Here is a 144,179-nt window from a genome sequence, read left to right as displayed (position 1 = left end):
TCTTTCCTCCCCCTATCCTGGGATCCCTGAGATCTCTGCATTGTGCTCAGTTATGGTTTTCTGTGATGGTCTCCATTTGCTGTGAAGAAAAACTTCTTTGATGATCAGTGATTGCTACACTTACCAATGAGTAAAAGGATATACTGTAGAATGCCGTGAAGAATTATGATGGTCTAGCAAAGTGGCATTAACCACTCCCATGGTCCTTTTATACTTCCTTGGGTTCTGTGGTTACTCCGTGGTGTGTATTTAAGAATGTGGAGCTAGGACCCACAGATAAGGGAGAGAATGGGTGGCGTTTGTATTTCTGGGTCTATGTTAAAAACCCCACTCAACATAATCTTTTCTAATCCTTCAATTTACCTGTAAATGTCATGATTTTGTTTTTCTTTATGGATGAATAATACTACTCCACACTGTTATATATCACATATCCATTGTCTATTCATCTATTGAAGGACATTTAGAGAAAGTAGGACCGGAAGGAACATACCTTGACATAGTAAAGGCCATATGTGACAGGTCCACAGACAATATTTCCTCAATGGGGGGGAGGGGGAACTTGAAGCAATCCCATTAAAACAGGAACAAGACAAGATTGTCTACTCTCCTCATTCCTTTTTAATATAGTGAAAGCACTAACTGGACCAATGAGGCAAGAAAAGGAAAAAAGGAAACAAATAGGAAAGGAGAAATCAAATTATCCCTATTTGCACATGATATATTATACATAGGATACTCCAAAAAGTCCTTAACAATTTTAGCAAAGTGGAAAGGTAGAAAGATGAAGTTGATAAATTTGTAGCCTTTCTATACACCAACAACAAACACACAGAGAAAGAAATTATTGGCACAGTATCAGTTAAAATAGCATCATTGTCTACAGCATATCTTAAAATAAGTCCAACTAAGGAAGTGAAATACTTCATCAGTGAAAATTTCAAATTTCAAAAAAAAAGAGAGAGAGATTGAGAAAGATACTAGAAAGTGAAAAGATATCTCAAGGTCATGAATTGGAAGAATTAATATAATGAAAGTAACCATTCTACCAAGGCAATTTACATATTCAATGCAATCCCAATAAAATTACCTATAATATTGATACTATAATCTTTACAGAAATAAAAAAAAAATCTTAAAATAAAGGACCAGACAAGATGCAAGGCAGCCAAAGCCACTCTGAGCAAAAACAAAAACAAAAACAAAAACAAAAAAAAAACACTAGAAGGATCACTGTCCCAAAAACAGTATGGCACTGGCAAAAAAGCAGTCATATAGACAAATGCACTAAAATAGACAACCCCAAACATGAGTGCCCTTAATTATTGCCATTTGATGTCTAACAAAAAAGAAAAAAGAAAAACATACCTTGGATAAAATATGGCATCTTCAAGTAATGGTGCTAGCAAATCTGGATGTCCACATGCAGACAAATGAAATTTAGAGCAGTATCTGATCACCCATATTTTGTGCAGGTGGTAACCCTGGATCAAAGACCTCAACATGAAACCCAAAACACTAAAACTTCTTGTATAAAGACATAACCGTTACCTTATAAGATATAGGTAAAGGAAAGGACTTTCTGAACATGACTATTTGCCAAGGAACCAAAGTCAACAATTGACAACTAGAACCTCATAAAATAAATTTAAAAAAAAAATTCTGAAAAGCTAAGGAAACAACCAACTTAAGAAGAAACTCACAGAATGGGAGAGAATCTTTCTAATTATACACCTGAAGAAGATTAATATCCAGAATATACAAATTACTCATAAAAATAGAGCTGGGTATGGTGGTTCACACCTGCCTTTAATCCCAGCACGAGTGGGTCTCTGTGAGTTCTAGTTATCCTAATCTACAAACAAGTCCAGGATAGCCAGAGATACATAGAGAGATCCTGTGTCAAAAAAAAAAAAATAGATTAATAAAATGAATGACCAACTTAAAAATAGGCCTTTCCATACTGCCCAGGGATAGATCCATGCAAGAAATCAAGTGTTATTCTTGATTCCCACCATAACTTAAAGGGAAACAAATACAATGTACAGAGCCCTTGATGTCCTGCAGATGATGGAGGAGAATGTCTTCAAATTCCTTGCCACCGGAACTCACTTGGTTGACACCAACCTTGACTTTCAGATGAAACAGTCTGTCTACAAAAGAAAAGTGATGGTATCCATGTCATAAACCTGAAGGGAACCTGAGAGAGGCTGTTGCTTGCAGTTCAGGCTATGGCTGCCACTGAGAACCTTGTTGATGTCAACATTATCTCCTCCAAAATGTTGGCCAACGAGCTGCACTGAAGTTGGCTGCTGCCTGGCCACTTCCCGCCTCAGACCTTCACTAATCATATCCAAGCAGCTTTCGGGGAAACATGGCTTCTAGTGTTGACTGATTCCAAGGCTGACCACCAGCCCCTCACAGCCTCTCACAGCCCCTCATAGAGACGTCATGGAAGAAATTTTAAAAGTGGTTAAGAAATACCTCAAAAAGTTTCATCTTCCCTGACCATCAAGGAAATGTAAATCAAAACAACCTTGAGGTTTCATCTCACCCCAGTCAGACTGGCTAAAATCAGCAAAATAACTGGTAATAAATACTGGTCAGTAAAGTAGTGGAGAAAGAGGAACCCTTATTCACTAGCAGTTAGTATACAAATTGGTGCAACCACTCAGAAGAGCAGTTTAGAGAATTCCTTAAAAATCTAAAACTACATCTACCATATGACCCAGCTATACCTTTCCTTGGTATATGATCAAAAGACATCCTACTCCATAGATACTGGCTCAGCAACACTCCCAGCTGCCCTGTTCACAGAAAGTACAAACAACCTGAATGTCCTTGAACAGATGAATGGGTCATTTTGCTTCTTTATATTGTCTTGTTATTACTAATAATGATGAGCACACTGGTGACACTTAACATATATCTTTCCAAGGTTTTCATGTAAGTCTTGGTGATGGACCCCAACATACCCTATGATGCTTTCAATCATAACAGACAGTGCTATATACTCAAAAAAGATTTAATTATTTTTTACAGAAATTTAGACATGGCTTTAGATTATTAGAATTCTGGGGGTGTGCTTCTTTTGTGCTCTTCGTGATGTCAAGCTGGCTGTAGCAGATCTGGGTAACTCATCTGGGCACTGAAATCTCCAAGTCTGAAAGTGATAAAAACAGTCTTATTTGCTGATAGATCATTTCTTGACAATATACACATGATATCTAATCTGACCATGTTAGCCCATATCCGAAGCCTTTTTAGCCAGCATCTCAATGGGCTGCCATTCCATAATTTCTTCAAGCCTTTGTGAACTTTCCTCATCTGGATCTACCTCTTCTGGTATTACTGTAAGTTCCGGATTGAATTTCTCTGAAGGTTCCCTTTTTGATTCAAAGATTCTTCCAAACTCTGTTCTATGGCCTTTAATTTAGCATCCAATTTCTCATTTTCTTCTTTCTCCAAGTTGGTCTTACTCTGATCTTTCCCAAAGTGGATATACAAAACTGCAATTAGCACTGAAGAAATTATTTGTAAGGTAAGAAAAACAAAAACTAAGAAACTGCTCTGTAGTTTTACTTTCTATGTAAGTCCAGCTCCACTTGGTTCACCAAAATGTTAATGTTATTATTATAAAACTTATATTCACTTTCTATTTCTTCCTTGACATAGTTATCACACAAATAATTGAAACTTTATTATATTATCTTAACACTAAGTTTCACAGCACAGGAACTGAGCAGTTATTACTCTGCTCTTAACTCTCTAAGCTAGTCTGGCTTCCTCCCAGCCTACATCCTAGAGATACTTGCACTTTGTAGCTTTTCTGCTTCAGCTCCTCTCTCTGATGTTTCCTAGACCTCTCTGGTGGCTGAATCCCCTACTTCCTCCTCCCCTGGCTGGCAGAAAGTCCAGTCCTATTCTCTCCCCTGCTTGATGATTGTCTGCTTTATTGACATATCAGGGAACAGGTGGGGAGCAGAATTTATACACCATTGAGACAGGAGATTCTCAGAATAACACTTGTAACTAGATATGGGGGAGGGGTAACAGAAATAAGCATTTGAATTACATAGTAACTTTATGTCTACCAGTGACCCTAAATTCCCACCAGGGAACTTCTATAGCTAATAAACAGTTTCAGCAAAGTGGCTGGATACAAGATTAACTCAATAAATAAATAGCCTTTCTATATAAAGTGACAGTTGACCTGAGAAAGAAAGGAGAGAAACAACACCTTTCCCAATAGCCTCAGATAATATAAAGTATCTTGGTTGAGAACCGCTGATGTACACACTGGAGTATTATTCAGCTCTCTAACAAAAAAAAAAAAAAAAAAAAAAAAAATGACATCATGAAATTTGCAGGTAAATGGATGCAAATAGAAAAATCATGCTGAGTGAGGTAACCTAGACCCAGGAAGACAAATATGTATGTATCTACTTATAAGTGGATATTAGATATTAAAGTAAATGATAATCAAGCTACAATACACAGACCAAGAGAATTTGGGTAAAAAAGGAAGGCCATAGCCAGAAGCATGGATCTCCCTGGGATTCTGCTGGTGGACTGGGGTTGGTTGTGGACAAAAGCAGGAAGGATCTGGTGTGAGAGTAGGGTCAGAGGGTGAGAGTTCGGAGAGAGGCAATTGGAATTGGGTAGTTTTTAGGAGTAGTGTGGAAATCTAGTGCAGTGGAAATTTCCTGGACTCTCTGAGGGTAATCACAGTGAAGACTCCCGCACAAAAGGAAGCCCAAGCCCTGCATTGCCTGGATAGCCAGGAATCAGAGACTGGATAACGCAGAGACCTAGGGTAGAACCAAACACAACAGGTTAGAAAGATACGAACTATGGATGGAGGGTACAGGGTGGGAGAGGGGAATGAAGGGGGAGCAAGGGTGAGAAGTAGGCATGGAAAGAACTGTGGGGGGAGGACTGGGAGAGAGACTGAAAATTGGCGGGGCACATCTCTGGGAGTCTACGGGGGTGACCCTAGCTGAGACATCTAGCTGCAGGGTATATGGAGCCTGAAGTGGCCATCTCCTGTAGCCAGCTAGGACTTCCAGCAGCGGGAGGTGGTCACCAACGAATCCACAGAACCTTTGACCCAGAATTTGTCTTGCCTATAAGAAGTGTAGGGATAAAGATGGAGATGAGATTGAGAGAATGGCAAGCCAAGGGCTGGCCCAACTTGAGACCCACCCCATGGGAGCGAGCCAACCCTTGTCACCATTGATGATACTACTCCTCCTCCATGCATACAAACTAGAGCCTGGCACAATTGTCTTCTGAGAGGCTTCTTCCAGCAGCAGATGGGAGCAGGTGCAGAGGGTGAGTGGGATGTATTCTACGAGCCGATAACCCATTTTTAATTTATAAAATAAAAGACTCTAAGTTTCTAGTAACTTATTACAAAGCAATCAAAATATAATCCTTCAAACTTAAATCTTTAAATTGGTGTGTGCAGCAGCTTGAAATGGAAAGCTTGAACGGGGTATGGTTCCATACAGGCAACAGAACTAAGACGGAAAAAGTTAATTTAACCTTTAGGTCAGTCACTAATAGAGTTCCATATAGTTTCTGGCCATTGATTCAACAAAACTGAAAACACCAACGTCTTTCTATTTTGAATTTTAACTCTTCAGATGCTTACAGCCGGTAGAGTACTTAAAAATGCAGAGACTAAAATGCCTCTAATGAATCAGTATGGCAGTAAACTCATGTCTGTGGGTTCAAATCCATTTTAGACTGGATGGAAAACTGAGTAACTTCTCGGAGTTCACACAATACTTTTATGAAAGAGAACATTGTAAAAGATGTATTTTTTCAGTTGACTTTACTGACAGTCACTCTGTTTTGGTAGAATTTATATTCCACTTGACGGAAGGTCAACTCAACTGGCAGGCTTGCCAAATGAATGAATTACAATCTCATCTCTGATTGAAAGGTTATAACTTCTGCCTGTTTTTGCCACTGGCACAGTTGGCTTTAGATCATGTAATTGTGCATAAGACAGAGCAGGTGGCAGACATTCTGATATAAATACTTTTACCCTCTGAAGGGCTGGAGTCGATTAAGCTCAACCGGGTAGCTAAATCTGACAGATTGCCCAGATACCAGCTCATGGCCTGATCATGGGTGTTATTAACAGCCAGATCCCAGTGTTCTTAGAGCGGTTCTAAGAAATGACTGCTGCTGAGACTGTTCTATTTAAGACAAGCTAGCTATTTAAAATGACACACGCTAAAAAATAAAAATAAAAAAATAAAAATGCTAGAAGAGACACTCTAATAAAACAGAGCATCTCCCTGACTTTCCCATTTGAATTTTCTCTGCATACCCCTGCCAGTTTTCTGCCTGGCTGGTCACAGCTTTGCAAGTGAAGTGGGTCTTTATTTTTACGTCTGCGTAGTCTCCTCTATTTGTGCTTTGCAGCATTTTTCACTGTGTGATTACGTCATTAATCATAAGTAAACATTTGCTTATCCGTCTTTTCAAGGACTTAGCTAAGTTTGTAGCCCTAAAACCTCCCATAATTTCTGCAGCACTGAACACATATAATACTACATAAAACCTTGTCTATAGACTGGTTTTTAAAGGGCTGATTTTTTTAAAGGGCTGATTTTGTATTATTTGGTGTCTGTTCTTTTCCCTATCTTGCCTCTATTGAAAGGAAAAAAGAAAAAAAAAGTAACAAATGGAAAGCAGCCCAATAGTCGATTTGTGTCTTGGATTCTGTTTTGTGTTGTTCAAATACCTCAGACTGGATAACGTATCTGTAGCAGAGATTCGTTTCGCTCAGTAGTCTTGTACGTGAGAAGGTACAAGGACGCAGTACTGAGATCAGCTAAGGATCTTCATGCTGCATCATTGACGGCAGAAGAGAGAAGGGAAAGACACTGAGCTAGCAAGAGTATGTTCCTTTTATGCAGTCGATTCTTATAAGATGTCTACTCCCCCCACCCCAAACACACATGGACACTAATCCATTTCTAGGGCCTCTGCACACATGACCCAGTCAACCTGATTCAGCTCCACTTTCCAGCACTGCTACACAGGGCATGGTGTTTCCACACATAAGTTTCCACACATTAAGGAGACACATTCAAAGCAATACTAGTGAGTGGTTAGGAACAGAACCTAAGCTCTGTTCAATAACAATTTCTGGGGAATTAATGTTTAAGATTGGTATGTTGGTGTTTTGTAGTGCTGAGAATTGAGCCTAGACACTTGTGCATACAAGACGAGTGTTCTACCACTGAGTGCATCTTCACGCACAAGGCACTGAAATTTTACCTTATTTTGTTTTGTTTTGTTTTGTTTGAGGCTATATCACACTATAGAGCTCTGTCCGACTTAGAACTCACTCTATAGACCAGTCTGCCCTTGAACTAATAGACATCTGTCTGTTTCTTGCTTTGTGGTTTTTTTAGGCGCCTGACTGAGAATCACAGCTCTAGGCTCGTAGCTGTCATATTTGTTGTACCTAGGATAGCATAAGGTAACTTTAACAAAAATCCTATCTCCTAGTCTCGTTGCGTGTGGCCGGCTACATAGATATTTCAACTCTTTTCGGCCTTTACACTTTTGTCACGTAAATACGTGGAACCCCCGCACTAAGAATGAGAAATACCTTTCTGATCTCTGATGCGTGTTGAGCCATGCCGCCTGCTTTGACCAATAAGATGTCACCAGGTGTGACAGATGCAGAGACTTGCAGAGCATTTGCAGGATTGGGCCTGCATGCTAGAACCTTTGCCTTTGCTGTGAGAACAGGACTGACAAAACCCTCTGGTCTCTGGAGAAGAATGAGAGATGTGTGAAGAAAAGCCAACTTGATCCAGCCGAATAGCTGAGTATCCAATGAGTAAACCCAGCCAAGCTCATTACTGCAGCCAGAGACTCTCCAGTCAGAGCAGGCGACCCCGGCCAACCTGAAGGCACGTGACCAAAACACTCATTGAAATTCAATAGCCAGTATACCAAGAGTACCTGGTAAAGGCTTCAAAGAAAATCAGAGTGACTACATCGGTCGGGACTCTTGTTTAGAACTAGTAAAAAGCTATTCCCAAGCCTTTAAATTTTCTAAGTGTTCTGAATTACAAAATGGGTCGTGTAAAAGTCAACAAAGCTCCAGGGACAATACAATATAAGTACTTAGGTAGCAAATACTATTGTGGATAGGGCTCTCTGCACCACCCCGTACACTGGCTTCTTCCTCTGGAGGACTCTGTAGCTCCCAGCAAACACTCTCTCAGCAGCACCATGTTAGTGGAAAGAAAAGGCTACTTTCAAAAGGGTCTCAATGACATGATTTCACAGCTTCTAACTGGGCCAGTCATCAGTTTCAAAGTGCCCCTTACTCTAATTGATCAGGGTGTACTGTACCAATCTCATGAGTAGGAGTGACATTATTCAAAACCATCTCCAAACTGAGCAGGGAGGTGGGTTTGGGATAGCACCTGGATGCTATCAGTACAAAAGGAAAAGGGTGCTAAGCAGCTACATATGAGTGTGCAAAGGGGTCAGAGTTGGAAGAAGTGCATTAATCAGTTCTTTGTGAAAGCCTATCACATAAAAAAAACCATGATGTATTAATAATATCCTTTAGTTTTAGGAAGACTCAGAAAAGGCATAACATAGCCAATTTTTAAATATCATATCATGAGCATCTTACCTACAAGGTGTGTGATGATTCTTGATGACTCCTGGTCATTCCCTTTCAATCCCTGGGATTTTATGTTCTTACAGTTAACTCATCGTTCCATAGGCTTTAGAGAATTTGTGGGTTTGAGGCAATGGCTGTTTGTTTGGTTTGGGTAGTTTTCTGTTTGATTGGTTGCTTGGATTTTGTGTTTGTTCATGGCTCTGATCAGCCCTCTCTCAGATGGTAATTCCTCTCTAACATAAAGTTTTATTCATTGGGAAACTTAATATTTCCCATTGCTTGACTCAGAAGAATAAGTGAGAATCAACCATTGATGCCACTCAGGATGGAATTCCTATCTCCAGACCCTGGGGAAGAAATCCTGGCCCCTACATACAGACCTGATGAACTAACATATGAAGAACTTGTCTTCTCATTTTAATAAAAGAATGAAAGAAACAAGGAACTGTGAACATAAGCTACATATCAGAATAAAATCATGGAATGAATGATATCTCTGAGACAGGCTTATGCTTTCCAGAAACACGACTCACTTCCAATTGATTTCAATTCAAACTAAGAGTCCAACAATTTTTAAGATACTTGTTTTTCACCTAGTTGAAGCTCTTGAGTCATACTTTTATATAGTAACTCCCTCAGGACTCAGCAAGCCATGGAACTTTCAACAAACTTATAATGCATTGGAAAACAAAAATAAGGAAGATAAATATAAAATTATTGTTCCTCAAAGGGCTGGCAATATTTCTTCAGAAACAATGGAGTGCAGTTAGTCACCAGCCTGTTTATTGTCATTGATTATCAGGTGGGACTATAAGAAGATGAGACACACAAGGCTACACACATCATCACACGGCTTCACGTTTGTGGTCAACAGGGAATCATGGGTCAACCCTACATTGAAGGAAGAGGGTTCCATAGTAACACAGGTGTTTCACAAAATGTAGATGAGAGGTTCTTGTCAAAATATCAAAACAAATTTTACAGAACCTGAAAGAACAATTCTCATATGGAAAAACAAAAAACTCAGTATAGCTAAAAAAATCTTGTAAAAATAAAAGATCTTCTGGAGCTATCTCCAACCCATATCTCAAGCTGTACTATAGAGCAACAGTAATAAAAATGGCATGGTACTGGCCTAGAAACAAAATGGTGGATCAACGGAATCAAATAGAAGACCCAGAAATAAACTTACACACCTACGGAAACTTAATTTTTGACAAAGAAGCCAAAACCAAAATGTGGAAAAAAGACAACGTCTTCAACAAATGGTGCTGGCCTAACTGAATGTCTACATGTAGAAAAGTGCAAATAGACCCATATTTATCACAAAGTTAAAGTCTAAGTGGATCAAATACCTCACCATAAAAACAGACACACATCTGTTAGAAGAAAAAGTGCAGAAGAGCCTTGAACTCATTGGTGCAGGAGACAACTTCCTAAACAGAACACCAACAGCACAGACCTGTTGGGACCTCATGAAACTGAAAAGCTTCTGTAAAGCAAAGGACACTGTCATCAGAACAAAACTACAGCCTACAGACTGGGATAAAGACCTTCACCAACCTTACATCTGACATAGGGCTAATATCCAGACTATATAAAGAACTCAGGAAGTTAAACCCCACAAACCAAGTAATCCAATTTAAAAAGGGGGTAAAGAGCTAAACAGAGATTTCTCAATAGAGCAATATCAAATGGCAGAAAAACACTTAAAGAAATGCTTGGAAAACTGTCTTCCAGCCCTTTACTCTCAGGTAATGTCTATCTTTGTGTCTTAGGTGTGCTTCTTGAATGCAACAAATTGTTGGGTCTTGTTTAAGCATCCATTCTGTTAATCTGTGTCTTTCTATTGGAGAGTTGAGTCCATTGATGTTGAGAGAGATTAATGACCAGTGACTGTTAGATTCTTTTATTTTCATGATGGTTGTGGTAGTGTGTTTTTGTGCTTGGCTACTTTTAGTTTTGCTGTAGTGAAGTTATTTACTTCAAGTGTTTTCCTGAATGTAGTTAGCTTTGTTGGGTTGTGTTTTTTCCTTCTAGTATCTTCTGTAAGGCTGGATTTGTGGGTAGGTATTTTTAAAATTTGTTTTTGTCATTGAATATCTTGTAGTCAAACTTTGGGCAGAGTGCATGGAATCATATGAAAGAAGAGGGAGATAGAAAGCCCTGGAGGGTATCAATCTCAGAAAAGACTCACACGCCTAGATTTTTTGGTTCTGTTGCTCTCCATGTGGAGCTCCAGACCCTTCCAGGTCTTTCTATCTCCCTCTTCTTTCATATGATTCCCTGCACTCTGCCCAAAGTTTGGCTATGAGTCTCAGCATCTGCTCTGATACCCTGTAGGGTAGAGCCTTTCAGAAGCCCTCTGTGGTAGGCTCCTGTCTTGTTTCCTGTTTTCTCCCTCTTATGATGTCCATCTCATTTGCCTTTCTAAATGAGGATTGATCATCTTACCCACAGTCCTCCTTCTTGTTTAGCTTGTTTAGGTGTACAGATTTTAGTATGTTTATCCTATATTATATGTCTAATATCCTCTTATAAGTGAGTATATACCATGTGTGTCTTTCTGCTTCTGGGTTACCTCACTCAAGATGATCTTTTCTAGATCCCACCATTTGCCTGAAAATTTCAGGGGTTGTCAATAACGTGAACTCAGTGGCTAACACTGTGATCACCTCTCTCTGAGGTGGATGGGGGCAGGCTTACCAGGCCACAGAGGAAGACTATGAAAGACCATCCTGATAAAACCTGATTGGCTAGGGACAGATGGAAGGGGAGGAGGTCCTCCCATATCAGTAGACAGGGGAAAGGGCATGGGAGGAGATGAGGGAGAGAAGGAGGGTGGGATTGGAAAGGGACATGGGTAGGGGCTACAGCTTGGATACAAAGTGGATAAATTATAATAAATAAAAAATTATATTAAAAATGAGTAAATTTAAAAAAAAAAGATGTAAAAACTAAAGACCTGGAGGAGAGAGGAGCTCCACAAGGAAAACAACAGAACCAAAAAATCTGGACCCAGGGATCTTTTCCAAGACTGATACTCTAATCAAGGACCATGCATGGAGATAACCTAGAACCCCTGCACAGAAGTAGCCATGGCAGCTTATTCTCCATGTGAGTTCCCTAGTAAAGGGAACAGGGGTTGTCTCTGATATGAACTCAGTGGCCTGCTCTTTGGTCACTTCTCCCTGAGGTGGAAGGGCAGTCTTACCAGGCCACAGAGGAAGACACTGTAGCCAGTCCTGATGAGACTTGATAGGCTAGGGTCAGATAGAAGGGGAGGAGGACCTCCACTATCAGTGGACTGGAGGAGGGGCATGGGAGGAGAAGAGGGAGGGAGGGGATTGTGAGGGAATGAGGGTGGAGCTTCAGCTGGGATACAAAGTGAAAAATTGTAATAAATAAAAAATTTTAAGTAAAGTAAAAAAAAGATAGAAAGAGAGAGAAAAAGAAAGAAAGAAAAGAATGACTAGCATCCTTAGTCATTCAGGAAATGCAAATCAAAATGACCCTGAGATTTCACCTCACACCCAGAATGGCTAAGGTCAAAAACTCAAGGAATGATGCATGCTGGAAAAGTTTGGAGAAAGGGGATTCCCCTTCTCCATTGCTGGTGGGAATGTAACCTTGCACAACCACTTTGGAAATCAATCTGGTGCTTTCTCACATAATTAGGAATAGTGCTACCTCAAGATCTAGCTATACCACTCCTAGGCATATACCAAAAAAACGCCTCACCATTCAATACGGACATTTGCTCAGCTATGTTCACAGCAACTTTATTTGTAATAGCCAAAATCTAAAAACAGCCTAGAGGTCCCTTAATGGAGGAATGGATACAGAAAGTGTGGTACATTTGCACAATGGAATACTACTCAGCAATTAAAAACAAGGAAATCATGAAATTTGCAAGCAAATGGTGGGAACTAGAAAAGATCATCCTGAGTGAGGCAACCCAGAATCAGAAAGACATATATAATATATACTCACTTATATGTGGATATTAGAAATATAATATAGGATAAACATACTAAAATCTATAGTCCTGAAGAAGCTAAACAACAAGGAGGACCCTAGGGAAGATGCTTAATCCTCATTCAGAAGGGCAAACAGGGTAGACATTGGAAGTAGGAGAAGACAAGGAACAGGACAGGAGCCTACTACAGGGGGCCTCTGAAAGACTCTACCCACCAGGGTATTGAAGCATATGTTGAGACTTGTAGCCAAACTTTGGGCAGAATGCCAGAAATCTTATGGAAGAAGAGGAAGATAGAAAGCCCTGCCACAAGGAGAAAAACAGAGCCAAAAAACCTTGGCCCAGGGGGGCCTGCTGATACCGATATTCCAACCAAGGACCATGCATGGAGAGGACCTAGAGTCCCTGTTCAGAGGAATCCCATAGGCTGCTCAGTTTCCAAGTGGGTTCCCTAGTAAGGGGAGCAGGAGCTGTCTCTGACATTAATTCAGTGGCCAGATCTTTGATCACCTCCCCCTGGGAGGTACAGCCTTGCCAGGCCACAGAGGAAGATGATGCAGCCAGCCTTGATGAGACTTTATAGAATAGGGTCAGATGGAAGGGGAGGAGGTCCTCCCCTATCTGGGGACTAGGGGAGGGGCATAGGAGGAGACAAGGGAGAGAAGCTGCAGCAGGAATACAAAGTGAATTAATTGAAATAGATAGATAGATAGATAGATAGATAGATAGATAGATAGATAGACACAATAAAATTATTTAAATGTAAAAAAAGAAAGATTTTTCCCAACTAACAATGTGATCTATATGTGTAATTGAATAAACACTTAAAAAAACAAAACACCCAGCAATGTCTAACAACATGGATGGAATTTTAAAACACCACACTAAGTGGCATAAACCATTCACGAAAAGGAAGAAAAATTAAAATACACAAAAACGTATGAGTAGAAACTACAGTGGTCATTATGGGTCTGCAGAGGTAGAAATGAGTTGCTTTTCAAGGAGAGAAATATGTAGTTACGGACTGAGTGTGTACTCATGGAAAGCCTTTGACTAACATTCTCAACGTTCTGGGTCCAGTTTCCATGCAAGCCGAGTAAATAAATAAAAATGAGTAAATAAATGTGATAAGCTAGGTTTCAGTTTTATAAAACAGAGCCAACTAACCATGGCCCAGAGGGAAAAATTCCTCTCCACTCCAGAAAGTCAGCCTCTTCAGAATCCTCAGGCCTTCAAATGACTGGGTGAGCAAAACCTCTCCCCCACCCCCACCCCATAAGCAGCAGCCTCTTCCTTAAAGGGAATGATAGTCAACATTGTCTCTGGCTCCACACCACACATATGCACACACACACACACTCACCCCCCCCCACAGACACATACACATTTATTCATACCACTCACACACACACACAGTCACACACACACACACACACACACACATGTATACACACAAAGAAACTACTAGCACTTCAAACACATAGACAGGTAAGAAAATGTATAGTGCTTGTACGTGAGGGGTTGAAAAGAGTGAAGTGTAACAATCTACACTGTAATTATAGACTAAGCATTGAATGAGAAAAGACAGCCGGGACCGTGTGAACGCTAACCACCTACTTCACCATTATCTACATCCTCAGCCTTACTACAGGTTCACCTGAATGACCCCATCTTAAGTAATTCCACCTGCAATAGCTCTATTTCCAAATAAAGTCACTGTCTAGGATATTAGCAATTTAGACTTTGTGAAAGTTTGGGCGGGCACAATTCACTCCATACCAGCCAACCTAGATCAGTCACGAGTCAGCACAGCCTTAAATACAAACAGTAACTCAGCTAAGTTTTCAGGGGTGAAGCGGGCTGACCCCAGGACGTACGAGCAATCAATGCTCATTTTATGTCAGTGACAGTTTGTAGTGTTACTAAGCTATTTTGACAATAAATGGCTGCTGGCTATCAGCATAACCTTAGACTTCAAAGATTTTAGTGAAGCTAAAACACCTCAGACATTAAAGTCATACTCTCCTGTTCCTGTCTATCCTGTACTTAACAGACCTTCTGAGGCTACTTAGCAATTTCCATTTTCTCAGCAAAATGCTATGATGGCCTCCATGGTCTACTTCTTACTTTGTCCTTAGAAAGAGAAGGAACCTAAGTCATTTCCTAATTAGAAAAGGAATATATATATTTCAATTGCTATTGTAAGACCTGGGGTCTCATAGCTCAGGAGTTTAAGATCACGCCCTTTCCAGAAATTCCCCCAGACCACGACTCGTTGCAAAAACAAGAGGTTTATTAACCATTGCACAATGGGGTCACCCCTGCCGGTCAGCAAAGAGTGGCACCAGGAGACAAAGGCCTTTAGGTTTTTAAAAGAAAAATTGCGGGAAATTTGAAGTTGCAGTTTTGGCAATTTAGGATTGGATGAGGAAGCTATAAAGTAAGATAATTGGTTAGTTTTAGGTGCTCAAGCTTGGCCAGTCCTGCCAAGTGTGGATGCAGCTGCAATTGAAGGTGGGGTGGTTAGCTCATCCTTGAAACTTAGGGCTGTGGGCTCTTGGCTGGAGGTCAAAAGCTACTCAGAAGAAGTCTGGGTTCGTTGCTAAGAAACACTATCTTGAAGACAGGGTCTGGTCGTTCCTTTTGCTGAGTGAAGGTCATTGCTTGCTTGCTTTTTTTTCTATCTGTCCTCACAGATGGGGTCACATTTCTCCATTCTCTGGAAAGGTACTAAGAGGCTTTAGCTTAACCTAAACCTAAAACTCAAAACTATAGGCTTTAGAAGACATATAGGTTACAAAGTTAGTTTAAGCCTTTCACTATTGAGCTAAATTACCATGAGTCTATGAACCCATCAGTTTTCAAAACTTTTAATAGGCTGGAAAGATGGCTCAGCCATTAAAGGTGAGGCTCACAACTAAAAATATGAGTTTCCAGCACCCTCCCCCCAAATAAAGCCAGGCAGTAATCCCAATGCTCAGGGAGGCAGAGGCAGCTGGATCTCTGTGAGTTCGAGGCCAGGCTGGTCTACAAAGTGAGTCCATGACAGCCAGGGTTGCACAGAGAAACACTGTCCCACAAAACAAATAAAAAGCAAAACTTATTAACAATCCAGGTTGCATACCAAACATTATTTCTCTTTATGAAGAAGCTCTTCTTAATGCATTTCATCACAAGAAGAAATACATTTATTTTTGCTCTATTTTTTTTTCTTGATATGTGCTTTAGGAACAGGAGGAAAGGAATGCTATGATGATTCTTCAGCTTCGCCAGCATGCCTACGATTTAGCCATGACTTTGATAACCATAGCTTAATAAAAAATGTAATTCTGTAGGACCCATGTCATACTTGCTGTGTCACAGTGAAACAATAACTGACTGAAACAACCTAAGGGAAAAGAGGCTTGTTTTGGCTCACGGCTTAGCGGGCACAGTCTGGACTGGCAAGGAAGGCCAGGTGACTCGATGCGCTTATAATGACACTTGCTCATACCTTGGAGGGCGGTGAAGCAGAGAGCTTGAGCCAGACATGAAGACGGCTTACAACGCTCAAGGGCCCACCCCCACTCACCCACCTCTGCCAGCCATGCTGGCACCCCAACGGTTTTCCTTTCTCCTCTGGGAAACAGCTACTCAAAGACACCGCCTATTCACGTCATAGCGCTCCCCGACTCGGACGCTTTTAGGAGCTGGGTCCCTAGAACCCACATCGGTTACGCGGTCCCAGTGAAGTCCAAGCGACATACAAGCTTAAGAACCAGTGAGCTCTCCCTTCCCTACGTCCCATCCTGTCCTGTATCAATAAAAAGTAATCAAAATACCACCAATCCTGCAACACCCTCAAGGTAAAACCCATTTCACGAGTTCAGTCCTCAGCTGTGTTTCTCAAAAGGTCTGTCAACAACATTTCCAAGTCTCCTGGGGATCCCTGTCAAAATTACAAAGTCCTAGGCCCATAAACTACTATGCAATATTCTTTTTAAAAAAATAAAAGAAAATTTACTAGTAACATTGGGATGACACTAAAGGGGTCTTTTTTTTTAATCTTGCCCTAAATATTATAGTGAAAATAATCGAATATACGATGCCTTAGTTCATAAAACTAGTGTGCTGGAGGCATGTTCCACAGCTGCTATAGAAAGGCCAAAGGCTATTTCTGAAAAAAAAAAAAACAGTGCTGCATGAATAGAGCAGCTTACATCTGTGCTGGGGACATGATTCACTGCCAGCCCACAAAACGTCACACCACTCTCGCCAGGGGGTGGTGTCTGTCCACACCTGTGCATCCTTTAACCACAGTATTCGTCATATTGATGTTGTACTTTGGCTGCGTAGTCATTCACGCGTGCATATCTTTGTACGCCTTTGCTCTGTAGGCGGGTGTGAACTCTCTTTTAATGTATCCTAGATTTGGGACCAGTGAGATGACGTGGCAGGTAATGGTGCTTGATGCCAAGTCTGACGACCGGAGCTCAATCCTCGAGATCCACATAGTGGAAGGAGAAACCCGGCTCTCATAGACTGTCTCCTTACTTCGACACATACGCCGTACACACCGTTAAAGAAACAAATGCAATAAAACTTTCTTTTTGCAAAAATAAAGCACTCTGCATTCTTTTTTTTTTATTTGAACACTTCTTCGAAATGTACTTGAAGAGTAAGTTTTGAAGCCTTGTACTTGAAGATCTTTTCAGTATGTCCTTGTATTTGAATGACTATCTGTGTGAAGGATCATTGTGTGTTTGAATTTGTCTCCTTTCAGTGTCTTCTAAATATATTTGTATAGGTCTTTTGTTTTCTACTATTGCTTCTGAGACAATTGTTGTGATCTCATTCTTGCTTCCTTCTTTAGATAAGTGTTTTTACTCTGTAAGTTTTTAAAAATTGTTAATTTATACTTTCATATATATATATATATATATATATATATATATATATATATAGTTTTGAATGCATTCACTAACATCACTTTTTCTGCCTTCCACTCCTGCTGGGCACCTTCTTTCCAAGAACTTCCCTTCCTAATTTAATGTATTCTTTTTCCTCTTTTAAATTATTTTTTTAAAATTCAGAGAAGCCCTTTGGGATGGGAAAATAAGACAAAAGGTAAGAAGCATGTCCTTTGGGTGTCATATTGAGACAATGGTCACTCAGTCCCTGAGGAGACCTAACAGTGTTTGACTTTCATAAGTCTTGTCTTTTGGCATTCAGACAGTGTAATGTATAAACCTGAGGAGTCTTTTTAACCCCAAAGTTGATGGTGTTATTGACCTACATTTACAAATTTCATATAAACATCTTATCTTTTTTATAATAATTCTTATTTCTTTATATTTATTACAGGTTATTTACTTTGTATCCCAGCTGTAGCCCCCTCCCTCATTCCCTCCCAATCCCACCATCCCTCCCTCATCTCCTCCCTGCCCCTTTCCAAGTAAACTGATAAGGGAGGACCTCCTCCCCTTCCATCTGACCCTCTCCAACCAAGGACCATGTATAGATATAACCTAGAACCCCTGCTCGGATATAACCCTTGGTAACTCAGTATCCAAGTGGGTTCCCTAGTAAGGGGAACAGGGACTATTTCTGACATGAACTCAATGACTGGCTCTTCAACACCCACCCCACAAGGGAGGAGCAGCCTTGCTAGGCCACAGAAGAGGACATTGCAGCCAGTCCTGAAGAGACCTGATAAACATCTTATTCTAACATCATTTTGTTAAAAGTTCTTTCCCTGATCAACTACACACAAACTTGTCCCTTAAATACTCTTTCAACCAGTGCTACATTCCTATCACTCCCGTTCAATAATTAGTTGAAACAAACAAACGCAGACACAGGGAATGGTGCCCACCTAATGCATTGCAGTGACTACGAGAGCAGAGTATAAGGAGGTGTCCTTGAAATAGGAGTGGCGGTATCCTTAAATACCGAGAAACAGGAGACATCATACCATGAACCACAATAATTAGTGGGATGAAAGAGATACCTCAAGGTGACCAGGGAGATAGTTTTTTTCAGTAGTATAAAAAATGCTTCTGATCCTAGTCTGTTAGGTCTCATCAGGAGTGGCTGCATTGTCTTCCTCTGTGGCCTGGTAAGGCTGCTACCCCTCAGAGGGAGGTGATCAAAGAGCAGGCCAATCAGTTCATGTCAGAAGCAGTCCCTGTTCCCATTACTATGGAACCCACTGAACTGCCATGGGCTACATCTGTGCAGGGGTTCTAGGTTATCTTCATGCATGGTCCTTGGTTGGAGTATCAGTCTCAGGAAAGACCCCTGTGCTCAAAATTTTTGGTTCTGTTGTTCTCCTTGTGGACCTCCTGTCCTCTCCAGATCTAACTATTATTTCCCACAGACCAGCATTTTTCTAATACCAAAACCAGACAAAGAGAGTACCCATTCCCTTCCAAACTACTGCCTGATCTGACAAGAACTTAGACACAAAAATTTGCAGCAAAATCTTAGTAATATAGAGTCTAGAACATAGAAAGGTATACAAAATGTACAAAACCTAGGAGGACCAACACCCCCCAAATATATATGGTTGATCCAAGGGCCTGAGGAGATGACTCAGCAGATAAAGTTGTTTGTTACCAAACCTGAGGATCTGAGTTTTATCCCTGGGTTCCAAATAATGGAAGAAAAAACCCATTCCTGCAAGTTGTCCTGTGAAATTTCACATATGTGTTATGGCATGTGTCCTTCCCCAAATAAATAAATAAGTGTAATTAAAAAAAAAAAAAAAACAAAAAGAAATGCTTCCTCCAAGGACTCCTGGCAGCTGAGTAATGGTGAGCATCAAGGGACCAATCAGTTGGCTGAAGTTCCAATGACATTGCCAGTCATGCTGGGCCAATGTGGATTCATCACCACTATGTGCACCTTCCTTGTTTACACCTGCTTCTAGAATGGAAATGAGTGGATAACTTTTAAAATGATGCTGAGAGTAGATTTATCTTAAGGTCCGAGGCAATTGGTGTACAGAACTTGACATTGAGATGGATTTCAGAGTGGTTTTTCACAGTACTTTAATGAGCTTCAGAAGAGTCAGAAGCATTCATCGTGAGAAGAAGACACTCTGTAAAATACACTAACCTTAAAGATGCTCAAATGAGATTGGTGCAATGACATGAGATCATGCAATTGTGATTGATAAAATTAGATAGACAGGCAGACAGACAGACAGAGAGCTCTTGCTGCTCCTTCGGAGGAGCTCCATGTAAGGCAATACAAGAAGAAAGCTCAACTCAAAGTTCATTCCCAGCCTGCCTCTTCCCGCATGACCCTGAGCATCTCGTTTAATCTCAGCGAGGCCTGTTTGCTCAGATGCACACTGCTAGTTATACGTGTCTTGTCTTGAGATAATTTACATGAACACGTTCTGAAATGAAGGATCTAAATCAGTTTATAAGTAAGATACCGAGGATGATAACAGTAACCGAAGCAATCTGAAGGGCAATCTGCAGCTGATTAGAAGGAATTTTTAATCTAAAATTTTCAATAATAAAGGAGATGTAATTTATGTGTCGTAGAACATCGTATGAGTTGTAAATTATAACATCATTATAAAGAATAAGTACTGTACTGAATAAGAGAAAATAATGACAGGGGACCTAGTTAGTTCTCCACTATCCTTCATGCCTCTTTCTACACCCTGAGTCTTACGAGTTTGCTGTTCTTGATAAATAGGATTTTTTCTCATTAATTAACCCTAATCTGAATGAATGGCTTCTAATAATAGAAATAATGTGCCAAGAAGAATGTACAGGGCTTGGGAGATTGATTAGACCACATACTGCTATTCTACAGGGCTTAAGTATTGCTCCCAGGACCCACATCAAGCAGCTCAAAATATCTATAACTCCAGCCTTGGGGAACTCATGAGCTGTACACACACACACACACACACACACACACACACACACACACGCACATGCACACACACACATGCACACACAAATAATAATAATAAGTGAATCTTATTTGAAATGCTCTTGTTCTCTAAGTCATGGTAAAAATAGTTAAAAGTATAATTGAAGAGGAAAAGTTTGTCCAATATATATGAGAACATTGATTACCCTAAATATTGAGTCAATTAAAAAAAAAAACTTAATTACAAGAAAAACTATACAAACACATAGTGATTGAACAATACAGTTTTTAGTGGCCAATAGGCCACTCAAGACATTGGGGTGGGATTTTTTTTAATTCTTATAATCAGATGAAAAGGAAGGTAGAATGTACCAAAATCTTTGACATAGAACAGTCCTTTAAAAAAGCTACAGCTGGCTGGGATTGGGAGGGAAGTAGGGAAGGGGCTATGGCTGGGATACAAAGTAAATAACCTGTGATTAATATAAAAAAATAAATAATTTTTAAAAAAATGCTACAGCTATGAAAACCAGATATAACTCCAATAACTTGATGCCTCAAGGTCTTAAAAAACAAGAACATCCAAACTCAAAACTAAAAACTAAAAAGGCAGAGGCAGGTGGATCTCTGTGAGTTTGAGGCCAACCTGGTCTACTAAGCAAGTTCAGGACAGCCAAGGCTGCACAGAGAAACCCTGTCTCCAAAACAAAACAAAAAAAAAGAGTTTCCAGGACCAAATAGTTAAAATGGATTCACTGCTGAATTCTACCAGACCATCAAGAACTAACAGAAGCACAAACACTCCTCAAAATTATGCATAGAACAGAAAGGAAAGAAACTACCAAACTCTTTCAATCAAGTTCGCATCACTCTGACACCAAACCAGATAAAGACACAACAGCAGCAACAACAGCAACAACAACAAAATCAGCTATCAATTCCTCAAATGAATACACATTTTAAAAATCTCAATAAAAGGTTTGCAAGCTTAATTTAACAACACAGTTAAAAGATCATTTGCCATCGTGATTCAGTTGTTCTTCCTGGGATTCAAAAATGGCTCAACATATGAAAATCCATGAAAGTAACAGCTCACAAATAGACTCAGAGACAGAAATTACATGATCATCTATCCCAATTGATGTAGAAGAGGCCTTTGGTAAAGCTGAGCATCCTTAGATGGTAAAATCCATGTAGAAGCTAGGAATTAGGAATGTACTTGAAGATAATGAACACTGAGGCTGGAGAGCTAGCGCAGTGGTTAAGACAGTGCACACTATTATTCCAAAGGGCCCAGTTTCAGTTTTCAGCACCCACATAGGGCAGCTTACACTGTAACTCAAGCTCTAGAGGATCTAATATCCTTTTCAGAATTTTACAGGCACCTACACGTATGTATGTACATACCCACAAAGACATACACATATATAAGTAAATTTCAAAAGACAAAATATTCTTAACATAATAAGGAATGTTATATACTACAAACAAACCTACAGCTAACATGTTACTAAATGGGAAGAAAACACAAAAGCACTTTTGCTTTCATCTCTTAAATGAAACAAGAGATTCCACTGCCTTCAGTATTGTTCTTGAATTCCTAGACAAGGCAATAAAAATAAAGAGGATACAATTAAAAGGGAAGAAATTAAACTACTCCCAGATAGGTAGGTAGATAGAGAGATAGATAGATAGAGAGAGAGAGAGAGAGAGAGAGAGAGAGAGAGAGAGAGAGATGACATGATCCTATACCTAAGGAATTCTAAATATTCTGCCAGAAAACTCTTACCTCTGACAAACGCTCTTAGCAGATAGGACAATGCAAAATCAAAATTGCTTCAATGAGACATGGTGACTCACGCCTGTGTTCTTAACACAGCAAAGCTGAGGCAGGAGGGTCACCATCAGTTTGAGGCCAACTTGAGATGCATAGTAAGTTCCGCACTTGCCTAGGCTACAAAGTAAGATCCTATGCCCAAAAAACAGTATACATGTTTTCTAAACATCAATAAAATGAGCTTGATAATTAAAAACCTGGGAAAATAATTTAAGTCACAATAAACTAAAAAAAAAATGTCTAGTAATAAGCTTAGAGGTAAAGACCTGTACAATGAAAACTTTAACTTTAAAACAGTAAAGAAAGATATTGAACAAGACACTAAAGCATAGACTTTTCCTGCTTTTGGATCTCACAATTAAGCTTGTGGGAAATCTGTAGTACTAAAAGCAAGCCATACAGCCAACATGAACCACATCAAAATGCCACTGGCGTTCATCACTCAAGTGGAAGAAACAACAGTGACCTTCACATAAAAGCCAAAATGACCTTGAATTGCCAAAGCAAGTCTAAGAAGAAGGAACAGTGCTAGAGGTATCATCATACCTGATAAGTTATACAACAAAGCCATACTAACTAAATAAGCATGACAAACGGTAGAAAAACAGACACACAGACCAATGGAAGAGAATTTTGGGTCCATAAATAACTACAGCCATGTGATTGTTTACAAAGATGCCAAAACTATTCATTGGAGAAAAGATAACCTTTTCAACAAATGGCTCTGGAGAAATTGACCATCTACATGTAAAACAAGATCCCTATAAAAAATATCAGTTCCAAATAGATCAAAGACTTAACACAAGATGAAAACATTAAAACTACTAGAGGAAATATATGCAAACACTTAGACATCAGTATGTAAACACATTCTGAATAAAAGCTGTAATAACTCAGAAAATAGCAGCAAGCATTAACAACTGGCTTCATGGGTAATTAAAAGGCTTTTCCACAGCAAAGAAAGTGATTAGCAAAGTAAAGAACCAGCTTATAGGATGGAGAAAAAACTCATTAGCGATGTATCGGACAGAGTGCAGTCATTAAGGGGACAGATGGGGGGCCCCATGAGATGGTTCAGTGATGAAAGGTCCACATCACCAAGCCTGATTATCTTGCTTTGAACCTTTGAACCCACAAGATGAAAAGAAAGAACCTCTCACCTCCACATACGTGCTGTGCTTCACATACATATAAATAAATGAAGCAGAAAATTTAATAGTTTAAAATCTTTATATCTAGTTTTGATCACATATAAGCTGAAAATAATTACAGATGAATAATAGCAAAATAAATAGGCAGGAATATTCTATAACATCACATTTTGAAGTGGTCTGACCAAAAAAAAAAAAAATGTTTGATCAACACTAAGTAAACTAAATAACAGGGCATATAAATTATCCTAGCTGCAAAGTATATAATTAATGTCAGCATGTGACTGCAATTTATCTGCTGCTGATGGCAGCTGTAACATGGAGGCTCTTTATTAGTAAATAATGTCAAGAGTAGCAATAGTACAGAGGAGGATTTTGATTTAAAGTAGTCCAGAAAGATCAAAACATAGGATAACTTCTAATAATTTAATTCCAAGAATATATAGCTTTTGATACTTTAATTGCTGGTAGAAATCTTTAAAGAGTTTATTTAGAAATTTGAGGTGGGGTTGGGAAGCAAGGAGGTCAGAGGACAGCAGTAAGGAATTATCGCCTTCCACACCAGCTTGGTTCTTCCTTCAACCTTGGTCCTAGAAACTGAGATTGGCCAGCAGGTAAGCACAGCAAACTTTTTCATCTTCTTATCATCCCTGGTTTAAAAAAAGGAGAAAGAAAAGAAAAGAAAGAGAAGGGATAGGAAGGGAAGGGAAGAAAAAGGAAAGGAAAGGATAAAGGAAAGAAGGAAAGGAAAAACTTAAAGAAAAAAAAAAAAAAAGCAAGAGTACCTGGATTCTCTAAACCCTCTCTTGCTTTGCAATAAGACAAAATGCAAATTGCCACACTCCCTAATCAACAGACTTGGACAATTCACTCCTGGCTTAGAATATGCAAGATTCATGCTCTTGGGCTATTAAATTAAGTTCCTCTGGAATCAAACCCTGATGGGAAATACTTGAAATGAGGATCACCAACAGCGATCCCAAGGGCACCTCTGACATGTGGACAAATGTGAATGAAAGGGTAAGGAAGCCACCAAAGGAAGTGTCACTGAGTAGGTTGCTGCTTTGAGCAACTAAGACAAGGATTCTGCAAAGAATCCGAGGACACTGAAAAAAAAAATTGCCTTGGAGTTTGTTCTATCAGAGAGACAAAGGTGAAGAATAGATATCCACCAGTGCCTGACCGTCTTGTGGCTCCCTGGAGGAGTTTACAGAGGAAATCTGCGAGCAAGCCATGGCAAGTGCTTCCACATGAAAACCACACGGCAGGTGTCCGCAGAACTGATGGTTCCAGGAAAGATGCGGGCAGGGAGTTTACCTCAGTTTACTCGTCTATAAAATCATGGTGCCATTGCACTGTGTACACAGCAGGAGATATCTGCAGAACTTTCTCATGTGTAACACTAAAAAATATCACGGTAAATAAATCCTGGATTTCTTCCACGTTTCTCTTGTATCCGTTGTTACATTCCCATAAGCTCCGTTTAGCTAGAACAGTACCACCTTCAGGATAGCACAAGCTAAATTGAAAAGATCCGTGTGAGATTCATTTTTTTTTCCCTCTTTGTAACTTTTATTCTTTGAGAATTTTATGTAATATACAGGATGTGTAATTCTTACTGATGAGATTTTTTTAACTTTTATTAGTTACACTTTATTCACTTTGTATCCCCCATAAACCCCTCTCCCTCCCCTCCTAATCCCACCTTTCCTCCCCCTTCTTCATGCATGCCCCACCCCAAGTTCACTGATAGGGGAGGTCCTCCTCTCCTTCCTTCTGATCTTAGTCTATCAAATCTCATCAGGAGGGGCTGCATTGTCATCTTCTGTGGCCTGGTAAGGCTGCTCCCTCCTCAGGGGGAGGTGATCAAAGAGCAGGCCAATCAGATTATGTCAGAGGCAGTCCCTGTTCCCATTACTATGGAACCCACTTGGACTCTGAACTGCCATAGGCTACATCTGTGCAGGAGTTCTAGGTTATCTCTATGCATGGTACTTGGTTGGAGTATGAGTCTCTAGAAAGAACAACCCAGATGCCCCTCAACTGAAGAACGGATACAGAAATCATGGTACATCTACACAATGGAATATTACTCAGCAATGAAAAACAAGGAAATCATGAAATTTGCAGGTAAATGGTGGGACCTAAAAAAGGATCATTCTGAGTGAGCTGTCCCAGAAGCAGAAAGACACACACGGTATATACTCACTCATATAGATATATAATATAGGATAAACCTACTAAAATCTGTATATCTAAAGAAACTAATCAAGAGGGAGGACTCTGACTAAAATGCTCAATCCCCACCCTGAAAGGCAAATAGGATGGACATCAGAAGAAGAAGAAAACAGGAAACAACCTAGGAACCTGCCACAGAGGGCCTCTGAAAGGTTCTACCCTGCAAACTATCAAAGCAGATGCTAAGACTTATGGCCAACTGTTGGGCAGAGTGCATGGAATCTTATGAAAGAAGTGGGAAATAGTAAGATCTGGAGAAGACAGGAACTCCACAAGGAGAGCAACAGAACCTGATGAAATTTTTTTTAACTTTTAAATTGGTTGTCACATCTTTACATATGATACCTGAAACATCTAACTAATGTGCAGTCATGTCAGGCATATAAATGTTTGTGATTTACTACTTATTGTTTTTCAGTAAAAGGAAAAAAAGCAAACTAAAAAGGATTTGCACCTAAGGAACAGCTCTCTTGAGTTATATTTTCGTTACTTCTGTAACTGACACATTTGTCTTTATTTTGAAGAATATTATTTGTTATCAGAAAACCCCAATCTCTGTCACAGACCTTTGCAGTCTCCCCACATTTTCTGACAGTTTCTACTATGGAATCTATTTTGTGGTGCTCCAATAATGCCAGTAGCTGGTGAAGATCCTAATTCAGAAGCTTAAGGTAAGTCCACTAAAAATCATCAATTAATTATGGCAACAGTGGTTTCTTCTCCCTTGAAATAGACTATTTTTCTTTAACAACTAGAAAATTTGATTGTACATTGTTTTTCCTTTCTGCCTTCAAGCGTAAGCCATTGAAGAGGTCAGCAGGGCTGACTGTCCAACTGCACTAGGGGATCAAAAGAGTCCCACAGTGGCAAACTGTCTCCTTGTAATTGCAGTGTAAGTAACCCAGACAAAGGGGCTGACCCAGTGAAGGCTCCCATCAAGATCTTTTGGGAAGGGTGACTTCACTGTCCCATTTTCCAGGTGTATCCTTATCATTAACTTACCTATCTTTTGAAGCATTCTCTCATCCTCTAATATTATGAAAAATATAAAAGTAACTACAGATATTGGTTGTTTTTTATATTACCTACAAATATCCATTTTTCCACTTTTTTCATGAATTCTGTCATATGACCTTTTTTAAAATAAAATATTTTCTTTGATGCATTCAGGCTTTGGGGTCAGTTAGAAAGCTCCCTTTATGCTCAAGTAATAAAATAACTTCTTATAATATGTCTAGTACTTTTGTAACTTAATTTTTTCATTACTATGTAATTTATTCTGAATTTATTTAGTGACACATGAGACAAAAATTATAGGCTTTTGTTATTTTCTAAACTCACAGTTTTCAAATTAGTTTATTTTCTTCATGGGAATAAGACAAGCCTCAAGGTTTCCCAACTTGTCTTATTCATAAGACCAATATGGTTAATCATTAATATTTATACAGTCATCTTCTAGCATTTTTAGTCACTCATTTTCAATAAGTACTAAGAGAAAAATGTATTAAATCATTCATATCCATTGCTTTAACAGTATTGCAATTCTACCATTCTGAAATATTCTTTGGTAAACATACTATAAATTACATAATATGAAATGCATTTTCATGAACACTCAATAGAACTGTCACTACAACAAAGAAAGAAATATTGTATAATGTTTCAAGTTATACGTAAGCAAAAATAAGCACAAACATGTAAAAATGAACTGGAAACTGTGTAAAATAATGTTATTTACGACATGAGAAAACTTTGTAGCAGTGTAAAAGAAGTCATAAAATATTGAAAAATTGACTGTAAGTGCAGTAAAATAGAACCCTAGGATTCTGTCAACCATCACTGATCCCTCAGTAGCAACCAGAACTTGAGCTCCCGAATCTAACTCAATGTGATTTGCTGTACACGTTCCTAATGGTTGTGTAAAGACACCAGTGTTGGAGTATAAAGTATCACTTGTTCTGTACTAAGGAGAAGGTGGAACCAGTGGCATTTGCTATTTTGAGGCAATCCAAAGAATCATTAGGTCATAGGTAAAATTAATATAGTAAAAATGGCAATCTTAGAAGCTAAACAACAGGAGGACCCTAGGGAAGATGCTTAATCCTCGTTCAGAAGGGCAAACAAGATAGAAAACAGAAGTAGGAGAAGATAAGGAACAGGACAGAAGCCTTCCACAGAGGACCTCTGAAAGACTCTACCCACCAGGGTATCAAAGGAGATACTGAGACTCCCAACCAAACTTTGGACAGAGAAACCATATGGAAGAAGAGGGAGATAAAAAGACCTAGAGGGAACAGGAACTCCATCAGGAGAAAAACAGAGCCAAAAAACCTGGACCCAGGGGGCTCTGCAGAGATTGATACTCTAACCAAGGACCATGCATGGAGAGGACCTAGAGTCCCTGTGCAGAGGAAGCCCATAGGCTGCTCAGTTTCCAAGTGGGTTCCCTAGTAAAGGGTACAGGGGCTGTCTCTAACATGAATTCAGTGACTAGCTCTCTGATCACCTCCCCTGGGGGGTGCAGCCTTCCCAGGCCACAGTGGAAGATGATGCAGCCAGCCTTGATGAAACCTGATAGGCTAGGGTCAGTTAGAAGGGGAGGAGATCCTTCCCTATCAATGGATTAGGGAAAAGGCATTGGGGTGACAAGGGAGGGAGCTGCAGCGAGGATACAAAGTGAATAGATTGAAAGAAAGAGAGAGAGAGAGAGAGAGAGAGAGAGAGAGAGGAAGGAAGGAAGGAAGGAAGGAAGGAAGGAAGGAAGGAAGGAAGGAAGGAAGGAAGGAAAGACCATCTTACCCAAAGCAATCTACAGATTCAATGCAATGCCCATAAAAAAAAAAAAAAAACCAACATAATTCTTTCAGACTTCGAAGGAACAATTCTCAATTTCATATGGAAAAACAAACAAAAAAAAAACAAGAATAGCTAAAACAAACTTGTACAATTAAAAGAAAATACTTCTGGAGGTATCTCCATCCCTAATTTCAAGTTGTACCACAGAGCAACAGTAATAAAAACTGCATGGTACTATCATAGAAGTAGACTGATGGATCACGAAATCAAATTGAAGACCCAAAAATAAATTCACACATTTACGGACACTTGATCTTTTACAAACAAGCTGAAACCATACAATGGAAAAAATGACAGTATCTTCAGCAAGTGGTACTGTAGAAAAATGAAAATAGATCCATATTTATCACCCTGCACAAAACTAAAGTCCAAAGTGAATCAGGGGCCTTAACATAAAATGAAAGGCAATAAGTCTATTTAGAAGAGAAAGTGGGGAAGAGCCTTGAACTCATTGGCATGGAGACAGTTTCACGAATAGAACAACTCAGGCTCTAAGATCAACAATCAATAAATGGGACCTCTTCAAACTGAAAAGCTTCTGTAAGGCAAAGAACACTGTCATCAGAGCAAGATGACAGCCTACAGACTGGGAAAAGATCTTCACCAACCCTACATCTGACAAAGGGATAATATCTAAAATATATAAAGAACTCAAGAAATTATACACCAACAAACCAAATAATCCAATTTAAAACAGGGTACATATCTAAACAAAGAATTCTCAATAGAGGAATATCAAATTGTGTAGAAAAACTTAAAGAAATGTTAAAGGTCCTTAGTCATCAGGGAAATACAAATCAAAACGACTCTGAGATTCCATCTTATACCTGTAAGAATGGCTAAGATAAAAAAAAAAAATCAAGTAGCAGCACATGCTGGTGAGAATGTAGAGAAAGGGAGAACAGTCCTCCATTGCTGGTGGGAGTGCAAACTTGTACAACCATTTTGGAATTCAATCTAGAAGTGTCTTAGAAAATTGGGAATAGCTCTACCTCAAAACCCAAGTATACCACTCCTAGGCATATACCCAAAAGATCTTCCACCATACTACGAAGACATTTGCTAAACTATGTTCATAGAAGCTTCATGTGTAATAGCCAGAAGCTGGAAACAACCCAGATGTCCCAGAACTGAAGAATGGATAAAGAAACTGTGGTACATTTAAACAATGGAATATTACTCAGCTCTTAAAAACAAGGAAATCATGAAATTTGCAGGCAAATTGATGGAACAAGAAAATATCATCCTGAGTGAGGTAACCCAGACGCAGATAAAGACACGTATGGAATGTACTCACTTATAAACAAATATTAGCCATATAACATAGGATAAACACACTACAATTCAGAGGCCCAAAGAAGCTAAGTAACAAGGAGGACTCAAGAAAGGATACATGAATCTCACTGAGAGGAGAAATAGAACAGAGAGAGAAAGTGCTCCAAGAGAGTGAAAGGGATAGGAGAGGGAATGGTGACAGAAATGAGGAGGGGACATGACGTGGGCAGTGGGGGCAGGAGGACAGAAGGCTTTCAAGGGAAGAGATAACATAGCCTGAGGCATCTCTGAGACAGACTGGAGATCTATGATCAGGGTGGGCTCCTGAGAGAATATGGGGAGGATTCTAGCAGAGACCCTACTAGCAGGGAACATAGAGATTGGAGAGGCCACCCTCAAACCAGACAGGACTCCAAGTAGAAGAAGGGGAACACCAACACACTCACAAAAAACTTTGACCCAAAATTTATCCTGCCTACAAGATGTGCAGGAATAAAAACAGAGCAGAGATTGAAGGGATGTCCAGCCAATGCCTGGCCACACCATGGGAGAGAGCCAACCCCCACACTGTTAATGACACTGCTATGCTCTCAGATGCGAGCCTAACATAGCTGTCCTCTGGTGGCCCCACTCAGCAACGGATTTAAACAGATGATGAGACTCACAGCCAAACGGTGGGTGAAGAGCAGAGGGCCTTGTGGAAGAGTGGGAGGAAATATAGAGTTACCTAGAGGGAACAGGAGCTATACAAGAAGACCAACAGAGCCAACTAATCTGGGCCTAGAGGAGATTTCTGAGACTGAAACACCAACCAAGAACCATGTATGGACTGGACCTAGGCCTCCTACACATACGTATATGATGGACAGCTTGGTCTTCATGTGGGTGTCCTAGTAAGGGGAGCGGGGGCTGTTTCTGATAAGCACTCTTTTACATACTTTTTGGTCTCTTCCCAGTGGCTGGACTGCCTTGCCAGGCCACTGTGGTAGAGAAATGCACTCAGTCCTGATAACTCTTGATGTGCTGAGATGGGTAGGTGGGGGTTTCCCCTTTTTTGAAGGGGAAAAGAAGGGGATAAGGGGAGGAGAGGGTCAAGAGGAAATATGACTAGGATGTAAAGTGAACGGATGCATGAATAGATAGATAGATAGATAGATAGATAGATAGATAGATAGATAGATAGATAGATAGATAGATATGCTGAAATAGCTCTTCCCCAGGAAAGAACACACCAGTTGGTTATCCAGTACCAAATGGTCAGCCCTAAACACATACATACAAGTAACATTATACAGATTGAACAGGTTTTATTTATGCATTTGTGTGTGTGTGTGTGTAAATGATGTAACTATATCAAAATTTCAAAAGGTTAATAAAATGTCATTAAAAGCAATGCTGAGAACAACACTATATTAACCACTTGTATTTTCTTCAACACAGAATGTTGATGGGTTTGACTAGAAATTACTTTCATGAAGTAGAGTAAATTTTGCTTACTGCTGAGGAGACAGCTGCTGAGTCTCAGATGGCAGAGAATACTTAGAAACACATCCAACATCTGACAACTACAGCCTTTAACCATTTTGAAGATTGCATCTAACAAATCAAGGTTCTAATGTCAATTCTGTTGTAGACCAACAAGCATCTAAATGTTTCTACCTAGGGACTTAGTAAAGGGAAGAAGATAAAATGAGCCATGGGTAGCTAGGGTTCTCTAGAGTAATAGAACTTACAGAATTAATCTCTCTTCATATACCAGTCAAGTTGGCAACCAACAATAGCCACCGCAGCACCTGTTTTCAAAAGGGAGTTGCCAGAGGAATTTTATCTCAGGCCTCAGAGAGCTACAAGACCTGACAGAGGAGCTGAGCAGAAGTTTATTCCATAACATACTTGATTTTTCCAAGTGTAGAGTGACGTCAACAAATTATAGAGCCAACATCCAAAATATGGATGTGACAGAATCAACATCCATAGCTAAGTGTCTTGAGAATGAAAATGTGACGCAGCTCTTTTTATCTCTCAGCTCCTCGGATCTGAGAGACTGATCTTTATACTGTGCACACACTTTCATGCTGCTTTCTCAAAATCTTAGTTTGCTTCTCCCAGACAGCATTACGAGAAGGTCTGCTTTCCTTCCTTGGATCCCTTCAGCTGTATACACTGTTTGCTCAGCTTCTACCTAGAGAGGAGTAAAATCAGGCAATTAACTCCACTTCTAAATGAGAAAGCAGTTGTGCAGAGGGAAGTTTGAACACTTATAGTCTCATTGTATGTGTGTGTGTGTGTGTGTGTGTGAGAGAGAGAGAGAGAGAGAGAGAGAAGTCATAATGTCTCATAATTGAATCCACCTAGGACAGGCCTCCTCACCTGGAGCCATAGAGCCCCACAGGAGAGAAATGATTTATGAGATGAGGAGGAGGCACTCATTTTTTTATAAATTATTCAACAGAATATTATTCTTTGGGATCCAATTTCTGTCTGAAAGAAGCAAAATTCAAATTAATGATAATTTACTTGATGTACACAATATCAGCTAAACATCAGGTACTTACCCACGACAATGACCTTAAATCCTACACTACTAAGGAATCTTCACTGAAGATTTTGTTCTCAGTCTCTTACTACCAAATGATTCTGCTGGTCCCCATTTGTATTTTTACATCCTTTTCCACCCTGCCTGTCTCCTGTGCCTCTCTTCTAACTGCTTGGCTTAGGTTTGTTTTATTTTGCTTGTCTCTTCTTGAGACACAGTCTTGATATGTAAGAATAGCTGAGTTAAACTCACACTCCTCTACCTTGGCACCATGGGTGTTGGGAGTACTGTTGTGTGCCCCCTGGCCTGGCTCCCCTTTTCTTTACACATGCATTTGGTATATTTGGCAGCTTTCAGAGAAGTTTCCAGCTTTCATTTCGTTTCAAATGCCCCTCATCCATCCTTCCTTCAAGAAGAATCGTAGATGACATGATCTTTTCCTACCAAACTCTTAGGTCAGCCCCTCCGACTATGACTGGTTGAGATTTAAATCAAGCCATTTTATTCTACTTCTTGAATCCTAAACCTGCTGTTAAATTTGTTTGAGGTTTTAAATTTCTAAATTTAAGCTTTTAAATGAATAGTCAACTTTTGGGAGTGATAGCTGAAGGAAAAAAGGGAAATCAGTTTTTCCAATGCTGGAAAGATTTGGCCTTACTTAACTCTAAAGTTAAAAATACAATAAGCAGGGAGATATAGATAGATATATAGATATAGATATAGATATAGATATAGATATAGATATAGATATAGATATAGATATAGATATAGATATATTGATCAATCCTCACTCAGAAAGGCAAAGGGATGGACATTGGAAGAAGGGGAAAATAGGAAATAGGACAGGAGCCTACCATGAAGGACCTCTGAAAGAATCTACCTAGCATTGTATCAAAGCATATAATGAGACTCATAAACAAACTTTGGGCAGAGTGCAGGAAATCTTAGGAAAAAAGGGGGAGATAGAAAGACCTGGAAAAGACAGGAGCTCCACAAAGAGAGCAACAGAACCAAAATATCTGGGCACAGGGGTCTTTTCTGAGACTAATACTCCAACCAAGGACCATTCATGGATAAAACCTAGAACTCCTGCTCAGATGTAGCCCATGGCAGTTCAGTATCCCAGTGGGTATCCTAGTAAGGGGAACAGGGACTGTCTCTGACATGAACTCAGTGGCTGGCTCTTTGACCTCCTCTTCCTGATGGGGGAGCCACCTTGCCAGGCCACAGAGGAGGACAATGCATCCAGTTCTGATGAGACTGGGTAAGCTAGAGTCAGATGGAAGGGGAGGAAAACCTCCCCTATCCATAGCCTTGGAGAGGGGCACAGGAGCAGATGAGAAAGGGAGGGTGGGATTGGGAGGGGAGGAGGCTACAGCTGGGATACAAAGTGAATAAATTGTAATTAAATAAAAATAATTTTTTAAAAAAATATAATGAATGGGGGCTACAGGAGCTAACAGCTTAAGTGCTGATGGAAACAGAGTGATAGGGGAAATTAGGGGAAGAGGTTAACTAAATACATATTTAAAAGCTTTGTGAGACTCTCAATAGTTTGCAAACTGATTAAAGTATAATTTATAAAAAGAAAAAGAAAGCAGTTTGAGCAGAAATATCCCATAAATGAGAACAATCCTGCTCCCAGTAAACATAGGCTAGTAAAGTAAAATCTCAGTGCCAGGCAAATGTTACTTCTGGATGAGCTATTAGTCAGAGAAGCCCTCAGACACTCAAAATAAGGCAGGCTATTGCCATTGCTCTTGATTGTCCATTACAGTGAGATGAGAAGACTCAATCACTGAATACACCACATACTTCAGTTACAGGACAGAGAGAGATCAGTCTTGAATTGACCCGGAAGCTCCTTTCTTTCTGACCAGTTTTCACAGTACTGGAAAGTATTATGCAAGTTATTGTGTTAGGCCCAGCAAGAGCCTAAATATAAGAAGGTATGAAGAGAACTCAGGAAACTAATCATCCATCGGTGCAAAATCGCAAGAGGTTGTTTACTTTGACCATTGCGAAATGGGGTCACCCCTGCTGGTCAGCAAGCAGTGGCACCGGGAGACAAAAAAAAAAAAAAAAAAAAACCTTAGATTTTTAAAAGACAAGACACAGGAAATTCCAGGGGTTGCCTTCTTGGCAATTCATGATTAGATGAGGTATTTAACTTTTAAAATAATTGGTTGGTTCTGGGCACCCATAGGTCCGGTCAGCCTTGTCGTAACTATCTGATCTTCAAGTCAGTTTGGAATTTCCTGCCATATGAGATATAGCCACAATTAAAGGTGGGAGAATGATTAACTCATCCCATGTCTGTTCTGAGTGGGGGTTACAGGCTTTGGATGAAAGGTCAAGAGAAGGATTGGGGCCATTTGGCCCAGTTTCCAAACAAAGCTCATCTCACAGGCTCCAGCTGGTGATTTTTCTCTGCATTTAGTAGAGATCTCTGCTTGTTCTCTTCCTTATCTCTGCCCTCACAGATGGCTAATGTCAGGAACTTTTATATTCCTCTGTTTTTCTGGAGAAGCACTAAGAGGCTTTAATTAACATGGGCCTAAAACTTGAAAATATAAGTTATAAGGCAATTGAAGAAACATAGGTTACAAAGTTAGTCTGATTCTTTCAGTTGGGGAAGAAAACATCATGGAAAAAGAATTTACTGTCATGGGTGGTGGAGGTGATGGAGAAACATTGTATTAATAAAATAATTCTTGTAGTTAAACAGAACAAAGAGGACAGCTTTGATAACTCCTTGACTTAATGAACTCAGCAAGCCTGTCTTGTGACACCATCCCCTTACTTAAAATTCACAAAATAAGTATTTTACAAAGACAGTTTATATTCTTCCTATTTTTGATGAGAAAGGGGAGATGAAGTAAACAGTATATTTGCACATGTAAGTTGAAATTGCAACCCGTGCTTGAAAACAATAAAAAGTCAGTTCTCAAATGAGAAACTTCCACTAAGTTTGGGAAATAAAGAACCGTAGAAATAAACTGGCTCAGGTAAGGCTTTCCATTACTCATGCAACATTCCCCCAAAAGAAAAAAACCAACTGATTCAACCCAGGGTCATTTTCTTGGGAGAGCTTTATTTTACCTACTAGCTCAGTTACTGAGCACCGCCTCCCACCTGCCTGTGAAAACTGGTCAGAAAGAAAGGAGCTTCCGGGTCAATTCAAGACTGATCTCTCTCTGTCCTATAACTGAAGTATATGGTGTATTCAGTGATTGAGTCTTCTCATCTCACTGTAATGGACAATCAAGAGCAATGGCAATAGCCTGCCTTATTTTGAGTGTCTGAGGGCTTCTCTGACTAATAGCTCATCCAGAAGTAACATTTGCCTGGCACTGAGATTTTACTTTACTAGCCTATGTTTACTGGGAGCAGGATTGTTCTCATTTATGGGATATTTCTGCTCAAACTGCTTTCTTTTTCTTTTTCTTTTTTCTTTGCTCTAATCATTTTAGGAATGATAAATTTGAACAAAACATTCTACAGGGGTATTTAGAGCTTGGGACAGGAGAGAATCCAAACCAGCGTGTGATCAATCAAAGTAAGACAACTTAACAATGGAATGAGTAATCTCGATGCTGGGTGAGGTAACCCAGACCCAGGAAAACAAACCTCATGTCTCTTAACAATAAGTGTGCCTGAAACAACCATAGCTTTCGGTTTGTTTGTTGCGTTCTGTATCGGTTTTATTTATTATTCAAATGCGTCCTGACTGCAGTTCCCCCTCCCTCCATTCCTCCCAGTACCCTCCCCCTTCCTCTCCTCCAGATCCACTCTTCCCGTTTCCCTTCAGAAAAAGAGCAGCCTCAAAGGGCTAGCAACAACGTAGGTACAACAAGCTGCGATAAGACCAGGCACGACTCAGGGCTGGGCAAGGCAGCCCAGGAGGAGGGCTAGCCCTGGTCTCCCCAGAGAAGTGTCCTCTGGTAGCTGATGGAACCGGATGCGAAGACCCACAGCTGAACATTAGGCAGAGAGATAATAGTTCGAACTGGAGGTCTGCACTGGGTCCCTTCCCTCGGAGCTCATGGAACCCCCTCAGAAGACGGTGAGGAAGAATTGTAGGCGTCAAAGGAGTCAAGGACACCAGAAGAACACGGCCCACAGAACCAACTAAGCAGGGCTCACACGGGCTCACAGAGACTGGACTGACAGTCAAGGAACCCGCATTGGTCTGTGCTAGATCCTCTGCAAGCAAGTTATGGCTGTTAGCTTGGTATTTTCGTGGGACTCCTAACAGCAGGAGTGGGAAGTGGGGTTACCTCTGACTTTTTTGCCAGCTCTTGGTACCTTCGATCTTATATCTCCTAAAAGGCATAATTACAAAAGAGTCTGAACGGAAGTTCCCTACAAGGGAGAATGACGCTCCTTCCAGAAGCCATAGGCGATTCAACAAAAATCCCAGTGGCAGGAGTGGGATACTTTCTCCCAAAGTGAAGTGCCAGTGACTGAGAGACTATCCTCCCCTTCAGCCATGCAGGCTGGGGAGCTCCTAGGCCTTAGGGGAGAATTCGACATTATTATTTTGCTAGTTAAGCATCTTATCAAACTGCTTTCTAAGTACTTCTCTTTATGCCCCTAGTTTAGTGCTGCCCCCAGGCCTTATCAAAGAAGCTGCTTTTTGCAGTGGGCAGAGGTTAATACAGAGATGGAAAGCATGTCAAAATGCAAAGAGTAAGTGACTGTGGATTGAGGTATCCATGTCACCCTCTGCCTGCCCAAAGCCTTAGGGAATATCGTGAAAGAAGAGGCAGAAAGATTGCAATGGTGAAACACGAAAGCACACGTGACATGCACGTTCTCCTTCAGCGGTGATTTTACTGAAAAGAATATTTTTTAAATGATACTAGCTGACAGAGTGAGCAAATTCAGGGCCAGAGTCACTGCTGCAAAACAGTGTCTTCTGGATCTGACATAGCAACTGTGCTTATGGATGAGGGAAGGGTTCATGAGGTCCCACTCCTCCCTGAGGTACAAGTTAATGGAGGATGGAGGAAGGGGTACCACTTTATTCAGTGGTGTAACTACTAGGAAGTTTTATTCTCCATCCCCCCCTACCCCCATGCCTAGGCAGCAGCCCTACCTACCCTCAACGGAACTCTCACACGTTACATGAAAGTAGGAAAGAGGGTTGAGAACATACTACTTTATTTTTGTTTACCAATTATATCCATCAGTATTTACCACATTAGAAATTAATTCTGTCGCCGGGTGTAGTGGCACATGCCTGTAATTCCAGCATTCAGGGAGGCAGAGGCAGGTGGATCTCTGTGAGTTCGAGGCCAGCCTGGTCTACAAAGCGAGTCCAGACAGCCAAGGCTACACAGACAAGCCCTGTCTTGGAAAAGAGAGAGAAAGAAAGAGAAATTAATTCTGTGGCACTTATAAATAAGTATAAATTACTGAAAATAGCAATAGTATACTTGTTATAAATAATACATAGGACATTAGACTTTTGTGAAAAAGTGATTGTATTTTTAAGAGCATAAATGTATAGTGGGACATTGTTTTCTACCTTTGAAAAAAGCCATATCATGTCTTCACAAAGACAGCTGGGTTTTTCAAACTGCTTGTATGGTCAGTTTATTATGATGTAATGTTTTTAGTCAAAGTATCTGAAAGAATCCTAGCCTCCCCCAGAAATATAATCCTGAGATGCCCAGTATCCTGGGAATTCTATGGGGACATCTGTTCTTCCATAGAGCAGCTGTGATCAAGGACCTGCTGCTTACACTATGGTGCTTCCTGATCATCTACTTAAAGTCCTTGATAACAGGACAGACTCTGTTGGCTTCAGCAAACGTAGGTGCCCTGCATTTGCTCACTCCAAATGGTCAGTTGCTATCAACATTTTATATTCCTTTGAGTGAAATGCCCACTAAAGGAGAACTTGAATGTCACATGCTCTTTTATATTTTACCAACTCTCATGGAGACAGAAAGTGATGTTGTCACTTATACGTAAAGATAGATTGAATAAATGTGCATAGAAGCAAAAGAATCTATGGGAGGAAGGGAATATAACCTATAAGTTCAGTTATTGGACAATTTTTCTTGTTAAAGAATGTGCACTTAGGAGCATGGTAAAAGATTGTAGTGGGTTTATGCTAAAATATGGCCAGTCCTGCCTTCAGAGTGTCCTCTCAATAAAGTGACTTAGGCTGACAGCAATGTGATGAACAGTGCCAGGTTAAGAGGTCTTCAACTAGCTCAGAGTGAAAAAAATCAAAACATTGACACGCATAGACAAATGAGCACTAAAAGCCTCTGCCCTCGCAGTCTATTTTGAAGGCACTTTTCATTTGCCTTCTTGCTTAGAAATCACATCTTTCTTTAACTTTCCCAAGAAAAAGGATCTACTTCATTTAGAAAATCAAGAATACATGCGGGCTTCCTTTGGTTTTTATAACAAAATATTACTTATGAAAGCAACATCAAAATACAGACTTATATAAATACAGATATATATATATACATGCATACAGATATATATATATCTGTGACACATAATTCTTTGGTCATCAGTGGGCCATATATCCAACAGGGTTTCCCTAAGACTATCATTGAGCTGAAGAATTCCCATTGTCTAGTTATTTTGTAGCCAAAGTACAACTTACTCATGATTCTGTGGTGATACTATAAATCACAGCAAGCTATACACAGTTATATAAGGTATAAAATCAATAATTGTTAGTGGCCTATAGATGTGTATAACGTATTTCCTACTGTGTTTAATGTATCATTCAGTTTATCAAAAGAATGCCTTTGTTATTTAACAAGATCTCATAGTTACCATCTATGAAACTCTAAGCTCTTGTTAACAAGCCAGGTAAGTGGCAATTGAGACGTTATTCAAACTGATCAGCAATCAAAAGAAAAAAAAAGAAAGAAAGAAAAGAAAAAAGAAACCTATGTTCATCCCTTTGCTTCAAAATGGTATTTTGATGGCCCTATATGTTATGATTTGGTATCAGAGGATTAACAGTGAATTTTCAAAGGAAAATCATTTTTTCTACTTATAGGTAACAAAAGAATAGAGTCACTATTCTACAGAGCCTTTGTTAGCTGTGTGTATAATGACGTCACATTTGCAGCTCGAAAAAAGCAATTTCATCAAATGTCCGAGTTAAATTGTGTAGTTTATAACTTTACTGTCTGAGGAAACCAAGTACTCTGACACAGTGTTCGACTGTTACCCATCAGTAAACTAAAACACAGGCAAATCCTCCAGTGGTGCTGTGTGGCGACTAACTCCAACTCCTGGTTGGAGCACCCAGGAGTGCACAGAGCTACAGTACCTGGAAGCCCAGAGAAAGTTGCTGGAGAGCCTTTATTCTGCAGTGTCTTCCCACTGCAGGAAATGTTAGTGAAAATAAAGACAGAGTAAGATAGTGACCCTCCTGAGAGAGCACGACACCAAAAGAGAATGAGAATATACATTACTAAGGTTTTATATTTTCCCTATTTTTTCCACATGGAAAGAGTAAATACAGTCCAACACATTCTAGACATGAAGGCATATAGAACACTGGAATATGGATTCACTTACCTTAGAAAGGAATGTCTTGAAAGCTTATTGAAGCTTGCTTTAAAGCTAGGAACATAGCAAGGCCTCTGGCTCCAGCCCTGTCCAGATTTCACATTTTGTGATATATGTAAGAGAGAGAGAGAGAGAGAGAGAGAGAGAGAGAGAGAGAGAGAGAGAGAAGTAAATTAATGCAGGGAACAGAATTGCACAGCTGTTACTGTTTCCCCACATCAAGGTCAAAGCTGCTCCAGTAAAAAGAACAGGGGCATTTGGGAGTATTGGAAAATGTGTGTTCTGGCAAACAGTAGTTAACAAGAAGAGACCCAAATTAACGTTACAAATGAACGATGTTGAAATAGGTGGTTTGATAGATACAGGAGCTGACATCAGTAACCTTTCCCAGAAGTCTTGGAATCCAGAATGGCCACTTCAGAAGGCTTATATACAGGAAATATAGAAAATGGTCAATTATCTCAAATAATACAAACTGTCCAAAGGATTAAATGTAAGAGACCAGAAGAGCAAACAGGGAAGTTGAGACCCTATGTGGCTGACGTACCCATAAATTTGTGGGGAAAGGATCTTTTACAACAACTACAACAAAATTAATTTTCCTGCAATCCCAGAAACAGCCAAGGATGAAATTAGGGGCAAAATGGTAGATGTTCCTAGGGAAGGTGCTGCTATGCGTACTCAAGAGCAATCACAAGCTGTGCCCACTGCCCAGGCACAGGACAGCACAGGGATTAGGCTTTCAAATTTATAAAGGGGGCCACTACTGAAATACCAACAGCCCTCCCCCAACATAGATATCAAACAGACCTGTAGGGCAAGAGCAGTGGCCAATAACGAACGAAAATTTGCAGGCACTTGAACAACTGGTACAAGAGCAACTGGAGGCTCAACATATAGAAGAGTCTGCCAGTCCATGGAATTCCTCTGTGTTCGCTGTAAAAAAGAAATCAAGAAAATTGAGGATGGTAAAAGATTTAAGAGCAGTGAATTGAGTAATTCAATCAATGGGTCCCTTACCACCTGGAATTCCTTTACCTTCTTTGTTACCTAGATCATGGCCTAGAGTAGTAACTGATTTATAAGACTGCTTTTTAACAGTCCACTTGCATGAGCAGGATAGGGAAAGGTTTGTGTTCTCAGTGCCTTCTTTTAACAATAGTGGTTCAATAAAATACCACTGGAGAGTGCTTCACGGAGAATGTTAAATAGTCAGTATTTTATGTCAGTATTTTGTGCAACAATCGCTATAAATAATTCATAGGCAGTTTCCTCAATCTATTATTTATATTACATGGATGATATTCTGTTGGCTGATTCTGATATAGATACTTTAGAGAAAATGTTTAAGGAAACACAAAGAATTCTTCCCTCCCGGGGGTTACAGAATGCTCCAGAAAAAAATAAAATAGAGATTCTATCAGCTATTTTGGTTATAAAACAAGTCAACAAAAAAATTTAACCACAAAAGGTACAGATCCATAGAGGCCAGTTACAAGTCTTAGTGATTTTCAAAAATTAATGGGAGATATTAACTGGCTGGGGACTGCAATTGGATTAAGTACTTTTGAGTTAAGTCATTTGTTTCAAACATTACCAAGAGATTCAGATTTAAGCAGTCCAAGATGTCTAACAGCTGAATCAGGAAACAGTTAACTCAGGTAGAACAAAGACTGCAAGATGCATATGTGGATCGAATTGACCCTAAACTTGATTATATTTTGCTTATTTTGCCTTCAACTCACTCTCCTACTGGGCTCATTTTGCAAATGGGAGATAGTATTATGGAATGGATTTTCTTAGCATATAAACAAAGTAAAAAAATTAAAGATGTACATAGAGAAGTTTTCTGAATTAATTATAAAAGGTAGAATAAGACTGTCAATTGTCAGGAACAGACTCAGCCGAAATTATAGTGCCTCCTACTAATGCTGAGATTATTGTGGGTCATTGTGGGTAATCAATGAAGATTGGCAAAAATTACCTGTACAAATTAAGGCTGATAATGCCCCTGCATATGTAGCCAGCAAGATGAAGCAATTCTTTGCATATTACAATATAAAGCACATTGCTGGTATACCACACGATCCCACAGGACAAGAGCTAATCATCCTTTAAAAGATGTGCTTATTAAACGAGAAAGAGTAAAGACCCCAGGGACAGACTAAATAACTCATGGCTGTGGGTGAGCCGGCCCTGACGGCATGAGAGCAGGAGAGCTGACGCCGCCTCCTGCCAAGGTCAACATTGGGTGGCCTAGCCAGAACAATGCTGAAAGGCTCGTCTCGGTGGTGCAGATAATGGAGAGCCGGCGGGTTGACTAGCTCTGCTGCCACCAAGGCCCAGATCCACGACTTTCTAGTTGGCCCACCCCAAAATCCATAGCATCTGCAAACAGTTGGGACATGTAAAAGCCAGCCCTGCTGATTTAAAGCTGCAGGGCAAGAACAGAGCAACTGAGAGGAGTCCGCTGGGTGAGGCTTCAAAACTGACGGTATCACCAAAGCCGGAGACCCCAAACCAGAGTAATGCCTCACTGCAATGAACATCCGCAAGTGAAGATGTGTGGACAGAGACTATGGGACACAAGGTGACGCACACTGTGGCAGACTACAGCTTCCACAGCGAGATCGTTTTCTGTGCTTTTTGTTGTTGTTGGTGGTGGTGGTGGTGGTGGTGGTGGTGGTGTGTGTGTGTGTCTGTGTGTGTCTGTGTCTGTGTGTGTGTGTTTTATGGGGAGAGGTTGCAAGTGCAAAGGGCAGATAGGATGGGATGAGGAGATGAGCAGGACTGGGATGCATGATGTGACACTCAAAAAAATAAATAAAAAGTTTAAATAAATAAATAAAATGTTTAGGAAAAAAACAATGGATATCTACAGCTCTCCCCATATCTTCACTTCTTCCGAATATCTAGGTGAGATACTCTGTCTCTGGCTCAGAGACAATAACTCTGTATTACATCAATTCATGATGCTACTGTATGTGAACACGTATACATATTTTGGTATTTTGTTTGATTGCCTTTTCTATACTGTGTCTTTCAAAAAGATATCAATTTAAACTTATGCACATTTATCTGATGAGAACATATCAGTTTCAATACAATGTTATTGTTTTATGCCCCCTGCTTCAAATATTTACATCTGTGAAGAATTTTTTATTTCCTTTATTTTTCAGATTATATTATAATTACACTATTTCCTCCTTTCCTTTCTTCCATCCAAACCCTCCTATCTACTCTTACTTTCTCTCTTTCAAACCCATTGCCTCTTTTTTTTAATTAATTGTTGTTATACATACAGAGAGAAAGAGAGAGATGCATTTCTAAATACCTAAGTATACCTGCTCAATCTGTATAATGTTACATGTATATTTTCAGGGCTGACTATTTTTTTTAATTTTTTTAATTTTATTTTCTTACAATTTATTCACTTTGTATCTCAATTGTAGCCCCCTCCCTCATCTCCTCCCAGTTCCACCTCCTTCCTTCCTCCCTCTCTCTCCCCCTCCCCTAGTCCACTGAAAAGGGGGAGTCTTCATCCCCTGCTATCTGACCCTAGCCTATCAAGCCTGATCAGAACGGCTTGTATCTTCTTTCTCTGTAGCCTGGTAAGGTCACCCCACCAGGGGGAAGTGATCAAAGAGCAGGCCACTGAGTTCACATCAGAGAGTGCCCCTGCTCCCCTTACTAGGGAACCCACTTGAGCTGCCTATAGGCCACATCTGAGTAGAGGGCTTAGGTCCTGTAATCAGTAGCCTTCCCATATCCAAAAGACAAACTGGCTGAGAAAGAAATTAAGGGAACTACACCCTTCATAACAGCCACAAAAAAAAAAAAAAAACATGAAGTATCTTGGTGTAACTCTAACCAAGCAAGTGAAAGATTTATATCAAAAAAATTTCAAGTCTTTGAAGAAAGAATTAGAAGAAGATATCAGAAGATGGAAAGATCTCCCATGCTCGTGGCTTGGCAAGATTAACATAGTAAAAATGGCCATCTTACCAGAAGCAATCTACAGATTCAATGCAATTCCCATCAAATTACCTACACAATCCTTTACAGACCATGAAAGACTAATTCTCAACTTCACATGGAAAAAACGATAAATCCAGAATAGCTAAAACAATCCTATACAATAAAAGGGCTGACTATTTGTTATTGGACAACCAATTGGTGTGTTCTTCCCTAGAAAAGGCTATTTCTCCTGCTTTTCACCTTTTGGTTTCCTGTAGTTCTTTTTGTAGGATTGAGGTCTTTGTGGCTTTTCCTAGTCCATGTTAGCATGTCTATTGTTGTTCATGTTCAGCTCATGTTTAGACAGTCATGTTGATGAGGCTTTATGGGTGTAGCTTTTGGCATTCCAAAGAGACACAGTCTTGCAGCAAACATTCTGGTTTTCTGGCCCTTCTCATCTTTCTGCCCCTTCTTCTACAATGTTTTCTAAGCTATAGGTACAAAAGTTGTAATGTAGATGTGTCCATTGCGGCTATTGAAACTTTAAAAACTAATCACAGTCAGAATGGAAGTATTTTGACCAGAGGATATGACAGCTCTTTAATTAGACTATATTTCTACACTAACTCAACTTCTTGGTTTGACTGTCAGTTAATGTACTATATTATGATCCTTTTATCTCATTAGCATTGAGAAAAAGCACAGCTAGATAATTTCTATGCACAATAACTTAGTCTTTGGTCATCCTTGCAGACACAGCTGCAACATCTCTATCCATAACTCCTACTCACTTTATTCATAAACACAAAAGCACATACACACACCCCCTAACACCTACATATACAGTACCTCATACACTGTACACAAGCAGGGTAAAATTGGAAAGAAGGAAAAGAGTACACTTTTTTCTTTAGTACCTGAGTTTAGTTTTCACTAACTTAGAGTCCATTATGACAATGGTTACAAGCTCTTTGATGTCACTCCTACACAGTTATATGAACTTTAAGTGAGAGAAGCACTTTGTCATGTGGACACTTCCCGACCTCCTATCCTGACTTTTGCTAACACTCTCCATGCTGAGAAGCTGCTGGACAGAATAAGGGCTCTCAAAAAGCTTAGACTAGCCGTGTAGACATCATAACTTACTATACTTTTTTTTTTTGTTTAATTTTGAGATTGTAATTTAACTACTGCATTTCTCCCTTTCCCTTCTCCTTCCAAGCCCTCCCATAGTTCATTTTCCACTCTCTTTTGGATTCATGGTCTTTTTATTGTTATTGCATGCATATATGCATTTATATAGACATACCTATTTCTAAATATAACCTGTTGACTCCAGATAATCTTATTGTATGAATAGTTTTAGGGCTAACCATTTGGCACTGGAAAGCCAATCTGTGTGCTCTTCCCTGGAGAGGGGGGAGAACCACCTTTCCTGCCCCCTCTTTCCTCAGTGACCTCTAGTTCTTTGTGTAAGATTGGGGCTTTGCAAAGACTCATGACCAAAGCTTTGGCAGAGTACAGGGAATCATAAGAAAGAAGGGCAGTTAGTTTGATGGGGAAAGGATAGGAGCTCCACAAGGACCAAATATATCTGGGCACAGGGTCTTTTCTGAGACTGACATTCAACCAAGGACCATGTATGGATATAACCTAGAACCTCTGCTCAGATGTAGCCTGTGGTAGCTCAGTAACTAATTGGTTTCCCAAAGTGAGGGGAACAAGGACTATTTCTAACAGGAACTCAATGACTGGCTCTTTGGCCTCCCCACCCCCCAAGGAAGGAGCAGTCCTGTTAGGCCACAGAGGAGGGCTTCACAGCCAGTCCTGAAGATACCTGATAAAACAGGATCAGATGAATGGGGAGGAGGTCCCCCCTATCAGTGGACTTGGAAAGGGGCACGGTGGAGATGAGGGAAGGAGGGAGGGACTGGGAAGGAATGAGGGAGCGGGACACGGCTGGGATACAGAGTTAATAAAATGTAACTGATAAGAATAAAATAAAATTAAAAAAAAAAGATTGGGGCTTTGTAGAGTTTTCCTTGTTCACTTTGACATGTTCACTGGTGACATCCTTGTTCAACTCACATTTCAGCAGTCATCATGTTGGTGAGGTTTTACTGGTATATCTTCTGATGTTACTAGAAGACACAATCTCACAGCAAATTCCCTGATCTTCTGGCTTTTACAGTCTTTGCAGGCCCTTTTCCACAATGTTCCCTCAGCTTTAGGTGCTGGACTGTTTTGTAAACGTATCCTTTGAGACTGGGCTTCACAGCTCTGCACTTTGATTGGATACGTGACTATAAAATAACTTAGGTACAAAACCTTAGACCATCATACATAACATAGATATTTTCTTCAAGATTGCCAAATACATTTACACTAGACATTATATATGTAAACCTTAGCTATTGGTTTTTTATAATTGTTTCATAATTATTCTCACTGTATTAAAAATGGCCTTTTTATTTAGACAGAAAGGAGACTTGTTAGAGGTTGGTCTAATGCTAATTACTGGCCCTCAAGATTTTGTTATTGCTCACTGGATATACCCATCCTTGTTTGTACAAACCTGTCTAAAAAATATCTGATTGGTTCATTAAACAGCCTATACCTGGGCAGGGCATAATGGTGTAGGTGTGGCTAAGGTTCCTGGGCTTCTGAGGAAGAATCACAAGAATCCGATGGATGGGAAGAGAAGAAGAAAGAGGGCGCCATGATGGGTTAGCCTGGAGAAGAAACCACATGGAGCCGGGAGGAAGGACTCCAAGGGCGTGGAAAGGCCCAGATGAAGAGTAAAGGCAAGTATTTAAAAGATTATAGGTGGAAGATAGTATGACTAAGGAGGATGACATGATGGTTTTGGTGCTTCCTGTAACCTCCTACCTATGGTCGCACCTGAAACTGAATTTACCCTTCAGATTTTAGCACAGGATAAGCCTACTCCAAAGTTAACTGCATAGGACATACCTGCTCTGAAATTAACTGTGTATTTGCCATGCTGTATGTTTCTATTCTTAAATTCTAAATGCACGGGTACAAATTCAACTCACCACTTTATGTAAGCTTAGGCTGCCTTCTGACTGACATGTCACTGTGACAGTGGCTTTTCAGAAACAGCAGAAACATGTCTCATCTTGTCTGCTATCCCTGCATGGAAGTTTTGGGAGAGAATATTGCAGAACAGGTGGTTAGATATTTCCTTGATTTGTGATGACATGCCTCGCAAAATTCAATTCCTCTCTTCAACTAGCTTTCATTTTGGGTGTTAAAAGTAATTTTGGTTACATAGTCAGTTTTGCTACTTTCCCTTCAAGAGAACATTTTTTTTTAAGATTGCCATAATTACACATGGGTCAGTAGCCCTTTCTTTAAACTTACTAAACACCAAATAATGATAGGGATAAAATTCCCAAATTTTCTAAGATCCTTACATCTTGGGAGTTTCAAGTAAATTCATATTTCTCTACAAAATTATTATCTCTGAGTGCTGGCTATTAACCCCAGCAGAAGTTTCTACTTCTTTTAGTGGTGCCAAGATTGAAACCAAGTGTCTTGACATGTTAGGCAGCCGCTCCGCCTTCGAGCTACACCCCAAGTCCCAGGAACCTGTATCCAGAGTCTTCAGTCTTTAGGAAAGTTGTTCTCAACTGTCAGAACCCTAACGTGGCTGCTGTGACTGTTTTTGCTCATTATTTCTTAAGAATGAGCACTAACTAAAGGGTCTTCACAGGAAGCACCTGGAATGGATGCGACGCAAGCAAGCTCCATCCAAGATGGCGGCGACCAGCGCGCACGGTATATGAGAGGCAGAGGATCCGAAACTCTGGTTTACCAGTAGAACATGAATTTTTTGGTCAATAAGAATCTGATGAACACCCTATCACAACCAGAATACTGAAGTTCATGCTGCTTATCACCAGCAAACACAAATGAGTAGAAATGAGAATTGGGTCTTTGATTATGCTTTGTTTAAGAGAGCTGGCGGTGTATGAAGAAAGCCAGTTCAAACCCTCGGGGGAAAGAGAGGGATGCCTTAGATCTCATCTCTGGCCAGCAGGTTATATGAGGAGGTTGAGACAATGGCAGCCAATCATCCTAGTGCCAAGACCCTCCAGTCAGGTAGTCAGCCATGTTTCTGGAATTGTGATATCTATGACTTTGTTATCACACTTTGAACTCTTGCCTCATCCTCAGGATGTCTAGGCTCGGGCACTCCTTGAAATCCCTAATCTAGTTAGTGGCTGGCAAAAATCAAACTTTATACTCCTCCAGGGCCACCTGGGCTGGACAGTTAATTCAGAACCAGCAACCCATTAACTGTGTTTTCCATGCTAAGCTATTAATAACACACGCTTGCAGGCTCCATAGTACAATATGAAACATAAAGTGCTCCCAGCACATAGATATAAAAGTGCCTCTGTCTGTCCTGCTTCCTCTACCACTAAAAACATGAGCAAATGTAATAAAAACTCACAGCCTCCAAGACTCAATCTGTTTTTCTTCTTTCCTATGTAAATCATTTAATCAAACGATCCGCATAAGCTCTCAAAATCAAATGTGGTTATAAAGGCGGTTAGGTCTAAGCAGAGCTGGATTTAAACGCTAATAGCATTAACTAAAGAGTTAGTGAAGGGTGCGAATGCTTATCTACTGCGCTTGGCTTCTGCCTTTTCTGGATACTCCCATTGAGTAGCTTTTATAATAGTAGATGGGTAGAAACCAATATAAACTTTATCTTTAAATGTCACAGGGATGAGTAATCAAAACATAAAATTGTTCCAAGTCATTTTGCAACAATACAAACGGGCAAATTTTTCAGGCTCTCATGAGATAGCCTATGAATAGGATCTATATGTTTATATCTAATTATATATATTGGGTGGAATTCAAGAGAATTTAAATTCAAAACTTATTTTTTATCCTTACAGTCATAAGATAATGTGACATAAAATGTTTTTATATAAAACTATAGTTCCATTATTATTGATTTTTAAAAGTCTTAAAATAATTGCCATTTCTACCATCAGAATGGCTTAACTGTCACTTATTCTTACTCACTATTGATTTGGTTTACTCTTAAGCTCTGTTAAAGTAAGTTTTAAAAGACTGCAAGAGTAAATGAGCAATAAAGGGCATTGAGGTAAAAATACAACTGATTCTGCCCCTTTGTTCTACAGCAAAGTATAAAGTGTCTATAACTGCTTCTGAGTCTTTGAAATGGAGATAATGATGCCATAGTATGTAACAATGAGCACAAATGGTCCCTACTTGATCCCTGAGCATAGAATTTTTTCAGCCTTTTGATGGCAGGAGAGCATTTTTGTGTAGCCATTCTAGGGTTTTGTTGTTGTTGCTATGTTTTGTCATTTTCAGTATAATATTTTAAGGAAATACATGATATGCTCAGTACCCTCTTGTAAAGTAGGTTTGCTGTCAGATTGATGATGTCTGGATGATTTTATGTCAACTTGACACAGCTAGAGTCATTTGGGAAGAGGGAACCTCCACTGAGAAAAAAATCAATACAAGATTGGCCCACAGTGCATTTTCTTGACTGTTGATTGATGTGAGAGGGCCAAACTCATAGTCGGTGGAGCCACTGCCAGGCCAGCGGTTCTGGATGCTACAAGAAAGCAGGCTGAGCAAGCCCCATGAAGCAAACCAGTAAGTAACCCTCCTCCGTGGCCTCTGTATCAATTCCTGCCTCTGGATTCTTGTCTTGAGTTTCTGCCTTGACTTCCATGACATGAACCCTCTTCTCCAAATTTTCTTTTGATCATGGTGCTTTATGACAGCAATAGAAAACCTAACGAAGAACAATGGTTCCACGCAAATAATTGGCTAAGGTAAAGTGTACATTTGATATATATTAAGCTATGCTAGGATAGAGGTTAAGTGTTTCAAATGCATTTCTGAATCATGATGATTTATCAGAATACAATCACATCATAAACTGAGGAGCATCTATACATGATGTTTTTTATGTTCTGAGAAGTAGGCAGGTCCACATTACTTATTTATTTATGTTAATTCTGAACAAGTGTAGAGAAGCCATCTTTTCGATCTAGAACCTCTGTGAATGCACACAAAAGACTGAAGATAGTTCTCAGAGGAACTGAAAGCAGAAAGTTGGCAGAGCGGGTCTAATGAGAAAAAAATGAATATATATCTCATCAAATCAGATGTTTACAATTATTTTTTAACTTTCAGTTAGCATGCATAATAATGGGTTTTATTATGACATCTCATACTTATATCATTGAACTCTTAAACCCCTCCCACTGCCTTCCCTTCCTAACTCGTGCCTCCCCTCCACACAAGTTGCCTTCTGCTTTCTCATCACATACATATGTATTTATAGTTGTGTATGTATATGTATATTTAAATCTAGATTCTGTGTGTAGAAGAAAATGTGATTTTTTCAGTCTTTTCTCCACTATTGTCTCCTATTCTCCCTACCTCTCACTTTAAAGCCTCTCCTCCCATATATTCCATCTTCTACTTTCATATCTTATATGTGGAAATGAATGGATAGATAGATAGATTGATTGATTGATTGATTGATTGATTGATTCTGTGGATGATAGAAAACACAAAATTTGTCTTTCTGATCTGAATTACTTGTCATGTTGTCTGCTTCCACTCATTTTCCTGAAATGAAAATGAAATTTTATTCATCTTTATGTCTAAATAAGATTTCACTGCGTGTGTATTTTATACCAGATTTCTTTATCCACTCGTCTGCTGATGGGCAGCTGGGATGGTTCCACGTCCTGACTATTTTAAATACTGCAGCAATAATAAGCACATGTGTGCAGGTGTCTCTGTGGTCTGCTGACTTACATCATACTAGACATATATCCGGAGGTGGTATGCCTGAGTCAAATGGATGCTCTTTTTTTCAAACTTTTGAGGAACTGCCATAGCAATCTCTACAGTTTGCATCCCCACCAGCCACCCTAACCAACATCCGTGGCGATTTGTTTTCTTGGTAACAGCCCCTCTGACAGGAGTGAGATGAACCCTAAAAGCAGACTAAAGAATTCTTCTGGTGGCTAAGGATGTTGAACATTTTTTTTTAAGTATTTGTTGCGATTTTCATTTCTTCTGCAAACCTCTTATCAGACATACAGCGTGTAAAGATTTTTCTCACATCCTCTATTCTGTCTCTTGACTGTGCCGCTTCCGTCAGGGTACGGAAGATTTTTAATTTCATGCAGTTCTGCTTGTCAATTCTGGGCATAATTTCTTGTGTTGTTGGAGTCTTTTCAGAAAGTTCTGGCCTCTGTTTCTTTCCTGAAACACCTCCCTTATTTTTGTCTTACCAGCATCCGGTTTTAGACCTTCCAGTGAGGTGTTTCATCCATTTTGTGGTAGGTTGTATTACAGGGCAAGAAATAGAAATAAAACTTCATTCTTCTACATGTTGGATGCTCAGTTGCCCCAGCATTATTGCCTGAAGAAAATGTTTTTGCCTCAGTATATCTTCAAAAATAAGTTGGCGATCCCTGTGTAGTTTTGTCATGACCCCATGTAGTCTACACATGTATTTTATACCATACTGGTATGGTTACTATGACTCATTATTTGAGATGAATATTATGGCATCTCCAGCATTGTTTTTTTTTTTTTCAGTTTAGGATTATGCTGACTATTCAGGGTCTTTTGCCTATGCATGTCTCCATATGAATTTCAGGATTATTTTTCTAGTTCTGTGGAGAATGTCATTGGAATTGCACAGAATATGTAGATCATTTTCAATAATGCAGCCATTTTCACAATATAAATTCTGCCAATCCCTGAATATTGGGGATCTTTTCATCTCCATTCAATTCTTTCTTTAATGCTTTCAAACATTTATTGTGATCCCTCGGTTAGATTTTTTTCTTATGTTTTTAAGGTTTTAGTTGGTTTGTTTGCTGGCTTAAGGATATTGTGAATTGATTTTTTTTTCCTGACTTCTTTCTCACCAAGTTTGGTTTTACTGTATAGAAAGCTACTGATTTTTCTGTGTTGATTTTTTTTTTATTCTGCCACTTTGATGACAATTTATAAAAACTTGAGTTTGTGGTGGAGTTTTTCTGGTCTTTTAAATACAGAGCAGGTCACCCAGAAACAGTATAATATGCTGTCCAACAACATCATCATTGAATTTCCAAGACAAAACAATTGCTGAAACATGTACATTTTATAGTAAAATGGCAAATAAGAGAAATTTCTTCCTTATAAACATAATGCATGAAATACTATCTAAAAATACTGTGAAAAAAACTGCACAAAATTAATTTCCAAGAAATAATCATGAATGATTTCAATTCCTATTAGAAATACAGTTTTCTTCATTTGCTCAACCATGTTTGTAGCAGCTTTATTTGTAATAGCCAGAAGCTGGAAACAACCCAGATGCCCCTCAACTGAAGAATGGATGCAGAAATTGTGGTACATCTACACAATGGAATATTACTCAGCAATGAAAAATAAGGAAATCATGAAATTTGCAGGTAAATGGTGGGATCTGGAAAGGATCATCCTGAGTGAGTTGTCTCAGAAGCAAAAAGACACACATGGTATATACTCACTCATATAGACATACAACATAGGACAAACCCACTAAAACCTGTGCATCTAAAGAAACTAAGCAAGAGAGAGGACCCTAACTAAAACGTCCAAACCCCATCCAGAAAGGCAAAGCAGATGGACATCAGAAGAAGAAGAAAACAGGAAACAACCTAGGAACCTACCACAGAGGGCCTCTGGAAGCCTCTGCCCTTCAGACTATCAAAGCAGATGCTGAGCCTGATGGGCAACTGTTGGGCAGAGTGAACGGAATTTTAGGTAAGAACTGGGAAATAGTAAGAGCTGGAGAGGACAGGGTCTCCACAAGGAGAGCAACAGAACAAGAAAATTTGAACATAGGGAACTTCCCAGAGACTCATACTCCAACCAAGGACTATTCATGGAGATAACCTAGAACCCCTGCACAGATGTAGCCCAGGGCAGTTCAGAGTCCAATTGGGTTACATAGTAATGTGAAGAGGGACTGCCTCTGACATAATCTGATTGGCCTGCTCTTTGATCACCTCCCTCTGGGGGGGGGGGGGAGCAGCCTTACCAGGCCACAGTAGAGGACAATGCAGCCACTTTTGATGTGAACTGACAGACTAAGATCAGAAAGGAGAGGAGAACCTCCCCTATTAGTGGACTTGGGGAGTGGCATGCAAGCAGAGGGAGGAGGGAGGGTGGGATTGGGATGGGAGGAGGGAGGGGCTTATGGGGGGATGCAGAATGAATAAAGTGTAATTGATGAAAAATTTAAGAAAAAAGGGAAAAAAGTAATTTAAGAACCTTAAATGACTTTCAAAATTGGAGGAAAACATGGAGTTAGTCAATTGGCATGGAGCACGTCTCGCCCCTGGGGGCAATGGTCTCCTGAACCTACTCAGACCTCGGACACCAGCACTGCTAGTTCTAGAACTGACGCAGGATGTTCCAACGAGGGGTTAAGGCTTCTCATAATATTTCCTATAAGCCCACACCTGTTTGTCTATATCCCCCATTTTTATTCATTATTAGCCAGATAGAGCCAAGTAATTGTGGTAATGATACTTGCTTTTTTGCCCAATGCTGGAATGCTAGTAAAGTTAGGTATGCCCTGGTTACTCGCATGCCTCACTGGGTGCCTATGCCCATTGATGCCCCTCACGCTATGACTCTCTTCAGACAGAAAAGGGATCTTGGAACTACAGCCACCATTGTTACTACCATCTCATTGACGGCTGTTGGAGCTACCACCAGGGCATTAGCCATGAGTCTTACTGGGCAGACTGCTCAAACCCTGAATAATCATTTAGCCAATGTAGCTCATGCCTTAGTTGTACATAAAGGAATTAATGCTCAACTAAAAGGAAGCTTGATGGTGTTCAATCAGAGGATTGACCTCTTGCAGGAGCAAATTGATACCCTATGGCAAATCGCTCAACCTGGCTGTCAATGAAAGTATGCTGGACTTTGTGTCACTAGCATACAACATGAGAATTTTTCCTGCACTGCAAATCTGTCTAAACAATTGTCGAGCTATATTTTAGGTAATTGGACTGGAGAATTCGATACTGCGATGGAGCAGCTGAGAGTGGCCATTGTCACAGTAAATTCTACCAGAGTGGACGCAGGACTAGCCAGAGGATTATCAACATGGATTGCTGCAGCCATGAATCATCTGAAGGAATGGGCGGGCATGGGAGTGTTAGCAGGCCTACTGATGTTGGTCTCCTTGGTTTGCCTGTGGTATATATGCAAGATTAGAGTCTCACAACAGTGTGATGCAGCCATGATCATTCAGGCCTTTACAGCCATTGAAGCAGGACATTCTCCCCAAGCATGGTTGGATACCATAAAAAGCTAAAATGATACGCTCAGGATGCGAGGCTAAGCACTGCACTCAGGGTCAGCCGCTTTGGACCCAGAGAAGAGCATGTCTGATTGCATGCGGGTTGATGCCCCAGGTCCCGCCTCTGAGAAATAGGTATCGGACGGTCTGATGCTCTTTGGGTGGATGACACCTAAATGAACATCTGTACAAAGTCCCAATTTATTTCTAATATCAGAGATCAGACCTCTACTCTTGCCTGATGCGTCTAAAACAAAAAGGGGGAACTGTAGAGAGCTGCGGAATGCTATGCCTTAAAGATGGAGCTGATTTCCGCCTCCCACCTTCCCGATGGTGAGTGCTCTCTGTCACGAACAACTCCACATTTGGCTAAGGCCGAGGATCTGGCTTGCTTCCATGTATGTGGACCTATCTGCATTGCCCCCGTGGCACGCCTGGGTTGGCTACCCAGAGGCTATTTAAGCTGTGGGCTGGCTTTCCCCGGGGTCCGAGGATTGTTCAATGTTCCTGAATAAACTGCATTGAAAAAAAAAAAAAAAAAAAAGAATTAAAATGAAAAAAAAAAAAAGAAATACAGTTTTCTAACAGTTTTCTATGGTCTTTATTATAAAAGACTACAAAACCAGCATATTTTTTGCTTGTTTGGGTTTTGTTTTTAATTTTTATTTTTCTTTTATATTAAGTCCAGTTTATTCATTGTGTATCCCAACTGTAGCAGCCTCTGTCATTCCCTCCCAATCCCACCCTTTCTTCTTCATCCCCTCCCATACCTCTCTTCAAGTCCACTGATAGGGGAGGTCCTCCTCCCCTTCCATCTGACCCTAGCCGATCAGGACTCATCAGGACTGGCAGCATTGTCTTCCTCTGTGGCCTGGTAAAGCTGTTCCTTCCTCAGGAGGAGGTGATCAAAGAGCCAGCCACTGAATTCATGTCAGAGACAGTCCCTGTTCCCATTACTAAGTAACCCACTTGGACACTGAGCTGCCATGAGCTACCTCTGTGCAGGGGTTCTAGGTTATCTCCACGCATAGTCCTGGGTTGGAGTATCAGTCTCAGAAAAGACCCCTGGGACCAGATTTTTTTTCTCTTCTTGTGGAGCTCTTACCCCTTCCAGGTTTTTCTATCTTCCCCTTCTTTCTTAAGATTCCCTGCACTCTGCCCAAAGTTTGGCTATGAAACTCAGCCTCTGCTTTGATACCTTGCTGGGTAGAGTCTTTCAGAGGCTCCTGTCCTGTTTCCTGTTTTCTCCCTCTTCTGATGTCCATCCCATTTGCCTTTCTAAATGAGGATTGATTCTCTTACCCACAGTCCTCCTTCTTGTTTAGCTTCTTTAGGTGTACAGATCTTAGTATGATTATCCTATATTATATGTTTAATATCCACTTATAAGTGAGTATATACCATGTGTGTCTTTCTGCTTCTGGGATACCTCACTCAGGATGATCTTTTCTAGATCCCACCATTTGCCTGCAAATTTCATGATTTCCTTGTTTTTAATTGCTGAGTAGTATTCTGTGGTGTAAATGTACCACAATTTCTTTATCCACTCCTCAGTTGAGGCACATCTGGGTAGCAGCTTTATTCATAATAGAAAGAACCTGGAAAGCCAGCATCTTAAAACAGCACATTATGTTCTATACTTCTGTAGGTGGAATTCAGCAGAGGTCTGGCTGAAGTCAGTGAAGCTGCCTTCCCTCTTGGAAGCTCCGCAGGAGAAGCTGGCATGGCTGTTTCCAGCCTCTGTAAGCTCAGAGCATCTCCTGGCTCAGAGCTCCTTCCTCACATCCAAAGCCCGGAACAACAGGTCAGGTCCCCAAATCACATCACCCTGCCTCCCTCCTTGGTCTCTGCTTTTGTTCCATTTTTTTTTAAGAACCACTGTCATTAAGTAGATTCAGCCCAGGTGATCTAAGATAATTTCCCCTGTTTTAAAGTCAGCTGATCAGCAAATATCAATTCCAGTTGTGACCTTTGTTTTCCTTCCCCATGAAGCCTGATACAATCATCAGTGTCATTTATGGGCTCACGTTATCCAGGATTCAGTCTTAAGTATTTGATGTCAATCTTTGAGTGCAAGCAATATACAGAAACTCATGTGTATTATTACTCTTTTTCCTGAGATTCAAAACCAAAGTTGTTGGGTATTTGGATATGTTTACAAGATTGCATGCTGTAAAATGAATATACTTTGTGTTTTATTCCCAGGTGCAATAAATAGTTATGTGGTCTAAACCATCCATGTTTACCTTGGGCAATAAGGATCTCTGAGGTCAAGCTTTTATTTGAGTGCAAGAAATATATAGTATCAATGTTCATTTCAGTCAGCCACAAGTGCCTTTCCACAGCCCTGTGACCTACCATTTGAACCTCTTGCATCTGGAACTTCTTGTATTTCCAAATTGACAAGCATCTGGTGTGTGCACATGCCGCGCTTTACAGTGATGATTTAGAAAGTGAAGCCTTGCATCATGTGATGGGGATCTGAAGTATAAAAATGGGCTTTCCTGTGCTCATACTTGTTATATAAAGGAATGGCCGTCCAGCCTCAGGATTTGGAGCAGGCAAGAAGTCATTATTTAGCATGTTCTCTAAATATTTCTATGTCAAAATTCCCTTATTGTATTACAGTAGCCACTAAGGTCATTGATAAGAAGGCAAATTTTTAAAAACTCTATCTTAAATATTGATAATAATGGCATAAACCAAGCATTTTTATAGAATATTTGTATCACAGAGTACTTTTAATGTGTGCTTTTCTTTATCAATCTTAACTTCTCTTTTAAGTAGACTGATAGTAGTCCTTATATTTTTCAGTGAACCAACTGAATTATAAAAGTTTCTTCATTTTCAACGTGGATCTGCTGAATTATTAAAGAAGCTGAGATGTGAAAGTCTGCATAAAATTAGCCACAAAACTGAACTTAATCTCTGACTTAACTTCAGCCCATGAAGGTTCTCTCCTTACAGGCAGGCAGCTCTGGGAGGCAACAATGAAGAACTGAATAGGGTAGGCTAAATAAGCCAAGTGGCATCTTCAAAAGCTGGATGCAAAGGAAATGACTCAATTTTATGAGCCAGAAAAGGAAAAAAGGGCAAGAAGTACATAAGTATCAGAGTACCTAAGTCATTGCACTGTTGAAGCCATTCAGTAGAGCCGGAAACAGCAGCTTCAACTGCATTGTTTTAGCTCAAAATACACTGTTCTGATGCCTTTTATATAGATTTGCCTTTTACATGAGTGGAAACATCATGACAGTCAGACACTACAATACATTTCAATACAAGGTCTTGAAGCAATTCTTTACCCAGAAGGGAGTCATTAAATTATTTCATTGGTTAATGGTGTGTGTGCCTACACATATTTGTGTGTGTGTGTGTTTGTGTGTGTGTCATAACACTTATGAGTGCCTGAGTCTTGAAGTCAGTAGACGGCAAATGAAACCACACTCACTCAATGACTTTGGGTAGGCTGAATCACCTTGTGAGTCATTGTAAAAACAGTGACAATGATTAAAAACAAAACAAAACAAAAACCTACTCCAGAATTTGCAGTGAGTCAGTACTTGTAAAACCCCAGCAGAATGCCTACTCAGTGGTATGCACTTAAGAAATGTTCTCATCATTCAAACTTCAGATCTGGCAAAGTGTGGAAGCTATGTGCACAGAGCTGCAGACTTGTGAAGAGAACATTTGGTTGCTTCTCAAGAACACTGTGTAGTGATGAAAGGAAACTTTAGTAGTGACCATGTATCTTTAAAACAAATTTTTAATTTAACCCACAAACCATCTGTAACATAGCAAACAAGAGGACAGAGAAAGAGACAAAGATACATAGCAACAATGTAGATGAGGCCACACAGGATCAAGGATCAGCTCTCAAACACAAGGTCACTGACAAAAAAAAAAAAAAAAAAAAAAAACTCTAACTTGTCATGGTATACAAAGAAGAGCAAAAAGCACATTTTGGCTCATCACACAAGGGAGACTCAAAGGAAGAATAGAGCGGTTTTCTTTGCTCCTAGAATCAATCATAACTGTCAGGAATACATCACTTAATTAATAGCCAGTAGATTGATTTCCTAGTGCAGTTGGACTTAGAGTCTTTCAATGTACATTCTTCGATTGCTCCAGAGCATAGACAAAATGGATGTGATAGCGGAAGCTCATTAAGATGAGAAAGAGAAAGATTAGTGGTTTCTTAAAAAGAAAAACAAAGCAAACTAAACGAGCTTTATCATATTCGGCGTGATATTTATGAGAGAAAGGTAGAACCAAGTGCTTGCAACCTTTTCTATCCAAAAGAAGCAAAATAATAACCACAGAGAAAGTATTAATTTGAGGGGATAGTGCCAACACAAGTTAATAGACTATCCCAATGATACCCTTTTGTGCGTTAATATTTATAGGAGCCAACTGGTAGAAACTGAAAACGTTTAAGCAGTGCTTTATCCCAGAATCCCAATCTTCCATCCTAGGTCCTTACAACCAGATCCGCCAAATGGGGATTTAGATACACCCGGTTTCTCCCTTGCATCCTTCGGTGTCCACGGTCAACGCCACTGGTCTGGAAGACTCCCCCGCTGGAACGTCATCTCCCTGCCTCCCGTGACCTTCTGAGTGTGGCTGGCAGTCCTGCTCAGAACTACTCCAGACGTAGCCAGGCAGCGTCACATGGCTGTCCATCTGCCTGCAGGCGTTCTTGGTGGGCTTGCCAGAGATGAGCACCAGGCGCGTGGTTGCCCCGGTCTGGGACTGGCTGCTGGTGCTGTGAGTGACGGTGGTGAGCACCGAGCCGCCGTACCTGTGACCACCACAAGGTGGCGTCCGTTTCCAGTCGACGGACAGATTCCAGCGGGTCCAGGTCTTCTTCACCTCAGCCTGCACCTTCAGCGCAAGAAACAAGCATCGTTGTCAGAAACCACGAAGGAGGCCTACAACCGTGTTATGGAGAGCTTTGCTTAGATCTCATTGATAATAATAATAATAAAATAATAGCCACTGGCTGAGGTCCCTCTGTGTGCCAGGGACCCTACAGATCTGTGCCTTCTGTACACCTCAAAAAGAACTTTCCAATCAATGTTACTTTTAGTACGTAAATGAGAACTGAAGTGCCACTGATACAAATAACTGCCTTATCTTATCGAAAGGAAGAAAAGAATTCCGGGTTTGAGGAGAAATAGATGAGCACTGGCAGTGGGCAGCGCAGAACTCTACATGTGAGCTGGACTGAAGAGGCCGAGCCTTCAGCCAGCGGCCTGCAACACCCTAGGATAACCTCAGCCCTCCTGCACATGCGTACCACGGGGATAACCTCAGCCCTTCTAAAAGCATCTGTCTGAGAAAGCTTTAGGCTGCGAGGAGATCCCGCTGTTCGTTCTAGCCATCATACCTGATAAAATCCACCACCTCCTTTCTTCAAAAATTTACCAGAGGACCCACAAATTGTCCTGACACTCAGAACTCCTCTCTCTCTCTCTCTCTCTCTCTCTCTCTCTCTCTCTCTCTCTCTTGCCCAATAGTCGTTCCCACTAGTTGTGTTGTAGCCATCAAGAGTCTGGGGCTTCTGCTTCTCTCTCTGTGCTGAAGGATGGAGCCTTAACTGAGCTGACACAGCTAGCTAACAGCAACCCTGCGCCCCGACCAGCCCTTGTCTAAAGCTCTTGTCTGTGCTCCTCCACTTCAAACGCTGAGCGCCCAAACACCAAGCTCTCAAAACTCTCTCTGCCCAGATGAGAACAGAGCTCGGCTCTCTCCTCCCCTCTCAAGGAGCTACTGAATAAACTCCATTCTCAGCACTTTAAAGTCTGATGTCTGACAGCACCCGAGGCAAGGGAATGGCAAGGGAGGTACTTGGCTTGCAAGGAAACTGCCGGCTGTCAACCTGCAAGAGCAAACAGGAGGGAGGAAAATAAAGAAAGATGGGAGATAAGAAAGCAGGTATCGAAGCTGCAATCCAGCTAGACTGGGGTTTGGGTTCTATGCCTACTACCAAAGGGTCCTTTCTACTGAGTTTTTCCCGAGAACACCAGGGGAAGCAAAAGCTTCTAGGTTGGTGTCAACTCTCATCTGTTCATCTTGGAGATAGATAGATAGATAGATAGATAGATAGATAGATAGATAAATGAAGCACTGGCATACTTAGCCTTGCTGCAAATTAAGGCAAAAACAATGCAACAGTAAAACCAGGGTGTGGAAATATTACTGATAATTAATAATGTTTCATATGCTTATTAGCACATATGTAAATGGAATTAATTAGTCTGTTATTATTAATTGATGCTGGTGGTCAATTCAGTGGCAGTTATTCTTTAACCAGCTATTACATACATAAAAGACACAGAGCCCTGTTAAATTTTTCATATGCCTTAAAGCATGGGAAGCTGGATAGATCTTGACCCTCTCGGCTCTCTTGTCTACCTCCCAGCCCAAACCCCCATAAATACTCGCACATGTTTCAGCTGGGCTGTCCCTGCTCCATCAGGCCAGTCCTCAGAGCAAGCTGCTCTCCGCCATGTGCTCCTGGTTTCTGCTAACCCACGGTGACCTGCTCCTTTGTTCCTCCTTCCTCTCTCTCCCTGTGGTCCTCTGCCACCCCCAAGCCCATGAACCTTTAATCCTACTACCTTTCTGCTACCTGGTTCAGACTGTGGGCAATTTTTTTTAGCCAATCAGAGATAACTTGGGAGCCAAAGTTCACAAGACAGTAAAGATCTCAGGGGTAGAGGAGCAAGCAATTAGCACTTGAATACATAGTAGCTGTAAGTCAACCACAACATAGGCGAGTTGACAGGTTGCCACTCAAGATGCTTATGCAGAGACCAATATCCCACGGAATCCAATATACTCTTGGAAGCACCCAGTGATCTACTGCAGGAAGCAGTATCCTGGTCCTCCTGGGACTTGAAGCAAGTTGGACACTTGAGAAAAAGGAGGCAGTAACCCACACAACAGCAGGGCACACTGAAAGTCCCAGTGCCTTAGGCATCATCCATATGATGATGTAATATGGAGTTCCCCTCTCACTGAGGACTTCCAAATGGATATAGATGGTCCCATCCCCAGATTCTAGTGTAAGGCTTATCTGTTTTAATGGAATTTAACTTATTTTCACTTAGAGTCATCCTAAGGAAAGTTATTGACTACTTATAAAACTTGGTGTGCACCAAAAGTTTTAGTATTAGCCAGAATTGATTTAGAATTAGCTAGAATAAGAGCCACATCACCCATTAGGAAGGGGTTCAGGGTTGTGAGTTCTTCTCTTGCTCTTAGAGATGTGAGCTCATTTGCTTCAGCCTTCCATCATGGGATAATGTAACAAGAAGATCCCGGTCAGATGTGGCCTCCATAACCTTGGACAGTCCCACTTTTAGAACTTTACTTTTTATGAATTTCTAAGTTTCCTGTGTTCTGTCATAAAGGAACAGAATGTATTAAAACAAAATTTAATTTGGAGCTTCTCTTCAGAGGCCCCTGGCATCTTCAGACTTACCTCTCCATTGCAGTAGCAGTAGACAATAGACACGAAAAAACCCTGTAGAGAAAAGGAGGACATGAGCCCGGTGGCAATTCATGAAGACAGGAAGGTGTCTGGTGCCAAAATTCACCAACTGAAAACCTGGCTTTCGATGATTTCTCCAGGAAATTATACAAATTATTTCCTCCTAATATTTCCAAATATTTGTGTTTAAATTACATTTGTTTGTGAGCTTCCCTTGGTTTCAGCCAAGCCAAATAAATAACTGAGCAAAATAATCGGAGGCATACAAAAAACCGATTCTCATTGTTCGGTTTCATTTATATTGCTGTTTGAAGATCACATAAAACTCCTCCCCTGCTTAGTAAAACACATTTATGTGCCTTAAACGCTAGAAGCCACCCACATAGAATATTATATGGTGAGAGCACAAAGAATCTTTTCTTAAGCTCCGAAATCTCTACTGAGCTTAAACACTGCGCTAAAAGTGACTCAGCATGACACGGATGAGAATGTAAACAAAACAGTTCTGGAGGAGAGACCAGGATAAAAGAAGCCAAAGACCACATGAGAAATGCAAGGCAATGGGGGATGGGAACAGCAGGGTGGATGTATCAGGTCAGAAACTCAGCCAAGACTTCTCTGTGGTGACATTTAAGCTGGTCAGAGTGACAAGAGCAAGATGTCAACTGGGTGAAGATGGGGGTGGGGAGGCATCGGGGGGGGGGGGGAAGAGAGCAGAGCGTGACACCCCTGCCCCCATCCCAGGCACTAGGGTGAAGCAAGCTCCCGCGAGCTCACTGGGAGATTCGGTGAGTGTTGACAGGCTCCAGCCTATGCGGGGCTGTGTGTGGAAGAAAACGATACTCTGTTGACACGGAAGTGCAGCAGGAAACCTTTGGATACTTTCGGCAAGTAAGTAATACCGTGGAATGTAAAAGTGTCAGCTGCTCAGGCTGCTGTGAACTGAAGTCCCCCGTGTTACGGATTCTGTAGCCTCCACAGTTAGAATTTTGTAGCAGCGGAGAATTGGGATGTTGCTGATTAAGAGCCCAGATCTCCCAGGCTATCTTCACCTCCCTGGAGAGTCATTCATTGGCCACCTTGTGGCAGACCTACATCACTCTAACCATCAGGTAAACCCTCTAGGGTGTATTGATTTAGCATCCCACACACCTAGAGCTAAGCACACCATCATGTTTCATCTGAAATCCACAGCAGACAGTTTTTGTCTTCATCATTGATTTATGACTTCCTTGCCTCCTGTGATTATGAACTATTCATGTGATCCCTTCCGCGTGGGTAACTTGAATCTGTGCTCTTGGGCCATGGTTACTTGTCTTTGTCTCAAACTCTGTTACTCCCTTTGGAATAAATATGTCACTGGATTCAAGGTGGGGAGAAGGAGGCAGAGTGAAGACCGGTCCATTTGAGAGGCTGCAGTCATCTTCTTTACAAAAAGATAAAGTGGGTGGCTGCAGCTCTTCCTCTGTGTACCTTCCCTTCCCTGTCTCCGTCTCCCCTACCTTTGACTTCTTTTAATGTCATTCATTTTCCACACACACCAAGATGACAGGCTCTGCTTTGCAGCAATGGTGTGCTCTCCAACAGTGTGTTTTCTTATCTCGCTACCCAGGCTTGTCCCTGTGCCAAACAGCTTCATGCTGGTTCTCTCTGTAGTCAGAGAATTAACCTGGAAACACAGTAAGAGCCAGAAAGCAGTGTCCTCCTCCCCTGACCCTCAGAAGACGGGTACACCAAGCCAAAGAGAAGGGCAGAGAAAGGGGTGAAGGGAATGAGCAAAACATAATCACAAGCGCCAAGCCGGAGGAGCGGCTGGTCACCTGGAAAGAGTTGAAGAAGAGCTCACAGTGCATGCGGATCTCCCACCAGAGCCCCGAGAAGGAGTGCGGCTGGCAGATGAACACGATGTAATGCACGCCGAACACCAGCACCAGCACCAGCGTTGACTTAGCCAGTTTCCTGGAAGAAAGCACAAGGTTTTCCATTAACCAACCTCAGCTGCCTTCCGGAGACGCAGCTCACAGGAGAAATGAGCGTTAGCGGTGATCGGAGGTGCTGACTCTTCCTCCCCCTCTTTTGTGGGTGTTTTCTATGGCTGGTTGGTGTGCGTGTGCACGTGTGCATGTGCGTGTGCATGTGCGTGTGTGTGTGTGTGTGTGTGTGTTGATGAACACCATGCAGGAGGAACTGTGGTGGGCAAGTGAACTTCCGGAAGACAGTCCACCATTTTGCACAGCTGGGCTAGATGCACCTCAGAGAGGCCCAGCCCCAGGGTCCATCCTGGATGGCTTCTTGCTGCTCCTATGCCTCCTCGTGTTTGTCATTGCCATATTCCTCCTGTATCTAGCATGGTGAGAATGGGCATGGGGAGACCTTCGCTGCCCATAGTCTGCTGTGATTGCTTCACAGGACACAGCGATTTTCCTGCAGACCAATATGAAGATGAACTTTCACAGTATAATACAGTTTAGATTAGTTAATGATTTTACAGTATTCCTGTTTTGACTTAAATAGTTTTAGGAAGTTAGGATAGTTGATAAAAAGTTTAAGGAGATGGTTTACGTTGTTTTGTCAGGAAGATAGAGCAAAACTAGAACTAAAAGTAAAATGTTCCTGTCCTTGTAGAGTGGTGAGGACTGGATAGGGCAGAAAAAGGAGCACAGGGAGCTTTCCTGCATTACAGACACATAGTTGTATTTGTGGAAAAGAAAATGGGCTTGAAATTAGTTAATGATCAAAGAAGACATTCGTTCTTGGGTAAGTCTGAGTTCCTTGATCTTGTGCTCCAAGGATGTAGTCACAGGTTTTTGTGTGCATCGTGAAAAGTCAGGGTTATGAACAGAGAGTAAATGATCTTATTATGAGTATAAGAATAGAACTAGATGATTAAACTTGTACAACCACTTTGGAAATCAATCAGGCACTTTCTCAGACAATTACGAATAGTGTTTCTTCAAGATCCAGCTCTACCACTCCTAGGCATATATCCAAAATATGTTCAAGTACACAACAAGGACATTTGCTCAACCATGTTCATAGCAGCTTTACTCATAATAGCCAGAACCTGGAAACAGCCCAGATGTCCATCAACAGAGGAATGGATACAGAAATTGTGGTAAATCTACACAATGGAATACTACTCAGCAATTAAAAACAAGGAAATCATGAAATTTGCAGGCAAATGGTAGGAACTAGAAAAGATCATCCTGAGTGAGGTATCCCAGAAACAGAAAGACACATGCAGCATATACTCACTTATGAGTGGATACTAGACATATAATATAGAATAAACCTACAAAAACCTGTACACCTAAAGAAGGTGAGCTAGAAGGAGGACCCTGGGTAAGATGATCAATCCTCACTCAGAAAGGCAAAAGGGACATTGGAAGAAGGAGAAAACAGGAAATAGGACAGGAGCCTACCACAGAGGGCCTCTGAAAGACTCTACCCAGCACTGTATAAAAGCAGATAATGAGACTCAGAAACAAACTTTGGGTAGAGTACAGAGAATCTTAGGGGAAAAGGGGGAGATAGTAAGACCTGGAGAGGACAGGAGTTCCACAAGAATAGCAACAGAACCAAAATATCTGGACACAGGGGTCTTTTCTGAGACTGATACTCCAACCAAAGATCATTCATGGAGATAACCTAGAACCCCTGCTCAGGTGTAGCCCATGGCAGCTCAATATCCCAGTGGGTATCCTAGTAAGGGGAACAGGGACTGTCTCTGACATGAACTCAGTGGCTAGATCTTTGACTTCCTCTTCCTGATGGGGGAGCATACTGAGTACAGTCACTCACGTACCCATTTCCTTTGGAAACACCTTCACAGACACATCAAAATAATGCTTTACCATTTTTCTATACCATCCTTAGTCAAGCTGATACCTAGAACTAAACATCCCACCATCACTTTGGAAAACCCAGGATTGCTTCAAATATACAAGATTATTCGGGTAAGGGCAAGGCAGGGAAAATACGGCTCATGCCTTTAATTGCAGCATTGAGGAAGAATTGAAGCAACAGCAGAGACAGAGGCAAGGGCAGAGAGGCAGAGGCAGAGACAGAGGTTGCAGGTGAGATCTCTGGGAGTTTGAGGTCAGCCTTCTCTACATAGTGAGTTCCAGGCCAATGTGTCAGGTACCACCAATCACCTGAGGCTCACTACTTAGTATTGAGAAAGAAGACAAGTACAGGCAGGCCCTGTAAGTTCAGAGCATCAGTCAAGTTCAACAGACCCACTGCTTATCAGTGATGCTGTCTTGAATGAAATGTCCCAATGTGGAATTCTAAGACTGAAGGAACTGTGAGCATGTAGACATGTGATGAGGACTCAGACCAACAGACAAAAAACCCACAGGCTGTAAGGGAAACTATGAGTGAGGAACAGGTCACTGCACCAAAGGAACAGACAGAACCAGAAGACAGAGGAAAGGTCCACGTGCTCTTTCTCTTCTGCAGCTGGAGCACTGCTCTCCTTGCCTTCAGCCTTCCAAGCGCTGCAGCCTTTGGATGTGGGGATTGCACCCACAGGCTCCTGAGCTGTTGGATATCCTTCTGGGGCTGAGGGTTACACCCTTTGTTTCCTTGGTTGTAAGACTTCAGACTTAAACAGAGTCCTGAAACTATGGCTTGTCGAAGGCTCACCACAGGCTTTCTCGGACCCCAGACTCACATGAACGAGTTCACCAAGTGCTGTCTCATATACCCGCTTCTCTGTACCTACCTAGCTACTCATAACCCTGTCTATACAGCTGTGCACATCTGGACAGTTCCTTTGATTCTGTCTAAAATGGCCCCTGCTGATCCCACCTCTTGTTACTTATGCCCTCATCAGTCCTTTCCCCGAGCAAGGTTAGGCTGCGCAGTTTCTTCTAGCAGATCAGGATAACAATGGTACAATGCTGCTTCCGTGACTGCTTCCTAAGGTTCCAACTGCCTTCTTCCTAGCCTTCTATAGTGAGGCAAGCTACCATGAGCTGTGAGCTATTCCACTGAAAGGCTCGTGTGACAAGAAACAGTAGTATCTGTACATCAGCTGACAAGCAACCAAGTGTACACCCATATATATATTCTCCTCAGTCAAACCTTCCCATGATGCCACTGCCCCAATTGGTATTTCAGTTGCAGCCTTGTGACAGCCGGAAGCAGAGGAGCAGTACTCAGGTCCCTGACTGACAGATAATGAAATGGAAAGTGTGTTTTTTTAAAGCCACTAAGTTTGCAGCAATTCATCTGCCACCAGGACATCAACTGCACCATTTTCCAGTTTGGGCTTATTTACGTTAGTTTGCACTTTTGATCCAGGAAATTGCCACATGTGACCTATTTCTTACTCGTTTCTTAAATTTCCCCCTTTGTGAATAACATATACCCAAGAATCTTGAACAACTTAGGCCTTCTATCCTTACCAGTCCCTCCTCTAGCTACATTTTTTTTTTCCTATTTTTTCTTCTTGGAAACAAGCTGTGAGGGTGAGCCAAGATCTCACTAGCTAAGGCTAGAGAGAACTAGATCCGGAATCTAAGCTTGATGTTTGCTACCTGTGGAAGACTGATTCATATATCTGTTCTTAGAAATAAGTGAGGCGAGGTCCACAAGCCTGTAGAGGCTCTGGTATTCCAAGGCTTTCTTGGGAATCATCATTCCAACACACTTTCCATCATAGCATGTTTCCTGGATTGCCCACAGGTTCTCATGGAGGTGTCTAGCTCAATGTCTGGAGTTGTCTGCCTCCCTCCTTGTCTCTGGTGCCTTGGCAGTGTCAGGACCATCTTCTCTTGGCACTGTTCAGCTACCTGTCCCTCACTCAAAGTTTCCCCTGTAGTCTATGGGCTTTTCTTCCACTGGTCTGAGTCCTCACTTGCCTTGTCTACAGTGTCTTCAATCTTAGAGCTCCACATTAGTCTATTCCATTCGAGACATCATTGTGACAAGCAGCGGGTCTCTTGGACCTGACTAACACTGTCAGCTCCCAGAACCCGCCTGTACTTGTCCTGAATCTGCATGCTGAGCGGTGAGCCCGAATTCCTGTAACTCTAAGACTAGGAACGATGCTGTGAACACCTAAGGCATTTTAACACGGTTCAGTAGATCCAGGAATTGCATTAACTGAGCTTGCACAGCCTTAAAGCTCTTGTCTAACATCCCTCTGAAAAGAAAATTAAGTTCTGTTTTTTAAGATGCAGAGTGAGTCCCTCTGGAGAGTGCTTTCAAAATCCAGCTAACTTTGATTGCTCCTACTTTTGTAGATAGGAACCAAAAACTAGGTTCAAAGATAAAATTAAATCAGAGCAATAGATTATAAAATGGTCACAAATGCAAAAGTTCTGTCACCATTCAATTTCAATACAGACTAGAGGAAAAAAATGCATTAGGCAACGAAATCCATTTGATATCCTGTTAGCTCTGTCTTTCAAATTTTCTTTCTTTCTTTTTTTTTTTTGATATAACCTGTTTTGAGCTGTTTTATAGCTCTGTGGGGATGAGGGATTGTCTGTAAAAAGAGCAATTGGATGCATCTTCATCTTTGCTGTATAACAAAGTACCACAAAGTTACTGACTTAAGTGATACCCATTGCCCCACTGACATGCAGAGGAAGAAGTAGAAATCAACACAGTTGGGTCTTATTTCGAGGCTCTCAAGATTGAACCCAAGGTTTTGGCAAGGGCTGGGTTCACATCTGGACCTAAGGCTCTCTTATAAGTGCATTCACTTTTCTAAAGGCCTCCACTGAACTTGGAGGTTTGTCTTCTGTTCTGAGCCAAGAGTCATTCGGATCCTACAAGCTGCCTGTGCATTCAGAGCAGAGCACCTCTCAGGCTTGCAGGACAGGGTTGGTATAAAATACATAAGAGTGACTAGACCACTTTCCTTGATATATAACATAACCTAATCAAGGAGAGATCAACAAAGTCATCATAAGTCTCTCCCACATCCATGGGACAAGTATTGCACGGGGCACATATAGGATACCAAAAACTAAGAATCCCAGTGACCATCATAGGACTCTACCACAGAAATGCAAGTCATTCCAGACCAATGAAATTCGAATTATATCCAGCACACTGTAGATGCCACTGACTGTAACTCTATAGGCACTGGCAAGCCTTTCAGTTTATATCCATTTATAAAGTCATTCCAGCAGGAATTACCTAACTATATGCTCTCTTTTGAACCAGGTGAAATGTTTCAGCATCTCCTTCATTAGTTATGGAATTAATAAAATGTTTGAACTATGTTCATTTTTTATGTGTAACCTGTGATTACATCCTTTTTTTAGAATTTATCCTCCAGAGCATATGACTAGCAAATCTACATGTAGGACATTATCTCTCTATTTATAGGATATTGGACACCAGCAACTCCAGGCACTGATGTTTATTACTGTCCATATGGTCAATCACAGACATACACACACAGCACAGCCTTGTAGCGTGGCTTTCTATAAGAGCACAGCTGTCTAATAAGATGATTAGGGCATGTAGCAACTGATACAGATTTTCTGGCTTGCTGGACGTATGGTAATGGCTCCAGGTATAAAAGAAATGCAAAGGACTCAAATGGTTTGAAGTCAGGTGTCCTATTTGGATACCCAATAGATACCCAGTCCTCACAATGTCTGGCCCTCATCACTCTCTGAGTAAATTAGTACAGAAAACATCTCTAGTTTTCTTTGGAGAATCATGTTTAGCTAAATCACAAGAGGGCAGCTAAGGGGCCCTGTGTATCCTGAGCCTTTCCAGATCCCTCCTGGACTTGAATGAAGCTCTCTCTCATGTCCGTGTGCATTTCTGCATGCACTTTCCTCACTTCAAGAAAAAGATTCTGCAAAAGCTCAGTATCTTTCTCTCTCTTCCTTACTTCCATGCTCCCTTCTTGTAAGAGTGAAATGAGCCTGTTAAAAATCATGCACCATTCTGGCACTTTCTCAGACAATTAGGAACAGTGCTTGCTCGAGATCCAGCTATACCACTCCTAGGCATATATCCAAAAGATGCTCAAGTACACAAAAAGGACATTTGCTCAACCATGTTTTTAGCAGCTTTATTCGTAATAGAATAACCAGAAACTGGAAACAACCCAGATGTCCATCAAAGGAGGAATGGATACAGAAATTGTGGTACTTTCATACAATGGAATACCACTCAGCAATTAAAAACAAGGAAATCAAGAAATTTGAAGGCAAATAGTGGCATCTAGAAAAGATCATCCTGAGTGAGGTATCCCAGAAGCAGAAAGACACACATGGTATATACTCACTTATAGTCCTATAAGATAGGATAAATATACTAAAATATGTGCACCTAAAGAAGATAAACAAGAAAAAGGACCTGGGGTAAAATGATCAATCCTCACTTAGAAAGACAAATGGGATGGACATGGAAAGTAGGAGAAAACAAGAAACAGGACAAGAGCCTACTGCAGAGGGCCTCTGAAAGACTCTACCTAGCAGTGTTTCAAAGCAGATGCTGAGACTCATAACCAAAGCTTCGGTAGAGTGCAGGGAATCATGTGATAAAAGGGGGAGTTAATATGACCGGGGAAGGACAGGAGCTCTACAAGGACAAAATATATCAGGGCACAGGGATCCTCTATGAGACTGTTTCTCCAACGAAGGACCATGTATGGATATAACCTAGAACCCCTGCTCGGATGTAGCCCATGGCAACTCAGTATCCAAGTGGGTACCCTAGTAAGGAGAACAGGAACTATTTCTGACATGAACTCAATGGCTGGCTCCTTTACCTCCCCCTGCCCCCCAAGGGAGGAACAGCCTTGCTAGGCCACAGAGGAGGACATTGCAGCCAGTCCTGAAGATACCTGATAAGCTAGGATCAGATGGAAGAGGAGGAGGACCTCCCCTATCAGTGGACTTGGAAAGGGACAGGGAGGAGATGAGGGAGGGAAGGTGGGATTGGGAGGGAATGACGGAGGGGGCTACAGCTGGGATACAAAGTAAATAACCTGTGATTAATATTAAAATAATAAAAATTAATATAAAAAAGAAATCTTGCACCAGGCTACCCCAGAGCCCTACAGTTGCCTCACTTGTTGTAAGAGAAGCATATTATTTATTTCCAGCTGTGGATAGAGACTCAAAGAAATAAAATATTCATCCAAAATTATACCATAGGTGATTATACACCTTTAAATCTGTCTGCTTTGCTGCTTTGCTATATTGGTTTTATCCTACACATTAAATGTTATGTTTGTTTGACATTGAACAACTGGAATAAGTCCAGTAAAGGGAAATATAGTGAACTCTTTCATACTTTGTATTTTACGAGTTCTGACAGCTCCTAGAATAAGGTATAAAAGAGCAATTACTGAGTATTGATTTATTAGTGGTTTCCTTAAAGCCCTTGCATGTACTGCCTATTTGCCAAGCATGACTTCAGTTGCTGCCTGGAACAGAATGACCTGAAAGAATAGCTGAAACAATGGGTCATTTCCCTTAACAACCCCGCTAACTGCCACCACATACACTACTGTAAAATCTTGCTTGCCTGCCCTGCCTTGTGGTTTTAGAGTATAAAATAAAAACACAAACTGGGCTAAGGATCGAAGCCTTTCCGGAGCTGTCCTGACTTTGGTCCACTGGTAACGTTTTGTCTCTTCTCCTCTCACTGGCATCAGAGATCTTATTCCAGAAAGATTCTGTCGACATTTATGGAGGCCTCTGTGAGATCTCCTTCACCGAGACCACAGTTAGCCCAGAGAGGCTGCCTCTTCCAGCTCTCAGCTCACTGAAAGTCTCTGGAACTAGAAAGCACGCACCCCCTGTGGGGTTCCGGAGGTTTTGAAAGACTTGGCTAACACTACACAGAAAATTGCTCAAAGTTGCAAGTGTCAAGTTGTGCATAAACCCCAGGACCCACACCAAGGCTGATGTGAGCCAATCCTAACCAGCCTCTGAAACTGACAATCTCAAAACAACCTCAGAATGAAGATGACAGCTCAGCTCCCATGCTACTTTCCTGATCCTGTGGATGCTCATCTGTTGATCACCCCTTGGACCTCATCATACTTGTGATGGAACTGCCCTCCATCTGGTAAATAGGCTGCGTGTTCTTTTGGAGATGACCCTTGCCCATGGACAAGTAGCCAGAAGACAAAAGAGTTATTATGGATTGCGGGGAACCTATTGTTCTTAATACTGGTAATATGTGGGCTTTGCCATGAAAGGGTCCTGGAAGGGACCTCCCAGAGAGTGAGGAAGAGTTAAAGTCATAATGGGCTTTTAGGGATGGGGAAACAAGGTTAAATATTATAGGAAATGACCCCATAAAGCCTGTCATCTGAAAAAAGACATGTCTAAAATGTTCACTTTAATAAATGCCAGCCATGTGCTCCTTTACCTATGTTGGAATCGCTGGATACGTTTACATGCAAGCCGGGTTACTTACACTGGAGTAGGAACAAGTAACCAAAGCCAGGCTAACAACAGGAAAAGGACATATATAACTGGGCCATCTGATCAAGTCGTAGGAGAAGCCCAATGTGTGAGAAATGGAAAAGGCTGTACTAGACTAAATAAAAGAACAGTAGCTCCTAGCACTACCTATTGTACAGGCTGCAATGGTGATCACACCTGTTACCCAGAAGACAGTTGCAGGCTAGTGTTCTTGACCTCTAACTTAGATGTGCTACCAGAAAGCAAGATCCAGCAACATTTATATCCTCTAGTAAGATATCTCCTGTACTTTTACCAGTCCTGCTGGGAACGATTCTGACAGTCTCCATGACTGCCAATGACTCTGCAATAAGGCATCGAATAAATTCATCCTAGTCAGGTCTCTACTCAAAGCAAGAAACGTGTAATTCTTGTTTCAAAAAGCAAAGTCACTCTTCAGAATGAAGTAGATTACTTGGCAACAATGGTCCTCCAAAATCCTAGAGGATTAGGCTTGATTAACACTGAAAGGGGAGACGGTTGGGAATAGCATGAGAACATGCCAAGGGCATGCCTAAAATGATTAAGGCCAGAAGTACAACCAAGAGCCAACGGAGTACAGTGCAGATGGTACACCAGAAGTACTCCAAGACAGACTCGTAAGGTAGCTACACCTGGTGTAAAGTGAATATAAACTGGTGTTGTGGAAGATGAAAAGGAGGGAATTAAACAGAATAAGGTATAAAAGACCAAGTACTGGTTTATAGTGATTTATTTGCTTGTTTACATGCAGCATTATTTCTACTGCCTATTTGACAGGCAGGACTTCCTTTGCTACATGAAACAGAACAAAGCTGGGGAAATTGCTGAAATAATAGGTAATTGCTCTTAACACCTGGTGACTGTCCCATACCCTACTGTAAATTTTTACTTCTCTACCTGCCCCACCGTGTGTTCTCACAGTTTAAATGAAAATACAGACTAGGCCCAGGATCGAGGCCTTTCAGGAGTTACCCTGGCTTCTGTCCACTGCCCATGGTCTAAGAGTGCTTATTCCAGAAAGATTCCCAAAACAAAAGGATTGATGTTGTAATTTAAAAGGTAAGCGCTCATTGTCGTTTGCTACATCTCACAGATTTGTTGTCTTCACATTGTCTCGGTTTGAAAATAGGTGACACTAAACTATCTTTCCATGTGCCACTGCGGGAAACTGGATGAAGGGCATGCAAGTTTTTGTTCTTTTTATAGCAGCTTGCTTATAAATCAGAAGGAAGCTACCTCCTCAACAGCTGATTTGTTAATTTTTCATTCTTTTAAAGCACTATATCTTCTAAGAGATTGAGTGTAAATTTCAGATGTCTGTGTGTATGTGTATTTATGTTTGTGCATGTGTATGTGTGTGTGTGTGTAGGAGAAAGGGGGGACTGAGGGAGGGAGGGATGGAGACAGAGAGAAAGAAAGAAGGCGAGAATGTGGGTACATGGAGGTCAAATGACAAGCTTGTTCCATTGCATTCATCTGGACAAAGTATATTATCCCTGAAAGATATTTTCAGCCTTTTAAAGGAATGTGCATGGACATGTGCTTAATGACCACTGGTTAGACATTTCATATTGCTTTAAATTTTCATTACTTTTCTTTACAAAAAATATGTGGATGTGTGAGATAACGCTAATAAAAGGAAGACCTCTAAAAGTTTGAAAGTACAAAAATGGTTGGAAAAATGGTTTGAATGAAAATGACCCCCATAGGCTCATAGGGAGTGGCATTATTGGAGTTGTGGCACTGTTGGAGTAGGTGTGGCATTGTTGGAGGAAGTGTGTCACTGGAGGGTGGGCTTTGAGGTTTCAGAAGCTTTCGCCAAGCCCAGTGGCTCACTGTGTCTTCCTGCTGCCTGTGGATCCAGATGTAGAACCCTCAGCTACCTCTCCAGCTCCATGTCTGCCTTTGTGCCTCCATGGCTTCCCACCATGACAATAATGGACTAAACCTCTGAACTGTAAGCCAGCCCCAACTAAATATTTTCTTATATGAGTTGCCATGGTCATGTTGTCTCTTCACAGCAATAGAAACTCTAAGACGGAAGATGGTACCAGGGGCTGTGGAATCGCTGTGGTAGGCCTGACCGTGCTTTTGTTCAGAGAAATTTGGATTTGTGGACTTTGGGTTAGAAAACCAGCTGAATGCTTTAAGTGGGGCTTAATGGGTCATTCTAGTAGAGACATGGGAAACAGTGGTGACTGAGGGTGATTTGAACTGTGGGGACTTGGCTCAACGGGTGTCAGAAGAGAAGAATGTTAACATGTAGCCTAGAGACTGTTCTTGTAATATTTTAGCTAAAAAAAAAATATAAAATGTACAGTTGGAGGAGAAGGGGGGATTAGTAAGTATAAACAGGTTAAAGAAGAGCCTGATGCCAAGTGGAATAAAAGGCGTGGTGACCTCCAAGCAAGACCCCACCCAGCTAAGGTTGCAACTCGTAAAGGGAATTAAAGCAAGACTCAGTGCTGAGCATGGTGCCACACACCTTTAATTCCAGCACTGGGAGGCTGAGGCAGGCAGATTCAAGACCAGCCTGGTCTACAGATCAAGCTCTGGGGCAGCCAAGCTTAGACAGGGAAGGAAACCATAGAAAGCAGAGCTGGTGAAAATATTTACATGGGGGGCCACGTGTTCCATACCCAGCAAGCAGCAGAACTTGATAACTTTGGCTATGTGGTTCTGAGCTTAGAGTCAAGGATAAAAGAAAGGGGTTATGGAATCTTCCTCCTAGACTAAGGAAAGCCTCTGAGGCCAGGCATGTATCAGAAGCAAGGAGACCTAGACAGGCCATTGCATGAAGCTGTAAATGTGAAAGCTGGGTTGCTTTGGAGACTTCAAGATATTGAAGATGCCAGACTCATGGGATACCTCCCTAACAGGGAGTGGAACCAGCCCAAGAGAAAGAAGTGTATTGTAGTCAGCAAAGCTGAAAGGAGCTGGAAATTTGAGGAGCAGTTTGACGTCAGACATAGAGAGGCAGAGTTTGTGGTTTGTCTAGCTGGGTTTTGGTCCAGTATTTCTATGCTCCTTTTCTACCCTTTTGGAATGGTTATGTATGTTCTGTGCCATTTTATGTTGGAAGTATGTGATCTGCTTTCTTATTTTGATTTTACATAAACTTTGATTTTTTTTCTGTGTCTCTGAGAATTTTATTTCAAAATTCATGAATAACATGGATATATTCTCCCCAATTTTTTTCTTAGAAAGCCATTTAAAGTTCTACTAACTTCTTATCTCTTTAAATACTTAATTCAATTTACATTGTGGTCATACACCCCTCCCTCTTATCCTCCCAGCCTCACCCTCACTCCTGCATTCCTTCTCCCCTATTGCTCAGAATAGGGAGACCTCTTACCCAGACACCCCAGCTCACCTATTCACATGAGAACTGAGTTCCTCTTCCTCCCATGTGGCCTGGTAGCGAAGTTCCATCAGGGAGAAGTCATCAAAAAGCAGGCAACATAGTCCAGGTCAGAGATATCCCCCACTCCCCTAACTAGTGGGTTCACATGAAGCCTAAGATGACCATTGGGCTTATCAATATATCACTTTCTCAGAAAACTGCAAATAGGCATACCTCAAGACCCAGCTATACCACTCCTGGGCATACACCCAAAAGATGCTCCACCATACAACAAGGACATCTGCTCAACTATGTTCACAACAGCTTTATTCATAATAGCCAGAATCTGGAAACAACTGGATGTCCCTCAACTGAGGAATGGATAGAGAAATTGTGGTACATTTACCCAATGGAATACTACCCAGCCATCAAAAACAAGAAAATCATGAACTTTGCAGGCAAATGGGTGGAACTAGAAAAGATCATCCTTAATGAGGTAACACAGACCCAGAAAGACACACATGGTATATAACTTACTTATAAGCAGGTTTTAGTCATATAGTACAATACAAACATACTACAATGCACAGACCCTAAGATTTAAACAGGGTTGAGACTGTTAAGGACTATGGGGACTTTGAAGTTGGACTACAGGCATTTTGGATTATGCTATGGCTACAGGGTAATGGGGGGCCAGGAAGTAAAATGTGGTGATTTGAATGAAATGGCGCCAATAGACTCATAGGGAATGGCAATATTGAAAGTGTGGCCTTGTTAAAGAGGTGTTGCATTATTGAAGAAAGTATGTCACTTCGGGGGCAGGGGGTGCCAGCTTCGAGATTTCAGAAGCTCAAGCCAGGCCCAGTAGCTCATTATCTCTTCCTGCTGCCTTTGGATCCAAATGTAGAACTCTCAGATATCTCTCCAGCACCATGTCTGCTTGCATGTCATCATGCTTCTCACCGTGATGATACAGACTAAATCTCTGGACTGTAAACCTGTCCTATTACATGTTTTTGTTCATAAATGTCTTTGCAGTGGTCATGGTGTCTTTTCACAGCAATAGAAACCTCTACATAAGACACATACATTTAAGTAATCCATTCTCAAGTTAGGGCTAGCACTGAGACAAGAATGCGGAATTCATCTTCCCAAGTCTGCTTCGGAAGTAAGGCTTGATAATCTGGGGTCTCAGAAAGAGAATAATGAACTGAGCTTCCAAATTGTCGCTGAATAGTTCCCAATTTTTTCTCAAATAAGAAACACATTCTCCATCGTGTATTTATATGTGGCTTACCTCTGAACACTCTTAAGAATGCCAAATATGTTTCAGCTTTGGGAAAACAGCCAGTTATCTGAAAAAGCACTTTCCCTGGGTCCTATGAGTCAAGACCTGCTCTAATTAACAACTTCAAACTTTAAAATACTTCTGGACACCAGATTATTTTAAAGTTATTTTGAATTCTGAATAGTAGCTTATTTAAATTCTTAGTAAATTAGTCCCTTCAATTATTCTAAGACACAGACCCCTGGGAGTTTTTAGATATTATTCATCTTCCTCCTCCCTCACCCAAGTTTCTCAAAACTCTTGGGCAACTTTTTCGAAAGAGTTCAACTTCATGTCATTCCCAACAATATAAGCAAGCATCCTGCATTTAGAACTAGAAATTTGCAAACACAATCATGCCTTTTTCACTTTCTGGAGAAGAATGATGGTTGTTTATATCCCCCCACATACACTGTGCCATCATTCTTGGCCTATGTCTTCAATGGTGGACTATACCATGAGACAAGCTATGTCAGTAAAGCGTAGACTTTTGGTCCATAGATTCTTAGGCACAATGTGTATCACAATGCTGCCAATGTAACTCACTGAGCATAGTTGGAGTGGGAAGCTGTACGTTCGCTCACACTGCATCCTATAGAGCCGCAGCCAACCCTGTGGGCTTTGCTGCTGGACAGGATGACCGCACGTCAGAGGGAAGGAGTCAGAAAAGAACTTGGAGAATGTTTGCGGAGTAAAATCAAAGAACCTGATTTGTCCCTTCCTGTGTTTGACACAGCACTTCACAGCAAACTGAGGCAGAAGTTGTTACCCACTTAAGGAATATAAAGCCTAGTCCACATCTACCTGATTACTGGACATGTGAGTTCAGTTGTATAGAGGCCATTGCTACCCAAAATTAACAAAACGATCACTGAAAGGAATGAGCACTCCCTTAAAGTGGATGGATAAATTATATGATAAACTCATATAATTGACATTTATGAATGCTCAATTTGTCCTTTTCCTCATGAAAGACGGAGTAATGAATCTCCACCAATCAGTGAACTTGAAAACTTCTTAAAATTTGTATTCACCAAAGGACTGAAGGCCGTAAAAACAAATACACTTGCTTGATTAGTTTCTGTAAGGACATCTTTTTCTTCAGAGGTAGACAACCATCTAAGATACTCACCAAGAGTAAATTTATATAGTTTATAGAAAATTAACAACCTGCTAAGGACAGACAAAAATATACGGAGAATTCAGGCACGGTAAGAAGGTTTGGGAATATGCGTATCTTGACTATAGATACTTTCTTCCAACAGGTCATACAAGTGAACAAAACGAGCACACACATTCACAGAGTAAATCCCTAACCTGCTGCGGACTGACTGGTGCTTACTCTTCAAACACAAGTGAAATATTCCCTCTGGTGGACGCGTCTCCAGATTACCTGTACTGCTTTCTCATGTCATGGCCAACTGCATTGGTCTCCCAAATTTTGGTAGCAAGAACTCTAACCGTATTCAGGAACAGGATAAAATTCAGCTGAAAGACAAAAGAAGGTAATATCACAAATAAATTAAACTACTCTTCAAGACGTTGACAGAAATTTGAATAATCTGAACTTCTTAGTATTCAAACTAAAAATTGCCCACTCCATAAATTTGAATGCAGAATCTGAGATGAGATAGTAAAGGCTACTGATTCTTGATTTGGCTTCATAAAAAAGAAAAATATATACATTTTAATAGCATGAGAAACCAGACATATCAAAGACTAATCTAACAGGAGCCAATTTCTTTTTTTTTTATTTAACTTTTATTAATTACACTTTATTCCTTTTGTATCCCCCCATAAGCCTCTCCCTCCTCCCCTCCTGGTCCCACCCTCCCCCCCCTTTCTGCATGCATGCCTCTCCCCAAGTCCACTGATAGAGGAGGTCCCAGGAGCCAATTTCTAAGGTTCGGATGAAGCCCCATGGCAGGTTGGCAGGACAAAAACAAGTTATTATATAAATGGGACTAATGTCTGGCATCTGCCTCTGTGTTCATGAGAATATTTCTCTTCTACAATGTGTCATATCTACTGGGAGATGCACATTAAGGATACTTTTCAGGCAAGATGCTGCATAAGAAAAATAGCCCTCCACAAGGACCAAATATATCTGGGCCCAGGGGTCTTTTCTGAGAATGATACTCCAACCAAGGACCATGCATGGATATAACCTACAACCCCTGCTCAGATGTAGCCCATGGCAGGTCAGTGTCCAAGTGGGTATCCTAATAAGGGGAACAGGGACTATGTCTCTGACATGAACTCAGTGACTAGCTCTTTGACACCCCCCCCCCTCCGAAGGAGGAGCAGCCTTGTCAAGCCACAGAGGAGGACATTGCAGCCAGTCCTGATGAGACCTGATAAGCTAGGGTCAATTGGAAGGGGAGGGGGACCTCCCCTATCAGTGTACTTAGATGGGGGCAGGGAAGAGATGAGGGAGGGAAGGTGGGATTGGGAGGGAATGACAGAGGGGGCTACAGCTGGGATACAAAGCGAATAAAATGTAATTAATGTAAAAAAATTTTAATTAAAAAAAGAAAAAAATAAGAAAACAGCCCTGCTGTAGAATGTCACATTGAATTGGAGAAGTCATAGGTGTGGAACCACTGGAGAGGACCAAGTTCTGTCTTCAAACAAGCAAGATGGCAGAGGGTGCTGGGATGAGTCCTGAGTGTAAGAGAAAGGTTCTTCTAGACTAATCGTGCGTGGCTGCCATTTCTTGGATACTCCCTGAGTTTCACATAAATATGAGATATTTTTATTGTGTTCGATTATTAAGGACCCCAAATTTTCCAATTCAGAGAGATTTAACCTGGAGTACCTAGCTATTAGCTGGAATTTGAACTCATCTGCATGGTTCCACGCTGTGTTTAATGATCTCACACACACTCTCTCTCTTCAGATGGATTTAAAAACTACAATACATGAGAAAGGTGAGGCTTTCCATGGAAGCTGCTTTCTGAACAGGCATATGTATAACACATCCCAGAATTTCCTCTCTACCTAAGACGACGGTTCCTGGCAATGCAATGTGTCTGGGGTGAAGAACTGGGGAAAGGCTGAGTCATGGCAACTCTAGAAGAGATTGAGTGTTAGGAATTTTGCCAAGAAGTACTGTGGGCTCATGACCAGCTGTGTGATGTTATTTATCACTCCCCATTCCTTATAATAGAAGTGCAACCTTAAGCTCTACCATATTAAAATATCCAGAACCAAGGTCTCTGTCCCCATGTCATACTTCAAAGATACGTTGTGAACCTTCCTCCAAAATTGATGGGAAGTGTTACATACAAGTTAACCCAATAGTTTAATAAGAGAGATGATATATTCAAGAATGGCCAGATTGGTTATTAAAGATTAAGAAGTAAGAAAAACTAAGACTGAGCAGAACTTGTAAGCTTCAAAGAAAGTACGAACATGCATATGAACATAGTGACTCACGTAAGAATAGTTGCATGAAATTCCAGACAATTGCTCTAAATAATTTAGAAAAATCTAGAATGTAGGGTAACTACAAAGTGTTGTTGGCTATTTAATATCTAAATCATTTTACAAAGAAAGGCTCTTTAATTTTCATAATAATTCTAGAAGATATATCGTCGTCAGCATCATCACTCCAGAGATGCAGAACAGATGACATTCCATGTGGTCACACAGCCAGTGAGTGGCAGAGTGCCAAGGGAGATGACCCAGTGGATCTACTGTATACTCTTGGCCACTCTGTTGCTGCCCATAAAATAGAATTGACTCAATAAAAGGCCTAATTGGATCAAAGATGTTAATTTTAAATCTGAGATTCTACATTTAGATAAAAAAAAAAAAAAAAACATTTTAAATGTTCCTCAAAACAGCAGGGTCGGCAAAAACTTTCTGACTAGAACTTTAACAGCATAGGAACCAGCCCCTAGCATCAGATGGTGGCCCTACGGCAAAGGAAACACTCAGGATAGCAGGCAGGCCACAGATGGGAGACAACCTTTACCAACTCCGCCTCAGACACAAAGAACTGCCGAAATTGAGTACCAAGTAAACAAAACAGCCAACCAACAAACATACTAGAATAACTGTGTGGAGAGGATGTGGGGGAAAAGGAACCCTCATTCCCTGCTGATGGGAAGCATGGTGAAAATTAATACAGCCAGTAGAAAAGGGGGTTTGGAGGTTCCTCAAAATATTAAAAATGAAACTAACATATCCCCCAGCTATTCCACTCCCGAGCATGCACCCAGAGTATCCCATACCTGACCCCAGAGACATTTGCATTCCCATGTTTATTGCTGCTGTATTCATTATTGAAAAGAAATTGAACCAGCCCAGATGCCGTTTATCAACAGGTAAACGTTTGTTGAAAGTCTGGTTCATATGTAATCAAACATTATTCAACTCTGAAGAAAAATTAAATAACAAAATTTCAGAAAAAAGAACATCGATGGATTGAGAATTGATAATGTTAAATGAGGTGAGCCAATCTGAATATTAAAAAAAGCATGTTTACCCTCAAATCATATCCACTCAATAATGTATACATGTATATATGTAAACAAATACATGTGTAGGGATCATATAACATTTTAAAAGGAGAACAAGAGAGGGCAATGAAACAAAGCCAAAATGCATATGAGTGAGTTCACATATATAATATACTTTGTGTATATCCTCTCAAAGTGTAACACATTTTAAATGTGGATTAGGTCATTATTGGGCACTGTCCACATGTATTCCATGCGGGACCAATACCTTCCTAGGAGACATAAATTTTAAATTACATTTTATGAGACTGTTTCTCCAACCAAGGACCATGTATGGATGTAACCTAGAACCTCTGCTCAGATGTAGCCCATGGCAGCTCAATATCCAAGTGGGTTCCCTAGGAAGGGGAACAGGGACTATTTCTGACATGAACTCAATGGCTAGCTCTTTGACCTCCTCCAACCCTGAGGGAGGAGAAGGCTTGCTAGGCCATAGAGGAGGACTTAGCAGCCAGTCCTGAAGATACCTGATAAGCTAAGGTCAGATGGAAGGGGAGGAGAACCTCCCCTATCAGTAGACTTGGAAAGGGGTAGGGAGGAGATGAGGGAGGAAGGGTGGGATTAGGAGGGAATGAGGGAAGGGGCTATGGCTGGGATACAAAGTAAATAACCTGTGATTAATATTTTAAAAATAAAAATTATATATATATAAATATATACAAACAAAAAAGAAAAAACAAACAAAAAACACAAATTTTAGATTCAAAATAATAATGTGAAGATTGTTGGAATTATGTTCAAAATAATCCCATTCTTAAAACTTTTGAGGGTTCCTTGAATCTATTGTCTCTGGATTTTCAAATAACATGTCTGGAATTTGAAAACGCTGAGAAGCCTGTTTGGTTCCTCCCTCCCCACTGCATGTTATAATTCTAAAAATGTATCATTGTTGCTGAATAAATGTACTTTGCTTTAAGTATACAGAAAGCATCAAATGGAGATGTAGACAGAAATTCCTTGAGAACAGGACAGTCTGCTAAATGATTGTAAAGGACCTAACGCATAACCAAGTTTTCAAATCAGTATTCCAAACAGCAAGGAGTAAGCCAGCAGCAGGAGAACGGATTCAGCAATGGAGGCCATGCTGGAAGAGCCCTTCCAGAGGGTGGCTCCAGTTGTGTGGGGCTTAGGTGCTTACACGGAGAACATGGAACTTAGAACTAGCAAGCAAATTATTCTTTCTGAAGAAAAAAAAGACTGTAAACAAAGATACAGAGAAAAATCCCCTATATGAAAGAGAGATATGAATGTGCAGTTAGAACAGCTGTATTGTATGCCAGTAGAGGGGCATGAAAAACAAACAGCCAGCGGCATCTGTCGCTTCACTATGGTTACCCTGCAGTAATGAACGATGTTCTTACTGGTGCTGCTCTAAGGGAGAATCATGTAGAGTCCCTTCATGCCTCATGCAGTGTTCTTGGAGGAAATGTTTGCTTGAAGCTTCATTTCATGTAAGCATAGTTTGTTGGAGTTTTTTTCTTTGTTTGTTTTTGGGTTTGTTTGTTTGTTTTGCTTTTTGGGTTTTTTTTTATTTTGTTTTCTGTTTTTAAATAGAGAGGGTACAGAATCGAATGAGTACTAGTAAGCATTAAAGTCAAAAACGCAGCGATGTGGGTATGGCTCAGTGGGTAGTGCTTGCTGTGGAAAGCGAGGGGTCTTGAGCTCAACTCCCCATTTGTCCACATACAAGCTAGACAGGATTATATGTGCCTGTAACCCCAGCATTGGGAGAAAGCGACAGGCAGATCCTGAGAGTGTGCCAGCTGCCCAGCCTAGCCAAGATAGCTTCATGTTCAGTGAGAGTAGTAATAATAATAGTAATAATTGAATAATAATAATAAGGAAATTAATAGAGGATGGTATCCAGCATCCTCTAACCTCTGCAACACAGCTGATTACAAACACATACACTATACGCAACACACACAATACATTAAATTAAACCAGGAACTTAGAGAATGACCTGCGGCAGGCAGGAGCCTGGTCCTGCCCCTCACTAGCTGTATCACTCAGGAGAGCATCACAGTAGAGCTGATCCTGCTGAGGTGGGAATGATGAGCTGGCCCCACTGGCATGAAAGCAGGAGCACCGGCTCTGCCCCTTGCCAGGTGCAGGGCTGAGTGAGTGAGCCAGGGCAGCGCAGGAGAGCTGGCGGGATGTCCAGCTCAGCTTCCACCCAGACCCAAATCCAGGGCTTTGAGTTGGCCCAACATCTGTCACATCTGTGAACCACCTGAGCATGTGAAGGGGGCCAGTCCTGCAGATCCAAAGCTGCAGGATCTCCATGACACAGGACAACAACAGGATATCTGAGAGGAGCCCCGTGAGGATCCAGTATTGATGGTGTGACAGAAGCCAGGGGCCTAGAAACAGGCCAATCACTCACTGCAATGATTGTTTGCAAGTAAAGAAGTGTGGACAAAAGGGTATACTGAAGGACACAGCTTCCACAATAAGATTTTTTTTCCTTTGGGGGGTCAGGTCGCAAGGATGGAAGATGGGTACGAAGGGGCAGGAAGATAAAGGAAATTGGGATGTATAATGTAAAATTCACAAAGAACCAATAAAAAGTTTAAAATAGTAATAATGCCAATATAGAAACTGGATTTCTTCTTCTTGAAAATGTAAACAAATTTAAATGATTATTCTTATTTGTTTGTTTGGTTAGTTTTTCGAAACAGGGCTTCTCTGTGTAACCCTGGCTGTCCTAGAACTCACTCTGTAGAACAAACTGGCCTCAAACACACAGAGATCCACCTGCCTCTGCCTCCCAAGTGCTGAGATTAAAGGTGCGCACCACCACAGCCCTAAATAATTATCCTTAATGAACTAGAGATGAATTTTTAAAATGTTCCAAGTTTCAGCCATGAAATCTCTGTCTCCTTTAGCCCTCCTTTCTCAGGACTTTCTCAAAAGCTCTTCCTGAACCTCTGACACCCCAGCTTCTGGCCCGTTTGAATGTTGGCCAAATCAACGGGAAGAAACACCGCATCACAGTGCCTAAAACATTCCTGGTGTTTATTCGAGACGTACTGAGTTAGAACACCTGAGCCAGTGAGCTGTGCCTGCTCTCTACATTACCTGTGTTGAAGTAAATCAGCGCAGCCCACTTTAATAAAGATTTCTTGCTTCTTATTTTCTTCTATTTTATTCAGTAGTTTTATTAATTTTTGAGACCCTCATACAGTGCATTAGAATCACATTTACCTCTCCTCTTTCCCCTAACTCCAGATCCATCCCCCACTCCTCCCAACTTTGTGACTTTGTGCCCCCACCCCTTTCATTTCCTAATAGCATTCTGATTCCACTTTTTCTTGCCCAGATGCTCTTCCTGGTGCTATCATCCACCTGCCTTGGTCTCCCAAGAACTGGGCCGCTTTTCAAATAGCAGGTGCAGCTAAGCGAACCTCCGAGTGGCAATAAAAACAATAGATCATCTAAAACTCAGTCTCTAAGCAACCCACAGCCGGCATTTTAAAACGATCCAAAGAACTAAAATAAGAAATTAGAGCGGGCCAGTCACTGACACATTTGAATCTGTAGGCTTGCTCTTCTGCAGTCTGTCGATCATTTTCTGAGAACTCGTCAAAAATAAGCCAAGGGTCAGAAAATGGTCAAGGTGGAAACTATTTTGAAGATGTTTTCCTGATGGTAATTTGACGATGTTAGCGCAGAGATCGTCACCTTCAAATGTCCCTACATAAATCCATGAGGCTGTGAGAGCTGCCGAGTTCATCGTTCACACTGTGCATGGTGCTAAGAAATGTGGACCAGGAGTGAGTACTCCATAAGAGCCATTATCATTGGTCTGTATTCACAGTTTTCGAGACATTTACTGCATCATTGAGCTATGGACCAGTCTCTGTGCATTTGACATGGGTCGGCTCTTCAGGTGACTAATGGTCTAGTTTGAACGAAGTACATTTAATACAGAGATCACTTTTCAGGGTTTTTTTTTTTTTCTTATGAATGTTTTGTTCTACATACCTGTAAAAAAGGTATCTTGGAGAATTCTAACAGGAGGAACAAGATGATACCTTTCATAAAAACTTTTAGGAAAATCTTAAATGATGAATTTTTAAAATATCATACCCATTGCTTTTTAAATATGAAGAGAAGATAAACAGGAAAAATCTACTTTCTGTCCCTTAGGTCAATGATTCATTTCCCCCCAGCTGTTATCACAGAAGGGTCAAACTCCAAAATCAAGAGACAGGGATAAGGAAAATTGGTAAAAGAGGGATTTATATAGATAAAGTTTAGTATGTAATTTTGACAAAATTGCAAATACCAAATTGATTTTTTTTCCTAAAGAAAACTCTTCCTTCCACAAGTCTTCCTAAATTTCTTAAAAATAGCACTACAAATGAAATACAAACTTAAATATATACCATAGAAGCTGTCCATGAGTTAGAGACTAACAAGAAATGAACTATGAATTTTGTATTTATATTTATTGTAGAATCAAATTGTAGTATTAGGATGGGGAGTTTATGACTTATTGTTTAAAAGATCATTAATTCATATCAGTGTGCATATCAACTAAGTCAAAATATTCCTCATGGTCAACATATTGAGAAATAAACCAATACGAAGACTGAGTAAATGGGTTGCATTTAGGCGGTCTCTGGGGAGAATGAAAATGCCACAATTGACCTTTAAGCAGACAATTGTTGCAACAAAGGGGTGAACATTAAGGTCAGGATTAACCAAACAGAACCCTTCTTGCCACTAACAACCAGACAAGAGAATGTATCTTGGGTTTATTCGCTAAGCGGACCTCTTGAAGAACCTGTGAATAGTGCAGCTCTCCCCACTGAGGCACAGGATGCCGAGGGGCAGTGCTGTCCCTAGAAATCTGGAAGACACAATTTGCTCAGTGCAAGCTCCCAGAACAAAAGGTGGGCTATTTGAAGTCAACTCCATGTCTTATATTCACCCCACTAGGGCATTAGCCCATTTCCACAGGGATGAGGGAGATGAAGGAGGAGACACATCACATAAACACGGGACTGAGGGAAGAGAGAAAAGCACCCACTCCAGAGTGTATCCAAAAGCCCCAACTAAGGCATCCAATAAGAATCTATCCAGAAAGAAAGAAGAGAAGAAAGAGAAGGGGAAAGACAGGAAAAATAGATTCTGGAAGAAGTTTCTATCCATCTAGCGGGATCCATCAATAAATTAGTTATATGTTCACATTTAGATAAGCACTGGTTAGATTTACTTTTCTTGGTTCCTTTAAAAAAAAATGGTTTCAATTGGATGGTGGCATATACCTTTAATCCTGGGTAGAAGCAGGCAGATATCTCTTACATACAACTTGTGACTGCTCAGAACTCCCTTATTCCCTTAAACTTGGTTTTCTCTGTATGCCACTGAGAAATCCTGACCCCATTCTATCTGATTCTAACCCTAACCCTAACTGCTGTTGGTCCAGTGGCCACTGTGCTGGAGGAAACTCTCAGAATGCATTAAGAGGATAGCCATTTTGTTGTCGTACTTACTCACATATACCATGCAGCAAGGGGCGAGGGAGGGCAGTCACCAGTCAGTGAGAAACCTTCAATTTCTTTGAGGTTTGGGACCATTCAAAAGGTCACCTTGAAGATGTGGCACACCAAGGAAGAAAGAGAAACGTATCTTAGCCTCCCAGGCTTTCAGAAAGACATGTGGAACAGACCAGCATTGGCAGAGGTGGACAAGTTAAACTTCAGGTAAAAGGCTGGGTGAAGGGGTGTGAGCATGCACAGCAGAGTCCCTGAAAGATGCTGGGTTCCGTTGCAGGTGCCTGGAGCTCACCAGGTGACACTGTGTACCCTCAGGTTAGAGTATCGGCTCTCCCCACTTAGGATCTAAGCAGACTGGTCCATTTCCTTATTTACAGTTATTGTGAGCTGCCTGCACCTGTACAAATCAGAGGCTTCACTCTCCCTCCTGAAAATGGTGGAAGAGATTTTCCTTCGCTCCCTTTTCTCGTATCACTTATGTAAGAAAACTTTGAAATATTTTCTCATCTCAGTGATACGTATATGATTATATATATATGTATACATAGGTCTTTTTATCATATCAAAGACCCAAGGATGTCTTTCTCAAAACTTTGGAACCAATTCTTTAGAACACAAGCTTCAAAGGAAGTGCTCTTATCTCCTGGTTTTCTGAGTAGGAAGAGGAGCCTAAATTCTGCATCTTCAAGGTTCAAAGCTGCCTTCTGCCACAAGGCTTTGATGAGTTTACCTTCCCTCTACATAGAGGTAGTTAACAAACACAGGTAATCACCCCAAGTTCAGGATGATTCATTAGCACCAAATAGCACTGGGAAGCCCTCTTATATGAGAATCAGTTGTTCATCTTGAAAATACCTATGCAATGGCTTGGTTTTGCTTAGCTACAAAAAACTAATAAAAGGATTTCTTTGCCATTGCAGCCCCTTAACAGGTGACCCACTGTGCACATAGCACCTGAGTTTAACAATTTGACTTTAGAAGTTCTTTGGTTTTTGTTTTGTTTTGTTTTGTTTTTCTGAAGTAACTTTGTAGGCAGGATTTCTGTGATAGATGTTTCCGCTTTTTCATTGTGTCTCCTTAACCAGGTATGGTGGTGCACTTCTGTAATTCCACACTTGAGAGATGGAGGCAGAAGAATTGGGAATTAATAATTGGTAACCTAGCCAATTCAAGACTGGCTATGAGACAGACAGACAGACACAGACACACACTCAGAAAGAGACAGAGAGACACACACACAGAGATTTCCTCCATAGCAAAACTTTGTTCTTATCATCATAACAAAAAAAAAAATCTGGGTAATTAAAAAGAAAGGAAGAAAGAAAATAAAACATTTAAAAGAACAACAAAAGTAATAAGAGAATAAAGCTACTGGACAACCAATTAACATGAAGCCTGTTAAAAGACCTCCAATGAGAGGTCAGGCCGAGCACTTAACAGAATAGGGCCCAAAGCTGCTAAGACATCAACAAATTGCACAAACACTAAGCTACACAAAAAGAAAATAAGAAAACAATCCGATTCACAATAATAACAAAAGGAATAAGATAAGGGGAATCAAGCAAAGAAAAGATTGGTAAACTTAATTATAAATACTGTTGAAGAGAATTAAAGGAAACACAGATTAATGAAAAAATATTCTACTGGAATGAATGAATTTATTAAAATGTCCATATTACCTGGCTAGATCCCGATATCCAATGCAATTCTTGTCAAAATTCTAAATAAATTCTTTTTAAAAGTACTAAAAATGACTCTAATATTCATTTGAGAGTACCTACGACCATAAATAATTGAAATAATATTGAACAAGACCAAATATTTTGACTCTGAACTATTTTACAAAGTCACAATAATCAAAACAGTGTGGCAGTTTCATAAAAACTACAGGTAGCACACTGGAACCAGAGGTCTCACAAGTAAACCCATGCATCTATGGATTTATGTGATTGATGGAGTTACATAATTAATAATACATGGCTAAATAATTTTCAACAAAAATAGTGAGAAATAGCCAACATGGAAAAGAGTTTCTTCAACAAATGGTGTTGAAACTACCTATCTATATGCAGAAGAATGAAACTGGACCCTTGTCTCACGGGGCAAACTAAATCATCTCAAAGTATACTAAAGACTTAAATGTAAGAACTTTAATTGGAAAACTCGGAAGGAAAACAGTATAGAGCAGTATAGAGATCTCCATAGAAATCCTAAGAAAGGCAGCCTAGCCTGACCTCTATCTCTACCACCTCAAGACAGGCCAGACCTCCCTAGAGAGTCATACCATGTCCAAGCAGAAAAAATTTTAAAAAGATGGTATAAACCCGCTTTAATGGTATATACCTATAAACTCAGGGCATAGAGGCAGAAGGACCAGAAGTTCTAGGCTAGACCAGGCTACATAGTAGCCTGCCTCAAAACAAACTATAGTTATACAAAACAAACAAATATAGCTATACTGACAAGCTGTGCCCTGTGGTGCAATGTTCTGCCTCTCTTCACACCTCCACACAGCCCCAGTGAGAAGAGACTCAGGATGGCAGTCACCCTCCACGCATGGATGCCATGGCAAGCAACTAGGAAGCCAATTTATTTTTAATCAAATGTTTATTAAACTTCAGAAATGGGACCTCACATGTAAAGCAAGAAAGAGAAAGTGTAGGTAAGAATATTACTTTATATCTTTCATCGTGAACAGAAGGTGAGTCAGGAAATACCTTGCCAGAAAAGTTACAAAAATAAAGGCTTACTCAAGATCTAAATGGTGACAAAGCTTTCTATTGTCAAAAACAGGCCACACCAAAAAAATGTCTTTGTCACTTTTGAGATGATAATTTTTAGTACCTGTAAGATCAATATACCACTTGGAGTATGCACTCACATGGTATTGTTCTTAATGTCAAAGCAATGGCCTGGCAGTCTTTAAGCAGAAGGAAAGAGAGAATATTCTACCACCACAAAGTTCTGCACAGCCAGAGGACACCTCACAGTGTCATGTGTGACCCATAGGTCACACAGGAACCAAAAACAGTCTCTGAGAGAACTCCCGTGTCAAAAGTCACTTACAGACACACCTGCAAAGGGTCAACACTACTGTGGTCTAGAAACTTAGGTTGTGCTTTGTTACTATGGAGACACCAGTCTCTGTCCAGTTGTACGTTCTGAAACTCCTGGCAGCTTCTCACCAACCTCTAGTATCACCATGACCACAGAGACCTACCCACCCTCCATTCCTTTACTACCTGACAGTCCCACTGCTAGTTTCCTCCAAGTTCCAAGGACTCTGAATGAGAGCTTTGATTCCATGGCTCTTTGGTGTGAAAACCTTGGGTTCTCACCATGTGCAGAATTCTGTCTCAGTTTCTTATGAGACAAACAAACCTCTCCAAGGTCCATCCCTGGCTTCCCTCGTCCTCAGTTCTTAATGCTAGCACATTTCTCAAATCTTTGCAATCTTCACAAATGGATGGATGGATGGATGGATGGATGGATGGATGGATGAATGAATGAACGAGGCCACTCCAATAATCACTAATTTTCTAACTTGTGGTTTTCTATTATTAATCTCTACCTTCTTTTGAAATAGATAACGAAATCACCTTTCACTTTCTGCTAGTTTTATGTATAAAGTACAGATCATCAAAACTGATGTAAAATAATCACTTCTTCTAGAATCTAGATTCTCAGACACGGAACTGGATTTGCCATGTATCTTCTAACTCTTGACTCTGCAGGATTTATGTCTGTGCTCTCAGGAATCCTCTCAGCCATTTGCACCAGCAATCTTACTACCCGAGGTGACGTATCCACTGTGGTCATCCAAATAAGCCCTTCCTCGAGAAGCTATCTATTAAGGCTTATTTCTTTGTCGCTCTGACTTTTCTTTCCCTTAAGTATCTACTTGACTTCTGAAATTTTCTCTTTTACGACTCAACTTTCTCCAGGTTATTGATAAAAATAATGGAGATGTTGAGTTCCAGTGTAAATTTTGGCATCTGATGAGATACATTCACGGACTAATTAAACTATAAATAGTTGAGAAGTCTCTTTTACCCTTAAATTGTAATAATGAATCCCAAAGGCACAATTACCAGTGAAGAGAAAGTTATTATCAGAGAAAGTTGCTCTTGGACTGAACCACCAACCAAAGAGCATGCATGGGCTGGTCCTAGGCCCTCTGCACATATGTAGCAGATGTGCAGCTTAGTCTTCATGTGGGTCCCCCAATAACTAGAATGGGGGCCCTCCTGACTCTCATGCCTCCCCTTGGATCCCTTTTCCTCCAACAGGGCTACCTTGTCTGGCCTCAGTGGGATAGGATGTGCCTAGTTCTGCAGCAACTTAAAGTGCCAGTATGGACAGGTACCCATGGTGAAACTCCTCCTTCTCTGAAGAAAAAGAGAGGTGAGACTGTGGGAGAGGGATGTGTAGAATAAATAAATAAATAAATAAATAAATAAATAAATAAATAGTTGCTCTTGAATCAATTCTACAATTTATAAAACTGAATAAAGAACTTTACTGGATTAGAAATAGTAACCAAGAATTCTTGTGCTGGGAAATGGCTTAGTCAGTACAGTCCTTGCCTTACAAGCATGAAGAACTAAAGTCAGTCCCCTATAACTTATGGACAGACACACCATGTCGGCATGTTTGTATTCCTAGTGCATATATATTCATGGGGACTTATGCACACATGCATGCACATGCACACTTACATACACACACGGAGAGACAGAGAGAGACACACACACAGAGAAAGAGTTTGCCTTTGGATTTTAGTTGAGGAATAAAATGTCCACCAGTTTCCTTTATTAGTTCCTTTATTCAGTAAAGAGTTCTTGGGCTTAGTAAGTCCTTCCTTTTTAATCAAACAGCTGCTATATGGAACACAGGTACATTTTGGGACATTAACTGAAAACACAAAAGTAGTAAGATATACATGGTCACCCCTAAAAAAGACAATAGTAAGTAAGACACGAAGGAGCAAACACTCAGAGGAGAAACTTGAAATATGGCAGAGGTTGCCAGTGTAGATGTGCAGAGAGCAGAGTGGGAAAAGAGAAATCAGGGAGAACAGCAGGTCCCTCATGCAGCAACTGTCCCCTCAGGTTCACTGCTGATGTCTCAGAGACACACTACAGCTCTGGGTTGTCACCAGGTTGACAGGGTAGCATCTCGTTTACTTTCAAAAGGCAAGAATTTATTAAAGTCACTCATTCCTTTATCCCAGACACAGTTTTTGGACTTCTAAGACACAGCTCTAATTTAACAATACAATGGCAAAGGTACAAACTGCCTTCCTGAACCTATCCCTGTATCATTCTCTCTCTAAACATCAGAATCCACAGGCCTCTGGTGAGGGGTCTTTCAAGCCTTTCCTTCAAGGCTCCTGGGTTTACTGATAGGTGTTGAAAACATTAACTCCAGACACACTTGAAGAAAAGGGGACTGTAGTTTAAGACCTTATAATTCCCTGCACATGTAAATAGTCATATGCATAATGAAGCCTCAGAACTGACCAGTTACCCAGATTCAAAGAATGGCAAGCACATTTTGCACTAGGCTCAGTGTGAGCCACAAATAGGGGGTCTGACCCCTAGCCCTGACTCTCCTAGCTATTGCAATGTGTGTGAAAGTGCCTAAATCCTACTATACAGTAAAGCAATAGGCAAAACTGCCCAGGGTTTTAGTGACAATTTTATTTGTTCATGTATTATTCATTGAAGCTACGCAAACTTTTAAACTTACCCCAATAGCAGCTAAGATTGGAGCTTGGTAAATCCACCTGTCTCCAGCACTAAGTTCCCAACACCTAAGATTAAAAAAGAAGAAGAAGAACTTCAATGAATAAATTTGGAAAAGTAAATAAATGAGAATCAACTCTAATCCTAGTGTCATTTGGAGAAACATGCACAGTTTTAGAATTATTATCCTGAAGTATCCAGACCAGTGAAAAAACATTATAGGCCCCAAATTCCTTGCTGTGAGGGAGCCCTGTATGAGTGTTACAGCATTGGAGAGTTACTTCCGTAGTGCTCAAGTCAATACCTTGCTTCTAAAACCACAAAACAACAAGTAGTGGCACTCTACTTTGTAGAGAGAATATCTTGTATATTATATGAATGCATTGCCTGCCAATTAAAAACATTATGGCCTACAGAAAAGGGTAGAATAGAAGGTAGGACATCTGGCAAACAGAAAGGATTCTGTGCTAGAGCCAAGTGTGCCAAGCATGGGAGATTCACCAGGAAGAGGTGAGGAGGACAGACACATGGTACCTGAGCAGAGGTAACCAGCCACATGACAGAATATAGATTAATATAAATGGGTTATTTTAAGCTATAAGCTAATCACAGAACTGTCTACCTATACAACCTAGGTATTTGTAAATATATTTTGAGCCTTATGAGTCATTAATCCAGGAGTTTGGGGCTGGGAGGAAAAGCATGTACCCTACTGCAATACTTTGCTTTAATTATCTTTCAAAATGAAAGATAGTAGGCTGGAGAGATTGGCTCAATGGTTAAGAGTACTGTCTGCTCTTCCAGAGGTCCTGAGTTTAATTCCCAGGAACCATATGGTGGTTCACAACCATCTGTAGTGGAATCTGATGCCCTCTCCTAGCATGTAGGTGTACATGCAGATAGAGCACTTATGTATGTAAAATAAAGACACATATTCAAAAATAGATAGGTTAAAAATGAGAGCTAATAATTTAAAAAGTTATTGGCCAAAAAAAAAATCTCAGAATTTAGAGCAATTTTATTTTGTAGCTTATTACCTATTGAAATACAACAGATAGTTGAACACAAATGGTTCTTATCACAGAAATAAAAACTCACCTGTCTTCAACAGACTGTAACTCATTAGTGTCTTATTGAATGCTGACTGGTTTTTGCATTTATTTGTAAATCTTCAGTATTAAATTTCATGAATATAAGTGGTTAATTGATGTCTCATTTGAACCAATTAACATTTCATAGTTCCTCTTTGAATAGGGTGTTAAAAATTTTCACAGGTGTTCATTTTATATTTTTGTGTGACTTGTGATTTTATCTTTAACTTTTACAGTTTATTTTAATAGCATTAATAAAAAATACCCCTACAATTTAGCTATTTGTTACAATTAGCTTCTAACAACTGACTAAAATTTAAGTAATACATGGGTCGAGATCAGTGTTGTGAGGTACCCTACGTGCCTAGAACATTATACAGGGTACAAATTTCCATTAAATATTTGTTTTGTTGAAAGTGTATAAATTGAATCCAAAGCAAATTTAACCCAAGCTCAGCTAATCTGGTTTGCACTGGTAAAACTCATACACTAAATTAAATAGTACAGAGGGGTTTTTTTTTATTACTTACATTTGAAAGTTTAATGTAACACTTGAGGCAACTGTTTTAAACATATAGACATATATAAATAAGAGGGTTCCATTTCTTTCTAGTCAGACAAAACTCAGAATTGATTATACCAATAGTAAATTATATAAAGAATTTGGGGAAACATGATGTTAATTTTTAAAATTCAAGATGATAAACCTATCAAGAAATTATAAATAATGTATAAATACTTCATAAATAACTTATAGGCAGTAAAATTCTATTTTAACAGTTTTTAAGATGCATATTTAATCCATATCTAACAACTATGCATTTTAAAGTGTAGTTTTCATGTGCAAGTAATACATTCTCACCTGAAAATCTATAAACTAGAAGACAGATACTGTAATACCTCCATCTTCCCCATGTTCTCTCATTATTTTGTTAAATATGTTGACAGTGCCTATGCATTTCCAAATGAATACAAATGTCATATTCTTATTTTGCCTTATTGCTGTATTTTGGATTTTAAGTTGCCATCCAAAAAAATCCCATGTGTTAGAGGCCTTGTCCCAGTGTATGGCATTACTGAGAGCTGATAGCATCTCTACAAGTTGGGGCCTAGTGAAAGGAAGTTGAAATGCTAAGAGAATGCCTTTGAGACAGAAATTGGGAGCCTACACTCACTTTCTTTTTGATTCCCAGATACTATAAAGTGAATGGCCCCTCTCACAGTGATGGACTAACAGGCCCAACAAGGCCAAACAACCATGAATTAAAACCTCTGAGAGTCAAATATAAACTTTCTCCTGTTTTTAAGTTGATTGTATTTTGTCACAGTAACAGAAAGCTGTAATGACTAACATTGATTGTCATCTTGATATGATCTAGAATCACCTACAAGGTGTCTGGTCATGTCTCAGATAGGTGATTTGAATTCCGAAGCCCCACTTTAAATGTGAGTGGCACCATTCAGCCGGCTGGAGTTCTACACTAAATAAAAAGGAAACAGAGAGCAGACTGCCCACATTCATCCGTCTCTCCAGCCTGACCACAGAACAATGACCAGCCTCCCAGTGGGCAGTCTCCATACTCCTCCACCATGGTGGACTATACGTTCAAACTGTGAACCAGTTTTCGTCTGGCATTTTGTCACAGGAGCAATAAATGGAACAAAAACACTAACACACGTGTCTCGCAAAATAATGTAATTAATATGCTGCTGTGTAACTTTATTTTCCTTTTGAATATACATATGAAAATGCACATATAGGTTTCTATATTGGTACCAAAAGATATCAGTCGCACATATTCTGTTACAAGACTGTAACATAGAGACCAACAAGACCCCTGCATCAAACTAATTCTGGTCCTGCCCAGCTGAAATCTGCATAACCAATGAACCTGGAATTTTACTAGCATGGAGAGACAGAGAATTATGACACTTGTACATTGAAAATTAAATTGAACATTTCCCAGAATTGTGTACAGGTGCCTCTCTTTCATGTTATTCAATAGACAAGAAAGATAAAAGATTATTACTGAGCTGCACAGATCATGGATCACACTACCCTCAAAATCTTTGGTCTATAACAGAAGTCTTGTAGCAGCTGCAAGGCCATTCATTTTCATTTCAGTTTAGAACATTTAATAATATCCTCACAATCTTTTTTTCTCTGCCTCAATGACATTTTAACATCGTGTCTCCTAACACATGAGATTCAATCATGCAATTCTAGTTCTAAAAAATCACTATATTTGGAAGTAGGTCAAAATCGGCTATCTCTAAATGCATCAAAAACTTGACTTCTACAAGTCAGGGTTCCAAGTTTCAAATTTTCATTTAGACACAATAAGAGAGGCAAGGAAGATTTCAGATATTCTCAAGAAAAATGCAATAGCTCCTTATTTTAAAGTAATTTTCAGTGTCCCACATCATCCACAACTGAGGAACCAAACTCTGTTTTAAAATAGATTTTAACACCCTAAGAAATAAAGTTCTGAATGTTGACTAGAAGGTTTGACTAGAAAGTAGGGATTTCTACACCAACACTGGAAACCTGTACCATCCTACCATAGGTACCCAGTGAGTGAATCTCTCTCTGTCAGTATCTGCCTCTCCATCTGTCTGTCTCTCTCTGTATCTGTGTGTCTCTGTCTCTCTCTCCCTCCTTCCCTTCCTCCCCTTCTTCTCTACCATATTCAGTAAAAGTAGAGGAGGCAAGAGGAGCTAGGCCCTGGAAATTACGCAACTCCTAAAATGTTTCAGTGCATTTATTTTTGTTGCCTTTTCTACTGTATACCCCACCTCTCCTTCTGAACGATGAAGTTAAAGTGGAACACGGATGTTACAGGTCCCCCACTCACTGGCATTCCTTATCTCCTCTAAACGGAGCGAGAATAAAGTAGCAAGGCATTATTCTGTTTTTGTTCCTGTTTGCTGTGATAAAATGCCCCCTACAAGAAGCAATTAGGGAGAAAGGAGATTATTTGGCTTATGTTTCTAGGTGACAGTTCTTGAGGGAAAATCAAAGCAGGAACCCAAATACACACACATCCACAGTCAGAGAGACAAGATTGTACCCATGCTGCCTGCTTGTTTGCTGGGCACTCAGCTAGCTTTCTTTTGTCTAATGTAGTTCAGGACCCCTGCCTAAGGAATTGTGCTGCCCACAGTCATCAGGGACTTCCTATGTCAAGTAAGGCACTCCTCCCTCCATAGACATGCTCACAGGCCAACCTGATTAGCCGATTCCTTGGTGAGAGTTCCCTCCTCCAGTGACTTTATGTTAGAGAAGGTTGTTTAAAACTAACCAACCCTCAGGGGCATCCTTCAAGGTGTTTGTGCTTTTGTAAGCAAATAGAACCAAGAAACAGAAAGTGCTGATTTTGCCGCTTTATCAATTAGCTTAGCTCCTCCTAGTCTAATAGCACTTGATAGAATCTAAGGCAGGAAGAGACTTCTTTTATATTTCCAGAGGTGTTCCAGGTACCTTTTGAAAATCAGTCTGGTATGCTTATTTTTAAGTAGCCCAGACGCAGAGAAAAGTGAAGAGCTATAGCGTTTTTTGAAAAGACTTGTCTTAGGGCTGAGGGTGTATTTTAGTGCGAGACTGCCCTGGGGGTGAAGCCTTGGCATCTCACACACACAAACATAGAAACGGCAAACTCAGTAGCTGAGTGTCGAATGTTAAGGAGGATGGACCCAGACATGTTTGGATCATCATCATTTTTAAATTAATTACATAAATCAGGAAGTTCAACATCTGGACATAATCTGTGGGCCTTTCTATCCTCTGACATAGAGCCAAACCGCTTCCTGGCAATGCAGTAGAGTCTACTATTGCACACGGGCAACTTCACCTGACTTCCCCAAAGAACCACAGAACCAGGAAGAGCAGCCTAGCAGAAGCCTGAGTTTGCAGAAACCCCCAACGCCATTTGATTTCCACTAACCTGGTGTCTGCCAGAGTGGCCCGTGTCACCGCCCAGGCCACAACAAATACTGCTGGAAATCCTGTAACCAGAAAAAGATTTTGAGCCCATGTTTATTTTCAGATCAAGGATTGTATTGTTTGTTTCTTTTTTTTTCTTTTTCTCATGTGACTATAAGATTAGCAGTTAAGAGAGAAAATATAGATACATACACACACACACACAAAAAAAAATTGCCGTCAATAAGAAAAGCACACCTAATGCCATCTCGTCAGTTTGATAAGTAAGCGACAACCTAAAGGGCAAATTGCCCCTGGAACTCTAAAGATGATGATGTTTGCTCAAGTTTTCATGGCAGGAATAGAGGAGGAAACAACATCTGTAAGGGACTGAAATTCCCAGAGCCTTAATCATGCAGAGGGTAGCACACGCTGACTTTCACCACACAGAGGCCTGCCTTCGAGGAGGGAGATAACAGGGACAGAGAAAAGCTGGGAGAAGCTGTGGTCTCAAAAGCATTATGCTTGAAAAGAACATTACACTGTTCGTATTCTAAAAGAGGAAGGTCAGGAGAAGCCACCAGCAGGTTCTGAAGTCAGGAATGTTGTGACTCCCTCTTTCTTTGGCTTTAATACTGACTCCAAACAGAGGCACCTGAGTACACTCAAGGGACTGAACTGATGACTCAGAAAACAGGTATTATAAAGTTAGTCCAGAGTCCTTGGCTCACTCCTTTGCTTCCTCTCTCAGCACCTGCTCTCTCTTAAATAACATTCACTCTGCCACGCCATGTCACTTGCCATGAAGCCTGCACCAGAAACAGATACTCACAGACCTCCACAACTGTTTCTTTGCTTCCGTTTATTCTTTATCTGGCTTCAGCTACTTTGTTATAGCAATACAAAGATGGGAATGTTAACTAATATTTACATATTTAATTTACCATCAAATGAACAATTGAAAACTATTTGCTAGACTGAGGTCACATTATACACAGGTAATACATTATATACAGGTAATGAGGTGTTTATACCTGCTGATGAGCTTCAATAAACACAGGATGGCAAATTTTTCTACATTGAAAGGATGGCAACAGGTCCATGACCAGGTTGAATGACCAGAATAAGTATTTTATATAATAATAAACAGACATTAGCACCTCTTTTTACATCTGAAGATTAAGTATATAAAAGTTAAGTACCATATTCATAATGGTGAAATCTAAAACTGAAACCTTTTAAATGCAGAATTAAAATACAGATACATAGATGAGAGACTAAATGAGAGAAAGAATAACATATCATTTGTGGTAGAACCAAGATAAGGACAGAGAAAAGTAAGGACGTGTTGAGTTGAAAGAGAAGGGGTCACTATTCAATTTCACTCCTCTCTATGTCATTTGTTAAAGGTTTAGTTTTAATTGTATAAACATGTGTGTGTGTGTGTGTGTGTGTGTGTGTGTGTGTGTGTGTGTGTGTGTGCCGTGGGGGGGGGGGGGTTACCTAAAGAGGCCAGAGGCACTGGACCCATGTGAACCAGTGTCACAGGCTGTTATGAGTCAACGGATGTGGGTACTAGGAAAAAAAAAAAAAAAAAACTCAGGTCCTCTGGAAAAATAACCTATGCTCTTAACTGCTGATCAGTCTGCAGCCCACAGTCTACATCTCTGAGATTAAACTCTGTATAAACTTTCTTTAATCAGATAGGCATTGGGACCTCTTCAAATTATAACTTTCCTTTCCTTTCAATGTATTCTTTAAAATTATTATTTTAAAAAAATCAATGTGAACAGTGTACCGCAGTCACTACAACGCGGACACTAGATTTCTGAGCACCTGCCTGGTTGAAGAGAGTTTAAAGCCACAACTGGCCCACATGAGCAATAAATGAAAGCGACTAAGTTTCCTTCTACGATAAAGCCAGTACATCGTGTCATTGAGAAAAGGCATGCAACTGAATTCTCTGAGAATTATTTCCATGACATGCAAAGCCCCTGTCATGTTTTTAAGCACTGAAGAATGGATCTGTAAACATAAAATCAGTCTCTCGGGTTTTTGAGATATAAGAAGAGCAGTATTTCAATCAATAAGATGTGAATATGAACTTTCAAAAGAGTTTTGCTTTAGGAACCAGGAGTCAGGCTCAGAAGGTCATTAGTATTCTTTTCATATGCCTGGAACAGCGTTTCTCAACCTGTAGGTTAAGACCCCTTTAGAGAGTCAAATGACCCTTTCACAGGGGTCACATATCAGATGTCCTGTATGTCAGCTATTTACATTATGATTCATAACAGCAGCAAAATTACAGCAATGAGGTAGCAGCGAAGATAGTTTTATGGTTGGGGGTCACCACAACGTGAGAAACTGTGTTAAATTGTCACAGCATTAGGAAAGTTGAGACCCGCTGATCTAGAATATCTTTTAAAGACTGGAGTTGCAAAAAGGGAGTCCTGTGATAGACTAGCTACAGAATGTATTATTGTGTGGACTGTGCTACCAAAATCAACCTAATGTTGGGTAAAAGATACTTATGTATCAGTGTCTGTGAGGATCCTGTGTACTGTCCTGTGCATTCTCAAGTCTCCCTCGTGAAATAGAGATCCCAGAGGACCTTCCTTATTTACTGTTGCATCGTCCCAGTGACAAAATCATTGTTAGCAAATTAACACAAGTTGCAACAGAAAGTTAGGAACCTACACTTGCATAGAAGTATGCTAAAAACAGAAAATTTTTATCCTGTTTTTTTTTGTTGTTTTTTTTTTTTTTACTTCTGTAGGGAAATCTGAAATCAAGTCTCCAAGGTTTCACTGTGATGAACCCCTGACTTTAACTGAGCAAATGCAGACTGTGCTGACTGCTCATGGCTCAAATAAATAGCTGGTGAGGAGGCCTGATCCTGTTTCTGATCAAGCCATAAGAAATTAGAAGGAAATGAACTTATAATGCACATGCTCAATGTAGAAATTCAAAAAGCAAACAAGCAAGCTGGCTTCAAGAACAAAACTAGAGCCACAAACTGCATCTCAGAATGACTACAGTGTTAAATTTTTGTCATCCTAAAGACCTTCAATGAGTGAAGCAGAAGTTCCCTTTTCCTTATTTCCTATTTCAGATACTGTGGCAATTTTAAGTCAAAGTGAGCAAAGGGATATTCCTGCTTATTGGGAGGGGGAAAAGTCTTCCAATTTAGTTCTGAGACTACATTGTGCCTTTCTCCTGTGCTGAGCTCCTCATAATTCAAATGCTAAAGTAATAATGTACGTCAGTCTGCAATTGTTAAATCTCCAGGCACTCCTATTTTAGCCACCTCAGGGTTTTCCTTTCCCTGAAATTTTAACAAGTACACAGTATCATTTTCTCTGTCTCATGTTGCAATCCAGTAACTGCTCCCCAGCCCTGGTAAGTCATTTGTGAACTGTGAGCTGAATATCATGTTTTTTAAATTTACTCTACTTGAAATAATTTAAATAATCACCTTCCAAGAATGGTAAGGCTCCATAATTAGTTTGTAATTTCATGTGTTCTGTGCAGTCAAATAGTACTATACGCGCTTTTAAGTCATTATTTGACTTAGACACACATATCACAGATACACTGTTGTAGCCTGTAAATTCAAGCTTCAAAACTGTTAGGAAGAAATCATTGACAGAACAGACATGGCACAAGGCACAGGTCTGGAAAGTTTGAACAAGTACAGCCAACAATGTGTTCTTTCCAGCCTCCTCTACAGAGTTCTAGAGAGAATTAGGCCTAGAAATATTAACCAAATTTAAGGTTGAAAAGTTTGTTCCTCGTGGAAGAATGATAGAATTGATTTTAATAAATGCATTTCACTAACAGAATAATGAAACAAAGAAAAGTCATAAATTAAGATGGTCTGGATTCTTCTGGGAAAATGGATGAAGGAAGGCTAGCGATAGACAAGGTTCAACATACTCAATCCCATAACCAGTCAAAGGGAAGGTGACAGGAATGCTTACCCCAGCCGATCAAGATGAAGCCCCATAGGTATTTGGTGTCCGAAAAGAAAGACACAAAGATTAAGTTATGCAGGTAGAGCCCTTCCACCAGGATCCAATAATAGTTTGTAGCCAAGAAATAAATAAACATCACAACAGCGATCTTGCACCCGGCCTGTTATAAATGAACCAGAATTGGGTTGAATTAGGATTTTTCATTGTGCTGGATGCCACCCTGAGACCACTAGAATATAATTCTTCCATTCACCTCTGATAACCAAAAAATGTCTTAATTCATGAGAACGCTAAGAATCTTGAAAAGATCAGGATCAGGTTGTCTTAACATGGGGCTTCCCAGACGACAGACTTGATTCTGCTTTTTAAATAACTTTTTTCTTTTAGTAGTTACCAAATTTCATAGTTCTTTTCTTTTTATAAAAATAACATAATCATCAGAAAAAAAACAGAATGATGAAAAATGAGGGAAATATGATTATCATTCATGTTTCTATGATTTGTTTCATTCTGGGCCTTTCATGTGACCACAGCAAAATAAACTGTACCAAATGTTAATGACTGAAAACAATAGACACTGAACTTCTGAGGGTTCTATGAAAGGGCCAGTGGTTCTCTTGAAACTGAGCTGGGCTCACTCCACCCTCACCAGACTTCCTCACAGAGTCTGCTTCATCCAGTACTCTGTGACAAACCACAGGCCAAGCCAGAATCACACAACAGGCCCACAGAGTCAAAGGGAAAGGCAGCTAGACAGGCATTCACTGGGACTGTGAGAAGATCAATCTACAGGTGCCAAAGGTGACCATGCCACCCCCGCCCCCGCCCCGCACTCCATGATCAAATTTACTGAACTATTGTGTGACTCTAAACTCTAAGACTGGGGCATTTAAGAGAAAAGTCACGTGCCTTGGAAGTTCAAGTGTACAAGAAGGGAACTGAATATGGTGGCCTTTAAAATCCCAGGCTTCTGCTTTTGCAGATGAGACTTCACTTTTGAAAGTAACCCATGACAGCCACTGTGACCCATACATCAAATTCCATTGCAATCATGCATTTTGTAGAACGTTCTTGAAAATCAAGTTCAAATGAAAAGACATGAGAGATGTGAGAAGACAGTAATAAATTTAAAGACAAGCAAAATAACTCAAAGCAAGTTAGTGTTTGGTGGAATATGATGTGAAGCTTACTTATAAAACTTCTGTAGCGAGAGAAAATGAGAACACGTACATACTGAGATTTGCCTGTGGACAGTCCTCCGATGAAGTTCTGGAGATCACCCTGCATGACCAGAGACTGCAGTGCCTCTACTCCCAGGTGAGCCTGGGCCACTCTGTCCTTCACAAAGATGCTCACAGCTCTCAGCATGAAGGACACAAACAAATGCAGGTGGATATAGTTCCTAGTGCAATGCAATCGTCTATGCAGAAAAAAATATTCATTGTTCAGATTGGATAAAATTAGAACAAAGGAAGAAAATACCCCCAATCCCCCAATGAACCCAAATGCTTCCCCGCTAAAGGAAAACACTGTAAACTCAAAAGTGAAAAGTCGTTATTAGTTTTCTAACAGAAAGGACGTGGGTCAAGCCAGGCATGGTGGAACATGCCTTTAGTACCAGCACATGGGAGGCAGAGGCAGGCAGATCTCTATGAGTTCAAGGCCAACCTGGTCTACAGAACAGCCAAAGCTACAAGGAGAAAATCTCAAAAAACACAAAAAGAAAGGAAGGAAGGAAGGAAGGAAGGAAGGAAGGAAGGAAGGAAGGAAGGAAGGAAGGAAGGAAGAAGAGTTGGAGCTAAAATATCTAACTTATTGAGTATTTATTTCAAATATATTCTGACCTACCATCATCATTGAGATCTAATTTTTGTTGTGTTAAACTATCATGCTAAGTTATATTACAGTATAAATACAGTGCTCAAGCGCTCTCTCTCTCTCTCTCTCTCTCTCTCTCTCTCTCCTGCTACTTTTCTCTTAATTTGGATCTCATCAATAACAGTCTGTTACATGCTCACTAAATGAAAAGACATTCTGAGTTCTCAGATAACCCAAAATTTCTTGACTCACACATGGATGGATTATTCATACCCTCTCCGTTCTTATACTTGTTTTTTTAATTTTTTTAATATTTTTATTTTAATTTTTTATTAATTACACTTTATTCACTTTGTATCCCCCCGTAGCCCCCTCCCTCTTCCTCTTCCAATCCCACCCTCCCTCCCCCTTCTCCACGCATGCCCCTCCCCAAGTCCACTTATAAGGGAGATCTTTTTCTTCTTCCTTCTGATCCTAGTCTATCAGGTCTCATCAGGACTGGCTGAATTGTCTTCCTCTGTGACCTGGTAAGGCTGCTCCCCCCTCAGGCAGAGGTGATCAAAGAGCAGACCAATCAGTTCATGTCAGAGACAGTCCCAGTTCCCTTTACTAGAGAACCCACTTGGACACTGAACTGCCATGGGCTACATCTGTGCAGGGGTTCTAGGTTATCTCTATCAGTGGTCCTTGGTTGGAGTATCAGTCTCAGAAAAGACCCCTGGGCCCAGATTTTTTTGTTCTGTTTCTCTCCTTGTGGAGGTCCTGTCTTCTCCAGGTCTTACTATTTCCCACCTCTTTCATAAGATTCCCTGCACTCTGCCCAAAGGTTGGCCATAAGTCTCAGCATCTGCTTTAATACCTTGCAGAGTAGAACCTTTCAGAGGCCCTCTGTGGTAGGCTCCTGTCCTGTTCCCTGTTTTCTCCTTGTTCTGATGTCCATCCTTTTTGCCTTTTTGAATGGGGATTGAGCATTTTAGCCAGAGTTCTCCTTAGTTTCTTTAGGTGTCTTATACTTGTTGACCTCTTATACTTGGGAATGACTTGGGGTCTCAGTAAGAGACTTTTCTTCCCTTTTCTACCCTCCAAAACTGGTTGACATTGTGCAGTCCCTGGGTACTCCCCTGGGGCACTTATCCAACCATCTACTGTTTCTTTCATGAATTCCTAGACTCGTAGCCAACTGTGTATGTGGTAGTAAAACCACCCAGTACATGCTTTTCTCTGCTGTAGTTCAATTTCGTTGGTCACAATTTTCTGTCAATTTAAGTTATATGGAATTTTACAGCTTTTGTTACAACTGTAATACTCTTTTATGGGCTGATATCAAATAATTTAGAACATGGTTTTGTATGTTTACAACAGTACCAAAATAACTTGGGGGAAAAAATGAGTTACTTCACCATGAATGAATATTTTCGTTAAATTGCATGCAGTACCAACCACTTCACAAACAAATATACTGAGATAGAAAGATGCATCAGTCCACATGCTTCACACACTTTATTCTTTCAGTTTCCAGAAAACATGAAAATGAAGTGTCAAAGACAATTAACAATAGGTTTCACCTAAAATCTTGTGTTAGCTGAAAAGGAGAACTGGAGTAGGGGTGTTGCTCATTTGGTAGAGTACTGGCCTCGCATTCATGGAGCCCTGGATTCAGGCCCTAGGACCATATAAGCCAGGTATGGTATTTAGACTGTAATCCCAGCTCTGTGTATGTGGAGGCAGAAGGATCAGGGTCAGATCATCATTAGCCACACAGCAAACCTGCAGCCAGCCTGGGCTATATGAGAACCTATCTCAAAAAGGAAAAAGTTAGGGAACACAGATTGTGTGCACTGTGTGTGTCCTACCTGGGCATTAGAAAACTCCTTCTGGGGGAAAGTAATTGGAAACCACTCACCTGAAGTAGCCAATGATGAGAATGGCCACAGCCAAGGAGCCGAAAGAGATGGAGTAGCCAACAGTGTACAGGACATACAGGCTTTCAAAGAACTCTTGCTGTAGGAAGAGACAGTCAACGTACGGAAAAGACAGTGATTCAAAACGGGGAGGAGAGAGGGGCTTATGGGTAGGATACAAAGTGAATAAGGTGTAATTAATAAAAGTTATAAATAAATAAATAAAAATAGAAAAAAAAAACCTCAGTTTTGGAATGTTGTGTCTGGTTCTTTCTAGCTTTTATGGGCTGTAACTTACACGCAATAAAACAGACAAATCTAAGGCAAGCTGCTTGACAGGTTTCGACACACTAAGTTCATTTGTACCCTTTGCCTGTTGAAAAAGAGAAAAAGCCACCCACTCACAACTGTGATTTCAATTTCTGTCACCAAAAATTAGCTTTCTCTGTTCACATGCTTCATATTCTTCCAGATTGCTCTTGCACTTAAAAATTATAAAAATGTGTGCCCTTTTGCCAACAAACTGCATTTGATAATCTTCAATACTGTTACATGAATTAAACTTCACTTTTGTTAATTTTTTTCTTTAAAATGGTAGAATCTCTTATTTATGGTTGTGAGCCTAGCCTTTTTTAATTTTTTATTATTAATTACACTTTATTCACTTTGTGTCCCCCTGTAGCTCTCTCCTCCCATACCAATCCCTCCCTCCCTCCACCCTCTGTATGCATACCCCTCCCCAAGTCCACTGATATGGGAGGTCTTCTTTTCCTTCCTTCTGATCCTAGTCTATCAGGTCTCATCAGGAGTGGCTGCATTGTCTTCCTCTGTGACCTGGTAAGGTTGCTTCCCCCTCAGGGGGAGGTGATCACTCCAACCAAATAGCATGCATGGAGATAAGCTAGAACCCCTGCGCAGATGTAGCCCATGGCAGTTCACTGTCCAAGTGGGTTCCATAGTAATGGGAACAGGGGCTGTCTCTGACATGAACTGATTGGCCTGCTCTTTGAGCCTAGCCTTTTAACGGCTGAGCCATCTCTCCTCCAGCCCTAAAATTGTAGAGTCCCTGAAAATGGAAAGTATTGTAAAAGAGGTTTCATGTACCCTCCATCCATTTTCGTATAATGGTTTTAGGTAACATAACTATACTAAGACATACAAACCAAGAACTCAACACTATGGCAGTATGCTGTCTAATAAACTGTGTGATCTCATGACACGTGGACATTTTGATGACTACCACTGGACTCGAGACACAGAAATCAATGACCAGTGCAAAGATCCTGCTCATCTGTGGCCATGCCTACCCTACCCATCTCCAGCATCAAATGCCTGATAGCTTAGAAAATGTTTTCCATCATATGGTTTTGTCTTTCCATGGTGGCGTGTAAGCCAACTGAGACTGTAAGAAGCTAGTCCTTGAGATGCATCCAAGTTGTCACAACCCCCACTAATTGGATGTTTTCATTGCTGAGTAATGGTATGTTCACAGCATATGTATATGCACTGGGATCATACTTTAACAGATGATATCAATTGATTCATGTATATAGAGCATATTTTATACAGTACTGACACACTGAGGCTAAGCACATTATTATTTTATACTGTGTTTTTTTTTTCATTTAAAAATATTCCTGCTACCTTGTATGTTGTTTGAATGTCCTTAGAATTTTGTTTTATTATTTTGTGTAGTTTTCTCAATGTTTGTTTTAGGTGTCACATTGCCTAGCTGGATGTAGAAACTATACCAGTGCATGGAAAAACTTGGAATTATCAATGATCTTGTTTCCTAATTAAGCCATTGACATTATTTGGATTTCCTTTTATTCAGTTTGAACTTTTCCATGAGGCAAGTATTGTCAACTGTTTGTAAAATGTTCATGAACCTATTGTTTTAATTTTTAATTAATAGCTTTTAGAGTCAGAGAACATATTTAGGATTTCATTCAAGAAACTTATGGACAGTTAATTTTAGACTAATGTAATGCCACAAGGAACAAGAACAAGTAAATGTACCTCCAATATACAGACTGTATTCCCTTTGGGTATGCACCCAGTAACGAAACTTCTGGATAACATGACATTCAATTTTTTTTTTTTAAGAAACAGCCATACTTGTTCCTATCATGGCTGTATTAATATGCCTCCTACCAGTGAATAATATAGGGTTCCTATCTTAAGTTCTTGCTTTTTTTTTTTGTCATGTTGGTAATAATTGTTCTAACAGATACAAGATACCTGTCATTGTAGTTTTAATTTACGTTCTCTGATTAATAATGTTTAACATGTTTCCCTACGTCTGTTGGCAGTTTGCTAATTGTCCTTTGAGAAACAGCTACTCACATCTTTAGCCTATGAAATAATTGCCTCATCTCTTATATAGAGTTGTTGTGTTCCTTGTGTATTTTAATATATCCTTGACGGGGTGGGGTGGGTCTTCACTCCATAGGCCAGGCTGGCTTTGAACTCCTGATCCTAGAATCCCTTCCTCCCAAATGCAGACACTGGCAGTCTGTCACACTGTATCTGGATGGATACATTCTCTTACGGCTCTCATGTGCGCTCTCCCTCTCCAGAGGCTGTGTCTTCGTTCTGTTCATTATTCCCCTGGTGGTGTGGATCTAGTTTGTCTGTATTGCTGTTATTATCTATGGGTTTGGAGGCCACATCTAAAAGGTCTGATGAATTCCCCCCTCCCATTTTTTCTCCTCTATTGATTTTACTCTTTCAGGTGTTACGCACTTCCTTGTCTTTCTTTTTGTACACAGGGTAACAGTCACTGTAGTCTTCAGTGTGGAGATAGGCAGCATCCGCACAGCATTTGCTGAAAAGACTGCCCTTTCTGCATTGTGTGTTTCTTAGCGTCTTTCTCCAAACATAGCTGGCCGTGAATATGCAGCTTCACTACCAACTGCTCTATTCTGTCCCAGAGTTCTGTATGTCTGTTTTTATGCCAGGATCCTGCAGCTCTGGCTACTAAGTTTTGTGACGTACTTTGAAGTCAAATAATGTGAGTATTCTAGCTTTGTTATCACTCAAAACAGTTTTAGCTATTTGTGGTCCTTTGTGAGTCTGTACAAGTGTTAGAATAGTTTCATCTATTTATGTTAAAAGAAGAAGAAGAAGAAGAAGAAGAAGAAGAAGAAGAAGAAGAAGAAGAAGAAGAAGAAGAAGAAGAAGAAGAAGTCCGTGAAGATTTTATAGGGACTGGATTGAATCTGTAGATCAATTTGGTCATCATGGACATTTTAATGATATTAATTTATTCAACTCACGAATGTTGACTACCTTTCTACTTATTTGTAGCTTCAATTTCTTCCATCAATATTTTATAGTCTCAGTGCACAGGTCTTAAATCCCTTGAGCAATTTATTTCTAATTATTTCATGTCATTTTGGTAAATGGAAATGAGATTATTTTCTTGTTGTTCTGCTCTTGGTAATTTATTAATGTAGGGAAGCTCTCATTTAGTGTGAAGGGGTTTTTTTGTTTTTATTTTTTAGTCTGAAACATTACTGAGATTATTCATTAGCTCTAGCAGTTTTTTTTTTTTCCTTTGGATTCTGGGATTTTTCTGTAAGATTATATCATCTGTAATTACAAACAATCTTCCTTCTTTCCCAGTGTGTATGCCTTTTATTATCTCTTTCTCTCTTGCTCTGCTAGAATGTCCAGGGGTGAAATAAGTGAGAGGCAGCAAAGAACACCCTTTCTACATCTCAGGGGCTTTTACTGCACCTGCCCCTGTGTGGCACTCCTCAGCCAGCCACCTTCTTGCTTCAGATGAAAATTCCTTTCAGCCTCTTTGTCAGGCCGCAGCCTTGTGCTCAAAGAGGCCTGTGTATGTGGCTGGAGGATGTCTCTCTCTGTGACCTGCCTGCTACACAGTCATCATATACTTAATAAGAGTCTCATGTGCCTCAAGGGATTTCTCTCATTTCCTGTGCTCTGTCCCCATGACTTCGGATAACTTACAGTTTTTATCTGCGTCAGTCCTCATTGTCTCTTCACTGCCTCGGCCTTTGGCATGCTTCAGTGCTGCTAATAGTAAAGGCCCCAAGGGGTCTCACTCTCACTAAGGCTTAGTCCTTGGGATTGTAACCCCTTACGGTAGCTCTTATCTGTTAAAAATTGGTTTAAAAGCTTCTATCCTCTCCTACTTTCTTTTAGCCCCTTCTGTGACATGCTTGCTTGCTTCCTTCTGCTGCAGACCCACCGATTAATGGTCCCAGGAGCCTCTACCTTCCCTTAGGGAAAAAGAAAAAGACTACCCATTGCTTGTATTGATGGGTTTCTACAAATGATTGATTTGGAAGCACAATTTAAATTATTCATACTATACATCACAACAACTAATTGTTCGATGAATTTTTTTTTTTTCTGTTCAGTTTCCCTACTCCAAATCTTTATAATCAGTCTCGGAAATGAGCTTATGACATCTAAGGATACAACCCTTCAAGATTTTCTTTCTCTATTTTTTTTTTAATTGAAATACTGTTACATCATATACCCCCTTCCTTTCCTGCCTCATTTCCCTCCCACTTTCCCCTCGAGTTCATGGCCTACTCTTCTTAACTCTTCTCAGTGATTCTTAGCAGGGCCATTCTTACTGCATGCTCCCCCTCCCGATTCCCTCCTTCTCCTGGGGCTTAGCCTCCGTCACCAACAGCGTGTTCTATGGTCCCCATAAAGGCTCTCGTGCGTGAGCTGACTATTCTCATCCCCAGCATGTGTCACTGCTGGTCTAAGTAACTGGGATTATTTAGCTGTGACTTTTAAACCACCAAATATAATGTTCTCCCATTTATGGTGGCTGCAACAAACCACTCTAGCAGAAAATTAGGACATGAGAGTTTCACCCTTGACCCCACCATCAGCAAACTGTCTCCTGGGCCCACACTGTTCCCCTGGCTCACAGTTGACTCCCATCTGTGCAATTAAGGTATTGTGCTAGAAGACCTGTACACTGATCCTTGCTCAGCATACTTCCAAGATTCTGCTTTGTCACTTAAAGTGAAACCATCCACGGCAATCTTCTGCGCTGGACTACACACCACTAAAATGAAAGGATCCTTCAGAAACATAGTGAGATGGGGTTCAGCATTCACAGGTAGTCAAGAATGGATTGTGAATCATGTTGCTCACTACCAATTTGTATATATGCTATAGTATTATATAATATAGAATAGTATAATGTAAAAAGCAAAATAATAAACTGTGTGTGAGAGTGAGTGTGCATTTGCATGAGCACACCAGATAAGTCTATCCTAAGAAAAACAGGAGAAAGGTTCAGGTGCGCCTAAAAGGATTCTACCAGTATTTTTATCCTTCATGATCTTTGTCACTAAATAAAAGGATTTTGTATATAATGGCTGACAGCATTATGTGAAAACATTATTCTGCGATTTCCCCGGGGATTCACAAACATAGCAACGTCATTACCTTTCCTATGCTGATATCGGGCTGCAGAAAGCAGTCTGAATAATTAGCCCATGTTTTATTTGAGCTATGAATAAAATCCCACGTTCCATTGGGGGTACAGTGCCGGAAAGCAACTCCTGGAAAAACAAGAAAGACGCTGAGATTGCATAGTTCCCCACAAGTCTGTTATGAAACATCAAAGAAAAGAGTAAATGTCTGATTGCCATCAATCATCTCACAAAGTTCACTACCTTTATGATTGAAGTCATAAATATAAGGAGGGCATGGCACAGCTGACATTTTCCCCACTGTTCCTCTAGGCCAACAAATGAGTCCATCCCATTCTGGGAAGCAATTGCCTTCTGATGAGAGAAGGAAATAAAGAAAGACAAGAAAACAATCTTGAACAAATGCTTTTGAAACAGAAAACTTGAGGTCAGTCCCTGGGGCAAAATGTAAAGTAAGCAAACCAACAAACTGACAAGTTTGGAAACTAAACCAGAAGAGAGGAGATGCAAATGTCCCCCGAAATCACCTGCTTGGTCTCTTCCTGGGAACATTACCAGGAGTCTTTGATTTGCTAAATTAAAGCATCTCAATCATTCCAGCATATTCGCTCTAAAAGCAATGCCGTATAAGAAACATTGGGAGTCACTCTGAACAGCTGTGGTATATTTCTTCCAACTGTCTAGGTAGTGGCTACAATGTTACCTCAGCTTTTTTTTTTTTTTAGAAAGTTTTCCTGTTGAAGAACTTGGTGCACAAGTGATTCACGATTTAGATTCTTGTGCTCACCTCTGACACTTCTCAAGATGAATGCTCTATGCTTCTCAAGATGCATGCACTCTCATCCTTCGTGTGAGTTCCAAGTCCATCACACTGGACTTGGATGAGTTTTCAGCAGGCTCTTCTTACTTCTTATTCCCTCTCCCTATTCCTTCCTTTTCCCCCAGCTCCTCCCCCAGCTCCTTCTCCTCCTCTTTCTCTCCCCACCCGGAACCCTCTCTAGGACACTTTTCTACAGCTCTCCCCACCATGGTCCTTGTGCTTCTGGAGATTAGCTGTGGAAAGCGTGGGGAACGGACATGTTAGGATAGAACCAAAGACTGTCTAGAGAAGACCAGCCCGTGCCCAGGTCCCACTGCAACATATTGTGTGTTCCCTGCGTTATACAACCCGGAGTCAGAAGCCTTCTGGGGTGCTTCGGCAGTTTGGAAAGTGGTAGATCTTCAGTAGAGAGTCCACACACCCGCAGAACGTCCCTCAGTCTCAGCCACAAGCCACAGTTTCGTGATGAATCCTTGGCCGCTCCTGTCCTTGCTGCCTGTTTAGCAGGTAAAGCTACTTCCTGCTCCCTGTTATGTCCCCTGAGTGTCCCATCTTACCTGATTCAAGCACTTGGTACCAATGGTACGCTCACATTCACGCTATCACATTAGCCACCAAAGTCCCCCGCCCCCACCTCACTGAGCCTCAGTCTACTTCTTGGCCATGTCTGAAGACCCTAAGGATCTGCCTTCCCCCAGGGTATGTCAGGGAGATGTCCAGGTTCTTGCTCTTCCTGGGTTTCTACATCACCTCAATACTCCTTCTTTTCCCTCCTCCAGACTCTTTCTCAAGCGTCAATTTCTAAGGAAACATTCCCAGTCTAAAACTGCTTCCCCATTCACCACTTCCTTATCTCCTGCTGTCTTTCCTTCACAGTTCTCAACACCTCCCAATGTTATATGGGTTTTTTTTCCTATTGTTTTCTTAAGTCCTATTGTTTTTCTTAAGGATTGAAGAAAGCCAAGAGTAGAGCTCCTGTCTGTTCTGTCTCAAGCATTAGCCATGCTGCTTGCACAGCCCCTGACACTTACGGGAGTTTAACAAATGCTCACTGACAATGCTGTGCTCCCTGGGGCTCCTTTCCTTTGGTCATACACTGAACTTCCAAGAAGAAAGCTCATCAGCCACGTCACACCCCCACTTCCCAAACGGAGACGCTTGCTATGAATACTGCATTTATTTCCTATGGCAAATTTCACAGTTTTGAACAAGCTCTGAACCCTGCCTCAGTAGGGCCTTTGCTTATGAACTCATGAGGACAAAACCAGGAGCTGGCAGGGCCGTGTTCTCTTCAAGAGACTGTGAAGGTGAGCATATTTACTTGCTCAGCTCAGTAGTTGGCAGAGTTCGGTTCCTCCGCTGTAAAGCTGGTTTCTTTCTGGCTGTTGGCAGGGCTCTTGCCCAGCCTCTGAAGGCTGTTCACATAACTGTCTTCTGACCTCCTTCCTCCCTGTCACAATCAGCAACACAGACTGGATGGATCCTTCTCAAATTTTGAATCCCACTCTGCTCCCCATCTCTTACAGCTCAACCGATTCAGCCACTTTCTTCCTCCATCTTTCAAGATTATGTTCTGTCAATGGAGATAATCCAGAATAACTTCCACATTTTAATGTGCACAAGCTCAACTCCATTTACAACATCACTTTTGGCTATGTAGCATTCTTGGCCGTTACACCGTGTGCCAGCAGTGGGTATCTTTAGGGGCTCCATTATTCTACCACAAGTACTAGCTAACACTGGTCATGTACAATTGTTTGGTTTGAAATCAGCCCAGAGGTCCTCTGTGGAAGGCTCCTGTCCTGTTCCCTGTCTTCTCCTACTTCTAATGTCTACCCTGTTTGCCCTTCTGAATGAGGATTAAGCCTCTTCCCTAGGGTCCTCCTTGTTGTTTAGCTTCTTTAGGTCTGTGGATTTTAGTATGTTTATCCTATATTATATGCATAATATCTGCTTATAAGTGAGTATATGCCATGCCTGTCTTTCTTCTTCTGGGTTACCTCATTGAGGATGCTCTTTTCTAGTTCCATCCATTTGCCTGCAAATTTCACAATTTCCTTGTTTTTAATTGCTGAATAGTCTTCCATTATGTAAATGTACCACAATTTCTATATCCATTCCTCAACTGAGGAACATCTGGGTTGTTTCCAGACTCTTGCTATTATGAATAAAGCTGCTGTGAACACATTTGAGCAAATGTACTTGTTTTGTGGTGGGGCATCTTTTGGGTATATGCCCCGGAAGTGGTATAGCTGGATCTTGAGAAAGTGCTATTCCTAATTTTCTGAGAAAGTGCCAGATTGATTTCCAAAGTGGTTGTACAAGTTTACATTCCTACCAGCAATAGAGGAGGGTTCCCTTTTCTCCACAACCTTTCCAGCATGTGTTGTCCCTTGAGTTTTTTATCTTAGCCATTCTGATAGGTATAAGGTAGAATCTCAGGGTCGTTTTGATTTGCATTTCCCTGATGACTACAGACATTGAGCGTTTCTTTAAGTATTTCTTTGCCATTCAATATTCCTCTGTTGAGAATTCTGTTTGGCTTTGTATCCCATTTTTTTCTATTTTTTATTTATTTATTTATTTATTATTAATTAGTTTATTTACTTTGTATCCCAACTATCCCTCCCAATCCCACCCTGCCTCCTTCTTTTCCACCCATGCCCTTCCCCCAGTCCACTGATAGGGGAGGTCCTCCTCCCCTTCCATCTGATCCTAATCTATCAGTTCTCATCAGGAGTGACTGCATTGTCTTCCTCTGTAGCCTGGTAAGGCTGCTCCCCCGCTCAGGAGAAGGTGATCAAAGAGCAGGCCAATCAGTTCATATCAGAAACAGTCCCATTACTAGGGAAGCCACTTGAACACTGAGCTACCATGGGCTACATCTGTGCAAAGGTTATAGGTTATCTCCATGCATGGTACTTAGTTGGAATATCAGTCTCAGAAAATATCCCTGTGTCCAGATTTTTTTTTCTCTCATTGTGGAGCTCCTTTCCCATTCCAGGTTTTTCTAGCTCCTTCTTCTTTCATAAGATTCCCTGCACTCTGCCCAAAGTTTGGCTATGAGCCTCAGCCTCTGCTTTGATACCCTGCATGGTAGAACCTTTCAGAGTCTCTCTGTGGTAGGCTCCTGTACTGATCTCTCTCTTCTCCCTCTGTTGATGTCCATCCCATTAGCCTTTTTGAATGAGGATTGATCATCTTACCTGGGGTCCTCCTTCTTGCTTAGCTTCTTTAGGTGTACAGATTTTTAGTATGGTTATCCTATATTATATGTTTAATATCCACTTACAAGTGAGTATATACCATGTGTGTTTTTCTGCTTCTGGGATACCTCACTCAGAACCCTCCTCCGTTGCTGGTAAGAATGTAAACTTATACAACCACTTTGGAAATCAATCTGGTACTTTCTCAAACAATTAGGAATAGTGCTACCTCACGATCCAGCTATACTAGTCCTAGGCATATATCCAAAAGATGCTCAAGTATACAACAAGGACATTAGTTCAACCATGTTCATAGCAGCTTTATTTGTAATAGCCAGAAGCTGGAAACAACACAGATGTTCCTCAGTTGAGGAATGGATACAGAAATTGGGGTACATTTATACAATGGAATACTACTCAGTAATTAAAAACAAGAAAATCATGAAATTTGCATGCAAATGGTGCAAACTCAAGTGAGGTATCCTATTTTTCAATTGGATTACTTAGTTTGTTGGTGTTTAACTTTTTCAGTTCTTTATATATTCTGGATGTTAGCCCTCTGTCAGATAAAGGGTTGGTGAAGATCTTTTCCCAGTCTGCAGGCTGGTGTTTTGTTCTGTTGATAGTTTCTTTTTCTTTACAGAAGATTTTCTGTTTCATGAGGTCCCATTTATTGATTGTTGGTCTTAGAGCCTGTGCTGTTGGTATTCTGTTCAGGAAGTTGTCTTCTGTGCCATTGAGGTCAAGGATCTTCCCCACTTTTTCTTCTAACAGATTTAGTGTGTCTGCTTTTCTGTTAAGGTCTTTGATCCACAAGACTCTACCCAGCAGGGTATGGAAGCAGATGCTGAAACTCATAGCCAAACTTTGGGCAGAGTTCAGGGAATCTTATGGAAGAAGAAGGAGGTAGAAAGACCTGGAGGGGACAGGAGCTCCACATGAGACCAACAGAGCCAACAAATCTGGGCCCATGGGGACTTGCAAAGACTGATGCACCAACCAAGGACCAGGCATAAAGAGGACCTAGACCTCCTGCTCAGATGCAGCCAATAGGCAGGTTCATGTGGGTTTCCTATTAAGGGGAGCAGGGGCTGTCTCTGACATGGACTCTGTTGCCTGCTCTTTGATCACTTCCCCCTAGTGTGGAGACCATTGCCAGGTCACAGAGGAATAAGACACAGGCAGTCCTGAAGAGACTTGACAGCCAAACTCTGGGCAGAATGCAGGGAATCTTATGGAAGAAGGGGGAGCTCCACAGGAGACTGGGGTCAGAAAGTAGAGGTGGAGGGCTCTACCTTTCTGAGAATTAGAGGAGGGGAATGGGGGGAAGAAGAAAGGAGGGTGGGACCAGGAGGAGACAAGGGAAGGGGCTACAATCGGGATTTAAAGTGAATAAATTATTAAAAAAATTAAATTAAAAAAACAGAATAAAAAACAGTTGGATATAAAAAAAGAAAGAAACCCAGATGAATAGAAATTCATACAGACACTGCTATCCCCGATAATAATTGAGCATCAACCTGAACTAACTTCTCAGTGTCCCCTTGTCGCCTAGAAACAAACATTTGATCTGTTTTGTGTCCTGCTGAAGGGAAAAGAAAAGAAAATGTCTTCTTTCACCCACACTGTCCTCACAGAAGAGAACATTTTCCTGGAAACAGCCGCACTTTCCCTCACACTGTCACAGCCTGCCTTCGCACACCACAGGCGACCCAGGAACTCATCCCACTGCCTCCCGCGTCTGATGCACCACTGCATCTGCCTACAGCATCTGCTTTTGCAGCTACTGCTGCTGCGGCTGCTGCTGGATGTGCTAGCGGTCCTTTGCTTTTCTTGCTGTTCCCAGTGGCTAGTGACTCAATCTCACCCATCAGTATCTTTTACAACACAATAGAATTCCGTATGACTCCCTGCCCATTTACTTTGTAGTTAATAAGTCATATGTCTTTTCATATCTGGACCACGGCTAAAGTGTGGATGTTAAATGCCCCCACCATGTCCTGTGGGCTTAGTAATATGTACAAGCTATGACTAAGCCCATGAGAGATGCCAGGAACTTTAATGTGACGCCCAGTGGGGCATCTTCCGGTGACTGGGAACATGCTCTGGAGGGGACAGTAGGACCAGGGTTCCTTCTTTCCTCTCTCTGGGAGTTTGCTCCATAATGTGTTTCTGCCATGTTATATCACCATGAGCCCAAAACAACAGAGGCGACCAGTCATGGAATAAAACCAAAATCATGAGCCAATATAAACACGTTTTCCTATATAAGCTTGTTTATCCCGGTTATTTGTTATTGTCTCAGAAGACTAACGCTACTGCTCAATCGATATGTGCCTGATATGCGCTTCACAACCAACGCCGACTGGATCTGGAAGCAGGGTCTTGTTTTCCTGTCTGGGAAATGCATGCTCCAATGTCATGGGCTATGTTTGAGTGTTAGCCACATGACGAATTAAACTCTGTATACAAGTGTAAAAATCTATGGGTCAGTATACTGTATAATTATTCAGTATTAGAACAGTCTAAAAAAATGTTCTTATGTTCTGAGAAAATGTTCTGGTTTCTATAAGATACCCGCCTATAGCTGAATGAACACAGCCACAGACCTCTCCCCCAAAATCAGAAAACCAACAGTCCTCAAGACAATATTTTTATAGAATATGCTGATGTCTTGGGAGGCTCTTTGACAATAAGAATGATAAATATTCACAAAAGGCTGGAAAGACGAGGGAGGCCTGAACCTCAAACCTAGAATGTGGAGCTCCTAATTAATGTTTCCTCCTTGGTCATCATATGAGAAACACTTCGATTATTTGGCACAAACTAATTACTAATGACTCATCGCTCTCATTTTTACAAATTAACACCACTAATTATAACTCTGACTCTCCCTTCCATATTCCAACCAAGGTAATTATTACTGAAGCCTGTTCAGTTATGATGTTTATGCAGAATGGTCTAAAATTCAGAAAAACTATCTTTTCTCCTTTTAGCTCTGGAATTACTCATAACAAAATAAGATCATACTTGAAAGGAGAACCAGAAGGAATGAAGCCTGCTGGGTTTTTTTTTGTTGTTGTTGTTTTTAAATCTTCAATAATTTTACGACTAGGAGTTTGTATTAACCCCTCCCTTTCATAAACATTTGGAAATTTTTGTTTCTACTATAAAGTTTTTTAAATGGTGTGTGTATGTGATTCTGTCTGTCTGTCTGTCGGTCTTATCAACCGAGTGCTTGAATGTGAACCACATGTGCACAGTGCCTGAGGAGGTAAGATGAGGAGTCAGGGTCCTGGAACTAGAGTTACAGACTGCTGCGAGCAACCACGTGGGTGCTTGGAATTGAACTCCAGTCCTCTGCAAGAGCCGCTCTCAGCCTCTGAGCCGTCTCACGAGTCCAATATTTTTTCAGAAATAAAAAAGAACACTATATACTTATAACATGGGATTGATGCTGTCGATATTCCATAATACTTAATTCATTTATTTTTGTTAGATTTACAATGGTTATATACAACATTAACAGCCCCTCCCTAAATATTTTTCTATCTGCCTTTTGACTTTAAGATCAATTAAGATGAAACTTTTCTTACATTAGCTGGTAAATTCAAAATGTCAGTCTAGTTTTTTTTACAACTTAAGTGCAGTGTGTTTTAGTTAATTTACGTATAATTAAGCACTTTCCTTGAAAGGTAGGCTGAAGTTGGACTCCATTTAACTCATATTTCTGTTAGAAGAAAGACTTTAAAGCAGGAGTCTTCTCTTTTACTCTTATTCATGCATATAATGCACATATTCACAAATGCCAGGTGTTGCACAACTTAATACATTCAGATAATTTATTCTTCATTTGACATTTCTACAGCCTGTGACTGATTCAGACTTACTAACCTTCGCTGTCCTAATCCCTCTTCCTGGGATGCCTGTTTGTTTGACTGATTTCTTGCTATATGCACCTAACTCCTGCCCTTTTAATTTTAAGATATGATGATTATGTACCCAGGAGATTTTGCCTGATCCCTCACTGGTTGAGATGTTTGCCATGGTTCACAGTTGTTTGCCATTCACAGTTGTGAATGTCTCTGCTGTTAAAATTATGTACCATCCTGAAGGACGTCTACCACGCCCATGAAACCATCAAGCCCACAGGGCAAAGAAGAACATGCTGTTCATGGTTTTCAATGGTTTCTACTAAAGTACCACCCTGGACACACACAGGATACTGATACAGCTTCTAGAGAGACACATAAGATCAGGATAGACTAGGTAATATCTAAGATATTACAGCTCAACATTCAGTAGGTTGTCCTAGAGAACAGTTTATTTGTTCCTCATGAATATTAATAATAATCTTTCCAAGTTCTTTCATGTGTTACTACTGTTTTCTAGTAGATTTGAAAATCTGAGTGTTCTTTTTAATTTTTATTTATTATTATCATTTATTACAATTTATTCAATTTGTATCTTGGCTGTAGCCCACTCCCTCTTCTTTTCCTAATCTCACCCTCCTTCCCTCTTCTCCCCCTATGCCCATCCCCTAGTCCACTAATAGGGGAGCTCCTCCTCCTCTTCTATTTGACCCTGGCCTATAGATCTCATCAGGACTGGTTGCATTGTCTTTTTCTGTGGTCTGACAAGGCTGTATCCCCCAGGGAGAGGTGATCAGAGAGCTTGTCACTGAGTTCATGGAGAAAATCCCTGCTCCCCTTATTATGGACCCCACTTAGATGTTGAGTCTATGGGCTACATCTGAGCCTGGTTTTTATGTCCTCTCCATCATGGTCCTTGGTTGGGGTATCAGTCTCTGCAGGACCCTCAGGGCTCAGGTTTTATTTTGGCTCTGTTGCTCTCCTTTTGGAGCTTCTGTCCCCTTATCTGAGTGTTCTTTAAAGGTAAATTAAACATTTTCCTCTGGAATGTTCTCAGAGTGACATTTCAGAAAACTTACTTTTCTTGTAAGAGACATATAAAAGCCAAATTAACTAATATCAACACTTAGTCTCTCCTTTAACATGTACCATAAAGTAAAAGAAAGAAACATGAGGCCAGAAATTATTCTACAGAGGTATCAATCACTGGATTTAGGTCTTATCTAAGAACCTTACAGTAACCTGTTAGGTTTTTAATGTATTTGAGTAATGAAAGATAAGCCTAGGGCATAATGAGGCTATAAAACTTTATGGGCAATCCTGCTACAAAGTCAGTAAGACATCCCTAAACACTAGTGTAAAACAAAATTATTGTTGACAACAGAGACTTTTCAAACTCAGCTAGATTTAGAGCTAAAATAAGCAATCAGCTAATAAAAAATGAAAATTAAAAAAAAAAACCACTCTAATCCAAAATTTTGTAACTAATGTCAAGGCAATAGTTCTAGTTCTTGTAGGTGTCTCGTAGAAGAAAAAAAACAAACAAACAAAAACAAAAAAAAAAACAAATAACAAAAAAACCGGAAATCAAGAGCTTGAGCTTTGGTGCTTCCTATCTCATATGGCAGGTAAGGAAATAAGGCAGCATTGGAGGAGCCCCGGTTTACCAGCAAAGTCTGTAGGAATACAAATTCATAAACTCAGAATCTTAAAGGCATGCCTAGGAAAATAAGAAATTCAAAGAATATTAAAAGTACAAAAGGCCAGGTGTGGTGCACACATGACTTTAATCTCAGTATTTGGGAGGCAGAGGCAGGTGGAGTTCTCTGAGTTTGAGACCAGCCTGGTCTGCAAATAGAGTCCAGAACAGCCAGGGCTACACAGAGAAACCCTGCCCCCCCCCAAAAAAAAAAAGAAAGTACAAAAGACTTAAAGTAGGACTATATAGGTTTTAGAATTTTTTAAATAAAAACTCAAATTAATTGATAAATGCATGAAACAACTGTTATACAATACTACACAGAGGATTGGGGAACTGAAAAATACTTGGAAGAAATTACCAAAACAGCACAGATAAACGAAGAAAAAGACTATAAATAAGACATAAACCCAGAGAGGTTGTATGAGAAACTTATTTCCATAAAATCCTTTACATATATTTACTTCATGTATATGAATATTTTGCCTGCATGCATGTGTATGTGCCTCACATATATGCCTGGTGCCTGTGGAGTTCAGAAGAGGGCATCAGATCACCTGGAACAGGAGTTACAGATGATTGTGAGCCCATGTGGGCACTGGGTATGGAAATAAGCAGAAGTGTTTCAGTCCACTCAAAAGAAGATTAGACAGGGTGGATAGAAGAGATGCCGAGAGGGTCCCGATAAGATGGTAGAGTTAAATTCAAATATTGCACATTCTCACGCACAATTGAGACAACTGAAATAAGCTATTCATTTAATAGACAAAGATTATTAGAATAAATAAGGAAAATTTTGTGTGTAAACCATTTACATAAAATGTTCCTGGCTGGGTATGGTGGTGCATGTCTTTAATCCCTGCCCTTGAGAAGCAGAAGTAGGTGGAGCTCTGTGAGTTTGAGGTAGCCTGATCTACAGGGTGAGTTCCTGACTATCTAGGGAGAGCCCATCTTAAAACAAAACAAAAAGATTCCCGAATAAGAATTTATGGAAAGTTGAATAAGATAATTAGAAATATAAGTACTTGTTTATAAGATATTAATTATTTCATATTTCAAGATGAAAATTATCTGGAGAGTGGATACACAATAATGTAGACACACTTAGTACTTGAACAATAAACATGGATGTAGATAAAATGGTAAGTTTAAAATTGTGTACATTGTATCACATCTAAAACATCTTAAAAGGATTGGAAATGTTACCCTAAACTAGTAAAACAAGAAATAAATTGGTGTTGATTAAATATTACTGTTTTAATGTGATTGTTTAAGAATATATACAATTTTAATATCCCAATCAAAAGTACCTGAGAATAGTGCTACATCAAGATCCAGCTATACCACTCCTGTTCTACCATACAACAAGGACATTTGCTCAATCATGTTCATAGCAGCTTTATTCGTAATGGCCAGAATCTGGAAACAACTTTGATGTTCCTCAATAGAAAAATGGATACAGAAGTTATAGTACATTTACATTTACACAATGGAATACTGCTCAGCAATTAAAAACAAGGAAATCATGAAAATTGCAGGCAAATGGTAGGAACTAAAAAAGATCATTCTGAGTGAGGTAACCCAGAAGCAGAGAGACAGGTATAGTATATACTCACTTATAAGCAGATATTCTCCACAAAATATAGGATAAACATACTAAAATCCACAGACCTAAAGAAGCTAAACAACAAGGAGGACCCTAGGGAAGAGGCTTAATCCTCATTCAGAAGGGCAAATAGGATAGACCCAGGATGAGAGCCTACCACAGATGTCCTCTGAAAGACTCCAGCAGCAGGGGATCAAAGCAGATGCAGAGACCCACAGCCAAACTTTGGACAGAGTGCAGGGAGCCTTATGGAAGAAGGGGGAAAGAAGGACACAGAGGAGTCAAGAACCACACCAGGAGACCAACAGGGCCAAAAAAACTGGGACCAGGGGCCCTGCAGAGACTGATGCATCAATCAAGGACTATGCATAGAGAGGACCTAAACCCCCTGCTCAGATGTAGCCCATAAGCAGCTCAGTCTCCAAGTGAGTTCCCTAATAAGGGGAGCAGAGGCATTCTCTGACATGAACTTCGTTGCCTGTTCTTTGATTTACTTTCCCCTGGTGGGGTGACCTTACCAAGTCACAGAGAAAAAGGATCTAGGCAATCCTGATTGACTTGATATGCTAGGGTCAGATAGTAGGGGAGGAGGACTCCCCTTTTCAATGCACTAGGGGAGTGGAAGGGGGGAAGAGAGAGTAGAATGGGACTAGGAGAAGATGAGGGAAGGGGCCACACCCGGGATACAAAGTGAAAAAATTGTCTTATGAAAGAAATGGGAAATAATAGTAAGAGCTGGAGAGGACTGGAGCTCCACAAGGAGAACAACAGAACTAAAAAATTGAGCACAGGGTTCTTTCATGAGACTCATACTCCAAGTACCATGCATGAAGATAACCTAAGACCCCTGCACAGACTTAGCCCATGGCAGTTCAGTGTCCAAGTGGGTTCCATAGTAATGGGAACAGGGACTGTTTCTGACATGAACTGATTGGCCTGCTCTTTGATCACCTGCCCCTGAGGGGGAGCAGCCTTACCAGGCCACAGAGGAAGACAATGCAGCCACTCTGATGAGACCTAACAGATTAGGATCAGAAAGAAAAAAAGAAACCCTCCCCTACCAGTGGACTTGGGGAGGGGAGTGTGTGGAGAAGGGGAAAGATGGGGGATTGGGAGGGGAGGAGAGAGGGAACTAGAGGGGGGATACAAAGTAAATAAAGTATAATTTTAAAAAAAGAATAAAAGAATTGGAAAGAAAAGAAATAAATTTTAAAAAATCAAAAATAGTAATAATAATAAAGAAAATAATATTTAAAAAAAGAAAACAACATAGATCATTCAGCAAGACTGGCTATAGTAAAGGCCATTAAATCTCAGCACACTTTGATTAGTCACCATCATGCAAACTACATTCTGTGATCATAACAAATGGAAAAATCAGTCACAATTTTTGAACATTTTCAAGCCAGTATAAAGACATTGCTTCATTCAGTTAGTTGGGACTTAGGGGGCTCAGTAAATCAACCCCCACTTCTGACCTGAAGTTAGAAATAAAATTCAAGATTACTCAAAAATGCAGAAAAATAATAATTTCCTAGAAATTAAATTACCATTTTATTTTAAAAGGCTTACTGTAGAACACAGCTTAGGGGCTGGTCTGAACTGAGATCGCAGCCTGAGGCTGTAGATGATATCCATAGGGCCAGCCTCCTCCTCCCAGCTCACTGCACAACCCAGGCTGAGCCAACATGCTCATTCCCCATAAATCCAAAGACAGGCCAGGCACATAGGTGCCCATTGATACTCGCAAAGTCACAATCAAACAAGTCATTTCTTTCACAGGAAAGGAAAAGTACATGTGGTAAAGAGGTGGAACGGCTTTGTTCTTTCTATATTCCTTCCGCGTGGAAACACGGGATGATTGATGAGGGTCTCCCTAACACTAAGGAGGAACAAAGAAAAGACACGTTTCTTAGCATCATTACCTCCTTCTTGGAGCTGAGCTGTGATGTTGAGCTCACACTGCACTTTGGCTTTCATGACAAGAACAATCTGCTCTTCTATAGTGACGGTGCCATCAGAATCCAGCTGTGGAGACAAACGAAACTCCATCATTCCCCATCATCTTAAAGGCAGGATAACACCCTCGTTACTTTATTTCCCATCAAGCTATCTGAAACACTTTCCTATCAGAATACACTATGGGGGTTTGAATATCCACTGTCTCCCATAGGCACACGAGCTCAATGCTTGCTCCCAGATGGCGGTGCTGCCTGGGGGGCACTTCAACAACCCAGAAGATGGGGTAGAGCTGAAAGAATTAGGTGGCCACCCCGGACCTGGGTTCTTGGTAGTACGTTATCCGTGTACTATCCATGTACTATCCATGAGTTCCTATCTCATCCCTGCTTCCTAGTTGGCCATGAAGTAAACATCTCTACTCCAACACATGGTTGGATCAAAATGTTTTGTCAGATTTCACGGGGATCAATCAACTGTACAGACTGGATCTGGTAAGACTGTGAGTCAAAATAAATCGATCCTCCCTTAAGTTCGTACCGTCAGGTGTCTGGTCACAGTAATAAAAGGGTAACTAATACACATATCAGCGTTATCTTTTTGCCTGATTTTTAATGTAGTACCAGAAAAATGTAAGGAAACTCTAAGCTGTGGTTAGGTGATTACATTAAAAATAATGTAGCTGGAATAAATCATCAACAGCAAAATGTCTAGCATGGTGTAAAGGCAGAATACATTACTAATTCTTTCACAACATGACAGTATTCACATAGAACCAAAAGGCTAAATTTAGCTCTATAGGAAAATAACATGCCACATTTCATCTAACTTTGGATTTATTTCCCTATAATGAAAGAAATGGGTTAGTCTAAATGATCTCCATCCATCTCCTTGCCTTAAAACTGGGAACTTTAAGATATGCACCCACATATCTACTGTCTATTTGATCCATTCCATATTTATTACTTTCATATGAAAATAATGTGCTTTATGAAGGAAGAAAAGAACATAATATCTAGGACAGTAAACAGATTTGTGCAAGAATTTTGCCTTACCTTAGAGTGACAAGAAAATTGTGGTGTAGTTAAAACAGAGGAGGAATCTTCCTCCCAAGTGTCTATTACTCCAAAAGCAACACTTGCATCTACAACAAAGTGTTACATTTAGTAAAGCAGACATTAGTCCTTTGTTCTGGGCAAGTGTGCTCATTTGTAACTTGAAAGAAAATTGAGTTCCAATGTCACAGACCTAAGGTTTAAGAGAGGCCCTGATTTGATAGGGTGTGTTATGATGAAAGTTCATAAAGTTGTCATTGCAAATATAAAATCTTAATGTCATAATATTCATGTCCTCATGATTACAATGCCATGGGTATTCCATTTTCAAGGAGATATTATGTCATAAACTAGATATATTCAAAAGAAAGCACTCTGGGACTTCAGAAACAATAGAGTAGGCATACATTCCCTTATTGCTTTAAGAAACCACAACTAAAAACCCTGGAATAGACATAGAGTCGATGTATATAGATGATATAGATATGGAGAAAGGGGAGGAAAGATAGATGATAAATAGATAATGATGATAATGATAGATAGATGAATCAAAGATAGATAAATAGATGAATAAAAGAGAAGATAAATATATAGATAGATGAATAGAAATAGGTAAATAGATTAATAAAACATTGATAAATGATAGATAGTTAAATAAATAGATGAATAGAAGATAGATAGATAGATAGATAGATAGATAGATAGATAGATAGATAGATAGATAGATAGATAGATAGATAGACAGACAATATTAAGAAGCACAGTGGAAAGCTGCTTTCATTTTCTTTCTGACTCATACACTACCAGCGTGTAGTTAAAGTAGTTGGAAACTCTAAAACACTAACAAAGATAAATTGGCCTCAAGAAAAGCCTCTGCATCCAAGAAAGGAAAAGGGCATCTGACAAGACAGAAAACTCACAGACGTTAGTAGTTTGACCCCTCAATTAACAGCCATCTGTGGGGAGTCTGAACATGTATCCTATAGAGCAAGGCTGTCAGGAGGCACCCCTACAATCTCCCACAGTGGTCTGACAGAAAGAGAAAGAACAGAACACTAGCCTAAACAAGCTGCCTTTTTCACCCTCAATATCTGTGTGTCAATAAAGCTAGGAGCAGGGAGCATTAAATGGAGAGAGAAAAGGGAGGGCAGAGGGCAGAAAGAAATGGGAGGCAGGATGACAAACACTAAAGACATGTCAAAGTCATATGAAAATCCTCTATGGCAGCACCTTCCATCTATACAGTTTAAATGGAATTACACTAGAACAGGGCAACAATGTCCCTTCTAGACACCACAGACAAACAAAAATCCCAGTGCCAGGAATGGGTTACCTCTTTCAGAATTGTAGGCCAATAAGGTCCTGTACATTCCCAAATGCTACAGGCGATTGCCCATGCTCTTGGGTATCGCCAGAACTTGATAGTAAAGCCTGATTGTTGAAGACAGTATGTAGTTGAACATGGAGAAATCAAACTGGTACTCGCCTGGGACTTTCATCCCTCTGTCTTGCTATGAACACTAACGGAGGAGAAAAGTAATGACCAATCTTACTCGTTTGTGAACTCTGTGAGCTACAACATCAGGCCTGTCAAGACATGCCCACTGGAGCAACAGTGCCATCACGGGGGTAGCCAACCACCTTACAACTGGATTTAACGCATACTCCACAAGATTAAACCCATATCTGGCATCATCAATGGGAGCTAAAACCTATGGCTAGACAGTTCGCAAGCCCTAGGGGAGCACCTGATAATATCATTCTGCTACATGTGCTTAGTATTAAACTGGCTCTTAATGGCTTCTGCCTACAGGTTAGCTTCCTTCTCAACTCTCATTATTGTATCAGATGGCGACTAACACAGAGATTCACAACTAGTCAGGGGACAGAGGATAAAAGGCTATAAAATGCTCAGCTCTAGAGGCAACATCCATACCACAGCCCCTCCTCCCAGTCCTCAGGGATCACTGCAGAAGAGGAAGTGGGAAGGTTGTAAGGACCAGAGGCAGTGGACGACTACAAGGAAACAGCTTTCCAGAGGAAGCAGTGCATTGCACATATTAACTAACGGCAGTTGTGAATGCATGCACAAGACCTCTACAAGCTCGAGCCAGACATAGTCCCAGAGACGAGCAGGGGTGGGTTCAAGTCCCCACCCCTATCTAAGGGAATACTAGCAATCGATAAATGGTGGGAAAGGGAGAACCAGTTTTCCATAGTGGTGCAGCCCCGGGTAGGCTGGCCATGTTCCACATACATCCAAGAGTATATGAGCTGCACAGATAGGACATTTTAAAATTTCAAAATTAAGGGGAGAGGGGCAACAGGACACTATTTTCTGAGGGCTTTCTTCTGTGTCTTGAATGTATCTTGGTTGTGATATCTCAGTATGATTTTGTTGTTATCATTTGGGGAAGGTGGATAAATTACATATTAGATTATTTTTAGTACTTTTAACAAATGCATGGAAGTTTTATGACCACAAAGCTTATGTTCTTTTTTTAAAAAAAAGTTTCTTCCAAACAGAATAGCAAGAAGAGAGATTTTTAAATGTTCTCACCCAAATATCAGAAGTGATGGTACAGTACTTACTCTAATTTTATTAAATATATATTGCACACATGTATGAAAATGTCACGCTTGAGTTAGGAATGTAGTTGGTAGAGAATGTTCCTAGCGTTCACAGAGTCCTAGGTTGAATACCAGTACCCCATTAGCCAAGAGTGGTAGTGCACATTTACAATCCCAGAACTTGAGAGGCTGAGACAGGATGATCAGAAATTCAAAGTCATCCTGACTTCATAGGAAGTTTTTATCCAGTCTGGGTCATCTCAAAAAAATATATCATGCTATAACCTATAAACTGTACAGTCATTACATGTCTACTCTATTGTTTTGATTGGTTGGTTTCGTTTGTTTGTTTTTGTTGTTTTTATTTTGGTTTTTGGTTTTTCAAGACAGGGTTTCTCTGTGTAGTCTCAACTGTCCTGGACTTGCTTTGTAGACCAGGCTGGCCTCAAACTCACAGAGATGCTCCTGTGTCTGCCTCCCTGAGTGCTGTGATTATAGTGTCCAGCTTACTATTGTACATCTTAAATATTGCTTCACAGCAGTAAATTTGTCACAAGATTATTGTTTTTTTTTATTTCTTTTAATTTATTACAATTTATTCACTTTATATCCCAGCTGGAGCCCCCTCCCTCACCTCCTCCCAATCACACCCTCCCTCACTCTTCTCCTCCCATGCCCCTACCCCAGTGCGCTGATAGGGGATGTCCTCCTCCCCTTCCATTTGACCCTAGTCTATCAGGTCTCATCAGGACTGGCTGCATTGTCTTCCTCTGTGGCCTGGTAAGGTTTCTCCCCCTTCAAGGGGAGGTGATCAAAGAGCCAGCCACTGAGTTCATGTCAGAGACAGCCCCTGTTCCCCTTACTAGGAAATCCACTTGGAGACTGAGCTGCCATGGGCTACATCTGTACAGGGGTTCTAGGTTATCTCCATGCATGGTCCTGGGTTGGAGTATCAGTCTCCAAAGAGACCCCTGGGCCCAGATATTTTGGCTCTGTTGCCCCCTCCAGATCTTTCTTCTCTCTCTTCTTTCATTGGCACAGGAGATAACTTCCTGAACAGAACACCAACAAGACAGGCTCTAAGATCAACAATCAATAAATGGGACCCCATAAAACAAAAAAAAGCTTCTGTAAAGCAAAGGACACTGTCATCAGAAGAAAATCACAACCTACAGACTGGGAAAGGATCTTCAGCAACTCTGTATCTGACGGAGGGCTAATATCCAGAATATATAAAGAACTCAAAAGTTAAACAGCAACAAATCAAGTAATCCAATTAAAAAATGGGGTATAGAGCTAAAAAGAGAATTCTCAATAGAAGAATATTGAATGACAGAGAAAGACTTAAAGAAATGTTCAATGTCCTTAATCATCAGAGAAATGCAAATCAAAATGACCCTGAGATAAGGTTATTATTTTAAAAGCAAGATTAAAAAAATACTTGAAATATGAGTATTCTATAATTTTGCAAAAACATCTGCTGCATAAAGTTCACATTCTTGTGAGGATTAAACAACCTTAGAAAGTTGTAATACTCACATACCAAATTTGACTAATATTGGAAATGATTAAAAATATGATGAATAGAGCCAACAAATCTGGGCCCAGAGAGTCCTGCAGAGACTGATACACCAATCAAGCACCATGCATGGAGAGGATGTAGGCCTCTGCTCAGTCTCCATGTGGGTCACCTAGTAAGGGGACAGGAGCTGTCTCTGATATGAACTCTGTTGCCTGCTCTTTGATCACATCCCCCTGACAAGGTGGCCTTGCCCAGCCATAGAGGAAGAGGATGCCAGGAGTCCTAATGGAGGCTTGACAGGCTAGCGTCAGATGGTAGGGGAGGAAGACTCCCCCTTCCTGAGGACTAGGGCACAGAGATGTCGGGGAAGAGAAAGGGAGAGTGGGATCTGGAGGAGATGATCAGGATATAAAGTGAGTAAATGTTTCTAAATTATGAATTTGCTTGCTGACTACTATGAAAATTAATTCCATCTGTCAAGTTAAGTGAGTCATGGAGTGTCCAAATTAAAAACTGTTTCTGGTTTCCCTGTGAAGATGTGCTCAGGTCTATTGAAATTGGCAGACTCATAGACTGTCCTCCCCAGGGGGGGTGAGCTTCATACAACCTGCTGAAGCCCTAAAGAATAAACGTCAGAGGAAAAGGGAATTCCTATTTCCCCCACCTTGCTGTTAGGTTAGGACAACTCATTTCTTCATCCCCAGACATAGACATCATGAGCGCTCCTGGTTTTCAGGTCTACATAGGCTTTGGCTGAATTATCCCAGCAAGCTCTGCTGGGTCTCTGGCTTGCAGGTAACGAATCCTAGTGCTTACCCCACGATGTCCAGTCTCTCCCTCCTAACAAATCTTTTATGCAGATTCAGTTGATTCCATCTCACCAAAGAGCCCTAACACTGCCAGACAGAACTGTTTTACACAGTCCAAGAAAAAAAAAAGATGTTATGGTTTGGATTCAGAATGTCTCCCAAATGCTTATGTTGTTGAAGTGTGTTGAAAGCTCGGTCCTAGGGTTACTATCGGGAGGTGGTGGAAACTGCAGGAGACAGGTGTGTGTGTGTGTGTGTGTGTGTGTGTGTGTGTGTGTGGTGTGTGTATGTGCGTGTGCGTGTGCAATTGCTGTGTGGGGGTTGTTAGACTGGCTTATCTATTCCCCCAACTCTACAGTCACAAGCGTGCTACCCCGGATGTCTTCTCTGTGGATACTCTGGACCTGCGCTCAGGCCCTCATGCTTGCGTATCAGGCACTTTGATCCCTGAGCTATCCCCAAGGCCCTGTCCTTCTCTCTATATATATTTTAATTTCTTGAGACTTAGATTGTCAGGGAAAAAAAAAAAACAACTTGTGAAGTACAGAAGATGATGTGGGGTTCTCATCTATCCCCATGCTCAGTCTCCCTTTAGTTATGTTAACAGAATGTGTTTGTTATAAGTGAAAATATAATATTGATATATTATTACTAGTTTCATATTCATACTTACGCACACATATTCTTCATACAGGTTTTCATATATTTTAATTTAATGTCTTCTTCTTGTTGTTGTTATTTTTGTTTGGATTGGTTTTGGTTTTGGTTTTTCAAGACAGAGTTTTTCTGTGGCTGACCTGAAACTCATTCGGTAGACCAAGCTGGCCTCAAACTCAGAAATCTGACTTTCCTTGCCTTGTGAGTGCTGGCATCAAAGGTGCGCGCCACCACTTTGAGGCTCTTAATGTCTTATGTTCCAGCATCTCAGCAAAATACACAATACAATGCCTGATGTTTTCTTAGGTTTTCCACATCCTCTTGCTTCTAATTCTCTTCCCACTCTTGAGGAGTGTTTGAAGGTGGAAAACAACAGAAGTGAGAAGCCATTTATAAAACACCACACAACAGCACATGGAATCCATGTGCTTCATGGTTGGCGTTAAGCTCGGTCTTTCTTTCAATCTTTATTCAAACATTGAAAAGGTGAAATGCCTTCCTACCTCTCACCCTGTGCAGGAGTATGTGGTAGGTCGTATTTGGATGTCCAACTACACTTTGCCAATTGATGTTTAAGTGAATAAATTTTTTTAAATAAAGTTTGAGAACTGAAATTGTATCAACTCAAAAATTACCATTATAATGGGAATGACTGTAAGAAAATATGCACTGCCTTCACTGGCTGATGAAAGATGCAAAATATATAAAAAATAAATAATACAATGGCTATTGCCTAGGGAATAGTTAGGCAAAGTGCCCCAGGACATGCAACTACATAAGATGTACTATGAAATTGTTCTTAACTATGACTGTCGCCATTTTTGTCAAGAACGTGATCTGTAGGGTGAATGCTCATTTGGTTTTAATTGTGAAACTATTCAACATGGCTAATTAGACAAAATGGGTAAGTAATTTTTTTCAGTGCTAACATGCTTCAGAAATGTGAAAATGATATATGATCAAATTCATCAATATTTTATATTCTCCTTGTGAACCATTTTCAAAATCTGTATATCAACCATAGTGCTACTATTGAAATGTGGCTCTTACACTGCTGAATTCCATGCTGACCTAATTTACTTCACAGTTCCCAAGAGCTGGTTTCTTAGACACCCTCACTCTTAAAAGCCCAGTTTTTCTTCCTGGATATCAGTGATATTTGAAGGCTTAGTTCTAAAAGTTTCTATAGCACTTACTTCTCTGCAGCTGCAGCTGCAACAGTTATGATGGCATCACGGGGGAGGATGCCCAAGGCAGCTCGAGATTCAAAATAATGTCCCTCAGCTCATTTGAAATATAATCCAACAATGTCAAATTATCAGCCTTCTATACACATCTTCTCTCTCTCTTTTTCTCTCTCCCTCCCTCCTTCCTTCTTCTCTCTCCCTCTCTCCATCTCTCTCTCTCTGCGGGGGGAAGTGTGAGTAGTAATTAGTTTAACATGCAAGAACAAAATGTTTCCTGTTTTTGTAGTTGTATCAAATAAGTTCTGGAGAGAGGAAGACACAGGTGATTGGAAACAGTGGAAGAGCAGGGAGAAGAAAAGAGAATGAGTGTAACAACAGGAAAATGGTCGTAGGAAATGAAAAAGGCATTCTGCGATGTCAAACGAGATGCAATATATAAAATCTTATATATCATATAACTGAAAGTATTATTAGCTTAATATGAACATAGATAAAAAGTAACTGGGATGTAAACCATTTCTATCTTAGACTCAGATTTAAACAAAGTGTTTTTAAAGCTAACACTGTATGGGTAACCCAAATAAATCTGAGTCCCTTATATGTCAGAGCTGAAACCCTTCTCCTGTTGCTCTGGGAACAAATGAAGCCACATGCTCGTTGAAACCCAGTTCCTTGTGGGCAGTCGTGGACTCCAGGACAACTTCACAGTGCCCCCTCTGCTAAGCGGGTGATTGTTGATATGCTCTTCTGCCATGGAGTTCATTTCATTTGGAAACGACAACCAGACAGCAGTTACTACCATCCCAACAGTGTTGACCTAGTTTAAGACGTGATAAATTGTCAAGAAGATCATTTCCTTAGGCCATTAGCAGCCAGAATTTGAGATTACAGAAAATCAGAGTGTGGGCAAAATTATAGATGGGCACAGAATGGCATCAGTGGCCGACGGCCAAGGCATTTGTAACTAGTGCCACCCTGAAGCAACACATCTGCCACAGAGCACAGATGTGGGGAAGTAGTGACGAGAAAACCTAACGTGGCTGATATCCATCAGCAACGAGCAGAAGCAAGGAAATAAAATCACTGTTACTGATATGGTCACAGAACTATAAAGTTGTATACAGCAATGGAAACTTTGCTTCACCGTAGTAACAACTGAATGTGTTGATTAAGAACACAAAGAAAATTTAACATGAGACCTTGTAAACTGAAGAGTTTTCAAAAAGGTGAACCAAGTTAAGGCTGGAGAGATCACTCAAAGTGCTTGCCAGGAAATTGTTATGGCTGGAGATTGCATACCAGCCCCACAGTCACACCTGTAACCTGGGCTAGCTTTAACCCAGAAGAGACAATGAAAGGCCTACTAGACCTAAGGAGAAACCCTGCTTCAAATGAAAATGCGTGGAGTCATAGAAAAGTACAGCTGCCATCCTCTCTGAAATCTACAGAATGTAATACTATCTAAATCATACATCGTGCAACAGGTCTAATATAAAGAGTTTTGTCAGAGACAAAGAGAGACAGTGGGGGAGGGTTGACGAGAGAAGAGGGTGGCACTCCCTGGGAAAGAAAGTCAAGAGAGAAAGGAAACAGTGGCAGGCCACAGGCTGGTCCTTCAGAGCTGGAGCTGGAGTGCACCTAGCTTGCCCCTGGTGGCAGCAATGATGACGTCAGGTTGCTAGGCACACTAGCAGGCTATTGGTATCAGCTTGTGAACTAATATTACATTCCTCCCTTTTTGTTTAATTAAAACATGGCAAACAGGAAGGGGTGGAGAGAGAAGGAGAGATAAAAAGCAAGCGCACAAAAAAATGTCTAGATTACATGGTGAGGAGGAAGGGAAGTCCCTGTCGCCAGGGGCATGCCCTTTATACACTCAACACCGACACATGCACAGATACACACAGGCACACACACAGAAGCACACAAAGTAAGTACATACATTTTTTTAAGCGATGAACCCAGAAGTTAAGCTTTAGTTTTCCCATGTTCTAATATAAAGTTATGACTATCAGCCTCTGAGTGAAAGGGAAGAAGCCAAAGAGAAACTATTCTTAGAATAGATTAGATGTCTGGGCAATTTATTCAACAGTTCCAGGAATGAGCAAAGGCTTCTGAAAGAGAAAAAAAATCTATGTGTTGTCAGCAAAGTCAGATCCAGGGTAAAATGTTACAGCTGACAATATTATGAGGTATAAGTATAATTTGGGACCCAGACTCTTGTACCCAAGCAGAGTGACGACAATACATAAGAGGTAGCAACCTGAGAGTAAGACACGGGTTAAGTTCATTTTCCCTCCTGCTGAACTGCCATCCCTCTAAGTTTAAGCACTGACTCAAAGTTAGAATCATTTCTATAAAACATTAGAGATTATCTTTTGGGAAACAGGGTCCAGAGTTCAGCTTTGTCCCCAGGGATTCTCACAGCCTGGGGCATGAGAAGCCATCAGGGCACCTGCTGAGCTGGACTGTCATGAGTTTTCATTTGTGTTTTGGTTACTACGGGAGGTACTCTCAGTTTTCTAGAATCTACACAAAGAATGGATATATTGTTTCTGAGGCAAAATTAGGCCAGTTGTACACTCAACCAGGTAACATGAAGAAAACCGTTAGCAAGTCTAACAATTTGTAAATGAGAGACTATGAACCTAGAGATGATGGGACTCAGTTTTGTAATTTTCAATGCATTCTCACTCTGCCATGTGTCTTTTATGCTAAACAAGATATACTGAACCGACCTTATGGCTCTGATTTGTCTCCAGGATGAAAAAGGGAAATCGATAGTTACGGTTGGTTTTAGTAGAAACCTGCTACAAATTGGATCACCTTGGTAGAGAACCTTGAGTGGAGAACTGTCCCGATTGCCTTAACCGATGTGGGGAGACTCTAGTTGTGGGTGGCATCTTCAGATAGCAGTCCAGATACAAAGGGTACAACCAAAGGAGGGTTTTTTGCTGGCCTTTGGCGCCTTGCTTAGCCTTCCCTCTGACAGCTCAGTTGGCTTACCCTGATGTCGGTGATACCTATGTCAATGATAATTCCTTTGCTGATATCAGAATCAGCGTTTCCAGGCTTCCGTTGTAAAGTAAGGATCAAGGGTTCGCTGTGAACTTTTCAGGTTTTCAACGCCAGACTGGGATTAATGAGGCACCTGGCATCATGGACTAAAGTAAGAGCCAGCTTCTCAGCCTCTCAAGGTGATTCAGCTATTGCTGCTATTTCAGCATACGCTGACTTTTAAAAACTCTTCCATAAGAGCCGGGTGGTGGTGCATGTCTTTAATCCCAGCACTCAAGAGTCAGAGGCAGGTGGATCTCTGTGAATTCCAGGCCAACCTGGTCTACAGAGTGAGTTCCAGGGCAGCCAGGGCTGCACAGAGAAACCCTGTCTCAAAAAACAAAACAATAACAACAACAACAAAAACAACCCACAACTCTTTATTAAATATTTGCATTCATCCCATTGGTTCTGTTCCTCTAGAAAACCCTGACTCACATATTAATCAATACTCTTAACACTACACATTCTATAACAGGCATAAGTAATGCAGTTAAAGGATCCAATTGCTGTCAGAAAGAAATCGGGTTCTAAAGAAAGCCATAAGGAATGAAAGTAGAGTATCCCAGATAGAGGGAGTGGCCACACAAATTCTCCAAATTCACAATTCAAAAGCCTGCAGCAGCTCCCAATCACATCTACAAGGAAGGTCAGTCCAATCACCATGCTATTGGAAGCGCTTGGCTAATCAGTTCAGGAGAAAAGAAGATTTTATTTTCTTGCTGTTTGTACACTTTTAAGTTCAAGACTATCACATTCTGTTCGTAAATGATATTATCATCTCCATTTCACAGTGGAGGAAATGAAGCTCAAAAAGGAGAAAAGATGTGCCACTGTAAGAGAGAGAAAGACTAACCCAGAGAGGTAACAAAAAAAAGTGGAGAAGAAAAAGCATGCCTGTGTTCTAGATGATGCCCAACACAACTGCAGCCAGAGACAGGAAAATAAGCAGAATGTAAGCATGCTGCCTGGGAATGTTATAGACTTAGTCCCAAGGAATTGTAAAAGGCTCAGAAATTAAGAATAGCTTGATACATTGATCCAATGCCAATGGAACTGAGTCTGGTTCCCTTCCATTCCGCTGCCTCTGGGCAAAGCTGAAGAGACCGCCCAGAGTTAGCACAGCCACTGGGAAATCCACTAGGGACACACCAGGCTTCCTTGTAACTAGAAGACAAATGACAAGAGTCCTGGCTGTGGATGGGGGGGAAAAGAACAAACCAACTGTCCTCTGATTGGCTGAAACAGGGCGTGCAGCAATCTGCACAATGGGAAGATAATCAACAGCCACATTTTAGCTTGATTCTGCTTAAAACAAAAAAACAAAAAAACGGTGTCCTAGCTGCTGTCCACACCCCAGGGCTGCCCTCCACCTCTCAGGGATGGCTCTGTGCAGTCCCATTTCTTAAAACCACCCCCAGAGGCTGAGGTGCATGACGTACAGTGACCACATGCATTGATTTGTCCACATTCTCATTATTTCCCACTCCCCATACGCTTGTGGGAGACATACGCCTTTATCTGAACATGTTTACACGGCATGCATTAGTGCTTTGCATCGTATGTGCTTTAACACACGTGAACGGTATTTTCTCATGATCCTGTGGCTTCTCTGTCGCATCCCATCCTGCTTTGTGATCCGGTCTTGCTGGTGAGAGCGCGTTTAACCCATTGCTTTCTGCTGCGCACGGCACCACATTGTAAACATTCGGATTGTGCCCAATTCTGTAGGGCACAGAGCTGCTCCTCAGGTGCTCATTATAGATCAAGGTGAGAAATTCTATGGGCTACGCCTCAGGAATGAGCATTCCCGGGACAGAGGGTGTGCACGCACATAAATTTGCTGAGCTGTGACACCTGACCTCCACAGTGAAGGCCCGCAGGCAATAGGAGCTCTAAAACCAAAGTGTAAACTATAGTGCTTTAATGGCAGCTATCTACATGTGTATGTTCCCTGACATCCCTTAGCCCACTCTGCTCACCTATAAAATTGTAAGTTACGGCAGTGCCTGTCTCATGGAGTTATTGTGAGAATTAAATGGGAGATTGAATTGCTTTGCACATTATTGGGCCTTTAGTGACTAAGTAAGTGGAGTCAGAGGTTTTGACTTGCCAGGAGACGGAATCCTCAGAGCAGGTCAGTAGACATCAAGGACCCCTGCCTCACTGCACAGAGGGGGACAATTAATTAAAGGGGAGAAGCCTAGGGCCCTACACAAGGATTTACTGCCAACAGGGTGGTCTGAATCAGCACTCCGGGTCCCTGAGGCTGTTCTTCCCCCTGTTAGACGCCCACAGCACCTCTAGCGCCCTCTTCAGAGAAAGTGGAGTCTGCGCATTGGTCTCTGCTCACCCCAGGTACTGTCCAAGGTTTTCATATTTCCTTCCATGGCAGGGACTTCTGGGAGTTTTTTCTAGACACAATGATCTCTTTAATTTAATTATATTTATTTTTATTAATTACAGTTTATTCACTTTGTATCCCCCCCCTGTACCTCCCTTTGTTCTCCCCTCCCAACCCCACCCTCCCTCTTCCCCACCCGTGTCCTTCTCCCAGTTCACTGATAAGGGAGGTCCTCCTCCCCTTTCCTCTGATCCTAGTCTATCAAGTCTCATCAGGAGTGGCTGCAGACTGCTCCCTCCTCAGGGGGAGGTGATCAAAGAGCAGGCCAATCAGTTCATCTCAGAGATAGTCCCTGTCCCCATTACTATGGAGGGCACTTGGATACTGAACTGCCATAGGCTACCTCTTTGCAGGGGTCCCAGGCCATCTCCATAGCCACTTCCCAGAACACACAGTGTGCACCATCTGACCTACAGCCAGCATCGCATGTCTGAACGCTCTCCTATTCTTAGTCCTTTCATCTTTCACAGGCATAACTCTCTCCCTCAACAAACCTCTTATACTCCTATCTCAGGCTCAAAGTCTGTCTCCAGGGAGGCCCACTGGTGCAGCAGAGAAAACACAAAGTGTATTTATGTGGTGGTCCTATCACTTGGCCATCCGGCTTTAAGACTTGCACTGCTGGGCTCTGTGATGACATCAAGGGCGTGGATGCATAGGTACTGAATTGGGCCTCAAGGCAAAGCTACTTCTTTACAAGAACTGATGAGCACTGGTCTGTGTTATCTCTTTTGTGACGTGATCCCATGTCGATTGACAACTAAACATTTATTCTATATCTGCACAATGTTTTTAACCGAGTCTTCTTTGGTGTTTTCTCAGTATTTTATAACTTTAAAATATATGTATAGCTAGAAATATAGTCATCACTTACTGGGCACTTACAGGTTCATTATATATATGTATGTTTATATATATTATACATATATATATAATTGTCCCAATTAATAAAATTTCAGAGTATGCAATGCCTATAAACTAAAGTAATAAGTCAAGCATTACCAAATTTTAAAATAAAAATAGTCCAATATAATTATTTTTAAGATGAAAAACTAAAGGTCAAAGAATGTGTAACTATGTAAAGGCAACTTGTTTAAAACTACAGTTTTTTCATTAAAGATTTAAAACGTAGTATATACTATGTCATCACACTGTAGGTTTATGAATTCATACACACACACACAGGGTGAGACGGAGAGAGAAAGAGAGAAAGTCGATGTTAAAAAATAATTCCCAACCAGGAGAAATTTCTGGCAATATCTGCAACTATTCGCTCCTGTCACAGTGAGGACCAAGGGGCTGCTGCTAGCCCCTGTGGGGCAGAATACAGAGCCTCTGCTGAGTATCTACACTACAGGAGACAACCCCAAAAGAAACGGGTGCGTGAGCCAAAGAGGCTGTTGTCCCAGGGCTGGGGGTCCTACTGGTTTTATTGAATGCAAAAGGCAAATGAAACATTCGTGATTTCACAGTGATTTAGTTCGTTACTGTACTAGATAATCTCTCTCTCTCTCTCTCTCTCTCTCTCTCTTTTGAAAGAAACCTAGAACACTGAGTAAAAGAAATGGTCAGAGCAGATCTGCCTCTTACACACGTAGTAACGTAGTATCTAAATACCTTATTAGACAGAGATGTAGGAGGCGCCTGGGAGATCATCGGGGTTCTGTGACTCTATTGGAATATTATCATCCAATCTAGAAGGCTTACCTCCATACATGCATAATCCTTCTGTTAATTTAGGCACTTCTTTCAGACTTAAGAGAATCTGTTTTTAAATGCTCTTGTACGACACACTACTCATTTGGGTTTTGTAACAGAATAAGTCTCCATGAACGTCCTGATCATGCTAGGGTAAAGATTAGTGTTTCTCATGTATTTCCTAGAAATAGCTTCTGATTTTATGTGGCTATGACTACGGACGATCAGTTTTTTTCAAACTGTATCTTCTGGGTAATTAAAATTTAAGTTGGTCGTTTAAGTCAAAGACGTTGTTTTAAATATCTCCGGAACACATTCACGGGTGCTTTTAACTTTGTGAAAGCGAAGGATTTTTTTTTTAAATCCAACTGAATCTTTATTTGACGGTCAACGTGCGCCCTCTACCGAACCGGAGCAATATAACCCTAGAATCTGTTCTAAGTCCAAAGGACTCAAACTGCGGAAGCAAGCATCTTTCTAGTTCATCTGAAAAAAACTAAAATAAAATAAAATAAAATTGTGAAGCTTACATACTCTATGACTTGAAAAATAAGTGAGGGTGAACTTTTCCTTGCACATTAAAGAGGTACCTTATGAAAGATCGCCCAAAAAACCTCCAAGCGACAGTGGCAATAGTATTTCAACAACCACCGCTACCCAAGAGCCCCGCTGTATCTAACGCGGTCTTTCTTCGATGTAGCCCCTTTGCTTAAATACGCGCCTTTGAATCCGAGAGGGACGTTACACTTTTACACCGTACCATCATCGATTTGAGAAGTTTTAAGCTCTCAGACACGATGGTGAGCTGACAACGGACAAAAACCACTAGGGTCGTTGAAGAGAGTACCCCAGCGACTACGTGGAAGAAGAGAGTTCTAACCCTCCCCAGCTGTGCATTCCTGATCCCTGAAGCCAAGATGCTGGTCCGACGCCCCCGAGCTGGGACCTCCCGCCTAAAGGGGATGCGGGCGTGTGCGGTGCAGCACGGGGCTGGAGGGAGGCCAGCGCGCCCGGGCTTGCCTGTTGGGCTGGGGGAAGCAGGAGCCAGTGCCCCGGCTCTTACCTGCGCTCCGGCTAGGAGACAGCTATTGAGAATCAGCCACCCGCAGATGTAGGATAAAGCCTCCAACCCGGCCATATCCAGAACCGCCCGAGGCTCCAGCGGCGTCCGTACCCCAGACTCGCCTACTTGGCCAGTTCTGGGCAAACTTGCGATGGGGAGCGAGGCACAGCTGGGCAGCTGGAGAGCAGGAGCCTCTGGCTAGGATGCTCGGGGAGGGGGTCGGGTCTGGCTGCCTGCGCCCCGGAGTCTGAGAACCCAGATCCTGAATGCCTTGGCTCCTGGTGGTCCCGCCCACCACCGAAGACAGCTGCGGGGAGGGGACAGAGGATGCGGGCGCCCAGAGCCCTGAGGCCACGCGATCCCTAGGCGGGGCTGCAGCCAGGCTTGCCTCTCGCTGTGTCTGCTTCCCGGCTCTGGGTTCTGAGTCCCCACGCCATCTCTGGGCACGCCCTGAGTCCTCGGAGGAGCGGCCCAAAACTTTCCTCCTGCCCAGATGTGCGCTGGCCATCTGCCACCATAATAAAGGTGATAAAGGTTTCCGAAGCCTGTCGGGTCAGCTCTCCACTGCCCAACCTACAACCCTCTGAAGCTCTCTGATTCATTTTCTCCTCTCTACAATGATATGCCCAGAGTAGGGAAGAGGCTGTCAGGTATGGGATGGATGGGTGGTGTGTGTGTGTGTGTGTGTGTGTGTGTGTGTGTGTGTGTGCGCGCGCGCTAATGAAAAATAGAACCTAGAATCTTGCCCATAAAAAGGACGTAGTCCCAAAAGAAATGTTTCAGTTACTTCGAGCAGCATTTTGCTATATGTTATTTTTTATTTTTCTTTGTTTGTTTGGTGGTGGTGGTGGTGGTGGTTTGGTTTGGATTTTTTTGTTTTTGTTTTATTTGTATTTTGGTTGGTTCATTGGTTATTTTTTTGTTTTTTACATTTGGGATTTCTTTGTTGTTGTTGTTTGTTTTGTTTTGTTTTGTCTTTTGGTAGTCTCTGAGACACATTCTGATCAGGAGGGACCGGCACTGTAAAATGCAGTTCCTTTCCTTCAGACTCACTGAAGTACCATCATGACTGTGCTCAAACACGGAGTTATGCGTCACTCTTCGAGTAATGCCTTCAATCCTTCTAATGCAGCTCTTAGAAATGTGTGCTCAAAACGAAGGCTTATAGCAAGTACCCCAAAACCATTAGCTTCTTGGTGACCCTCTCCCTGTACTCTGTGTGTGTGTGTGTGTGTGTGTGTGTGTGTGTGTGTGTGTGTGTGTGTGTCTCTCCCTGTCTCTGTCTCTCTCTCTCTCACTTCGATAGTAATTTTGGGGGGCTGATGGTCAAGGCACTGACAGAGTGGGTCTGTCTGCCAGTTTCCACTACAGCCTCTCAACAGGAGGAGCTGTGAAGGCAGCCCTCTGGGGTTCCTTGTCAGAGCACTGCTCCTGTTTGTGAGACCCTCTCCAAACCAAAACACCTCACAAAGCCCCCTTCCTGGAGTTAGGCTCCAAGTATATGGATTCTGGGAGAAAACAGGCGTTCAGTAGTTGTACCTTCAAAACTTTATTGGGAAAGTTGAATTTAAAATGCAGCATCCTCTAAGGGAGATACTCGGTAAGCAGTTAGTATTGATGATGATGATGTGGCTTGTGGTTATGACAACTCAATCTGTGAATGGGCAAAGGACTAACTGTGGTGAACAGAATACTGTCTATATCTACAATACTCCATCTTTATCATGACGTAACTGTTGAGAAGCTTGTACAACTTTATTCTCACCTTAACTTTTAACATTTTAATCAGTGCCAAGGTTTTTTTCTTTTTCATGTATCTAAATCTAGCAATGTCTTACAATGCTATGGATCAAAACAGGACCTCCAGCTGCAAGGTAAAAGTCTACCACTGAAAACACATCATTTTCTAGTTTCCTCTTTTGATTTTTTTTGCCAAGATATTGCATACTTGGTTTTTGGCATAAACTGAAAATGTAGAATCTTTTCATCAAATAAAATTTCTCTTTCCTTTGCACTATTAATAATTTTTAATTAACATGTTTAAAGTATCACTTTAATGGCAATTTAAAAGGCTCTCTAAGTACCGACTGTCCATGTAAGACCCCTACTGTCCTACATTGGACACCAAAAAAATTGGTGTCCAATAAGCAAGTAACACTTCTGAAATAACAAAGTAATTGCTCATTAACCAAAATACACTTCCCCCTGCCCCAGATTAAACTCAAGGCACTGAAACCGCATTTCCCCAAAGAATATGGTCCTCTGTGAGACTTTTTAAGAATGTCTTCAACTAGTCAGCCTACAGAGGGAAAGGAAGTCCTCCAGAGGATTCTGACGTCTTCAGTGAAGTGAGGAGATTTTCTGTAAGATTAAGGTGTCAACTTCTTTCAAGGTCTAAGAACAATGGGAGCCAGGGTCCACCAAGCCTACTCTCATTTAAGATTTTATCTTGTGGGCACAAGTTCTGGTGTGCAGACACATGGGCCAATACACACAACTTTGGTTTCTTGATCTAGAACAGTTCCCCTCTACACAAGTCATGATTTTCCAAGCAGCAAAATTCAAATAATCTTGAATCTCTTAAGTATAAAACTGGACACTTTTAAAATATCAGACTAACCAATAAATATATAATCATTAAAAAATCTTTTGTATATGTGTGTGCATACATATTCATATTTGCAGGGATGGCTGTGTGTGTGTGTGTTTGTGTGTGTGTGATTTTTCTTGATTGTTTGTTGTTGTTGTTGTTGTTGTTGTTGAAACAAAGTCCCTTATTGGCCTGAACTCACCAAGTAAGTCAAGCTGGATGGGCAACCAGTCCTCAGGACCCACATGTCTTCAGTCTCCCAAGCCCTGGGATCACAAGTGTGTACCGTCTCTTCCAGACCTTTTCACGTAGGCTCTGGAGACCAAACTCCAGTCCTCATGCTTACACAGCAAGCGTTTTGCCATCTGAGCTGTCTTCACAATCCAACAATCTATCTTTCTAATGGCGAAAATATTTTAAAGGACAGAAGTTTGGTAAGACCTCTAAAATCACAGCTGTAGCTCTGTAGGAGGGTTAAGAAATAAAGTGGACTCAGCAATTAAAAATGAGGAAATCATGAAATCTGCAGGCAAATGGTGGGACCTAGAAATGATCATCCTGAGTGAGGTATCCCAAAAGCAGAAAGACACACATGGTATATACTCACTTATATAGACCTATAAGATAAGATAAACATACTGAAATCTATACACCTAAAGAAGATAAACAAGAAAGAGAACTCAGGGTATGATGATCAATCCTCACTTAGAAAGACAAATAGGATGGACATTGGATGTAGGAGCAAACAAGTAACAGGACAGGAGCCTACCACAGAGGACCTCTGAATGACTCTACCTAGCAGTGTATCAAAGCAGATATTAAGACTCACAACCAAACCTTCAGCAGAGTGCAGGGAATCAAAAAAGGGGGGAGTAAGTATGACCTGGAGAGGACAGGAGCTCCACAAGGACCAAATATATCTGGACACAGGGGTCTTTTATGAGACTGTTTCTCCAAACAAGGACCATGTATGGATGCAACCTAGAGCCTCTGCTCAGATGTAGCCCCTCCCACCCCAGGGAGGAGCAACCCTGCTAGGCCACAGAGGAGGACATTGCAGCCAGTCCTGAAGACACCTGATAAACTAGTATCAGATGATGTGGGAGGGTGGGAGGGTGGGATTGGGAGGGGAAGAGGGAGCGGGATACAGCAAGGATACAAAATTAACAAACTGTAACTAATATTAAAAAAATGAAAATATGCTGGACTTTGAGTCACTAGCATATAACATGAGAATTTTTCCTGTGCTGCAAATCTGTCTAAACAATTGTCGAGCTATATTTTAGGTAATTGGACTGGAGAATTCGATACTACGATGGAGCAGCTGAGAGTGGCCATTGTCACAGTAAATTCTACCAGAGTGGACGCAGGACTAGCCACAGGATTATCAACATGGATTGCTGCAGCCATGAATCATCTGAAGGAATGGGCGGGCATGGGAGCGTTAGCAGGCCTTCTGGTGCTGGTCTCCTTGGTTTGCCTGTGGTGTATATGCAAGATTAGAGTCTCACAACAGTGTGATGCAGCCATGATCATTCAGGCCTTTACAGCCAT

At 40.9% G+C, this 144,179-nt stretch overlaps 1 protein-coding gene across 1 annotated transcript; it reads right to left on the bottom strand.

The window, feature by feature from the left end:
* Positions 1-58,107: 58,107 nt before the first annotated feature.
* Positions 58,108-140,508, bottom strand: Pth2r (parathyroid hormone 2 receptor). The gene is made up of 13 exons (XM_060368496.1): positions 140,036-140,508; positions 123,979-124,081; positions 111,094-111,204; positions 110,864-110,979; positions 105,421-105,518; positions 102,930-103,119; positions 101,706-101,859; positions 97,748-97,808; positions 92,717-92,780; positions 78,326-78,420; positions 63,644-63,782; positions 61,815-61,856; positions 58,108-59,209 (listed from the first exon to the last, which is right to left on the bottom strand). The coding sequence occupies exons 1-13, from the start codon at positions 140,108-140,110 to the stop codon at positions 58,832-58,834; spliced, it is 1,626 nt and encodes a 541-aa protein (XP_060224479.1). The 5' UTR covers positions 140,111-140,508; the 3' UTR covers positions 58,108-58,831.
* Positions 140,509-144,179: the final 3,671 nt, after the last annotated feature.

The sequence above is a fragment of the Meriones unguiculatus genome, chromosome 15, assembly GCF_030254825.1.
Source record: "Meriones unguiculatus strain TT.TT164.6M chromosome 15, Bangor_MerUng_6.1, whole genome shotgun sequence".
Classification (NCBI taxonomy): Eukaryota; Metazoa; Chordata; class Mammalia; order Rodentia; family Muridae; genus Meriones; species Meriones unguiculatus.
The sequence above is the reverse complement of the archived record's forward strand: the minus strand, read 5'-3'. Positions and strand labels throughout refer to the sequence as shown.

What these genes read in the sequence shown, in the direction of transcription:
- Pth2r (XM_060368496.1), bottom strand. Translation starts at nt 140,110, where the DNA reads ATGGCCGGGTTGGAGGCTTTATCCTACATCTGCGGGTGGCTGATTCTC. An exon ending in GTCTCCTAGCCGGAGCGCAG is followed by an intron (nt 124,082 to 140,035) that starts GTAAGAGCCGGG and finishes TTGTCTCCACAG; the next exon opens with CTGGATTCTGATGGCACCGT. An exon ending in CTTCATCTTGATCGGCTGGG is followed by an intron (nt 97,809 to 101,705) that starts GTAAGCATTCCT and finishes TTCTGGTTACAG; the next exon opens with GATTTCCAGCAGTATTTGTT.